The 122,456-nt window shown below is 39.5% G+C and overlaps 3 protein-coding genes and 1 long non-coding RNA gene across 8 annotated transcripts; 2 read left to right on the forward strand and 2 right to left on the reverse strand.

Moving 5' to 3' along the window:
* Window positions 1-31,146: 31,146 nt before the first annotated feature.
* Window positions 31,147-60,140, reverse strand: adamts15a (ADAM metallopeptidase with thrombospondin type 1 motif, 15a). Its single transcript, XM_084415304.1, has 8 exons — window positions 58,889-60,140; window positions 46,949-47,081; window positions 43,067-43,234; window positions 35,829-36,115; window positions 35,526-35,703; window positions 35,211-35,386; window positions 33,451-33,626; window positions 31,147-32,104 (listed from the first exon to the last, which is right to left on the reverse strand). Exons 1-8 carry the CDS (start codon window positions 59,822-59,824, stop codon window positions 31,285-31,287), a joined length of 2,874 nt encoding a protein of 957 aa, XP_084271430.1. The 5' UTR covers window positions 59,825-60,140; the 3' UTR covers window positions 31,147-31,284.
* A 1,565-nt stretch (window positions 60,141-61,705) lies between these two features.
* Window positions 61,706-75,794, forward strand: adamts8a (ADAM metallopeptidase with thrombospondin type 1 motif, 8a). The gene is made up of 9 exons (XM_084415467.1): window positions 61,706-62,636; window positions 65,089-65,328; window positions 66,287-66,419; window positions 67,140-67,307; window positions 69,995-70,293; window positions 71,738-71,924; window positions 72,060-72,232; window positions 72,723-72,898; window positions 73,961-75,794. Exons 1-9 carry the CDS (start codon window positions 61,917-61,919, stop codon window positions 74,694-74,696), a joined length of 2,832 nt encoding a protein of 943 aa, XP_084271593.1. The 5' UTR covers window positions 61,706-61,916; the 3' UTR covers window positions 74,697-75,794.
* Window positions 75,795-77,062: 1,268 nt separating this feature from the next.
* On the forward strand, window positions 77,063-94,205 carry zbtb44 (zinc finger and BTB domain containing 44). 4 transcript variants are annotated; one of them, XM_084413144.1, is made up of 6 exons: window positions 77,063-77,416; window positions 79,921-81,029; window positions 84,342-84,426; window positions 87,103-87,254; window positions 88,560-88,643; window positions 91,408-94,205. In XM_084413144.1, the coding sequence occupies exons 2-6, from the start codon at window positions 79,943-79,945 to the stop codon at window positions 91,431-91,433; spliced, it is 1,434 nt and encodes a 477-aa protein (XP_084269270.1). In that variant the 5' UTR covers window positions 77,063-77,416; window positions 79,921-79,942; the 3' UTR covers window positions 91,434-94,205. The 4 variants fall into 4 exon arrangements, with proteins under 4 accessions (XP_084269270.1, XP_084269267.1, XP_084269268.1 ...); XM_084413141.1 differs by having other exon boundaries at window positions 77,099-77,416; window positions 79,917-81,029; window positions 88,560-88,860; XM_084413142.1 differs by having other exon boundaries at window positions 77,121-77,416; window positions 88,560-88,860.
* Window positions 94,206-108,012: 13,807 nt separating this feature from the next.
* Window positions 108,013-113,335, reverse strand: LOC311293563. Of its 2 annotated transcripts, XR_014627943.1 has the most exons (6): window positions 112,988-113,335; window positions 112,715-112,742; window positions 112,307-112,552; window positions 111,748-111,909; window positions 109,030-109,124; window positions 108,013-108,478 (listed from the first exon to the last, which is right to left on the reverse strand). It is a non-coding gene; the product is annotated as an uncharacterized lncRNA (long non-coding RNA). The 2 variants fall into 2 exon arrangements; XR_014627942.1 differs by lacking the exon at window positions 109,030-109,124.
* Between the last annotated feature and the right edge of the window lie 9,121 nt (window positions 113,336-122,456).

The following is a 122,456-nucleotide window of genomic DNA, read 5'->3' on the forward strand; positions in this document are numbered from 1 at the left end:
GTTATGACTCCTTTAAAATATTGTAAATCACTGAAAGTTATACCTTTCTTAAGAGCAGGAGATTGGCTTGTTTCTCATGTTTTCTTATCCATATTAATCCAAACTAACTAAATGGGGGAAGTTGGTGTGCAGATCCAAGTGCATTTGCCAAAAACAACCCAAAGGGATTTACTCTGAACAACATTATTTGTGGTAGAACATTAACATTTTTCGCTCTAATGAAACATTATTTTTCTTCTCATTGTTTTAAAAGTGTGTAAATGTGTTGCATTCTTTGTATCTTTCCATGTCAGAATGTCTTATCAATACTCCTGGCAACAAACTGCCTCAGGCTCTGGATACCAGAACTGGCGGTGCTTGCCTGGAATCATGCTGTTAGCATTCCTGTTAGCTGAAATAACGTTTTTGCTGAGGTTGTGTTGCACAAAAGCCTAGCAAAATGATGAAACGTCTTTATTATAATGACAGTTTGGAGAAAACAATGTGGGTAAAAAAAAAGCTTTCTAGCATGTAGCACCTAACTCTGTCCTTCGGATGAGACGTTAAACCAAGGTCCTGACTCTTCTGTGGTCATTAAAAATCCCATTGCACTTCTCGTAAAGAGCAGGGGTGTAACCCCGGTGTCCTGGCCACATTTTCTCCTTTGGCCCTTATCAATCATGGCTTCCTAATAATCCCCACAACTGAATTGGCTCGATCACTCTCCACCTCTCCACCTATAGCTGGTGTGTTGTGAGCGCACTGGCGCTGTGAACTGTCGTTGCCATCACATCATCCAAGTGGATGCTGCACACTGGTGGTGGTTGTTGAAGGGAGACCCCTGACATTAAAGGGATAGTTCACCCAAAAATGAAAATTAGCCCATGATTTACTCACCCTGAAGCCATCCTAGGTGTATATGACTTTCTTCTTTCAGATTAATACAATTGGAGTTTGGACAATTGAACGAAAATAACTAGCTTCCGGCAGATGGCCATACTCATCGACTTGCGCCAAAAGAGTAAGCCTTGAACTTGACGCACGACATAATGACGAACGCGGTTGACCAGCCCTGTTTGTTTGAACTGCGAGAGGCGTCAAAGCTTACGCTACTCCTACGTCATACATGTCAAGTGTTACTCTTTTGACGTAAATCGACTTGCTTACGGCCGTCTGCCGGAAGCTAGTTATTTTAGTCGATAAAGTTTTTAAATATGGATATGTTTTTTTTTTTTTTTTTTAGCATTTTTTAATATAACTCCGATTGTGTTCATTTGAAAGAAGAATGTCATATACACCTCGGATGACTTCGGGGTGCGTAAATCATGGGCTAATTTTCACTTTTGGGTGAACTATCCCTTTAATTGTAAAGCGCTTTGGATGTACAGCAGTACATAGAAATGCACTATAAAAATATGTAGGGCTGAGCAAATATGGGCAGAACTCTTTACTGCCCTAGTACTTCAAAAATCCTTTTAAAGGTAGCCTATACATGTGAATTAAACGTGGCACAATGGCCTTTCTCATCACAGTATGCTAATGCCAATCTAGTGCAAGGGATTTCATCACTATGCTGATTGAGGACTGTTGGGACACTCCAGGCACAGGATGGTTCTGTCGGGAGAGAGCCTTTGCACCTCAATGACACGTCTGTACCATTTGCTTCACAGGACATATGCTTTCAACTACATACTGTTTATTTAGTGTGTTCTAATATGTAACTATGCCATGTTTGGTCTCATCTGACAGCTTATAAACTGAAATGAATGGTGGTGAACTTAATAGAGGAATTAAAGTATCCTAATGTACAATCTAGGTACTATTGGTTAAACATACATTGAGGAGAATATGTTAATGTTCTTCTCCCCCTCTTGATCACTACCCATTTGCCTCATCTTTTGGTTTCCTGTTGTTCGGTTTCGGTGTTGGTATTCCACTCATGTTTAACAATGCTTTGCTCAGGGTATGAGAAGGAAAGGTAACTGTTGATCTAGGTGAAAGGCTTTAACTCCACCACTCCTGCACACCGGTGCGTAACCTCATACTACAAGAAAGGCTTTTACGGCCTCTTCTGCACAACAGTGCATTATTTGTTACAGCTAAGTTTTCTATACAGTACGTTGTTCCATTCTACTGTCTGTATATTTAAACATGTAACTTAATAAATAACTTTGCCTGCTTTAAAGGCTTTGATAATCTTTCCTTTTATCACTGATTATGTTGAAAGCTAAAGTGATTATAACTTTTGTTATCTAAACGTTCAGGTTAAAGAATAACAACAACTTTAATGGAGTCAGATTAATTACATTGGAGTCAGATACATATTTGAATTATACACGTCATCCTTCAACTGCCTTTTGTTCCAATTATTGGTTCAAAATAGCAGCGTAAGCTTCCAGCCTTACAAATACCTCATTCATTCATTCATTCATTCATTCAACTTCTTCCTGATTTGCTTTCTTGTTAGCTTATAGCCTATCTGTTTGGTGTTAATAGTTGGATGCTCTGCAAGGACTAGACTCACTAGCCTAAATGCATATGCTAGGATTAGCCTGTGTACGCTGACCTATTCTCTAAATAATAATTTCTCTCAATTGTGCCTGATGAAGACCTGACGGTCGAAACGTTGTGCTGTATATTAATAAATGTTTTTGGAGCTGTAAACTCAGTGCGCGGACATTACTTTTCTTACTTTCATCTTTTTTGTCCTGCACCTGAGCCCAATTAAGTTTTAAGGATGTGCACACCTTTTTGTATTTTTGTATTCTTTTGTTTTCATCAGCCACATCAATTTTGCTCTTGCTTTTAACTGCATTGTTCCTTGGCTGGGCAATTGCTGAAAGAGCCTGGGGGGCTACAGTGATCTTTATATAGGAACATCTTAATCAAAGGACCACAAACTTTATGTTAGTGCTGCTGAGATGGAGACAGGCCGACCCTCTGTTACAGAAGAGGTGATGACTGAGGGTTGGGACATATTTACTGTTTAATTACATCTACTACAGTACTAAAAAATCAAAGCTGGTTGAAAATTGGCTAACTTAATGTTTTTTTGTTTTGTATTCAAAGTGATATTTCTTATTATTTCAACTTTAAATCATTGTTCTTTGTCTATTTTATTTAGAGTTTCCATTTGTCAGTCTATTGATTTGCTGTTACAGTGTGTTGATATTGTGATCAAAGCTATTGCTGTAGTTTATGAGGCAAACTGTTCAAGGCAAGTTATACAGTACATGGAGTAGACTTTAAGGATCATTTTTTATTTTGACTTTGTGTTCTCTAGCTTAGTGTTTATTTTTCAGACTTTATTTCTTGTTATACTCATAGTTAAAAAGAAATAAATTATGATCATGTTAGTTTCATGACAAATCTTTGCCCTCTCTTCTGATTAAGCAGGCCATTTCGATTACATCCTTCCATTAGTGCTTTATTGTTCAGCTTAGGCCCTCTAGAGCTTGGACATTCCATGTCCTTGTAGATTACATAAATGTGTGTGGTATAGCTAAAATTGAGCTTACATCATTGATGCACTGCATCCACAGTAAATGTATCTGAATAGTGTCTGCCAGCACATTCAGCTTTTTATGAACTCATTGCATTCGGTGGTTAAATCTAGTCTCATCTGTGAAACGTAGGAATGCTGAATGTTGGAATTCTAGCTTTCCTCTGTGCTTGATTGAGGGGTTGTGACATTGACCCTGGAGACTTTTCCCTGGTCGTGACCTAATTTAAACTTGTTGATCAATCATAAATCAGGCCTTCAAAACATGTAGGTTGAAAAGAAAGCAACTGCATTTAGTGATTTCTCTGGAGGGTAATCCAGCACTCAAGTCCATATTAGTAGGACTTCTTAAATGTCCAAAACAACTAAAAGGTCAGTCTGGCTTTTACTAGTGTTTTCATTTGTGTCTTGTATGATGACTGTTGTATGAGGAGTCTGGTTTGAGTTAGAACCTAAAAGCAAACAAGCAGCATAGTAAAACTAACCGGTAAAAAGGAATGACCTCAACTATCCCACACTTTTTATTCCATATTTTTCAGGAAATATTTTTGTTATTCAAGACAGTACTTTTTATTTCACTTTTATGGAGTTAACAGTATCAAAACCTGTACAGAATCAATAACAGTATTAACAGTTACAATTTGCAATAGCATACAACAAAATGCATATATTCTACACGGCAATCTATAGTGAACGCTGCTCAGTTTTTTTCTTATATAGCCATCCCATTTGCTATCCTCCCTCAGTACACAAGCAGTGTTTAAGATAATGACAAATGTCTCAGCTGAGAGAGATCACTGAACATCCAATGCTCTATAATTTGTTTATAAAACATGATACTGCTGTCTGAGTGCAGCTATTAATGCTCAGAGTTCTTCAAGGATTCAGTTATTCTAAGTATATACTGTAGTGTGTAGCTTCTAAGAAGAAAGTGAGCATGGCTAGTAAAATATCTGAACCCCATCATGTAACCAACAGGTTACTATAGTTCATAAGAGCAATAATTCAGAAATGGCAGACAGTAATCAGAGGTTACAATCAGGGAGATGAAGATTTTATGAGCACTTTCATTGGGCTCAGATGTTTCTAATAAAACCTAAATCATTTTGGACTATTTTTCATTTATCCAAGCCATATATGCTCAAGGGGCCTCCTAGCTGTTTTTCACATTGTAACATTTTAATTTAATGTTTGATGATAATGATTATTATTATTTTGAAATTAATTAATTTAGAATTCATTTTCCCAGTCTGCTCTACAACTCTTTTCTATTTGAGGCTGGCAGAGAGTCAGAATCACATAGGCTTGGGAATCCAGATAACAGTAATTTTGTTTATTGAATTTGAGGAGAATAAACATTAGCTTTTCTATTTGTTATTTATTTTAACCATTTGCCAAGTGCTATTTTATTACATGTGATGTCAGATGCTGGAAAAAACATAGGCCTGAGGCGTAGGTATGATTTTGCATTTGGGTGAGTCTCTAGACAAGCGGGTGGACCAGGCAAATATAAAATTAAAATAAAAACCACAGATTGTAATTTTATTTGCATGAATGTAGAAAACAGAGTCTGATGCACCATGATTAAATTAACAGGCCCATTTATTCTCTATTAGGGCTACACGATTTGGGGAAAATGTCATATTGCGATTATTGAGGTCAATATTGCGATTGCGATATAATAAACAAATGGTTTCATGAGTCTACTTGCTTGGTTCTCAAGTAAAATGCACACACAAATTAGTGATACTGCTGAAATGTGTATTTCTCAACTCAAACTAGCAACAACAACTAAATGCACAGTGTTTTCAAATTAAAATAATATTTTTTACAAAATTCTTTGCATTACTGCAAACTTGTTATTGTCTCAATAGTAGATTTATTGAGACATATATAAAATAAATGTCATATTTACCTGTGCCCTTACTGTCTAACAGGTACAGAAATTTAACAAAGTTATCAGTCTGCACTGCATAGGCCTAAATGATAAATTAAATATAGACTAGGCCTAATCCTTATTAAAGCTACAAAAGTTCTTTAGTCAAGAGCAGTGAGTACTTTTCTCTGTTCCCTTTGTTCTTTGATTAACTTTACTGAGAGAAAGCTTTATTGGCTGCTGTCCCTTTAAGACCAGCCAATGCTGACAGAGACGCAGGTCTCACACGTGACTCATTCTCTCACAATTCTTCACGTTCATCAGAAGACTGCTCTTGAAGATACTCGACAAAGCAGACAATTTGGTATAATTGTGTGCGTTATTGTTTGTTCAAGCAAAAAACAGAACTGTATTCTGGCGTGCTGTCGATACTGTGTGTCACTGCAATCAGGACATTCACAGACAGCACGTTCTCTTTTGTCTTGTCACGCATGAATGGTTTAAAAGCATTTGCACGAATAAGTGCTGGATCATATAATGTAACACTAGCCAAAGGATGACAAAAATTAACGGATGCTGCGTTGATTGTGGTAAATATTTTATCAATATTTAATCAATTTAACGCATTAACGTTGACAGCCCACTTTTATTTATTTCATAAAATTGCAGCATTTTGCATCATATAATCGCATAGGCTTGACATCATGATTGCGTTATGATCGTGCAGCACTAGTGTATATTTGTATCGATTTGATACTCAGATTGACTTATTTTGTGGGTTCAGTTGAAGGATTTCAAGTTCTTTGAGAATGTCTTGGTTACGTATGCAACCCTCGTTCCCTGAATGGAGACGTAGTCGACGTACCGACTGATTGGGATCACGCTTAGGGAGCCTGTTATCTTCGAGTATTGATAAAACGAGCCAATGCACATTGGCGTGTAAGCTTTGCATCTCACGCTCCGTCCCGCAGTGCGGGTATAAATACGGAAGTGGATGCATGTACCAGTTGTTTTTCGCTGAGGAACCGAGCGGAGCCCGGAGTCCGCGGTGGTCCAGCAATAGTGGCGACGGGACTACTCCCTTTCAGTTTGGTCACGTTCGACGTAGTCTCTGCTGTTCCGCAAGACCCACTCAGTCAGACTATGACAACACTGGGAAAGCATGCCCTTTCGGAGGAAAGGAAGACGCTGCGGAAGCCACATCCTGCCTGTAGAGAGGTATACATGTGGAGGTTAGACATATGGACTGGGCATTATCGGGCAGTACAACATATAGAATGTCACTGAGGTGGCTCCAGCCTATAACAGGGGGGAAACACACTGGTCAGAGACAGCAGAGCGGGCTCTGCCAAGGGAAAGACACGGGTTCGCTGCAGGGAGCATCTGTACCGTGGATGGGATTTCCGTAGGGATCACAACATATGGACCCAGCCTAGCACAGGTTCCACCAGAGCATACGGTATAGAGGGGGCGCGGGGCGGATTCAGTCTCCTCGCTCCCCTCAGGAATCTGGCAATCAAGTCATGCTTTCCCACGGATGTCCGATCCACCGCATCATGCTGTGCATAAAAATTGAGGCAACATACACTTTGAGGGTGGAGGGAGACTGCCCTCGCTCCAACCCAACTTGCAGGAAAGAAAGCACGGAAGTGACCGAACACCTTCGGGGGTCTTCTCAGTGAGAAGAACATCACTCAACTAACAGGTTCCACTTCAGGGTGTAAGCATGCCTCGTAGAGGGTGCTCTCGCAGAAGTGATAGTGTCTACGACTTTTTCAGGACCATTCAGGACCAGACATGGAGTTTTCCAGAGGTCTGGACGCGGGTGCCATACTGTGCCCCGTCCCTGAGAGAGGGTGTCCTCCCTCAGGGGAATGGGCCAGGGAAGGGCTGTCGAGAAGAGCATTAGTTCGGGGAACTAGGTCCGGTTGGTTCAATAAGGGGCAACTAGCAAGACCTGCCCCTCTTCCTCCCTGACTTTGCACAGTGTCTGTGCAAGAAGGCTCACTGGGGGAAACGCATACTTGCGGAGGCCAGCTGTGTGCCAGTGCCTCCATGCCAAGGGTCTCCTCGATCAGGGAGTAAAACAACATGCAATGGGACGAGTCTGGAGAGGCAAACAGATCTATCTGTGCCTCCCCGAAGTGGTCCCAGACCAGCTGGAAAGCCTGGGGATGGAGTCTCCACTCTCCCTGGGCCACAGGCTGTTGTGGGGGCTCGTCGGCGGCACGATTGAGCAGGCCGGGAATATAAGTGGCATGAAGCGACCTCAGACGCTTCTGACTCCATAGGAGGAGGTGGTGGGCGAATTGTGACATGCAAGGGAAATGTAGCGCAATGGTCGCAGTGTTGTCCGTACGGACCAGTACATGCTTGCCGAGCAGCGGCATTTTGAGGAGTCTCAAAGCAAGGTGTACTGCTAGCAATTCGAGGCAGTTGATGTGCCAATGCAGTTGGGGGCCCGTCCAGATCCTCGTTACTGCATGCCCGTTATACGTGGCCCCCTCGCCGGTGTTGGTGGACACTTGTTCTAGGGGCACACTGGCCCGGAGAAACGAAGGTCTGATCACGGGCTGAGGGCTTGGTGGCAGGCAGGGGTGATTGTCACACGGAGCGTGCCGCTCTGCCACGGCCAACTCGGGTCTCGGCCATGAAGCCAGTGCTGAAGCGGTCTCATATGGAGCAAGCTGAGCGGCGTTACTGCGGCTGCAGCTGTCATATGCCCCAGGAGCCTCTGAAAAAGTTTCAGTGGACCACTGTTCTGCTCTTGAAAGTATTCAAGCAGTTCAGCACCGACTGAACACGTTCCTCTGTGAGGCGTGATCGACTGTTGGACCAAGTCCAGCTCCATACCGAGAAAAGAGCTCCTTCAGGTTGATCGTTGCAAACCAATCTCAGGGACGGATGCATTTCTGCATTTCAGCAACTTGAACGGAAGCTTGTGAAGGGCCCGATTCAAGAGTCGCAGGTCCAAGATTGGCCGGAACCCACCTCCTTTCTCTTGGGTACAATGAAGTACGGGCTGTAGAAGCCGGTCTTCATATCAGCTGGAGGGACCAGCTCTATCGCATAACACCGAAAAGGGGTCTGAGTGTGCGGTGCAACACTTACCTGTCTCCACGGGTCAGCAGGGGGGTGCGTGAGAAGGCGTTTGACCGGGTCTTCGAACCGCACCCAACTGCCGGCTGGCGATACAAGAGGGGGCTGAGGGGTGCAAGGCTTTACAGGGTCGCACACTGCCAGTCTGGCCCTCTTGGGACTCCAGGGAGCCAGTGGCGGAACGGTAACCATCTGAAGAGCTCTTTCCCCATCCCTGGGTGGCCTGTCTCAGGGACACTTGGTCTTACGCTTGCCACCTGGCTTGGCAGAGCACGAGACGAGCTGGGCGGCCTGCCTGCGGCCGGCTCCACGCTGAGGCCTGGTTGGAGGCTGCTGCGGTGGCCTAGCGGGAGCGGAGGCGGCGGAATGAGAACGCCCTCGGCGACGTGCAGGCGGAGGATCTGCCACCGGTGGAGGGGTGGAGGCAGCAGTGGGCTGCAAGGGCAGGATGTGCTGGATGGCCTCCGTCTCCATCTGGGCGGCAGAGAACTGTTAGTAGCCATGGCATGCAGGGAGGAAGCGGCTTGCCCAGAGGCTTTGTAAGCCTTGCCCGTGAGAACGGACGAGATCTCACAGGCCTTAGAGGGGAGACAAGGATCCCCCTTCCAAGAGGTAGCGGTCGCCAGACACAGGTGCAATGCGACAGACCGCTCCACTGGAGGGATAGTCTCGTAACCCTTCACCGCTCCTCCATCAAGAGTAGTGAGGGGGGAGGAGCTACTCAGGCAGTTTCTGGCAGGGAAAGGTACCGTCCACGACCTGGTAAGCTCTTCATGCACTTCGAGAAAGAAAGGCACTGGGGTGGCGGGCTGAGAACCAGACCGGCCCGCCCCGAGAAACCAATCATCCAACCGAGATGGTTCGGAACACGGTGGAGGATTCCACGCGAGCCCGACCGCCTCGACGGCCCGTTTCAGCATAGCTGACATCTCTGGATCTGGCTCGGGCAACGTTACTCTCCCCGAAGGGGGTAACGCAGCCGAGTCATCATCTCCAGAGCTCAGCTCACCCTCCGATGCTGCAATTGACATCCGACAATCGGCTGGTCCCAATCCCACAGGGATTGGTTACTGGGTGGGGAAGCCGTTACTATGATCCTCAGATCACCCATCCCACACGGCGCCCTAGAGCAGGCAAGTCTCGATCTTAGCACCACGATAGTCATGTTCCCGCAATGGGAAAATTAACTGTCCACAAAAGCTGCTTCAGCGTGCTGAATGCCCAAACACATGATGCAACTATTGTGACCATCAAATGGGGACAGGGAATGACTGCTTCCAGAAACGCACGGGTGGAATGACATCTGGAGCACACAGGGAAATGATCAGGGCAACACTGACAGGTGGATGGTGCAGCCTGTACCAGTGAAGCACTCACTCTCTTCGCCCTTAACCGACCGACCATCAGACAAACAAACACAAAAAGGAATGCTGTTAAAACAGCAGTTGAGAGCTCAGAAGGCTCGCGACCACCGCTGCACTCGCTACGTAGAACGTGACCGAACTGAAAGGAAACTCACAATCCTCTATAATGTGTATAAAGCAGGAGACAAGGAGTGTGTTACTTATGAAGAAATCGACCAAATACCGTAGCAAGGTGGGCATGCTCAGTAAAATATCTCAGCCTGTAATGTAATAAGTATATGATATTTATTTATTCTGCTGGGCAGGGCTCATGTGTTTACAATTATTTGGCAGTCAAATACTTTTTTTGTTTTCTAAGTATTAATCAGTGTAAATAATTCCCTTTGTTAAGTTTCATATTGCCCATATCCTGCTTTGTGCAAAATAAATTAGATCTATGAGGTTTTATGTGCGGTTTCTTTCAAGAAAAGATATCAGTGGTTAGCAGTTTCCTTTTTAGCTGATTAATTATGTCCTAATCTTCTTTGCTTGTGTCTCTCTTTGAGTACTTCAGCTTGTGTCTGTGCTAAATCTTGTTGCTCACTTTCCTCATGTTTTGAACAAAATATTGAAATATGTTGCCTGTCTTTTAAAGGCTCGAAATCTCTCCACCTGTTGTTGTAATATGACAACATTCCTAACAAAAATATTATTCTCTACTCAAGCCAATGAAGCGTATTGTTCCGTTGAGCAGTAAAAGTTTGGGTTATACCAGTCACAGTCTTTGTTGCAGAGAATGATTTTAAATGTGGCTTTGGTGAAGGCTTATCACTTGCATAAGATTGAGGTGTAAGTAGATCAGTGAACACAGGCCTATCTGACTTAAATTCCATGCTATTTGGGGTGTCATAATTGAACAGTTCAAACTTAATGTTTGTCTGCATACTTTCCCAATTTATATTTTTAGTAATATTTAAGCTTGCAAACATAGTGCGCTGGGATGATGTGGGCCTGCTATATGCGCCTGCTGTTAGTATTTTGGGGTAAGATTTGCTTAGGGGGAAAACTATAAAACTGAAGGCTTTTAATGGTTACAGTCAAGGGTGGGTCGGCCTAGAGGAGGTCACTTGGGTTTAAAACTGTTTAGCTGCAGATGCTGGGAGTGGGAGAGAAAGGTTCTTTAAGGTTAAACAGTGGGGTGTGTCTCATTCTTAATTTGATTTGTTCTCTCTAAACTCTTGGAGGATATTCTTTTATTTAAGCTTTTAAATTGTAGCCTTTAGTTTAATATAACAACTCAAAATCTGTCAGAATAGCCTGCTTAAAATCAATTTCACCTTCTGAAATTCGTCCGGTGTCAGCTTATGTCTTGGTTTATACATCACAAATGTAATGTTTACAAAATTTCAAATTAAGGTGAAAATAATGTTAACATTGGATCTACATACTCATTGGCATATGGCTGGATTTAGGTAAACAACATAAAACTGAAAAAATAAGCAAATTCCTTACTTTCTTTACCTCCAGGACCAGACCAGATCAACAACATATATCTGCCAAAGTCTTGTCAGTTGAGCAAAATGTGGTGAGATCATTTGAAATGGGTCAGAGCAGGTCAGCAGGTGCAGTGGTTTTGTTGGGTTGATGCCTTTTTTTTTTTTCATAGAAAAGAAAACAGGAACCCAATTCAAATTTGAAACAAGCTTTCACTAGATGTCATTTAAAGCACTTGTGTAACCCGCAAATTAATAATGTCGTCACTGTAGACATTATGTGATTGTATAAATAAAATCTGTCATATAACAGTATTTCTATTGATCTTATCAACAGTTTTATTTAAATGTAAAATTATATCATGTAGGAATTTTGAAAATATTTAAGAGACTGAATGTAAGACGTTCTGCATTTGATGTTTTTGTTTATGTCAGTTTGTTTCGTGCACAAATAATAATTTATTAAAAATGTATAAATTAAATTATAGGAATAATATATTTGACTTTTTAGACGAAACAAATTAGCCTGCATGTATGATTTTACAATACAATTCATAAACTGAAATGGCAGATTATATATTGTTTTAATATCTATGTTTAGCACTGGACTGAAACCTGCCTAAAGCTTTTCTTAAATAATATTGTTATTTTCTACATGTATACTCCCTCTTCAGTTCAGTCCTTTGTCTGTTATTGTAACGCGTTTATCTCCTGCGTTTGTGATTAAAGTAAATTTTAAATATATTCCTATTTCGTGTGTGTTCTACAACACCAAACTGCTACACCTTTACTGTTTGGACTGAATTTCATTCTGGTTCCCTTAGCAGAGAGTCTCTGAGTCAGTGTTATTCTTCAGTAAGAAAAAGTAATGTATCCCTGCACTGGCCAAAGTTATGAAGACAAAGTTGATACTTTATTTGACTCTGCTCAGGGTTTACCTCACCATTAAGAGCCGATGTGAGAACGCACTTCAACCTGAGAGAAATTAATTCCTTCGCGCCACTGAGCCAGTCTCTCGTGTGACGAGACATGAGTTAATTGATGTTGTTTGCATTTGCTTTTTGGTTGACCTTGTGTAAGCCACACCATTCTCTCTAAGAGTAGTCAAGTGGCTTATTTGCATGTATGTCTGGAACAAATAAACTTTTGAGGCAAGAAACTTTGTGTAAATACTGATGAGGCCCAGTGAGTTCATTGACTGAGACCTCCCTGATCGTCTGTGTCAGCATCCCTGCACTTAATTAATGGCTGTACATATCCTGCTCCTCTCTTTTATTTCATCCCAAAATGGGGGATTTCCTGATGGTTTATGACTTTTAACTTTCATAAACAAAATCCCGAAATGAAATATGAAATCCATCCCTATTCTATAAAGACTTTTAAATTGAGATTTTTATTAAACCAGATGTATTAGATTTGTTACTGAAAATACAGTTTCTTTAAACCGCCTTTTAGAATAATACAGCATGAGAAAATAAATGTAAGCTGAGGTGTCTTGCCCTGAAGGGGTTTATTTTGCAATAACGACTGGCTGACTGTACATTGTCCGGCTTATTAACCACCAATTAAATAGATTAAATGCAATTAATTTGAATTGAAATTATTTTACAATTTTACCTCTATTTTCTTAAATCTTCCTCTAAGAAAAAAAGTCCAATACATGGTTATAGAGAAATTAACAGTCCACAAAATGTGCTATAAAGACAACTCTCTAAGAATGCTCTATGCAATGTTCAAAACATGCTGAAGACGCCAAAACAATATTACATATTCATATATATTACATATATAGCGCCATTTTCAGTTCTCCGAATGAGCCAATTGAAATACAGTGTTAACATGGACAACTGCAAATATTAGGCAATATCTGATCATTGAATGTGCCGATTGACCATCAGAATTGAGCATTCTTAAAGTGTTGTCTTTGTAATATGTTTTGTAGATTGTTACAAACTTTCTCTGTAACCATGTAAGTGTTTATCCACTATTTTCTATTATTTAATTATTTTTCTTTAAGGTGAAAGTGACACGTGAATTCCAAGTGTGGTACCCCATACTCGGAATTTGTCCTCTGCCTTTAACCCATCCAAGTTAGTTGCACACACATTAGGAGTAGTGAGTAGTGAACACTAGAGCTGTCACGATTCCTCGATTAAATTAGAGTACGCATTTAAAAAAAAAAAATCTTCAATTGCAATTTACCATGTGTCAAGGATTGTAGTTTTTATGTAGTTTATTATGTAGTTTAACAGTTTTGTTCTGTAAAACCATATGATTACTTGCTTTTGATACTTTATTATTGCCTCCAATGCCTCGTTATTATATATGTATTTTAAGTCATTTTAAAGGCTTAGGTCTATTTTTATTACCACAAAAAAATCTGGGGTGCGTTCTCCGAAACTACCTTAACGCTACGTCGTTCTTAAGTTGTACCTTAAGAAGTACCTTATCGTTAATACGTGGTTTCCGAAACCTTCTTAGTTAAGTATACCTTCTGTAAGTCATACGTTCGTAAGGTTGGTCTGGAGCGCTCTTAGCTATACCTTATCGCTGCTGACGGTTCATTCCGCTAGTGGCCACCACTACGCAAAAAGCTTTTTTACATCGCAGTTTAATTACACATAGAAAATTTTATATGAACATTTAATATAAAATCTGATTTAGTATTAAAATTACATTTTTACTTTACTTTAAAATTTTACACATAAAATACTTAAGTTGTTATAGCCTACACCCAGTGTATGGAAGTGTTTTCATTAATAAAGTTTCCATACACTAATGGTTGTTAGCTTTTTTAATTACTATCCTAAGGCACATCAGCTGGCGAACCATTTGACAGAAAAGGCTTAGGAGTCTATATAAAGAAAGATGAGTTTACACAAACTTTATAGCTATGGCAGCGAGACAGCGAGTACTTGTTTTAAATCAAAGACGGCGCCGTCCGCGGAGCCAGTTAGTGTATGTCAACTACATGGCTGGTGGATAATCAGCATACATTGTGGAGAACATTAACACACTCATAATGGCCGTGAGGGTTTGGGATTGCACACTTGCTAAATTATAAACACATACTCATATTTATTTCTGCATGTAGGCCTACATATTTCAATGAGCCCCGATAAATGCAGTTTGTACTATTTCTAAAACGCTTCTTTATAAATAACATTGTTTTCTCAATACTTTACCTATATCGCTGTGAAGGAAAGAGCGCACAATCGATCATCGAGGCATTGATATCAACCAATTCAGCGCCTCCACCATGGACAGCGCCTGCTAAGGTCGAACTTAAGAAGGTTTACCTTAAGCAACATCCTAAGGTATAGTTCGGAGAACACACGTAGGAAAGGTATACCTGTAGTTAAGGTGTACCTTTTGAGTCTTCGTAGCGCACTAAGAGACAACGTTATCGGAGAACGCACCCCTGATTACTTGATTAATTGTCACAAAAATCACCTGATTACTCGATTACCAAAATAACTTTTAGTGACAGCCCTAGTGAACACACTGCAAACCATGGACACACACACCCGGAGCAGTGGGCAGCCATTTTACTGTGGCGCCCAGTGAGCGATTGGGGGTTAGGTGCCTTGCTCAAGGGCACCTCAGTCATTTCCTGCTGGTATTGAGAATCAAACCTCTAACCATTAGGCCATGACTGCCCTCTATTTTTCTTTAGTGTTTGTACCTTTCATTAAATATCTGTCATTCTTTTATAGTCTATGTTTTAGCATCTAATTATATTAAAGTTCTGGAGCTTTTGGACCTTTATCAGTCAACATCCAATCAGTGTAAAAATCATTAACTTTATTAGTGCAGCCCCCAGGCCTAGGTTTATTAAGTCTAGCTGGTTGTTGTTTGTTCACCATAAAAGTGCATAACAAAGAGCCTCAAAATGAAAACTGCATGTTTGTGTTTAGAGTCCAGATTTCCATCTGAGAGAAAATGAGAAAGCAGGAATCCCCTAACTGTGTCAGTTTGAAAATGAACCACACTCCTGCAGAGAGCTCTACTTGTAGGGATTTATAGCACATATGACTTCATCCATTCCCTCCCCGCTCTTTATTTTGTGGTATGCTTCCCCTAAGATGTCCTGCATTGTGAGCCATCAAGCCAGTCTTCAAGGTCTGGCACGGCAAATTGACCTGGCCAGAGCCCAACTGCTCTCAAACCGCAAGCCAAAGAAAGCCAAGCAATGAGTAAAACCCTGAGCACAAATGAACATTTAAATGACAGTATAGTATCAGTTCACATTTCTTTCAAAGGGTCAGTAAACTAAAAAGTAAACAAAAAAGTACTTCAACCATAGAAACAGCTGGACGTTATGGATATGTTTTAGATGATTTCAGTGTATCTCTATGATCTCAAATCTCTCTTGAGGTGGGTTAATATGAATGTTTAGGTCTAGTTGTCAGATTCGTCATCATCATCTGTGTCGTCATCACCTGGCTGCTCACTTTTATGTTGCAGGTGTGAGCCAACTGAAATCTCTTCTTACCCTTCTCATTATTTAATCACTTCTCAGATCTTTATGAATCTTCATCATCCATCTGATCCTCTGATTCTTCTATTGTTCTTTTTGTTTTGCCACATTGTTCTCTATCCCAAGGCAGCAATGTGCAGTAATATGTCAAACTTCGAACTGCACAGTATTTAGGGAGATTAAACAAAGTTGCTATGTAATACTGACTATATTTGCCATTCATAGTGAATGTATCTGAACACATTGAAATATGTTGGGCTTAATAAAGTTCCACATGTAGTTTCATGAACACAGGGCACTTTCTAATCAGTGACTAAATCTAGACAATATATTCAGTTTATAGCTACAGTTTAAGGTTGGCTTCAGTGTAGATTTAGTGTCATTTAGACAATGCAAATGTACACTGTAATGACACACCAACACAGAAGATGAAGAACCCAGTTGCGGGAGTTTATTGCAAAACAAGGTGATAAAACAGTTGAGTAGCGTAAGGAAAGTATGCAAGTATAGCAAGTCTTTTAAACAGTCCTTCAAGGAACACAGGTAAGTATTCACAGCTACCAGGTTCTACATCTTCAACAAAACCTGATCCACAGGAAACAGTGTACCATGATGGAACAAACTCAGGGTTACAGGATTAGTTTAAAGTTGACAAAACCAAACCAATTAAATTAGGCTTTGTTGGTACCATGATGCTAATTATCAACTTTCTCTGTCAACTCAGGCTCTGATCCTGAGTTCATGGAGCAAGTGCACATGAAAGTGTAACATCAGTAGCAAATAGCCAATCACATGCCTTGAAACATAGAGAAACTGCGTTTCACTTCTCTTGAGAGTAGTATGATTTATTTATTTTTCTGCCGAAGATTAAAGATTGAAGAATATGAACCACATAAATGCATTTACACAGCAAAAAGAAAATATCTTGCTATATCAGTACAAGTGAAAGTTGTAAATTTAGTTTTTATAGTGTTTATATAGTTTACAATATATATAGATATACAGAGACTTACATATTATCTGTATATATTTATGTTCATTTAAACTTTGATAATAATTGTTAAACTAAAATTGCTCATGTGTAATGGATATAATTATTAAGGGTATAATAATTATATAATTAATACATATAAAATAATAAATAAGCATTGCTAAAAGCCAGACAGTTTTGTATTTAAAAATGTTTTACTGTAGTGACCTTTAATTTGGAGGGAGAGATAGACCCCAGGTCTTCGAAATCCAAAAAACAACTCACAGGTAAGCAATTCGGTAAGGACAGTCCATAAACCTGTAACAAAAAACTGCGGTAAGTCTTTTCCAGCCAACAATAGCACAAAGGTGAGTCCAAGTAACAAACAAGTGAACAGTTTAAATACAAATCTAAACAAGAAGGTGATTAACTGCAGGTGTGTGTGATCAGAGTGAGAGCGGGTGCGCAGAACGATCGGTGTATTACATCAAAGTACCGCGAGAGTGACTCGAAAGCATAAAGCTCGTTTGAGATTAGCAAAATCTGTGCAGAACCGATCACTGGCTATCACTGCAAGATGCATGCCAATTAGAAATGTGTCCGAGTGTGGTCCGACTTACATTGATGTCATGTTTACATATGTCAAAAAATATTGTGATGGCAAGGCGGCCGTGTCGGATTCTGCATTCAGACGCAGTTGCTCTCCACCGACTGCGCAGATCAAAAGCACGATGGGCAACAACTTGCTGGCGACACAGCTTAATGCTTATTGGTTTAAACAACTGTGATGTGTTGATCTCTTTTAACATGTTTGATTTTAAAACTCTGATATCATGTTTTTATGTGTATAAATGATGTGTGAATATTCCTAAACTCTCTGACAGTGCAATCTCTCTGTGGGGTATGTAATTGTTGTCATATTTATAAAAAAATATATATAAAAACATGTCTATTAAAGTAAAAATTTGTGATAAACTCGTCTTTCGAATGGAATTAAATATCAAGTACTTTTGGTGTCTTGTTCATTCTATTTATTTTCAAATATAAGCAACATAACTTAAATTACATCCAGTTTATTATCAACACCGTGCATGAGTGTGAATTCCGCGATATCTGCCTCTGATCTCATAGGTGTCTGATCCACTACGAGAAGAGAGAACTGTCCGGCTTGCCTGTGCTTTTTTCACTCCTCCCCTCACTGCAGCCGCCTACATTTCAGGCGAGGCGAGGCACATCTCAAATGAGCCTTTACGCAACCGTCTGCTCATAATCGCTCTCGCGGTACTTCGATTTCACACACCGATCGGTCTGTGCAGCGCTGCTTTAAGTCAAACACACCTTGTGAGTGCGAGCAGGGCAGAGTCCAGAGTGTGTATGAGACACACATATGCCATAATATGTTTAGTTTTTTGGTAGTTCAAAAGACCAGTAGGGGCCTTTGTATCTGTTTTTTAGGGGGACTCATATTTTGAAGCGTTATCATGTTTCTTCTGCCCGGTCTTCCTGTTTCTTGTGTTTTCTTTTTTTCCCAATTGTAATTATTAGCACCTGTGTCTTGTTTAACCTGATTAGCATGTTATATATAGCCATGTGTTTGTTCCAATCCTTTGTCCACTATGAACTTGTTAGATGGTTTCCATGTTGTGGTCTGTTTTCAGGCCTTCCATTTTTTTCCTCCTTGCTCTTGGATATATTTGTCATTTTGTCATTTTTAATAAAGAGCTGCTCTTGGATTCAGAAACTTTTTGCTCTAAACCATCTGTTTGTTACATGACTGAAGTTGATTGACAATGAAGAGATGGTAGTCATGAAATGCACTACTACTACACCACATACAAAAACACTCTCACTGACATTCCACTTTGTAACATGAGGAAAAAAATTTTTTTTTTTTTTTTTTTTACTTTCCTCAACTTTTGACCAAAGTACCTCACACAACTAAAACATCTGCATTATAGTACCAAAGTATGAATTCATCTCTCTAATGTAATGTTGCTCTAATGCTAGTGTAGAACATCAGTTCTATTATAGATCTATGACAAACTTCTGCAACATCATGAGACTCACAAACACTAAGTGGGTGTGAATTGGCCGTCTTAATACTCTCAAAATTTTGCTCCCAAGTTAAAGAGCTTATATACAGAGATTGATGTTATAAACCTGAAGCTCTATTTTGATTTCTCTTGTCCACTCACTGAACAGATTTTAAAACACTATAGGCATCATACATTTGTCGACTTTGTAAATGGTTACAGTGAAAAAGGAGATCTTGTTTCTAGGAGACACATGACAGATTCGCAGGAGATGACCGTACTAGTTGAATATAATGCAATATAATCAGTCATTCGCAGCTATTGATGTTCAGGCTATTTATCCTCTTATCCCGGTCAAGCTTTAATGTCAAGCCTGGCTACTGATGAATATTAACATAAAAATGAATGAATCAATATTTAACTATGTCAAGACAAAACTACCAATACAGTTTTATGTGGTTGCTTTGTGACTTTGCGTCCTTGATTTCCATTGGCTGGTCAGCATATTTGATTGTACTGTAGCCTTATGTGCTGTATTCAATAGCAACGCGTCATACATATACATTCTAAAATAAAAAATTGTATATCCTCCGACTAGATGGAATCAAACTCTGTGCCCATCATACTGTACACTATGCACTATTTCAGTGAATTCTGCCAACTCCGACTGCCCAAAATCTGCATTCTAGCGCAGACTTGCCACAACTATTGTCGACTTGTCCAGACTGCAAGACGTGGAAAAATCGGAGCAAAAAAGTCATGTAATGTATTCCAGCCTTTAGTTGAGAGCTGTTCTTACTTTAAGAAAGATGATGATAAGACTCTACTGGGCTGATAATAGCTGGCATTCAGTCAAGTGTTATTGTTGTTTCTCTCCAACAGACTGAAAGAAGGAACACAGTATAGTTTGTACGGTGAATTTGGTGCAAACATTTAGCAAGCAGCTGTACATGATGACAGTGAAATAGACTCCAACTGTTCAATACTCTCACCTCATATAGCAGACTGACTCACCATATGGGACCTGGCTGAGAACACATTTGGCATTTAGTTTGTTGTGACAGAAAAAAAAAAAAAAAAAATGCAGAGCTTTATAAACAAAATGTTGAGACACATTAACAGAATACTTTTTCTTCTGTTTTCCTCAACAACAACAAAAAAGAAAGTATCTGCTTTACTGATCTTCTCGTGCCATCACAGCCTTTCAAAATGAGCTGAAGAACACAATACTTCCATAACCAAAAAACAAGAGCACTGCCTATAAATTATACTTCTCTTAATACAACTAATTTCTCTCTTTTCTCTGCATAAACGTCTTCATGGTTTACTTTTCTGTGGAAACTCAGTATTGGGATACTACTTATAATATTAGCTCTTTTAAATTGCTGGTTTTAAATTGTTCAAATTTGTAGTCACTTTGGATAAAAGCATCTGTTAAATGATTAAATCAATAATTTCATCAGACAGTTTTGTTGAGGTGTTTGGTTGTTCTAGCACAGAAATTCCTGAGTACATATGATTTTTTCACATAGTTTTGGTTGTGGTTTTAATCATGGCCGTTACTAGGAAAACATAAGTTCTTCCAATTGAATATGAATTTCTACCATAGCTCCCACAGAGAACTTTCCTATGTTCTCCTGTCTCATCTAACATGTGGGTGAGAATGAGAACCCCAAAGATTAGTTTATGGTCAACAGTTTTTGGTTTTAGACAGGATATTAAGACAGTTTTACAGTCAATACTATATTTCCTTTTCTTGTTTGTTAATAATCCATAACATCAGGGAGCAAAAGATGACCTCATATCCTCCATCATTCCCCAGAAGTTATGAACTCCAAAACGTACTCGGTTACTTAACGTAACCTCGGTTCTCTCTAGAAGAGGTTCTCTCGTATTGCGTAAGTTGCTTACGCTACGGGTAAAGTTGTCTTTTCTCGAGATCTGAAGCCAAAAATTATCCTTCATTTTGTATTTATTGTCAACGCAGTGCGGCAGCCAGCAGACCATAGCAGGCTGTATAAGCGTGCTCATTGGCTGTCCTGCGGCAACTGCAGCAGCCTACCAGTGAGCCCTGCGTGACGTCGCGCCCTCCACGCGCCTCAGCCCGCCAGAATGGGTGTGGCTAGCGTGTATAAAAGAGGGGCTCACAGGCTGAAATTCTGGTTTTCATAGACTGAAGCGAATAAGCTCGTGGCGCGACACGGCAGGTTACACAATACTCGTTCCCTCTTCTAGAGAGAACCGAGGTTACGTTAGGTAACCGAGTACGTTCTCTTACGAGAGGTTCTCTCGTATTGCGTAAGTTGCTTACGCTACGGGAACCCCTTGTCAATGCCGTGCACGCCGAGCATCCACTGCATGAGTCCCAGGGGAGCCCGGGGAACACAACATGCGGGAACAGGCGGCCAGCAACGCGGGCCAGCACATGTCATAAGCACTTCGTAGGAATACAGAGCGGCTCTGCCGGTCTAGGTATAAACACGGAGAATGCGGCCAGCAGCGCGGGCCAGCACAGTACATAAGCACATGATAGGGAGAATATAGAGCGGCTTCGCCAGTCTATGTATAGAGAGTATAACCCCTAGCGCAGCTGAGTGGAGAATAAGCGTCCAGCAACGCGGGCCAGCACCAATGCACAAGCGCGTGATGGGGAAAAATACAAAGCGGCTCCACCGGTCTGTATATAGAGAATCTCATCCCTTAGTGCAGCTCACCAGAAAAGCTAGTAGTACACGAAAGTAGTCTGCACATGAACGACTGGGCAGAACATACATATCGCTTAAACTGATAACAGTTTAGCCTGCAAGGTTATAAAACCTCACGAATGTAGAGGGGGAGGCCCAGCCTGCCGCCATACAAATATTCGTTGGGCCAGGTTTGGGCCTGCGCGTCCTCGCTCTTTGAGAAAAAAGTCGGGCAGTGAGCGTTGTCTTTCGACGCAAAAAGGTCGACTTCCGCCCTGCCGAACAGGCGCCACAGTAGCTGGACTGTCTGGGGGTGCAGGGACCATTCTCCCGGGGGAATGTTGTCTCTGGACAGTCTGTCTGGGCCGACATTCAGGTGGCCCGGCATGTGCGCGGCTCTCAGCGAGCGCAACGAGCGATGAGCCCACACAAGAAGGCGTTCTGTCAGTTTGCAGAGATTCCTGGATCTGACACCGCCCTGTCAGTTCACGTAGGACACCACGGACATGTTGTCCGAGCGGACTAGCACATGGTGGTCCCGTATATATGGGAGGAAGCGCTTGAGCGCGTTCTCGACCGCTATCATCTCCAAACAGTTTATGTGGAGGCATTTCTCCTGGTCTGACCACAGGCCAAAGACCGGTTTGCCCTCGAAAAGAGCGCCCCAAGCTAAGTTGGATGCGTCCGTCGAGATAACTTTTCGGTGCGAGACGGCTCCCATTGTCACTCCCCGCTGGTACCAATCGGCCGCTAACCAGGGTCTCAGTGCTGAAACGCAGCTCTGAGTCACTCTGATTCGAATGCCGCCGGATGCCCAGGCTCGGTGAGGCACTCGAGCGTTCAACCAGCGTTGTAGTGGGCGCATACGCAGTAGACCCAGCTGAAGCACTGCTGCAGCTGATGCCATACAACCCAGCATCCTCTGTAATGTTTTTAGAGGTGCGGCGCTGCCCAACTGGAAAGACGCGGCCAGGCGTCGGACACGGCGCGCGCGCTGTGTCGACAGCCGGGCCGTCATCGCCACAGAGTCCAGTTCCAAACCCAGAAAAGTGGTTGACTGGCTGGGCAGTAATGAACTCTTGGTCCAGTTGACCGTGAGACCCAGGCTTTCCAGGTGGCTGAGAAGCACTGTTCTGTGAGAGATAAGTTCTTCCTCTGACTGTGCTAGAATCAGCCAATCGTCCAAATAGTTCAAAATCCGCATGCCCTGACCTCTCAGGGGAGCGAGAGCCGTGTCCATGCACTTCGTGAATGTACGGGGTGCTAAAGACAGGCCGAACGGCAGGACGGTGTACTGATATACCCGACCGTCGAAGGCGAATCTCAAGAATGGCCTGTGACGGGGTATTATCTGGATCTGAAAGTAAGCGTCTTTCAGATCGAGGGAAATAAACCAGTCTCTCGGGCGAATCTGCGCGATCTTTTCATAAAAGCTTTGTTCAAATATCTCAGATCCAAAATCGGTCTGAGAGCTCCGTCCTTCTTGGGCACGAGGAAGTAACGGCTGTAAAAGCCTGACTCGCTCAGAGAAGGGGGTACCGGTTCTATAGCCCCTTTGCACAGAAGTTTCACTATTTCTGCACGAAGTAGGTGTGCTACTTCCCCATTCACTCTCGTCTCGGTTTGCGCTTGAAAGCGCGGGGGACGGCGAGCGAACTACAATAAATAGCCTTCTCTTACTCTGCTCAGCACCCATTCTGACGCACCTGGAATAGCTTCCCACGCTTTCGCATGTACGGCTAGGGGCAGAATGGCCTGCGGGCTCTGATTGCCGCGTTCCGCGGGCTCGAGAACCGCTCTCGGTGCTTGAATACGGCGGCTCGCATGCAGCGATGGCTGGCCGTTTTACACACAATGTCCCGGTAGCATTGGGCACATTTTCTACACTTGAAACACATGCGGCGTGGCCGGACAACCAGACATTATACTCTTTTTGAGATTTCTCTGGGTCGCCGTGATAACGGCGGTTGTGTGCAGGCGAGCGGGTAGATTTACCGGCTCGTTGGCTGCAAGGTAAACATCTGCAGTAGCCATGACAACGGGGACTGACAGAGCGTGAAGCTTTGACGGTGGTCCGGCCGCAGCGGGACTTAACCGTCTTTTCCTCCTTCGAGCTGCTAGGAGGACTTTGCGGGCTCGGGTTTCAGCGCGATCTTAGGCCGGGGTCCCCGCGGGGGAGGCGGCCTGTTGTGGCTGGTCGAGCGCGATCTAGGCCGGCCGCCCTGTCGCCGCTGCGCAGACGGAGGTCGAGCTGGACGCTGGGCGGAGCTTTGCGCAGGCTGGTCGCGAGGACGGCGTGCGGCTGAGCTCGAGCGTCGAGGCAGGAAAAGGTTCATAGCCTGCGTGGTTTTCTGTACCTCCGAGAAGCGGTCCACGATCCCGTTAACCGCTGGGCCGAAGAGGCCGGTGGGGGAGAGCGGGGCGTTGAGGAAAACAGCACGCTCGGACTCCCTCAATTCGGCGAGCGTCAACCAGAGGTGCCTCTCTGTGACGGTCAGCGAGGACATGCACCTTCCAAGAGCCTGGGCAGTGGATTTTGTGGCGCGAAGGGAGAGATCCGTCGCGCTGCGCAGATCCGTAATAGAAGCAGGATCCGAGCCTTTCTCGTCCAAAACACGGAGGAGATCGGCTTGGAGGATCTGCAGTAATGCCATGGATTGCAGGGCTGATGCAGCCTGTCCGGCGGCGGAGAAAGCGCGGCCGACGAGGGCTGATGTAGTCCTGCAGGCTTTGGACGGGAGGGCAGCCTTTGAACGCCATCCAGAGGGCGGGCAAAGGTGCGCTGCAACCGCCTCTTCCACGGGGGGAATGGCATTATACCCCTTCTCGGCGGCGCCAGTCCTGGATGCGGGTGTTCGGCGGCGGCAATGTAGAAAGCAGCCGTCGAGTCTGTTCGCCGCTGGCTCTTTCGGCGGTGACCACTCGTGCTCTTTTAGAGAGAGAGAGAAAGTGTGTGTCGCAGCAGCGAACACACACAGCAGAAAAGGATATGTCGCCGGATGGCTGAAGGCGGCGAAGGCGGCCGGATTCCTCAGACGCTTCCTAAGCTTGCTGGTCGCTGAATTCAACGGCGGCGGCTCTCAAGATCCAGCGATGCGAAGAGCTTCGCTGAAGACATGAAAATCTGAATTTCAGCCTGTGAGCCCCTCTTTTATACACGCTAGCCACACCCATTCTGGCGGGCTGAGGCGCTCATTGGGAGTGACGTCACGCAGGGCTCACTGGTAGGCTGCTGCAGTTGCCGCAGGACAGCCAATGAGCATGCTTATACAGCCTGCTATGGTCTGCTGGCTGCCGCACTGCGTTGACAATAAATACAAAATTAAGGATAATTTTTGGCTTCAGATCTCGAGAGAAGACAACTTTACCCGTAGCATAAGCAACTTACGCAATACAAGAGAACCTCTCGTAAGAGAACATGTTATTCTGGTGTTAAAAGGTGAACAAAGCATTCATAGAGCTTTTGATACCAGCATACTTTTTTAAGGATCAAAAGTGTTTCATATCAGGATTCAAAAAAGGTAAAAGGAGGAAAGATGTAGGTCTTTATGTAGGTCAGTTAAAATCAGACTGTTTTGGCCACTGACAGAACAATGCTTTCTGCTTGATGTAATAGCACTAGTCTGTCTCACTACCCACAATGCACAGCCCTGATACCGCTTTCCAAGTTATATACTCATCCGATCAAGGTCAGACTGCCTTAAAAGGCCAGAGACGGTGAGCGTGCAGCTGTTACATTCAACAGCTTGAAATATTACCCCTTTTTTCCATTATTCTCTCCTTTCGTTGTCTCAGGAGTTTAAAAATATAAAAAAATTAAAATTCCTGCGTGTAGACATTTATATTGTCAAACTAGGGTAGCAGTTGGGTCAGACAAGACTTTTGAGACAGTTATTAAAGGCGCGCAATATGTACGATTTTTGCATTCAAATATCCAAAAACCACTAGCTCAGTGTTATGTAACTTGTTCAGTTGTGTACTTATCTCAAATGTTACCAACAATGTTTAAATCCAGAGAAATTCGCACTTTTAACCAGTGTAACATCCCTTCTCATTGTGTGGCCTATCAATGGTAGAAACCATGGCAAATGTCTATGGCAAAAGTCTCATGAATAAAATGTGGAAGTAATCATTGTAGCGTCTAATACTCCATTCTGTTGTTGTTTCACACAGTCGTCATGGACCACAATTATTTGTTTTGGTTTGCAGCAGATTCTGTCACCAAAGATAACTCCAAGAAACATAAACTGATGGGTGAATCAAATGACCCAAGAAGAGTTTTGCACAAGAGGAGAAATAAAACAAGGATCAATTTATGTATGGTATTTCCTAACACTGTTTAACAAGTCTGGTGAACAAGTCTATGGCAGTGTAACTAAATACAGTATGTGTTATACATAAATAGTAAGTCAGCCTTTTTGCAAATGCTGTGGGTACTTTCAAATATACTTTTAGTATGATTGTTTTGAACACACAAAACTGCGCTGCGTTACCCCACCATTTAATTTGACAAATAAAGTGACATGTATAAGTAGTAATTTAGCATTAAACAGTCCCTCCAGGATTTCACGATTTTAATGTGTGATTTTTGCGATGTGGTAATTTCCAGAAATTTGTGAAAATTTTTTCGATTTTTATATTTTATAATTAGGACATCACATTTACCATAATAGTATTATGTCAGATGCACAATAGTCATACATGACACAAATCACAAACAAAATGCATAAAGCTTGTTTATTTCGGTCTAATCAAATTCTCATCAAATTAACTTTTAAAACAACCTATGGGCAATTTTTCTACCTGACCTATGTAAATATTAACAGCAGGTGTAGTAATTTATACTGTAGAACTGTGTGTAAATCCTGAGTTGAGGGGTTCTGAGCTGCAGTAGGCAACCAGTTCACTTATAGTGCGTCAATTTGCATGGCATCCCCACTGCGTGTAGCTACGCAATACGAAGTGACCGTTAGAAAGGGAACTACTCGGTTACTATCGTAACCTCAGTTCCCTGAGAGTAGGGAAGGAGTATTGCGTAGCCGGCCGCACTATAGTAACCTGGCAAGTTGTCGCTTCAGTCGTTAAACCTGCTAAAATGGCGTTTTTCGGGGACTAATATATTTTACTGTCTACAGAGCTCGTCTTTCTCTGCTGTCTATGACTAATATAGGCTAAGGCCGCGCCCCCTTGGCGGGCTTTGGATGTGCAGTTGCCGCAGCACAGCCAATGAGTGAGCCAGACACTCACTGTGCTAGCTGTGCAGCTGCAAAATGCGTTTTACATTATAGGCTTCAGTAAATCGAGGAAAAGGAGTTTCCCCTTTTCCCGCAACATCTGTATCCACGTAAAAATGCATTGAAACTTTAATTAAACTAGAGATATTTCAATTGGGTGATTATAATTTAAAGGAACACTTCGACTTTAGCTTATTCACCGTATCCCCCAGAGTTAGATAAGTCCATACATACCTTTTTCATCTCCGTGCGTGCTGTAAGTCTGTTTGACGCACCCACCGCTAGCCTAGCTTAGCACAAAGACTGGATGTAAATGGCTACAGCTAGCATACTAATCCCAATAAGTGACAAAATAACGCCAACATTTTCCTATTTACATGTTGTGATTTGTATAGTCACAGTGTGTACAAATAACAAGGTCATATGAGACACAGCCATATTTTAAACGTTTAAATACTGGGAACTATTTTCTCAGAAGGCGAAGCACTGCTACTTGGGCGGAGTGATTAGCGCAGCACCCGAGAAGCGCCGTGGTGAGGAGCAGAGAGTTCGCTCAGAGTTGGCATAAAAGAGTCAGCAATTACTAGATAGTAAATGCAAAGTTTACAATCATGGGTGTTCGCTGTATTGTAAAGAGCTGCGACAATAAACAGGGGAGACCAGGTAATACCATGATGTTTCATAGAATTCCAACCAAAAACGCTGACCTGATGAATCAATGGCTACTTGCTCTGGATATAGATCCAAACACACCTGTAGACATCATCAAGGACTATCGCGTTTGCTCAGAACATTTCACTGAGGACGACTATTTTGAAAAAATGGAATTTGCCACACGGACCATGAAACGTGTGCTGAAGGATACGACCATCCCATCGATAGTAAAGACAGGACAAAGTGGATCACCTGCGGCTGCGGTAAGTGTTCCGTTATGTTTTTAGATGACTAGCCTACTGTTACAGTGCCATTAGCTATGTAATGTTACCTTAGTGACACTATTACATGAATAGGGTGCTCACTACTATTACAGTTGTTCCTGGGCTCCATGTATCCCCTGTAATGTTAGTTTTGTGTTGTCACAAACGCGCTCTATCGCCCCAGTAACAAATAAGCTGCGCTAAAGGTAACTTTTAGGACTGTAGCCTTCAACTTGCTAATGAATTGGAGGGGGGGATGGGCAGTTTTAATTTTTGAGAAACAGTGACCTTGTTTGTGAAATAGTAGGCTACTCCCATTCTGATTCTCCCCTCGACCTCAGTCTGTTCGGCATCTTGTCTATCAGCTTCCAAAGTTTGTAACTCCTCGTCTGTGTATTCTGGCTCAAACGATATGGTTCTGGATCTTGGTTTGATACCAAATAAAAATCCTCTGACAATTCCTCAAAGTCAGCCATGATCACGAATCACGTTCGCTACTAGCTAGTTAGTCACGTTGGTTTTGTTGACGGAACGGCGCTTCTCGGGTGCTGCGCTAATCACTCCGCCCAAGTAGCAGTGCTTCGCCTTCTGAGAAAATAGTTCCCAGTATTTAAACGTTTAAAAAAACTGCTGTGTCTCATATGACCTTGTTATTTGTACACACTGTGACTATACAAATCACAACATGTAAATAGGAAAATGTTGGCGTTATTTTGTCACTTATTGGGATTAGTATGCTATCTGTAGCCATTTACATCTAGTCTTTGTGCTAAGCTAGGCTAGCGGTGGGTGCGTCAAACAGACTTACAGCACGCACTGAGATGAAAAAGGTATGTATGGACTTATCTAACTCGGGGGGATACGGTGAATAAGCTAAAGTCACAAAAAGTCGAAGTGTTCCTTTAATGTTTTGTGAGGTCTTTTTCATTTTTGTGATTATTTTGCGGTTAAATTAGGAATTATGCAGGATCGCAAAAAAATGCGACATTTTGTTGATTTTGCATTGTATTCAGGGACTGATTAAACATTACATTACTTGCAGTTAATTCATTCAAATTAAATATAATCATGTGATGAAATGTAACGGTTATAAAACTTTTTCATTACCTCATCCATGAGAGTTAAAGACGATAACTCCCATCATTCGATGCTCCTTCACAGTGTCATCAAGCTCTACACCTTTGTTATTGCTTTGAATATGCGACCTCTAGCGGCGAAAATTACACACTGTGCTGTTAATTGAGAAAATAAGGAAAAATGACAGAGACTGCATCACAAAATATTTCTAAATGTTTTATTTGGAATAAATACCTTGAAGCATGACGAGAAAAAAAATATGTATAACAAGACATAATAGGTATTTACATGACTTGTTTGTGCACAGCCAAATGGATGTATACATGGTATACAAGCCCATGCAGGACATTGAAATCTTTTGCTGTAAGAATGCGCAAAAGAAAATATGCATTAAAGTAATACAGAAACCATCTTTTAGATGGACGATATGGTCACTCTGAAGAACCTTGATCACAAACGTAATGTGTTTGTGTGTATTACAGGGATTTTCACTTTCTGTGTACAAAGAACAACTTGCCACTGAAGCACAGGGCACAACACTGTACAACCTTGTGCCACCAGCCACCAGTTCTTAAAATTCATTTTAATAGTAATAATAACTTAGTTAAAATGTCAACTGTACCAGACAGGGCATGATTATAGCAGCTGCACCTCTGGCTCAGTGGTAGGTAGAGGACAGGAAAGGAGATAAACAGCATTACAACGAACAAACAAAAAAGAGTTCTGGTTGAAAGCTGGACGGGTAGAGAATGAGTTTGGCAGTACAGAACATGGCTGACAGCAGGAAATATGCTGGCCAGAAAAAATTGGGTCTGCTGAGCTAAATAACAGTGACTTTAAGGAGATGAATGGGCATACAAAAAGAGTCAGTCGGCTAACATGCTAACACACGTGTACTGATAAAACACAGGCCTTGTGTACATAAGGCTTTCTCATTGCTGTTTTTGTTTTAGGGGGCTAATACATTGGTGAAGACTTAAACATTTCCATGATCTGTACTTTGTCAAAATGGACCCTCTGAGTTACTGCACGTCATCTTGCAGCAGTAAAGGTGGATCATTGGATTGCACGAAAAGCCTTGTGGAAAGTAGTTAGACGTTTTCCAGTTACATTACAACACAGATGACTTCATTTATTTGCATGACGTAAAGCATTGGGATAACCGGCTTTGTCGCTCTATTTGTGAAAAAATGCTAATATTTAAGCCTGTTTGTGGATACGAAGGACGTGCTGATAGAAATGTAGCCTGTGCTTCCTCTCAGCCCTTAAGCAATGTGAAAAATTGAAAACTAGTGAACAGTTACTCTTTTTTTTGTTGTTGCAAATATTAACCTCCTCTACAAATACTCCAGTCTCATGTATAGATATCTCTTGGATGTTGATCTTTATTTTTGGTTAATAATTAATTGCTCCCCCCCCCCCCCAAAAAAAAAGGGTAGATCAAATGGTAGACTGCAGCCAGTTCCATGCAGTGCAAGGGCATTTCTGAGCAAGTTTATTATATGCCCTGTGGAATGTTTCGGTTAACCCAGATGGACTATATCAGTGCTTGTTGGCTTCTCTCCACTGTAGGCATTCATCAATGGCCATTTCAAACATCAATTAGCTCACACAAATAGAGATGTTTACACTGATGTCTGCAGAAAAAAAATAATCAATTCAGTTAAAAGCAATGTATTTGTGCAGATTAGGCTTTAAAACTACACTGTTGTATTGGCCTCGCATTGCAGTGCCCAATGTCATCTCATTAGTAATCACAGGTATTCGTATAAAGTGTGGTTCTATCACATTATTTTCATGTTTGCATAGACACGTACATTACTGAGATGTTAACAGCATCTCAAATGTAAGCATTTTACATATTAATGATTTATAGGCATTCAAATGTTTAAAAAAATAGTTTAGGTTTATGGAATAACTGATGTAATATGTTAATTGTACTGCATTTAATCAATGACATTAATATGTTCAATGTCATCACATTTTATTGCTTTTACTTAATTTGAAATAATTTACATTTATCTGCCTATTTTTATATATTTTTTATATATATTGTTGAGAAGTGGTTAGCTTCAGGATAGAGGTGGGATTAGGTAACTATACAAATATATTTATAATATAACAAATAAAAGGAATTCATAAATATTTTTAGTTAGTTATAGTTATAGTTATATACTTTTATGTTTTAGATGCTGTCAATACGTCTTTATGGCATTTATTCAAACAAACAAAAATATATATGAAGATATTATGTACGAATACCTATGAATTGTAATGACATCAGGCTATAATGCTATTCTTGATTATGAATTTGGTCTCATCTGGATGATTTACAGGTGATGGATTATTTAATAATTGTTACAATTGGAGGTAGAGTACTATTTGCATTTTTGTTCAAGCCTGTTTATCTCATGACCTCAGTTGTCTGTCTTTTGTCACTTTTTTTGTTGTCATTTTTTGTCCTTTTGTCAGGCAGATGAGAAAATATAAACTATGATCCAGAACATAGTCTTTTTTCTTTGTTCTTTTCTCTTTTGAATATGCAATTCGGCAAAAATAGAAGGTCCATGTAGAGCAATAATAAAGCGAGATACTGATTATTTACAAGGGGCTAATGAACAGAAGTCCAGCTCCTGTGGCTTCTTCTTGTCTGCACACTTCTCCCTGGAAAGCAACGCTCCCAGTTTTGTAACGCAGTGGAGCAGGCGCCGTTTGAAACCCTTCCCACAAGTCTTGGAGCAGGGGGACCAGTCACCCACCTCCCACATGGGGCAAGGTTCTCCACATGCCCGAATAGCACTTGGCTTTTGGTTAGGGTCACAGTCCACCCCAGGCCCACCATCTACCCCAAGACATTGCACCATCCTCCTCTGGAGTCCATTACCGCAAGTAACTGAGCAAACATCCCACCCTGCCACCACCCACTTCCCTGGTTTTAGTGCGATATCTTTGACGTACATAGGTGAGATTTTGTCCTTGAGAAGATCTGCCTCCTTTCCACCTTTACTGATTCCTCCATCTTCTCTAAGAACACTGTTTTCAGCACGTGCCTTTTCTTCTTTCTTTTGCACCTTGTTATCTTTGCTCTCCCGTGGCAAGTAGAAAGAATAGCGTATGCGTGGAGGTGTCATCTGGCCCACAGACAGCACTTCAATTATCAGGACTTCACCCAGAGGCTTCACAGCCTGTAGAGTCTCTGAGGACCCAACCGTTCCACTGTAGCGGAGCAGACTCCCTTTCACCAGAATATCCTTCTCCATGGCTGAAACCACATAGTTTCCATTCAGCAGGTACTTGCCCTGGTTGTTCTTGACAGCAAGATAGTTGTCATCACTCATGATGCCCTTGTAGCCACGCTGCCTGATGTCGACATTGGAGGCTCCCATGGGAAGCATGACCACAAAATTGTAACCATGCCTGAGAAAAGAAAAAATATTAGAATGTTTTTTACATAATCTTTTCTTTCCTAGTTCTGTATATCAGTTGACCAGTCTGCATGCATCAAAAATAATGAGAATGTGAGTTTGCAGTCTGTATTGAATGTGACCACATAAAAATAAAAATAAAAATAATGGCAAGAAACTGTCCTGTATAATGTAGGTATAAAAGGATATTATAATTGAAAATATACCCTATAACAGAATCTAGTGAAATCTAATCAAATTTAGAATCAGATCGGGAAATCTGTATTGATACCCAGGCCTACTAAAAGCACGAAGTTAATAAACAATGCATGAATTCATTTAAATGGGTCATGAATTGGGAAATAAAAATGTTCTTTATCTTTTGACATATAAGAGGTCATTGAACTAGAAAAATAACCTGTAAGTTTCAGAGCTCAAAACTTCCTTTTTAGTCCAAAAACAGCTTTTATTAAAACCAAGCTCAGAAAAGACTAGTTTGGGATTTTGTCACATTATTATTATTATAACACGTTATTTGTCTCATTATAAACTTTAATAAATGTTTCACATTGTTGGCAAATGTTTCAACTATGTTACGAGATATTTTTCAACATTGGAAGTTCCACATGTGTAATGGCAGGAACTTTGAAAATGATTTTAATATGCAAAACTGTGACCCAATCATATTGCATTGGCCATTTACTTCAAAGTCTTGAATGTGGCACGCCCATTAAAACTGAGTGTTTGAAAGAGAGGATTGAAAATACCTTATTATTACTTCTAAATTAGGATATTTTTTATGTATTTTTTTTTATCATTATAAGTGGACCTTAGAGAACAAAAAAATGCCGTTCTGTCAGGACCACTATCGTCAAATACGATTGACAATTAGCATGCAGTTAGGATTAGCGGTATGGTTCTGTTCTGGGCAAGAACTCCCTGCACATCCATGCAGCCTAGCATGGATAAGAGCAGGGAGAGCAGCAATAAACCCCCCTTAGGGTAAACAGAACAGAACCAACATGAATGTATTGCAGATATCATTAATTCAAGATTTTAAAGTACAACATCATTCGAAAATTTATTCTGATTCAAAGGGCACTCAGAAGGCCAAATACTGACTGCACGAGAGGAGGAGCTGGGGATGGAGGAGGGTAATTAGCTCCTGAGAACGTGATAGCTGCATGCTGATAATACTGATGGAGCTTATGTATACAGTGATACATAATCCTATAGGTAGATGTGGATCAGCTGACTCTCAAGCTGCGAGCTTGACTAATTTACCTGCCAGAACTGACGCTGTATGCTTAATTTCATGACCCTTTAAGATTATTTATCTTCTTATTTAACTTCACTTACATGGGCTTGGTGAAAAGGCCTGAGACCTTCTTGCAGTTCTTGTTATCTCCTCCACAGACACCACACTTGTCAAACTTTTTGTTAGATCCCAGTTTTCCATCACAGCCTGCCTTGATGCATTTGCCTTGGACACAGACTGATGAGGAGTCAGGAGAACATGGTGTACCATCAACAACCTATAAAAAGCAGAGAAAATTTATTTAAATGATTTAAAATTTAAACGTAATTGCAGCATTTTATGGTGACTACAAGGGCAATTCTTTTACAACAATTTTTTTCTTTAAAAAAACAATGATTCATGTATTGATGATTAAGATGAATAATTATTATAATTTTTTTGTAATTGAGTGAAATTATAGATATTAAAATAAAGATATACAGAAGATGTATGCATTAGAGGATTACATTAGATAAATCCTTTACATTAGATAAAGTGCTCAGTGTCAGAGCAGCTTTGCAAAACAGGCTGATTTCATTTTCTTTCTTTTTTTTTGTGCCTTTATTGTGAACTGGGAGAGAAAGGGACAGGATCGGGACTCGAATTTGGGTCACCCGAAGTGCAATCACGCTACATGTTACATGCTACACGCTGCCTACGAGGCTATCGTATCGACTCCAACAAAAGGCTGATTTCTAAGTATGACGTGATGTGTGGGCGTCCAGCCGAAAGTGAATAAATATTTAAAGTATGCCTAAAGAATACTTGCAATAGTTCCACTTTAGCACAATCAAATATACTCAAGTATATCTTTAGTTGGACCTCAGCACTATTTCCAGATAACTAAAGTGGCTTAAGTACAAAATTTGTTGTTCCAATTTAACAGACTTTAAGTATACCAATTTAGTACACCAAAAGTACAATTGCAGGGTATTTATATTATAAATGGGTATTTACATAAATATATAAATGTATGTATAAAAGAATGTGCCTTTGGCAAATCATGACTTGAGTAGATTAGAGTTTTTTTCAGTCTCCTTAAGAGTTCAAGCTCTGAATAGTTTCTACAGTGTCAAAGCCTGGTTAAAACAGCATGTCAGTTTCATAAACATACCTTTAGCCATGCACTAGTCATGACATAACTGTTGCATCTGTATAGTTTCACTCCACACAACACTATCTCACAAAAGATAGGCCCTTTCACATTGGTTATCTTTCCTCTTCCTGACCTCTCGGCTCTGTCTGCAGTGACTAAGCTCACCACGTACTTTCTTCTCATGCGTATAGTAATATGTTTTTAATTGAATGATTCTTTACCTTTCAATAAATTCTTAGATGAATGTCCACTAACTCATAACTGTTCTGATATTGCGTGTATAGCCTTTCATGTACCAAACTATTGCAAATGTATTTTATGGTGTTAAGGTGTCTTAGGTTCACTTTATATCATAATCTCTTGTACTCGCTTACAGGATGTAAACTGTAGGAGACCCTATAAATTAATGTGTTTTCCGCATCCCCCATAAAGCACTCAAGCTCCATTATCTCCAGTGAGAGAAGCTCTTTTTCATGAGACACAGACTAGGTTATATATTATATTACCTAAGACTATATATATGACTAAAATATGATATTATTAATGTTATTATATTATGTTAACTCATATATTTCCCCTGAATGCATGATATTCATATTAAAATTAAATATTAAAATTATATTTTTGTATTTATATTTTTTTGATGCTTTTGAACCCAACTTTGTTATATATTTTTTACAAGTCATTTCTAAATGTGGTAGATGGTTCTTAACACTTATTGCTCACCTTTGGTGCAAGAACATAGAAGTATCCTGTTCCATTTGCCCTGCAGATCAGCTTGCACATATCTTTGGCCGACACACCAGAATATTTGGGCACCCACACCACAGAAGGGGTGAGCCGGTTAGTGTTCAGACTAAACCCATTATAAGCTTCACACTGCTCCTCACGATAGCTCTTGCCTAAAAAAAAAGGGGCAGATGAAAGAAGAGCACATTCTTGAAATATTTGATTCCATATGCAAAAATGATTCCAAATGATTTTTGTTTACTTAATGTATCCATTGATGCTGATTTTTTTGGATAAAAATGTTTTTTAAACCTGTGTCAGTGCATGGGGATAGGTTGCAGGACCGGTATTTGACCCTCACTCCCTGACAGTATTTGCCTTCGTTCTCTGGCACAGGGTTGTCACACTCTCTCTTAGACAGCTGCACACCACCTCCACAAGTTCTGGAGCAGGTACCAAATGGCCCCCATTTACCCCATCTGCCATCCACCTAACAGAGAGGAACAGGAAGAGGGGGATGTCAGAGCTCACTTGACCTTTAAACATTAAACATCCCATGACAATTTAAATCCAAACAGCAACTTTTTTTTTTGGCCGGGCAGTGTGTGAAGGTACCTTAGTTTTAGTTATCTCCTGTTTCTCCATGCATGTGCCCCGCATGCAAAGCTGTCCGTCCCCGCAGCTGGTTCCATCTGCCCACGGAAAGTGTCTTGTCTGGCACACCAGTTGCCCACGGGTCTTCCCTGTGCACCATAAGCGCTGACATGGTGCCTGCATGAATGGGCACGGCTTTGAGCCGGCACCGAAGGCAAGCTCACACTGTCGCTCTAAACCATACGATGCACCAGGAAGCACGTCTGGAAGAGCTAACGGTTTCTGAGGTTGATCTAGCAGACAATCACCTGCAACGATATCAAAGAATAATAGAAAGTGTTACATATAAACAGTTGTATGAAATTGTATTTACAGCACTTTAGATATTTATGCTTGCTCTAATTTTACCTGTTTTTCTTATTATTTTATTAAAATATACAATTATTTTACAAAACAAAAAAACTGGGGTGAAAAAAGTATAATTTTAGGGCTTTGGGTAATTTTGACCCGTGAGGGAAGGATTTGTTACAGAATGCAAGGAGAGGATGAGGGTTAAAATGCAAAAAGTATTGTTTTTAACAGTAAGGAACTAAAGTTTAAATAGATGACTAAAATGTGGGCATGACATATTTGTTTTAGATTTTTATGTTTATCACAGATGTAGTGTACATACAATACACGTCTTAGTCTACAGAGGGCAAATACCAACCCTGAGAGGGGTTTGAATCCCACAGGGACCCCACTGTAAACCTTCACAGAAACACTCCAGTCAAACAGTTACATCAGTTGCCACACTGTTTAAACAAAAATTTAGATCACAGAATTTTTGCAAGCTGTAACTTAAGCTGACCTTGAGACATCTATTGCTTTGAAGACAGCTTTTTAGAAAGCACCAACACTGAGGTGTTAAACCCAGACTCTCTAAATCACTCTATTTAGCCCTAAGCTGACTCATATACACTACCATTCAAAAGGGTACGGTTAGATTTTTAAAATGTTTAAAAAAAAAAATCTTTTGTGCTCACCAAGGCTGCATTTATTAAAAAATACAGTAAAACAGTCAAATTTAGAAATATTATTACAATTTCAAATGACTTTTTTATAATATAAAAAAAATAAAATTACTCCAGTTATTCAGTGTCACATGATCCTTCAGAAATCATTCTAATATACTGAGTTGGTGCTCAAGAAACATTTCTTAATATTACAGATTTTAGATCTTGATGGTTGTGCTGCTTAATATTTTTTGGGGGAAACGTGATTTTTCAGGATTCTTTGGTGAATAGAAAGTTCAAAAGAAAAGCATTTATTTGAAACATATTTTTTGTAACATTATGTTGGCTTGAGAAAGCCAGCATACTGAAATGCTATTTAAACTTAATATTATTCTTCTGAGACTAAATTTTCTGACTCATAGAACTTTAATTCTCTAAGCACCAAACTCACCACAGACCTTGGGCCTAGTCTGAAGTTCACCTTATTTTCCACGACAACAAGGGTGACGCCATTGCGTTCGTTTTGTCATCTTACTTCCGGCTGAGAGGGACTTCAACTTATGGCTGAAAGGGACCTACGCAAGTTGCTAGACGTAATTATATAGCTGTAACGGTAAAATATGTCAAGTATTATATACTCAGTTAAGGGCTGCCATAACAATTGGATTAAGAGGAGAGAACAATTGAACCAACGGTGTTACGAACACAATGTGAAGCGGTGTTGTGGTGCACTTTACAATTTACAGCCACCACCTAAAGACGAGGAGCACCCGAGGCAATGGCGGAAGGCGCTAAACTTGAAGTACCTACCCAAGCATAGATATCATATATAAAGGCTAGATGTCTCGTGCGCACTGCTGGCCAATGGAGGTCGACGTCCGCACGTGGCGGCCATCTTGCCACAGTGTACTCGCTCACTACTTCAATGGTGCATGTACTTTTAAATAACCATAACTTGCTCATTTTTCTACCGATTTTCAAACGGTTTGGTTTGTTATAAACGTCAGAGATGTAGTTATGACACTGCATACATACACTGCATACATATGAAAAATTATAACATACATGTTCAAGCATTCAGAATTATAGCCACGTTAATAACGTTTGTAAGAAACCAAACCGTTTGTAAATCCGTCAAGATTTCAGCGAGATAAGAGGATTTGTGTGAGTGCTGATCATTCACCTTAATGCACAGAGCACTGTGACAAGATGGCCGAACGATGATGCCGGAAGTGACTGCGCCATAAGACATCTAGCGTTTATATATGATATCTATGTACCCAAGCACCCTTATGTGTGTTCAAACCATTTCATGGACGGGAAGCCGACTGATGAACACCCTTACCCCGAGAAATGGCTCGGCTATGATGTTCCGGGAAAAGAAGTCGGGTGCTGAACAGGTTATCAGATTCAGGTAAGCTAACTTAACGTTACCTAACTGTTAGCTATGTGCTTGTTAGATTCGTGAAGTCCGTTCTATGAATACATTTCAGATCAGTAACGAGTCGTGAACAAAATACAACGAATCTTGCATGATTACCATTGCCCACCAATATATGTCATATTTCTTATATTTCTTTTACTTTGTGATATGGACCTAAGGGTCTGAAATAATGAATTAATGAATATTCACGATAGTACAAGATAGGCTATTATGGTACATTGCAGTCTTACAATAGCTCACATTATTCCTGTAAGTTACAGAGATTGACGATGCTAGCAGGCCAGCTAGCTACATCTCTCATTCAGATATTGATATTGATTAATATTAACCTACGTAGAGTTAGGAGATTGTGTGTATACTGTCTCGTTTTTAATGCCTCTCTCTCTCACACACTGTTCTGTGTAAGTATGGGTGCAATCATATATTAGTACTTAAAATAGATCATGAGAATTAATGTAAAAATGTTTATGGTTATATTATTTCCATAGATGCATCGATGAGCGTCAGTGATGCAGTGGACAGCTGTGAGGATGATCACATCCACATGCCCCAGACCTGTGATGCAGAAACACAATGGGAGGATCCATCTGTCTCTGACCCCAACTACACTTCAAAATCTCAACTCAACCTGAAGCCACCTACATCTGAAATGGGAACACAATGCGTTGAGCCGGCACCATTGTACATAACTCTGCTGAGAAACGGCCACCTTTGTCAACTCTACTCAGGGTTGACATTGGATGCATTCCATTCAGTTGCCGAGCACCTTACCAATTCATACACCAACAGCTTTCAGCTACACACTTGGGATCAGCTCCTGATGACTCTGATGAAGCTGCGTCTTAATTTATTGCAGGGTGATCTTGCTGAAAGGTTTGGTGTTTTTCAGTCCATTATAAGAAAGGTGATTTCATGTTGGCTTGACATTATTGAGGAGAAGATTAGGTGTTACATACCATGGCTTCCCAGGGAGACAATCCAGGCAACAATGCCTCAGTGTTTCAGAGAACAATTTCCAAACACAACATGTGTGATCGACTGTTCAGACACCCCTTCAGAAGCCACGCAACCTTGACTCAAGAGGTGAGTCCTACAGCCATTACTACAGCCAGAACACCATCAAATACCTGGTCTCCATTGCACCGTGTGGACTGATCATGTTCATCTCACCAGCGTATGGAAGAAGGTGCAGTGATAAATTCATAACTGCAAATTCAGGGTTCCTGGAATACCTTCGTCCAGGCAATGAAGTAATGGCAGACAGAGGCTTCACCATTACCGATCTCCTCTATGAAAGGAAGGTGAAACTTGTCCTTCCAGCATTCACCAAGAGAGGCATGCATCTCTCTGAAGAAGACACCACTAACACTAGGCGAATCGCCAATGTACGTATCCACGTTGAGCGGGTCATATGCCGACTTAAAAACTTCAAAGTCCTGTCTCAAACATTTCCAATTAACTTCACCCCTAAAATTGATAAAATTCTGAGAATTTGTGCAGCCCTGTGCAACCTTCGAAGCGAAATAATTTCTGATGTAGAGGATGAATAAATGTTGATTTGTAGGTGCGTTCCACGTCTGTCTATACTTTCTGCTTTGGTTTTGCTTTAACTAATCAGTGTAAATAGTGTAAGTAGTTATTTTTATAAACCTTTACAATGTGACCAGATGTTACCTGTTGTGAATAGTTATTTTTATATGACCAGATGTTACCTGTCAGTAATTTATTATAAAACCATATAATGTGAGCTCTGTAGATTCCCCTTAAAACTTAAAGTAATTAAGTCTTCTAGTTAGAAGGAATAAGTCATGTCAAGTTTGTAAATTAATTCCATCTTGGTTTATTACTTTTTAAATATACTTTTAATTAAATGGTGAAATATTACTTCTACATGAAGGTCAGTAGAAGGTGTCTCTATAGCTTCATGAAAACATCAAGCACTTCTTACAACTGATTTTATACAACTTATTTAATCAATTTATATTTTTCTAAAACACAAAATCACAAATGTATCTCTTGTTTAACACAACCAATTTAAAATGCATCCCACCACAATTACCTAATATCCTATCCTTAACCCTAATTATTCTCATTCCTGCTTATTTACAAAGCTGCAAGTATCTTGTGGAAAGCAACATAATTATAATTTTTCATTGCTGCTCCATCAACTCTTTCTGACAGGACGAAGTAGTTAAATATGTCCCCATAGGTTACCTCTGGCCACTTCTTCATATCGTCTACCCACGTTAACAATGACGATGGATGGGACAATAAAAGACCATCTGATCGTCGTACAAAGTTTTCTCCGTGCTCCCATTTTAAAACATTTACGGTATTAACATTATTTGTCATTTCGCTAAAGATTTGGATAGCTATAAACAATCTTCTAACTACTGAACTAGCTACCGGATGTGCCATGTCAGTTTAGCGGAAGTTGGATGACAAAATGCGGAAGATTGAAGTATTAAAAGTGGGTGGAGCGGAATAAGGTGAAAACCGTTGAGAAAGAAAGCGGCTGTGTATCATTGAATTTGTGCATTATGTCTTAAAGCGCCTGCATTTACCAGCTGCTGTCTTTAATGGTAATCCAACAAAAAAAACAGACAAAGAAAAAAAAATCACTCCCTGGCATTGACTGAATAACTTTTGTAGTATTTAGTAAAGAGTGTGCAATGTTATTTGAATATTTGATTATTCAATTGGTGTACCTGAACACCTACAAACCTGAAACCTGATTTATTTGTGCTATTGCTTGTGCTTTGCTTATAGTGAACTTTAACTTGTATGAATAATTTTGCTGTAATAATAAGTTTATTTATTAGAATACAAAAAAAATTATAATAATACAAATACATGAAAACAATTTTTTTTTTTTGTGGTGGGGTCAGCTCCAGAACACCGAACAGACATGTGCTTTGAGTCAGGCTGCCCATTCGGGCTTTCTCAAGCCAACATCAAAATTTGTTTACAAACTTAACCTCTAGTTAATGTCTTTACTGTCACTTTTGATCAATTTAACGCTTCCTTGCTGAATTAAATGATTAGTTTCTTTAAAAAAAAAATCGCATGGCTCGTTTCCACCGAGCGGTGCGGTACGGTACGGTACAGTACAGTACGGTACGCAATTATTTCTGTTTCCATTGTCCAAAAGTTGTGAATGGTACCAAAATGCCAAACCATACCGTACCACTTTTTCGGTACCCTTCCGTTGGGGTACCTAGCACAGTGGTATGGTACCTAAAGGGTGGAGTTAGACTCACTGCAGAACGTTGATTGGTCGACAGAGAATCGTCACTTGCACGTGCTAAAAGAGGAATGACAACATAAGAAGCGCCATTTTTTAATATACAGTTGAAATATAATTCTACTGGTATTGTGTTACGAAATGTAGTTTTACGAGTTTTTCAGTTGAGAATGTAGTTGTTTAAAGCTCAAATCTGTGGTTTATTTATAAAGATTTATGAAAATTTTATCCAGGTTATGATATCCATTCCAGGCGATCACCGGGCGCTCTGCGCTCATGTACCCCGCCTGCAACAGCCTTTCCAGTCGTTCTGACGTTTGCCGCTGACTCTGACGTCTCTGTAGTGGTTAAACATGAGATATAATTCGTCTTGTGTAGACCTAATGGGCGATCTTTGGTCTTGTGACTTTATCATTTGTTCCCTGGCCAATCGTTTTGGCTGAGGGCTAAGTGAAGTTTCATATATTTAGGCTATTTAACTTTACCGTTGTAACGTTAGACTAGAGCGCTGAATTTGTATATTTGACTGAATTGTTCGCTTTATTTCTTATTGTATAGCTTCTTGTACCTTTTACTTATACTTTTATAATGGCTATTATTGATAAAACTGAAATTTAACAAAAAGAGATAGGGTTAAGTTTTGTCATTTTTAATTTTATTACAAGATGATCACTGTAATGTTGTTTATTGCAACATTTGTTGTTTAGTACATATTGCCTGGAATATGTTAAAAAAATATATAAAAAAAAATTAAACGAAAAGAGGCAGGGTTGTGTTTTATATTTGTTTTGTTATAAATAGGCTAACGATATGCATGGGGTGAATATAATCAATACGCGTTGCCTGAACCACATTTGTGTGCCTATAATGTTTCAAATGTCTTTAGATGAAAACGAAAAGAGGCAGAGTGGTGTTTCATAACATTTCGTTTTATTGTGGCCTAAAATGTACATACAGAGATAACCGGAGTAGCAGAGCGAGCTGAGTGACGCTTTCAAGAACGGCTGTTCCATTTGCAGAATTAACGGACTTGCGTCCTCGGGAGTTCTTCTGAGTCAGACTTGGTAAGTCCGAACTTTGCGTACTTGGTATTGAGAAATGCCTAATGTCGGAGCGTGTCTTCTTGTGACAAACAGCCACATGCCGAGAAGCAAGAACAAGATCTGACGTCGATCGCTTCTTTCCGGCAAACACCACGCCTACAGTACCAAGTAAGGGTACTGTCGGCAGTGGAAACGCAAGCCGGATCAGGGTTTACCGTCCCGAATTGTACTGGACTGTACTGTACTGTACCGTACCGTACTGTACCGTACCACTCGGTGGAAACAAGCCATTACTGACCCTGAACAGTTGGGTACATAGCTGCTCCAACCCTCATGTTAAACACGTAACTTCATTAGACACTAATGCAATCAATAAATAAAACATCTTTAGCAAAAAAAAAAATCTATAGCTTAAATGACAAAATTATATACATTTTTAAACTGAACACACTACATTTTGATATAAAAATTCATGAGCACTTTCTCAAATTCACAAAGTCTCATCCTGCTATGTTTCACTTTCTTTGACTTACCATGTCCACCGTCCAGGTAGTCGGTGATAATGGCAGCACTGCATGGGGACCAAGGACTGGTGCGGTTGATTCGGATCAGAGTGGGAGACATCATGTGATTGTCCTGCAGCTTGCCAAAAACCTCCTCACATGCCTTAACATTATCATGTGGCATATTGAATACATGTCCTGCAGCGGAGAAGGAATAAAGGGGAGAAGGAAAGAGTGAGAAATTATGAAAACACAGAAGAGGAGAGAAAAAAAATAAAATGCAATGTGTGCCAGCACTCCATGTTGATGTAAATGAAGCATCTCTGGAAATTATACAAATGTAAGTTTAGATTTTTGCCTTTTAAATCACCAATAATTCCAATAACTTTCACACAATTTTCCTGTCAGCAATCAGACCAAAGCTATGCTGAGTCACTTCTACAATACCTCCAACAGCTCCCCACATTTCCTCCCTGGCCTTGAGAGGAAACTTTTACAAAACCGCCTATGAGGCTTCCTACAGGGAAACAAGCCACTTCAATAGAGCTTATCTTGTCTTACTGTTCCACTGAGCTAATCTGAACTGAATGAACATCATATCTCTGGGACAATGTTGTGTAGATCCTCCAAAAGATTTTGGATACTGAAATAACTGGTTCTAGTCCCACATGTTTTGCAGGGGGTAATAGCCTTAAGGGATGTAATAGCCAACAGAAATGCCATTTTTAGTGCTAGGAATTTCTCTGAAATTGAGTCCAGGGGCTTGAAGGGTGCCTGGGGCAACCCTTCCAAAGCAACGGCCAAATCCCAGGCCGGAACTCTAACGTGAACTGCAGACCTTGCCATGAAGGAAATGGGTTATTAATTGGTGTCTCGCTAAAGACCCATTGCCTAACGTGTGTGGAAGGCAGCTATCGCTGCCATGTGGAAAAACAATCCTAAAGTAACTCTGCCACTGAATCCACTGGGCAGTTAACTGTCAAACTGACATTCTCTGCACCATAATGTAAAGACTCTCCACTTTAGGGAGCTCTAGAGTTTAGGATGGTCTCAAAAACCTCAGCTGAGAGACCATAGTTCAAGAGTCGGTCCCCCTCAGGGGCCAAACCGAAAGCTTATACATCTCCGACTGGGGGTGGTAGATTTTGCCCCCGGTCTACAACAGAAGATCCCTCCTGGAGAGCAGCTTGCCCTGGGACCACAGAAGGATCTGGTTTGCTAGTCTGCAAAGAGGGCGCAACCTCAGACCCCCTAATTTATGTATGAGACTACCGATGTATTGTCTGTACGAACATAAACATGATAGCGTCTGAGATCTGGGAGGGAGTTATTAAGGGCTAGAAATACAACCATCATCTCCAGGCAGTTTATGTGCCAAGAGAGATGATGACCACTCCACAGACCTCAAGTCGAGCGGCTGTCATGAACCGCTCCCCAGCCTGTGAGGGAGCTTTTGAAATTGTTTTACCATGATGGCCTGGCCTAGCCTGATTTTGTTCACTGCTGAGAGAATCGACTCTATACGAGCAGGAGACAGTCATGCCTGCATGGTAACCGAGTCCCAAACTAGTCCTATAAAAGTTGACCTTTAAACTCTTCTTGGAGTTTAGTCTTAACCCCAAGTGCCTTATGTGGGTGAGGGTGACATCTCGATGCTGAACCGGCATCTCTTGAGACTGAGCTAAGATTAGCCTGTCGTTGATGTGATTGAACACACAGATGCCCTGGAGTCTGAGAGGAGCCAGAGCTGCATCCATGCACTTTGTAAAGGTGCGAGGGTATAATGCTAAGCTGAAAGAAAGTATCCGATACTGGTAAGCTTCTCCCCCAAAAGCGAACCTTAGGAACTTCCTATGTTGAAGAAGAATGGAAATATGGAAGTATGTGTTTTTTTTTATCTATCGTGACAAACCAGTCCTCAGATCTGATTTGAGTCATGATAAGAGAAATCGTCAACATTTTGAACCTGTATCTCCTCAGTGTATGGTGTAACTGACGCAACTCTATGATGGGATGCAACCCCCATCCTTGAAGGGAGTTGAACTTCAAAGTTCAACTTCGAAGTTCGAAGTATGGGCTGAAGAACCCGGAATCCCTCTCAAGATGAGGAATACATTCAATGGCCTCCTTCGCCAAGAGAGACTGAACTCCCTGTTCCAGTACCTGAGCCTGCTCGGGGCCCACTACCATAAATAACACCCTGTTGAATCTTGGAGGGTGAGAACCAAACTGGATTCTCTACCCCTTCTCTGTTGTATGCAGGACCCATTAAGAACCATTTCATAAAAGGTCATGGTCACGAGACTGACCTCCAGTGCATTTCGACGGGATAGGTCCGATGCCCATAAGGGGCTCACCTGCAGGGAGTGACCACAATGATACCGGGCAGATTCTGAGACATGCGTTCACTGGAAACCGCTGCTCGAGGGAAACCCATGGAAACCCATGACGTTGATGGTGGCATGGTTAGCAGATCGATTTCTTGAGGTCTGCTGTGTGTGTAGTGTAATAGCATCATCCTTACTACAGCAAGAGTGCTGTCTCAGCCCCCAAGCACTTTGAGGGGAGGCTTGAGGAGCAACACTCTCTTTCTGCTGTTCCTATGTGAGCAGCTAGAGGCTGATGGCTGGGGTTGCTCTCTGGCAAAAACCCCTGGGGCCAGGGGCCAGCGAGGGATAAATCTCTGTAATGCTGCAGACTGTCTCTTAGCCTCCTGGAACCTCTCAACGACCGAGCATTGGCGAAGAGGCCAGGAGAAGACAGCGGGTCATCAAGGAGGAACTTTTATCTTGATGCCCAAGAGATTTAACCATAGATGTCTCTCCATAGCCACTAGAGCTGACATGGAGCACCCGATGACATGGGCCATCCCCTTGGTGGCCCCTTTAATCGTGTCATACCCAACCCCCTCACCTTCATCAAGGTCCTTTAGCAGGTCGGCCTGGTATGCCTGAAGGATGGCCATTGTGTAAAGGCATTCACTAGCCTGACCTGCTGCCATGTAAGCCTTGCCTACCAGAGATAATGTTGTTCTACAGGGTTTGGTGGGCAGGGTCGGGGCCTTGAGGGACGATGCAGCCTCAGCGGAGAGATAGCATGCCAGCGTCTCTTCAATCCTGGGCATCGCTCCATAGCCGTGCTCCCTCATCCCCACAAACAAAGCGTAGTTAGAGAGAGTGAGGCTGGATATACGTGAGGAGAAGGGCTTTTCCCTGGACCTCAACACCTCGGTGTGGAGGTCTAGCCAGAGAAGCAGGTCCGACATGGAGGATGCGTTTTACTGGGCAGGAAACACTCATCCAGCTTGCTCTTACGATCCGATTCTTGTTTCTCAGCCAGCCAATCGGTTTAACTTGGCGACTGCACTTGTAACAACCTCCACCAGCTCCTCATAAGCAGGGGATAGAGGTGGTGAATCCTCTAAATCCCCTGCCTCGATGGTCACAAGATCCACCTACTTCTTGCTGAAGACACAGAAGCTAATGCTGCATGGTTCTGAGTATTCTTAATAGCTTCCGCAGTACGCCGTCACACGTTGCGCCAATCACACATGCTTCAGATGCAGTCACGCTGAGGCATTCCCCATAGCGTCGACATCAGATACAGTGTGGTGTTCCCTAGAAAGGGAAACAAGCTTTTTGCCAGCAAATGTTGTAGTTACAACGTCTGCCAGCAGGGGCAAACTGCTAATAAGTCATATAGTTATAGGAGAGCCAGGGATTATGGGTAATGTAGTTTTTTCATAGACCATTTTTCGATTTAATACTGGTGTGAAGAAATTCTAGCCATTTCATTCTTAACCAACGTACAGTTGGAAAACGGAATGAAACTCGAGCGCTCAATGGAGAAAATGAATGGGATTTTAAATGCCACAACCCTACTGTTGCGCTTTATACATCTGTTTACACTTACCAAGCTCATGGGCAGTAGTGAAGGCAGATGGCAACCCATCATCTTCAATCACAGAACAACTTCTCTTGGGATCACACATGGTGCCAACATCTGCCATACCCAGTGTGTCACATGTTGAAGCGCCACACAGGTCCTAGATCAGCAAAACAATAACAAATTGTGGTCATTATCCTTATCTGAATTTTTTAACACATTGTAAATGCTAATTTTATTTGTAATTACAAGTCAAATTGAGTACAAATTACATTTTCACATATTTAACCCATACAAGGGTAAGTGTAATTTTAAATTATTTTTTAAATAGGCTACATTTAGCCTTCAGTAAATATACAAATGGGTGATAATGCTAGACAGTGTCACCCAATGACATGTGGTTTCAACAACCCAATCTCATGAAATGCATCTCTATAGCACGCATTGTATTTATCATACAATTTATACGCGAAAATTATTTTTTATGTGCATATGTAAACCCCTTGGGTAGGATTAGTGGTGTGGGGTATGTGCGTATTGTACACTTGGGTAGGATTAGTGGTGTGGGGTATGTGCGTATTAGTTTAAACTTATTTGCGCGTACAATGTGTTCTATAGAGACGCATTTCATGAGATCAGGCTGGGTTTCAATCATTGGAGCATAAATCCTGGCGTAAAGTTTTAATATTAGTGATAATAAAAATAATAAATAAAACTTTCGGGCAGCACTGATATGCAGGTAAATGTAACTGAAGAATCACACTAGCATAATGAAAAGGAAAGTGAGTGAAAAATAAGAAATAGTTAGCTAGAGGAATGTGCTTTTGATTGACATGGAAATATTTCAGATATCCCAAATATCTCTTATTTTTATTGTTGTAAAATACAGTATCTCAGTCCAAAGGAATTTCCAACTGACCTATATTGTGTTATATGAATTTTCTCAAAATATCTGTTGAGCCCTACTGACTAAACATCATAATAGCAGGTTTGCTGGTCAACCTTATCCCATGGTGCAACACCCTATACCAACTCCCAAAAAAGGACTAACACTGACTGCGGTCGTAACCTTAGCATTAAAAGTAGAGTTTCTTTCTGGCTACAACACGTTTAAAGGGAACAGAAGCTTCACCACATTCAAAAGAGACAGTTTATTCAACTCCTTTAACACTCAACTTTTGATCTGATAGTTTTGACCACAAATTAAATTGCATGGTCTAGGCTGAAGTTACAAATCAAGTGTGAGCAACAACTCATATATGTATACATAAACATAAAATTGTTAGTCATTTAGTTAAAGTCCAAGATAGCTTATAAGGACAGGGGGTTTCTTCTGGTCTCTCTCATTTTTTTTTTTCATTTTTTTTTTGACCTAGTTCTCACATCTTCTCTACATTTCTTGATATATGAGAATCCAGCTGCTAACTCCCAATGATCATCATGGGGCTAATCATAAACAAAGTCCTCTGAATCTTTTTAGACCTTCTGACGATAGCTGCCTCACTCAAACATTCAACAGGTCAAAGAACTTCCCTGTAGTCAGGCATCTGCCAGAAATAAAGTGGTTGGGAGTGCATTTTTCAGTCTTAATTTTGTGTAACAACTAATCTTTGAGACAGGGATAGCTGCAGGTCATAATGGGCGTGCAAAAAGGTACACAATGCTACAACAGAAACTAAACCCTAACCCTACCCCACACCCTAACAGGCTGCTTTCACGACCAATTGTAAAAACCTTTCGGCGTTCCCCCTACCTTTCTGCATGACCTGACTCTACACTCAGGATGAAAATACAGCAGAGTTGGGAAAAAATTGCAGCCTATTATTACATGAAGGCAACATGGCCTCTTCCCACAAATGCATGTAACAGGAAAGGTGTGACCTCTTTTTCTAAATCATTCCATTCTCCACTACCTCAACACCAGCTGTTCTAAGGGTTTTTAACTTCACATTAGTGATTAAATTAGCCACTCTGCTCTAGTTACAAGTATACACAAACAATCTGAAAGCAGACGGTTTGCTGATTGGATTACTAAAGAACATGAACAATTGTAGTTGTTCACAATTATGGTGTTAAGTTCATTACTTTGGTCATATGTAGTCCATAAAGTAGACTGCTATACACAATCTATTACAACAAACATTCAGGGAAAAATAAGTTTAAGTTCAGTGGAAATATGAAACATCTGATTAAAAATTAGAAACACTGTAGGCCAGATCCCTGTTCTGAAAAACTTGTACTTGTGTGACCTGGATCTAAAATCTGTTTGGACTGCTGGTTGAAATATGAAGAAAAGAGCAAATGAGGTGAAAGGTTTAGTTTTTTTCATGCAATATTTGTCAGAAACCATTTAAGATATTATCTGATCAGTTTCATGTTACACCACTGAGTTATACCCTCAGTTCAGACTCCAAGTGCCCGATAATATAAAATAAGGTATGGGCCTTTTCACTGGATTCTAGCCATCTGCCTGTGCCAGGTGGAGGAAACAAAATATTTGTCAGGTCCTGGTTAAGCTACTGGTCCAGTGCTCTCACAATGTTAGATAAGCAGTGAGAGCAGAGACTTCCAAGTCATTTCAAGTAACTTATCTATCCACTGTTTTTTATCCATCCTCTTGGCCAGAAATCTCTTTATCCTCAGCAAAACAGGGGGAGGAAGGGTGGAGGAGGAGGGGGGGGGGAGTATTGCCCATACTCTCCACAAGCAGCGCTGACCCAATTGGCATCCAACATTGCAAACATACGACTTTCATTATGCCTTTATAAAATCCAAACTGTTCCATATGTGCATTTCTCTCTCTTTTCCCTCTCTCACTAACTCTTGCCTTCCTTCGCACTTTCTATCTAGATCATTGTTGTACTTTCTCTGATAAACTATTTAACTCTACCCCTGCAGGGCGATAGTGGTTATATGGTTAGCAACCCAAGCAGATGTACACTTCCAACAGAGTGTCTGTGCAAACAAGCGCATAATTAAATACAGGCCACATAGCAATCAAATTGTAGGGCTTCAAAATTACAAAATTGAGATGATTTTTCTAATGATTGCAACAGTGTATTTCCCAATTATTATTTGAGAGATTTAGTTTTCGCCATTTTGTTGTTGTTTCATTTTGTTCCAAATTCTCTACTGCCCAAAAAGCTCAATAAAAGAGTTTCTCTTCAATCGTACCATGTGACGAACTTGAGAACCACACAGACTGCAAAAAACAAGCTCACATGGCAGTCAACAAGCTCCAAGCTAGTGATCATTTTCAAACCAAATATGTTGTTATATAAAAATAGGAGATGGGCCTATGTAGCCCAAGGCTGTTGGTGACTTTTAGTTTGCCAACTAAGGAACATAGCTGCAAAGGCAGATGTAGGATTGTGCAAATGTTTGATGCTGGCAACATTAGCAATGGAAGCCTTAAGAGACCATGCATTATTATTATTTATTTCTTGTTTTCTCATGATCTCAACATAACAAAAGTTGTTTTCTCATGATCTCGACCTAATTTTCTTGTGACCTTGACAACAAAAGTTTTCTCATGATCATCATATTAAGCCCCTTTCACACAGAGATTCCGGAAAATACACGGATAAAGTGACATGGGATTTGACCCGGGTTCATTTGATTTTGGTTCATTCACACTGCCAGTGATTTTCCGGAATCAGAGAGTGCGTTCACACACAACACGTAAAAATCCCGTAAAGACACGTGACATACATGACATGTAATGTCTCAGCAGTGTCTTAAGTTTGCTTATGAGCTGCGATTTCTCTCATGAGAAACCACACTTGTGCATTTTTTGCTCTGATTCGATCATAAACTTGCGCATTTACGTACCGTTTCACAGCTGGCGAACGATCCCGGCTTCAGCGTCATCACTACGACACGCCATTATTACGGCTTTTGTTCACACAGCGCGCGTTCCGGGACTGAACACGGTAATGTTACTAGGTCCTCAACCCGGCATCGATGCCGGCATCATTCCCGGGTCGTGTTTGCGTTCACACAGAAGGCGTTCTGGCAATTTGCCGGGATCATCGCGCTGTGTGAAAGGGGCTTTAGACATTTGATAAACATTCAGTCTTTTCTTTAGTGTTAAATGACGCAGAGAACAAATTTGAGCAAACAAGCTGAATTTAATGTGTTTCATGAATTTATGATGCTCTGGAGGCGGCAAATTCTAAGCTGTGATATTAATGTTGCCCACTAGAAGGAGCCACAGGATAATAAATCTTTTAAGCCTTAAAAGATATAAAAAGTTTATATCAAATGCATAGATCTTGTACATTTATTCATCTTAAAATATGTAATTGTTTTGTTTTAAGATGCACACCAGTATTGTTCTTTTTAAGACACGTTTATAAAAGCTACTTAAATGTACTAATTGAGCTAAGGCCTAATCCTGGCTTCATCTAAACCCTGTCTGTGAAACCAGGCCTACATGTTTAACTTTTATAGACCCCACTAAAGCATTTTGTTTTTCAAGTTGGCAGATATGATTAAAACACTTAAAGGCCCACTGAAGTGCCTTGTCACGCAGCTTTGTATGATGCATTGACATAATTTCTACTGAAACAGGATGCTAAGGCAGGACATATTGAATGGCTCCTCCCCGTTTTCAAATTAGCCAATAGCATTTAGTTTACCTCACAGACTACAAGTTGTACTCGACAGCACCATGGAAGCGAATCCGAGCGCTGATGATACATTGGATTCAATAGTAGAGGTGTGAATAAATTCTAGCCATTTCATTCTTAACCAGCCAGTTGGAAAACGGAATAAAACTCAAGCGTTTGAGCAACCGAACACACATCTCCAGCACATATTGCTCCATCACGTGTCAGCGGTCACTTTAGCCAGGTGGTATTTATAGCATAGGGAGTGGGATGCTTTTAGCATTTGATTGGACAGAAGATGTGATGAGAAGCTGAAGTCTGCGGTGATGTCATAAAAATCTGTGATCCATTTTAGTGGAAGTGAGAGACTGTAAGTTTTGAATGCTTATATCTTCTAAATGAGAATGTAGTCATTGTTTTGGAACACACCATCTTATTCAAAACATTAAGGCTAACATATTCATACTAAAAGCTAAAAAACTTACATTTTGATTTCAGGGGGCCTTTAAGTGTTAAACTGCAAGCCTAAGTAATCATACAGCACATTCTCAAATAACCTGACATTAGCTCAAAAGCACATGAAGCACCGGAATTATTCCATTTACTTTTCCCTAACATGTTATGTGACAGTTTGTTCGGTGTAGTATTTCTGCAATCCAGTACTATTCTTGTAATTTTTGAAAAAAATGTTATATGCATATATGTTATATGTTATGTATATTATGCATAGTATCCTACCCTTTTAGAAAAAAATTCCAATTTTATTTATTTAAAAAGTATAATGCATTGGCTATAAGCACAAATCCTTCACTTTTCATTAGTGCCACACATAGTTGACAAATGCCTTTGACGGGGGCTGCATTTAAATGCAAATAAACTTCAGATGCGCCTTTCTGTCTCCATGATGAACTGTTGAGTCAAACTTTTCAACTGGTTTGCTGTTACCAATTACCCAAATTATACATAACACAAGGATCTATTATAAAATTACAGTTATGCTCTACATGAAATGTCAAGTAGGCTATATGAGTATGAAGATGTATGTACAAACAAGAATAATTCCTTCAGCAAGGTGTGCAGTTTGTATAGATGTACACAAAAAGCAAACATTATTATGTAAAGTAGATTGAATTACATCACCTTTACACACTCAAGTAAACATATGAAGACTTCAGATGCAAAAGCCTCTAAGCCTGTCTATATTAAAAATTTTCTTTAATATTAACATTTTTATCAGGCTCCTATGTATAGGTTTCTACCCAAGTACCGACATTTCTGAATGGGCTGAGGCTGGCATTTAGTGAGTTTGAAGTGAAAGTATTTGATGAACATATACTATTTGCGGAGAGCATTCACTCAATATTATTATCTCATTTTTGACATAGGTGGCTTTTAGAGGCTTTTGCATCGGAGGTCTTAATATTTTCTGGGAGGCTAACAACAGTCATCTGATTCTTTGAAACAAGTTCTCAAACTTGTGACGCTGTACTTAATGCTATTGCACTAGCTGACAATATACTAGTTGCCTCAAGGTCCTATAACTGTAACTGCCTTCTTAACAACACGTGTACACTGTAAACTGTAGGTCATGTGCTGAAGTTGCATGTAAAGTTTTGTAAATCCATCTTATGTCACTATTGTAATGGTTACATTTCATGTTGCCATAGCATGACTCTCAGTCTCTCTTGCAACAGTGGCCTAGTTACAATTCTTGCTCTGGTTTTTATTAAACATGAACTGTGGTAATTTTGCATGGCTGGCCAACAATGACTCATTTTGAGACTTTTCTTGTTTCTTGCAACAAATGTACTTCTTAAAAAAAACATACTCACTGCCATAATATTTAATTGGTGAATAAAAATACCTACAATAATCCACTGCTGGTTTTGATGCCAATACATTATTTGACAGACCGATGTACTGAAAACGGAAACGTTTTTTTCCGTCTGTACAGATGACAACGTTATCGAAATTATTCTTGTTCACACGGATCTGTGAAAAATATTAAAAATGCTGTATTATGCATGCCAGGCAAGTAGTTGGCAATGTATGGAAAGCCGAGAGTGCCAAAAACACGTGAATTTTAACACGTCAACACGTATTTCACGCATGAAATACGCGTTAAATATGTGTTTTTTGGCCAAATCAGCACGTATTCAAGCCGTATTTAACACGTTAAATACACGTAAAATATGCGTGAAATACACGTTAAAAATCAGTTTGAACGGGTCAGTGTCATTAGCTACTGAAGACTTGGGTCTAACCATTTCTGTGAGCTTAGGGGGGTGTACCTTTCATAGACTAGGCTACCACCATTTAACATGCTATAGCTTATTCAGCCTATTTATATCGTCCTTTTTTGTATAGCCTATAGAAATAATATATTTAAATTGCTCTGTCTGGACATGTTCTTAAGAATATCTCAAAAACGAGCATTTAGACAATTAACTATGGCCTTAGCAGGGTCACTGTATACAGTAGTGTAACGTAGAATACGCAGGTGACTTTCCCCAAAATGAATCAAAAAAGGCTGTGACATATACTTACAACTTTAAATTATATTTTCTCTTGATCTGGTGCCAATAACACTGAGTTGTTGCAGGGGTTTGGTTCATAGCTTCAAGATCAAAGTTGACAGAGAAAGTTCACGAGCTGCTTCATGGCATCAACAAAGCCTGATTGGTTTGGTTTGGTTTTGTCAACTCAAACTAATCCTTTAACCCTGAGTTTGTTCAGCTACCTTCATGGTATAGGTCCTTGAGCAGTGTGCAGTACAATTAGTCTTCTCCTTGCCTTTTAATACTTTCAGTAAACGAATCAAGTCTGTCACATTGCTAAACAAGCATATAAACTGTCACAAAAGCAGCCGTAAAATAAATTCTAGCTGTTATGAAGTGTACAATATCTTACTTACTTACTTTCAGATATAAACTGTGTGTGGTTCTAAAAAAAACTAACATAATAAGCTACTTAGCATTTTTATGTTTATATGTGGTGCGATCTGGGAAAACCCATCACATGGTGAAATTTTACCTATTGCAGGTTTTGATACCATTAAAGCTGGTTTCAAGCCCTTTCCAAATCCCAATGTTTTTATTTCTTTCATCGTTTGTCGGTAACAAAAGTTATGGTTATCTGAAGTCGGCTGATCGCTATGATTTTCAGGAACGGAATTTTGAGAAAAACAGGTTTAATTAACTATCACGTCCTGCTAGCAGGACTATTGGTGCTCTTTTTTTTTATTGCCTTTTTTTCATATCACATATTTTAGTAATCATCATAGATTAGGTATCATTCAAAAGCTTACGAACTCAAAATTCATCCTGTGAAAACCGTTTTGAAATTGAACGATTGAGAGGCGAGCAAGATCTTTTAAGCAAAAAGATATTTCAGACTCCGTTGTTCTCTTATGCTCCGCTCTGCATCTCACGATAACGTTGGATTAAAAAAAAAAAGAAAAGAAAAAAAACCTTGCGTGCCATTGTATTTTACACAGGACTGGCGGGAAAGGAAGACTACGGAAGACTTCACTTTGTAAAGGAAGACTACGCGTCTGCGCACATATGCATTATATGCATATGCACATATGCATATGCGTGTGCCTAGACGCATGTGCATACCGTCGCTGTTTTCACAGATTCACGTTTTTGAAGTTTACACAGAGATGATAACATTATACTTTTCAAAACTTGCCCTTTGAAGCCTGTTTCAAAGTTTGTGTTCTCATGCCACCAAAATGCCGTTGTCGTGTAAATGAACAGCCAGAACGCATTAAATGTTTTCTGTTTTCCTTTGAAAACAGTGTCGTTTAAACAGCCCCTGAATTAATAAATTAATAACAGATTTTTACAGTGGAAATGAATCAACGCTGAACTTACTTAAGCTAGACAATGACACTGCTGTACAGCCAAAACAATCTTTGGTGCATGAATTTCCTGTTATCACTGTAAAGCTGCTTTGAAACAATCTGCATTGTAAAAAGCGCTATATAAATAAAGGTGACTTAAAGGTGACTTGACAGAAAATTAGGTCACAACAGACCAGGATGGATAAAAAGATAGGCCTATGTCATTTGCTGAGGTGTAAAGTCCAGGGGTCAGAAAGTAAAAGTCCTGCCATATGCTTATTCCACCCATGAACTCAGCCAGCTGATTTCACTAATTAGTTCTATTTCCTGGCTGAAAAACTGTGCTAATTAGCAAATCCAGGTGATTGGAACAAAATACTGAGGAGGACTTTTACTTTCTGAACCTGGACTTAACACCGCTGGTCATTTGATTTCCAGGCTGCAGCTGGTATTGGAGCTCTGCAGCACCCTAGATGCAGTGTCCACGTAGGTTTTCTCTCTTCTCAGATTCTCCTCATTAAATGTTTAATTCCATTAAATGGAACAGACTGAAAGAGGGTGGGAGAAGAAAGAGGGGTAAAGATCACTCACAGCTGCGACTGTGGTTAAGGGAAGCTCCCCTCGAAACTGGACACTTCCCATTAGTGTATCTCCCAAAGTCATGTATGAAACTCCCTTTAACTCTTTTGTATACATTGGCCTTGTTGAAATAAACAACTTAAATAAATAGTTTTGTCATCATTTACTCACCCTCATGTTGTTCCAAACCAATTTGACTTTCAAAACCGACTTTCTTTTGTCTATTGAACACACACACAAACACACACACACAATTTTTATCCATTCAAGCAAATGCACTTTAAAACTTCAAAAAGGATGCAAAAGAACCATAAAGTACATTCCAAGTCTCCTGAAGTTATTATAGTTTTGTGGGAGGAAAAGTTCTTATCTTCATTAATTCAAGATCTGGATCAGGCTGGTTCTTGATCAAATCAACTGAAAACCTGCTCTGTAAACATGATTCAACTGATTCATTGAAAAGATCTGACTCAAAAGTATGATTCATTCACAAATTAGACAGTGCTACTTCTCGCATGAACTCTTTCAGAGAGGAAAAGTGAATAAGCTATAAGTGAATAGCTTCAGAAGACTTGTAAGAAATATATGAACTACTTTTATGATCCTTTTCTGGTCCGTTTTGAAGCTTGAAAGCTCCAGTCCCCATTCGTTTTAACGGAATGGAAAATAGCAACTAGCACAAAAATGTCTGGGTTTGCTAATCTCCCGATTTGAGCTCTTTAATGCGATGGATTGCCAATGCATTAAGATCTAATCTCCATTTAAATGTCAGGGAAATCTACATTTTTATAGATGCAGTATGTTCAACAGATACCCGCTATAGTGTTCATCTATCATACATTCCTTCATTCTTCTGTCTATCAATCAATATTTGTCATTTCATTCATATTTCTCTCTGTATTATTTATGGAGACTTGCATAATCACAACCTACTCAGGTTGGAAACTTTTTCCTTTATGTAGGTTAGCAGATGTACAAGTCTAGCCCCTCTCCAAATCATCTTGACTCATCCAAGACCATGGAGAAACCCGACAATCTCTCTGTCCACAGGGAGTAATGAACATAATGAGTGGAAGAATGTAGGGAGTAACTGTGCTCTCTTGCTAAAATGCTTCATAAGTTCCCTTTGGAGAAGAAACAATAAAACATTTACTCCTCTTAGAATGATTCACTACAGCTGTCATCCAGACTAGGCAGACATAACTGGTCTGGATGTCCAGCTCAGGTCATGTGTAACTGCAGCAGATTACCAGAGGATACAATGGTTGCACTCATCTGCCGTATTTGGAGCTGTTTTCACACATACACGTGTTCCTAAAAAACAGCTGACAGCCTAAAATGAGTTCATGTGGGTTAGTAAGGGTGAGTCGGTGCAAAGAAGGAGTTTCTGCGTGAGTAAAAGCATAATTTGACAGACTGGAGACTGAATGCAAAGCTTAGCCATTCCTCAGTGTTGCCCTGGTCAATGTCATTTAAAACAGTTGATAACAGCTGGAATGAATGGAAACAATGCACTATTTGTGAGGAGAAACATTTATTCTGCAGTGGGGTTAAATAAGGGCAGGAAGATGTGAAGTTGAAGGAAGTTGATGTTACAGACACTAACAAGCAGAATTTCATACAGGTTAGGTAACCAATAAAGATTATTATCTTTTAATTTACACGTCATCACAATTTATGTAACGGAATAAAGGTTGTTGGTGTTTTATTGCCACTAGTGTTCATTTCAGATGGAAACCGCAGTGAATTGCATGTACAGGAAGGTACAGTTTTGGAATTTTGCGACAAGAGGTAGACTATGTTGAAAATTGACAAAAAACAATCGACTATAAAAGGATAATTACATGACTAGTATGACTAGCGCACTATATTCCAAATCTTCTGGAGCCATGTGGTAGTTTTGGATGCAAAACAAGCTGAAATTTAAAGGAAAAAATCATATGGCTTTAGAACACTTAAAATATAGTGCATGAGTAAGGTCACCTTTATGGTCCCCTTTTGTCATTTTGGAGTTTGACAGCACATTTCCACATTAATTTTAACGGTATGAAAAAGAGTGGCCTAGATATTCGTCACCTTTTGGGTTCCATGAAAGAAAAAGAGTCATAGGGGTTTGGAACGACATCCATGCGGGTGAGCAAATGACTTTTATCTTTGTGTGAACTATCCCTTTACCTCCAAATAATCACACTCTTTCTGTTTTCTCCCAAAATAATCTTCTCAGACCTGCCAAGAGTTTAAATGACTTTTAGCTCTGACATAATGTCAATGCTAATTTGACCTGCCATCTGAAGACATATGTCCAGTCTCAAATCAGTTATCATTGCTAATCCTGCTCTAAATGCTTTCAATTAAAAATAATGCTCCAAAAGTACAATGAGATCAATGAGCAAAATATCTCTGGTGATTCATAGCACACATTCTTACTCACAGTGCGATACAGGGCAGTAGCTCCAAGGCAGGCCTGACCCATGACCTTAAGAATACTTATAAACATAAGGCAACTGGAGAGGCCGCTCTTGTTGCAGCCTGCCCATTACTCTTTGAGACACAAAATATATTTCAAAGTTAAAAAAGCTTTGTATACCAATATGTGTTCAGATATCAATTTTTTTAGGTTAGAATAAAAACTCATTCAAGCATGTGTTTTTTTGTTCGTTTTTTTTACAAACAACGCGTGATTAAAACACCATATTTATACTTATGCAGTGCACATTTGGACTTAAAAGATGTGATTACAGCGTTATCATAAATCATGTCTAAATTGGGTTGATTATTGGGTAAGTAAATTGCAGCCGCCTGAGTGGTGTTCAGTTTTGTTTCATGTTGCAAGCCATCTTGATATAATTACCAGAAGATACATTAGCCGGATCATTATATTCACTGATTCTCATACTGCCCCCTATTGACGAAACGCGCATTACCCCTTACCTGTTTTGTGAATAGGATTGCCGTATCCCAATACTCCTCATGCTTGTCATTGTTTTTGTTCAGCTTCTTCTGCCAGGTGCAGAAATTACGCAGGGTCATCGCCGCGTTCCCGGAAACCTTGGGTCCTTTCTCTTCCTCGTTAATCACCATAAACTTGACAACCACGATGTTGATAGAGTTGAGAATGGTGGGGTGTTTGTAAAGCTTAGCCGCCACAGACATTAAGGTCAGCACGTAATGCTTGAGGTCATCACCGTGGAATTTGGCCATAGATTCATCGGCCACCACTAATGTCTCTACATAACGCGGAATGGAGACGAATCTTTTCGAGCGGTTTTTCAGAACTGACATGGTGATGTTACTCATGTGTTCCTTCATGTGCTTAAACTTCGCCAAATACTGCGCAACGGTGTGGGTCACATCGCTGTCCACGCCGCACCTTGACGTTGAGTTTCCACCCATATTGGCGTTAGATCTGCGTCTGATGACATGCGCATCCACATTTTCCCGGCTGGTGTCGTTAAAAGCCGGCTTGACGAAATATTCCCAGCCATCGTAACCGAATGCGCCCTGCAGCCCCTTGCACAAGCTGAGCGCTGCGTAGGAATATGGATCAGAATTCACCTCACCGGCATAAAAACACCGGCTCAGATCTTCACTGTGCGCGGAATTTTGAGCAGTTGGGTCGGCGCGCGTCGAGAAACCGGGAGCAATGAAGCTGGAGTCCGACTGTAATTCGAGTACAAAATCTTGTTCAAATGCACTTATTTTAAATACAACTTTTTGCTCCAACGTGTTGTCTTCTGCACCGACTAAACTGTTCTTGACATGATTCAGTCTTACGGGCACGCAAAACTGACTCTGCATTGAATTCACATTTTCCAATTGAGCATAGAACACGTTAACAAGAAGAACTGACCTTAGCCACAAAAACATGTTTGTGCGCGAGAAAATTGATTGATAAAGCGCAAATTGAGATAGAGTGAGATGTGGATGCAACAATATTCCAGGATGCGGTTGCACTAAAATGTTGCTTTTGCGCGTCCATAAAGTGTGAAATCCGCCGGTCTGTGATCCATCCCTTTCTTGTACCTGTAAACTGAAGCGGCTCTACTCATCTGTCGTCTTTATGTGCGCGCGTCATGTGCAAACATCTAGCGCTTGTCATCAGAAGTTTTTGGGGAGGTGCTCGAGTGCGCTCACTGTGTATGCTTCTCGATTTAAGGTTAAGCCTGCAACTACTTGTGACTGTGTGAGCTTTCGCATCATCAGCCTGCAGCGCTCCAAGAGCCGGGTTTCCCTCCCACTTCATTTACAGCATCCAAACAGTCTCTTATGATATGAAGTTCGCAAGGGAGGACAGCACATGGACTATAGACATATATATACATTTTCTAAAACCTTCAAACACCAGGGAGTGATATAATCATAATTTAAGGATAGGTTATGTAGCTAATGGTACCTAACATTTATATTATTTTCCCATAATTTTTATATTATTTTTCCATAATTGTTGTGTGCTTGGCCGTTTCCAAACATTTTTGGTATAATACACTGTTTAGGGGTACAACAGCTTGTCAGTGGGGTAGTAGGCCTACCCTTAAAGGTACTCCTATCACTAGGATGCATATTATAGGCCTACCTTACAGCTGCATTGTAAAATGTCTTAATTGTGTCAGTTGCAGAACCGCATACTTGTATAGCCTATTGTAGCCTACTACTTTTACCGTATCTTTCTATGGCAGAAATATTAAGGGTAGTTATGCTAAAATACGGTTCTGAATTCAGCATCTGTCATGACTGCTGAATCAAAAAATTGTCAATTTGAAGTAGGCTACTTGTTCAGTGGACCCCATTCAGTTATGCACAGGTGTAAGAGCGACATCTTGTGGTGAAACAATTTCAGCACAGTTTAGTAAATATTAAAAAGCTTTAAACTACGACCAGTAATTTCAGAATAACCTCTTTCCATTCCAAGCAACCACCATTTTTTTATATATATATTTTTTTTAGTACTGGACAATGTTTTGTACCGTAGGATGCCATAGGATCTCTTGTTAAATTATTACCTCCAGTTTCCAACTTTATGCTCCAAATGATACAATGTTGCCCCTTAGCGGTGGTTTTGAAATCAACCTGACATCAGCCACTGTACGCTGCGCTATGATAATGAAAACCTCGATGAAAAACTCTCTGTGTGTGTTGTGAATAACCTTTTAGATGTCCCTCCAACGATATTTTTTTTTTTTAAAGAATTGTCTTTCTGTTTTGTTTTTTAGAGGTTTTATGAGTTTAAAGCATGCAGGATTTAACTAGCCTAAATCAATGCCACAGATAGAGAGAGAAGCTCGGGGTTTTGCGTTAATTATTTGCAATAACGTAATATATTTCAAACTGATATGCACTCCAAAACGTATTTGGGAACTTTTCAAAATCATTCATTTTGATTTATAGTTCACCTGGCTAGCCATGATATTCAGATGTCACCTTGCTCGTGTGTACACCGCGTTACTTCCAAGATTTTCACTGGTTTAACACGCTCTCTAGCATCTACATGGTTGACACTCAACACATACTTTGAGAGTCCTGCAGCATTCCAGCCGGCTGTTATAATAATAGCTGAAAGTAAGACCCGCTGTAGTGAAAAAGGGGGCGTGTCGGTAGCCCCATTGGATCAAACTGGGTGGGTTTTTTTCTTTTCTTTTTTTTTCTTGCTTTGGCGCATGAGGGGGAGGAGAGAGAATGAATATCAAAAATAAACCGCGTACGCTGGAGAAGCACAAGACAGTATAAATACCAGCAACGCGAACATTCTTCGCTTACAGTTAGCCGGATGAGAATTATCTTATAAGACTGTTTTTATGAACTCTCGAGACTTAGCCTAATTTTAATTCTTATTAAGTCAATATTTATATTAGGTTTTTCATAGGATTTTCATTATCTTCATCTGCATCTTTGTTTTAAAATATCTGTGCGTCCAGTGCCGCTTACCTATTTTACAACATAGGCTACAGTTTTGAATATTAAAATGGTATCCACAATAGTTTGTTATATATTTTTCTTAGTAAATCTTATGTCTCAGTTTGCTCTGTGTGAGCTAAACGAGGAAGAGGAAACTGTGCCAATAAACCTTGCATTCAGAAAAGGTGTTTTTTGGCGGAATGAAGAGAGAGCGCGTTTTAAGATCAGTGCCTTTGGCCAACTTTTTGTGCTTGACCTGACGCCGGACAGCAAGTTCGTGTCTCCAGCATTCAGCGTCCAGCGCATTAAAGCGAAGACTCTCCCCGCGGTCCTGGACGCCTCCAGGAGCGGAGGTTCTCTCAGGGGTGTCACCCGGCGCGGAGACAGCGGTGCGGACCTCAGAGACTGTTTCTACACCGGATCGGTCAACTCCGAAAAGGAATCTGTAGTTGCTGTTAGTTTATGTCACGGCATCCAGGGTACTTTCATAACGCAAGGGGACGAGTACTATATTCAGCCTAAAGCAAGTGTCAAGACCACCGGGGAATCTTTTACGCAGGTGCACGTAGTTAAAAGGCGAGTCTTTTCCAACCACCGGGGAGCGTCAAATATGGTCTTTGATCAAATAAAAGTGGACCGTTTTGTGAAAGAGAGCAACCTGAACTCCAGTGAAGACGAAGACGGCAAAATGAGACGCGCAAAAAGATTTGTGTCTGCTGCGAGATACATCGAGACTCTGGTAGTGGCCGACGCTTCAATGACACGTTTCTATGGAGATGAGATAAAGGTTAGTAAACTGCATCTTTTATCGCAAATTGCTCATTTAACATTTTTAATTTACAAATTTAGCAGTGGTTAATAGGCTATTAGATCTGCCCCTCGGGCGCATAAACAACGTTTCAGTCAACTAATTCATTGTAACCTACACAATGTAGCTAGCTACAGTTCAGCTTTCACGGAAGAAAGGTATTTCTCTCTCTCTCTCTCTCTCTCTTAATTCTTTTTTTTTTTTTTTTTTTTTGCGTTTTACAAGCTAATATCTTTAAATAATATACCCCAATTATTGTCCTTAGCAATGCGGAAAACTGTGACTGCAATATTTATAGTAGGCTATGCCTAATTATGGAATATTTGTAGAAATACTTTTAACTGTTGGCTAACTTATTTGCACCCGCCTTTAATAAGTTTTCCAGGTGACATTTAATAGCCTTACGAAAATTAACTATGGTTTTTTTATAGTAAACGTGTGTAGGCTAACCATGTTTTTTTGGCGGATTGATTTCCATTTGTAGCCTACCACAGTTTTACTACAAATATTGTCAAACGAGCCTATGGGTAGTGTAGCAAAACCGTGCTTAATTTGTGGGTACCATGGTGGAACTACAATAACCTAAAAAGTTAAAAAAGTTTTTTTTATTTTTTTGCAATAAAACCATTGTTATTTTTCGTAAGGGTAGGGCTACATCTCTGAGCATGTGCAGGTCGCACGAAAGTGTAGGCTACACTTCTGATGACATTTTCGGTCAATATACTGCAGTGTAGGGAGCAAGGATCCTGGAGCGAAGAACAGGCTTTTTGAAAGTCGAGGCATGGTTTCTCTTGTGAAAGGTAGCGGATTAGCATACTTTTGCCTGTACCAAGGGATGTGTTTTGGAAATTGAAAGCGTCAGTGTCTTCTTTCTCTCCATGGTCGCTTGCAGCGATTCATTGAAATAGATTGGCGTTTCAGAACTCTACCTGCATAGTGCGGGTTTCAGTCTGCATGTTGCATAGAGGTGGAGCTAGACTATGTCAAGCTCAGCCCATGACGTCCAGAGAGGTGGTGCTGGACGTCATTTGGCTCTGCAGTGAGTCCCACTTGCGTTTCTTGGAGAAATGCGAACCGGGCAGTGGTTCAAATCCGCGGGTTCCCCGAACCGCAAGTCCGTGACCCTCCCTTGGTAGAAATCGCGTTCCCGTCCTCTACGTCACTGATTGGTGGCGTCTTTTGGAGCGAGTTTGTGGGAAAAAAAAGTGCAAACTAACTGTTCATGTTTGTCCAAGATGCAAGTTTTTGGATATTAAATACTTATAGAACTATATGAAAAACACATTTTGTAACACACACTGTTACCCTCAAGGTCTGTACTGAAGTAAACACTGAAAGTAGGGAATGTGTTTATCCATTAAAGCTGATGTGCCACTAACTAAATATGAGTGCACTCAAAACAGCTGTCATATGTGCTGTTTCACATTATCAAGGATTTCAGGGTAAAACTATCATTCAGGGACACATTTTCTTAGCAATCATTATTCTAAAATTCACACGTACAAATAATCAGAGTAAAGATTATTACTTATTAAGGGAGCTCTGAATTTGGCCCAAACCCAGACTATACTCCCCCATATCACTGGCTGGAATAGGAATCAGACAAGAGTAAAGAGTCGGGGTGGCGGAGGGTGGATGCAGAAAAACTGTAGAGAAACATGGTGTGTCGTCTATGTTTATAGGCTTCCTCTTGTGCTGATTGGGTAGATCATTTGAACGTGTTCCTCCCGAACTTTGTTATTAAAACATAATTTTCAGCTGCATTCACAAGTCGATTGAAGTACAATTTCTAAAACGATGTAGGTCTTAATGGTCTATGGTTTAGAATTGAAAAGTAACATATATCGGGCAAACCACTCAAACTTGTGGTTTGAGGGTGACTGTGGGGTTGGTTATACTGATTGTAGCAAAATATGAAACTAGTCTGTGAATCAGAAATACAGAGGGGGGTGAAAGGACCATCTGGAAAAGAAGGACAGACAGGAGTTGTTTTTGTCCCATATTATTGATATAAAGAAGAACACATTTTTATAATATTTTGGTCCCACAAACCTTCAGATTTTTGCTACCCCTTTATTTAAATATATCCCTTTTGTTACCCCTTTATTTATATAAGTTTAATGAAGCAAAAACTTAACATATGTCTTTATTAAGTCTACTGTGATGTTTGTGTATCATCTGCATTAATATGTCTAACATGGAAACTTATGCCTGTTTTTAAAACTTTTATCAAGTCATAGTCTCCAAAAGTATGAAACTGAAAACAGTCGATCAGACAATCATCTAATTTTAATGCCAAGAGATATTTTTGGTACTATATATCCAGGGGTGTATTTTTTTTAAAGTATCTTTGAGATTCGTTTATGCAGTGTATCCACAGACCATTTTTGTTTCATTACTAAATTTATATTCTCTCTATTTATTTCTACAGCACTACCTCCTGGCGGTGATGTCCATGGCAGCACAGATCTATGCACATCCAAGTCTGAAAAATGCTGTTAGTCTGGTGGTAGTAAAGATGGTCGTTGTTGAGGATGAGGAGGTGGGACCTGAGCTTTCAAACAATGGCGGTGTTGCCCTGCGCAACTTCTGCATGTGGCAACAACATTTCAACCCAGGCAGCCAGAGGCATCCTGAACACTATGATACTGCCATCTTGTTCACTAGAGAGGTGAGAAACACAAAGCATTTTTTTCATAACAAAATAATCCAAATTTGAATGGAACGGCAACAGTAATTGAGATCTCATCATCTTGTGCACCAATGTCAGTATCCTACAACGGTTGCAATAAAAACAAAATTATGAAGCAACTGGACGTGTAATAGCAGATTTACTTTTAAAATCAGAAATATGTAGGTTAAGTAATTTTTTCATCAGGAAAGATGGCAACTTTCTCCCCAACATTTTCAGTCCACACACATTTTACAGCTTTTGATTAACTCGCTTGGCTAGCACTTTTCCAAAACAAGACATCATTTCATTGAGGCAATGACAGGGTCATGATCACAATGCTCAACAGGGGGCCCCTTGTTCAATCTTCAAGACAGCACACATGAGATCGTAGCACTGCCAAATCCAGAGGGTTAGCACAGCATAAAATAGATGTAGGAGAAACAAAAATTTGGCTGGACATCCAGCTGAGAGCAATACAACAGAACTCATGGAGGTCTCAGTCCTTCTGTGGCTAGATGGAGAAACAGGTGGTTTTTATTTAGTGGAGGAGGTCTGTGCGTCTCTGGTCGTCTCACATGGCTTCACTGAGACGTCTTATCCCTGTCTGACAGGGAAGTGCTGGACAGACCTATTGGTCTGCCTGTGCTGTGTGGTCCAGCTATCTCACAGTTAATTCCCCCCCCCCCCCCCTTTTTTTTTTTTTTTTACTCAGCCTGCCATGTATTTGCTTCATTTTACGATGGAAACACTGACAAATATGTTTTGCTGGCAAGAGCCTGCTTGGGGGAAAAAAGGCTGTCTGGAACTAATGGAGCGATGGCTGGATATCAGTGTCTCAGATGTGTCCCCCTCTACTCTCCTCTCCTATCCTCTCCTCTCGCTTTTCTTTTTTTGTCTCACATCTCTCTTTCTCATTTGCCCACTTGTCTCTCTCTCTCTCTCTTTTTGACCTCAGGATATTTGTGGATATAAGGATTGTGACACTCTGGGTGTAGCTGATGTTGGCACTATGTGTGACCCCAAAAGAAGCTGCTCAGTTATAGAGGACAATGGCCTTCAGGCAGCATTTACTGTGTCACATGAACTCGGTATGTTCACACACATGAACAGACTCCATGTCTATAGTTGGACATCTCACCCTAACTGACTGTCTGGACAAGAGCATGTGTTCCAGACTTAGTCATTAATTAATGCAAACCAGCTGTTTTCAGCAGCTAAAGTACACTGAGAGCTTTGTGTGAATATTAGGGCTGTAGAACGATTTCAAATTTTAATTGAATTTAAAGTGATTAAAGTTATTGCTGAATCACATGTCAATATTTTTGGAGACAAAATTAAGATAATTCAAAAACATTGTATTATTGTAGTAAATTATTGAATATACTTACATATTGTAGTGGCTTTAGAAGTCACTGTATTGCCAATTTCTATTTCTATATCGAGTTGTCAGTCCGTTCAAGGACAAGTTCTTATATTCCATCTGTGCTATTTTCTTGAATCATATTTTCAGGAGTGAGCTTAAACAACCCATACAGAGTATACACACACAAATAGGTGTTCAAAATACAGGTACAGTTATGGACTTACATTACGGACATTTACGTTCAATTATTAAGCACCAAGTTGCAGTAGTAGCTGCAGTATTGTTGTCTCTTTAAATGTTTGGTCAAAAAAAACATCACAGTGAGCAGCAGTGATAAACATCAATGAAAGACATATAGAGCACAGTCATATTGAGGAGCACAGCAATGTGTGAAAGTTATTACACTGTAGATGTACATCTTTTTGTTTTCCTCTCCTTTTTTCAGGCCATGTACTCAGCATGCCACATGATGATTCAAGAAATTGTGAGAAATGGTTTGGGCATCTCAATGGACATCATATGATGGCTCCTTTCTTCATTCACCTCAACAAAACTCTTCCCTGGTCTCCATGTAGTGCTCTATACATCACAGAGTTCTTCGACAATGGCCACGGTATGATCCTTCTCTGTTTGTCAGGATAATGTTTTAATCATTTCCATGTCAGTGAAAAAGTACTCACAGAAAAGGAGTACCATTTGTTTTTCTCTTGTCTTTCTGAGTGTATCTTTTATTAACCGCTGGTTTTCTCTCGGTTAACATTAGGTTTTCAGTTTTTGTTTGGTTTTGGCCATAGAACATAATGGTGCATATTTCCCAGAGACCCAGAGGGGAAAAAATACAATAACATTCAGTGAAGTTTTTGAGACATTTGGCTTAAATGGTAAATCTGTCATTCTAAAGTTAATGGAAACATGTCATAGAGAATCTACTGTATAATTTTGATCTTAATGTGCGGTGAAAAATCTCTATAATGTAGATGCCTGTGTTTTATGAATTTACTTTCTTCCAGTGTTTTGCACGTTTCTTGTTTAAATGCCTCTTCTGTCTGAACTTACTCCCTAACCACTAATAATGGGCTGGTTGGACCACACTGTGTAATTTTGCTGAGAGTGTCAAAACTAACAGTATTTGCAGAGCAAGCTCACTCTCACTCACTTCATCTACACATGCTTTGTATGAATATATACTATACTGTTCAAAAGTTTGGGATCTGTAAGACCCCTGATTTTTTATGTTTCTTATGCTCACCCAGGCTGTATTTGTTTGATCAAAAATACAGTAAAACAGTAATATAGTGAAATAGTATTGACATTTTAAATCACTGTTTTCTATTTTAACATATTTTAAAATGTATTTTATTATTGTGATGGCAAAGCTGAATTTTCAACAGCCATTGATCCATGATGAAATCATTCTTATAATGCTGATTTAAAGGTAGGGTAGGTGATTTTTTATAAACACTTTTTGTTATACTGGTTTAAACTTTCTTCACATCCTGAGAGCAATCAATAATAGAAGTGGTCTAAATAAAAAAAAATGTACATATCTTCTGTCGAAGTCTCAGGACCAAAAAAAATTTCCGCGCACCCTGCTCACGCAGACATCACACGTAATCAGTGCGTTCCGCAAGGCTATGCACAGTTGTGGACAGTCACTGAGTGCCACAAACAAACAGCAGCCACCTTTTACAGTTCCTCCTGAACCAAAACAACGCACTTATGCTACGTTCACACCATGTCGTAATCGTAATTACGAGATGGCAACCCTTGACGTTCTACCTGCAGCTGTTCACATCCTCAGACTCGGATCAACAATGAAATTAATCTGCCGCAGTCAGGTGGTAGAAGTAAGAGCTCTGTAAGTTGTTTACGTTCATTATTATTGTAATGTTATGTGCTTTGAGAGATGAGGTCATTTAACACCGTCTCCTGACTCTTTGCAGGCTCTGTGTGTGTTCATGTGTTTTGAAGGAGATGTGGCTTTGGAGAGCGCTCTAAATGGGGAGGGTGGGATCTTGCTAGCCTCTCCGAATTTGCCTACGCTACCTTTAATACTCAAGAAACATTAATATTATTGTAATAAGGAATTGAGAGTTGAAAAGAACAGTAGAAAACTTTTGCAACTTTATAAATGTATTTACTGTCACTTTTGATCAATTTAATATGCCCTTGCTGAATAAAAGTATCACTTATATAATCTGACCCCAAACTTTTGAATGTTAGTTTCCTATCTATGAAGCTGTGAAGTTGTGATGTAACTTCATGAAGTAAAAGATCTTTCAAAAGGGACTTTAGATTTCTGACACACCGAGGGGACATGTCCAGACTGCCTATAGGGATACCTGGGGTTAACTGTTGTTCAAATTAAATAGAACAATTCACAATAAAGATGAGCTCAGATAAGAAAAGTGACAGCTCAGGAAATACGGTAGACATATTTTCTCCAGTTTTTGATTTATCTCCGCCGATATCTCAGTCTACACGCTCTCGTTCCCAGTCTTCCATTGACTCATCTTCAGTGACTCACACATTCCAGGTTTAACAACTGTTTTCCCTCACAGAAACACTATGCGTAGCCAAGCACATGCCGTCTTTACCGGTCGTACTGTTGCCACAGGTAGACTATGAACTGATTCGACTTCAAGGCTGTTATTTTCTATTGTTGTTATGCCTGTATCCGTTTCAACAAAAGCCTTTCATTACTAAGCATTCATAACATTCATTTAGGTGTGCAAAGCTGTATTGAAACATGTCCAAATTCTTAATGTGTCCTCAATACTTTAAGCCTAATTAGATTTCACAGTATCAGTCTTGGAAAAACACGAAGGGAGTCAAGAAGTCTGCATTATTGTTTCATGGTGTTATACTGTCTCCATATCTTTATCCATATGGATAAAACTATGTTTAGAAAGAACTCAGGGTAGACATTCCTTACAGTAAAATTATACTTTCTTTTGTTACTGATTTGATTTTTTGTTATAGAGTGAGCTAACTCCACAATAATAGGTTACATAATGGAAATCTCCAGATGGGAGACTATTAGGTCTTACGCACATTGGGATTAGAGGAGGTACAGTGAGATCTCTCTGCTATGAAAATAGTTCCCTCAAGCTAAGGTGCACAGCTGTTTTAGACTCGCTGAATGTAAGAGATTGTTTTATTTGAAGTAAACACTCTGTCAATGGCAACAGGCTTAAAGAAAACAGTCCAAACCACCTCATAAGCATCATTACAGGAGCTAGCAGTTGAATATCTCTAAATACATATAGTTGAATAAGACCCTGCATATGTATTCCTCAGGTGACTGTTTGCTGGATCCACCTGAGATGACCATCCCTTTACCCGCTGAGCTCCCCGGCCATACGTTTGGTCTACAACGTCAGTGCCAGCAGACGTTCGGGGACAAATACATCCAGTGTCCTAATGCTCCTAAAGAGCACACATGTGCACAGCTGTGGTGTCAAGAGGAAGGAAAGAGACAGTGCACTACCCGGAATGGAAGCCTCCCCTGGGCCGACGGTACTCCCTGTGGGGAGGACAGGCGATGTCGTGAGGGTTTATGTGTGTCGAGTGCACTGGAGGAGGCGGGAGAGGGGAAGGTATGCATGGCCAGGATGTGTATGTGCGTCATCCAGTTTTATCACACTTCACCTGTCAGCACGTATGCATCTAAAGTGCGGGGGGGGGGGACGACTGGAAACACCTCTGTACAGATTTATGGGCACCGCTATTAAAAAATATCTGACATTTTAGGTGACGCCTTGCTTATGGGCCCTTGTGCATCACCCTATACTCCCTTTTAAAAATTGTAAACATTAGCACATACTGTCCCAATTTTCTCTTTTGATTATTCAAAACTTTTACGTATTCCCCTTCCTTTGACATCAAAGATGACACATTCTTTTCACCATACTGTTTACATGTTTGAAAAAGAAAGAGTCAGACTCATAAATAAAACGTATTCCTCCTCTTGGATCCCAACCAGGCCCTGTCTCTGAGCAGCTTAAAATAATCAATCTACTTTAAATCCAGCTTCTAAATGCCAGAAAGAGAGTTTATATAGAGGGAGCCTTTAAAAAACTCAATTATTTTTGAGCCTTCCATTTTCAGATGCATGTATTCAGCAAAGCCTCTTAAAAAGTGTGATTATATTTGGTGTAGTGTAAAAAAAAAATAAAAAAAATACTTGTGATCCCAGACGGCCTGGCTGTGAGAAGGCATCCTTCAGCCAACTCATAAAAAACCCTGACAGAAATGCAGTGTGGTATGCTCACATTCTGTCAGCACTACGCTTACTGGAAGTGATGTTTAGGACTTTGCAAGGCTACATCAGGGGTCAAGATGAGCATTGACTCAGATAATACAGTTATAGAGTTATAGAGATATTTGAAGTTTATAAATGTTTACATAGAACAAATATAGTGATTTTACATACAGTGTATAATATAATAAAATGAAATAAAAAACGAATATAATTATATAATAATAATTGCTTTCTGCTATTTATTTATATAATTTTGTTTCAATGTTTTAAGAAATTAATACTTTTATTCAGCAAGGACACAAATTAATACTTTTATTCAGCAAGGACACATTAAATTGATCAAAAATGACAGTAAAGGCATTTATAATGTTACTGTTAGATTTCTGTTTCAAATAAATGCTGTTCTTTTGAACATACTATTCATCAAATAATCCTGAAAAAATGCATCACGATTTCCACAAAAATATTAGGCAGCACAGCTGTTGTCAACATTGATAAAAATAATAAGAAATGTTTCTTGAGCATAAAATCAGCATATTAATATAATATGCATATACAGTAATGATTTCTGTAGGATCATGTGACACTGAAATTGGAGTAAAGGCTGCTGAAAAATGAGCTTTGCCATCAAAGTAATACATTACATTTTAAAATGTATTATAAAAGAAAACAAATTTACTGTTTTTACTGTATTTTTGTATTTTACTGTGTTCTTTTGGATTATTTTCTACTAGGTCCAACATATTACAGTGAAATGAATGAACCTATTTGTCCTCCAGGTGCCAGTCAATGGTGGTTGGGGAGAGTGGGGCCCTTGGGGGCCGTGCTCACGAACATGTGGTGGGGGTGTGGAGTTTTCTCACCGTGAGTGCACTGCTCCAGTGCCGCAGAATGGGGGATCGTACTGTGTGGGACAGAGGGTCAAATACCAGTCCTGCAATACTCAGACTTGCCCAGAAGACCATGGTAACATTTTATAAATAAACCTCTTTGGGTAGCATAATGTCACATGAATGAAGTCAAGAGGTCAAAAACCCATGCATTTGTAATGATCGCATTATTCTTAGTGGTGCACCAGTGACTTTTATTTTTTATTCACAGGCAAAAGCTTCAGAGAGGAGCAGTGTGAGAAGCATAACAGTGATCGTTACTTGGACATTCAAGGGAACATAAAGCAGTGGATCCCCAAATATTCTGGTGTCTCTCCACGTGACCGCTGCAAACTCGTCTGCCGAGCCAAATGGAGCAATGAATTCAAAGTTTTTGAAGCCAAGGTGCAGATCCGTTGAAAACGCTTTCTTTTTCATCTAATTTGATCAGCAATAATGACAATATGTGAAAGAAATGTTAGTGCTGCTCTAAAGCTTTACTAAGATGTCAGATGATCTCTTTCTTAGACTTCCCTCTTGCCACAGGCCCATTGATATCTTTACACTCCCACTAAACTCTCATGCATGAAATATTTTCCTTGTTGTAAAATGTGAAACCTGAGCACCCGAATCCTACAGTCCAGCTACTTCCTTAAGCTCTTGAGTGCACCTCTGTAACTGATATTTCAGATACAGCTGAAATGTAGTTGGTTTTGCGTCATCAGCCCAGAGTTTTGGCCATTCCGCTTTACATGGAATAGCCATTATGTGAGAAAAGAATACACTGAACTTAGCACTTAGGCTGCCACTGCAATATAAATGCACATTGTTTCTTTAAGCATTTGTTTAGTGTTTTTGTCTATTCTAATGCTGATCTTTTATATGTTCTGGGCAGGTTGTGGATGGCACCACCTGCGGGCCAGACACCACATCTCTCTGTGTTCAGGGCCAGTGCATAAAAGCCGGTTGTGACCAGGTCATAGGCTCAAATGAAAAGCTGGATAAGTGTGGTATCTGCGGAGGCAACAGTACGACCTGTAGGAAAATAAGTGGCTCACTAAACAAAGCTACGTAAGTAAAAAAAGAAAAAAGTATATTTAAGCATTATTAAAATGTTAGAAAACTGTAAAATAAACTCTGGGAAAGGACAGAGTGAGCTGTTGATATAACTGAGCATATTTAGTTTTTGATAAGGATGCACTGAAATTAATATTTTATCCAAAAGTAATTTCATGTTACTGTATGAGCAATATTACAATTCTACACTATTTTGTCTAAATAAATGAAAAATAAAACACTAAAATCAGTGCTACAAGTGAATTTAGGTATCACAACATTATAATTTAACAGTGTTATTAAATGATTCTTTTTTTAAAAATATCTAAGGTAGTCTAAGGTATGTAAAAGTAGGGGAAATGAGCATGTACAATTAAGTATCCAATATGAGTCACTATATACTGATAAATTCAAAAGTCTAAGCTCCAAAAGTGGGTTTTCATAGCAGTACAATAGAAGAACCATTTTGTGTTGCCCAAAGAGCCTTTCAGTCAACAGTTCTTAAAATAACTTTTTTTGTCTTATTGTAACGTTGTGTAGTACTCCAAAATGCAAGCTGCAGAGATAACAAAAAAGTCTTCATTGAACATGGAGAATAACACAGGAGAACACTCGGGAGAATATAGGAAACTACACATGTAAATTTAGCACGAGAACTGACAAGTGAACTGAACATAACAGGGAGTATAAATACCAGGCAAACATAATGACAGACAGGTGGAAATCATATGTAACCAGAAGAACAAATTAAGATATAAACAGTAACCAAGGAATCCAAAACTAAACAGAGCAGGGAAACAGGAACTGAAGGAAACAAAACAGAATATCAAAATAACTGACCATAACCGTGACACTTTGAGTAAAGAACATTTTAATAATCTAAAGAACCTTTTTTCCACTATCAAGAACCTTTTGTGCTGTGGGAAGCTTCCATGGATGTTAAGAGTTTTCAATAGATGCCAATAAAGAACCTTTATTTTTAAGAGTGTAATGTCAGCCAGTAACCAATATGGTACGGATATATCATGCATATCATCCTAGTTTATGATATACTGTTTGCTTATAATATCTCCACAGTATTGGCTACATTGATATTGTTACCATCCCGGCTGGGGCTACCAATATTGACATAAAGCAACGCAGCCATCGAGGCATCGCACACGATGGTAACTACTTGGCGGTAAAGGCAGAAGGCGGAACCTACATCCTGAATGGGAATTTCTCAGTGTCTATGGCAGAGCAGGATATTCCAGTGCCTGGTGCCATGCTTCGCTACAGTGGCTCTTCCACCACCTTGGAGCGACTACTCAGCTTTCACACACTTCGGGAGCCCATCACTGTCCAGCTGCTGTCCACTGCTGGGGACACCTCACCACCTAGGATAAAGTATACTTTCTTTTTGCCGAGGGATGTGCCTTTTAGCAAACCTGGCACAGAGAGCAGGATTTCAGCACATGTTATCTTGCCTTTTGGTGGAGCTGACTGGGTCTTAGGTGAGTGGTCTGAGTGCTCCAAGAGCTGTGGTGCTGGATGGTCTAGGAGAAGCGTTGAGTGTAGAGATGGGCAGGGATCCCTGTCTTACTTCTGCGATGCCGACCTGCGACCGGCAGACATCCGGCCCTGCGGGGATCTGCCCTGTCCCATTTGGCAAATGGGGCCGTGGTCAGCATGCTCACGGACTTGTGGACCCGGAGAGCGCCACCGTACCGTAGTCTGCATGGACTACATGGGCAAGGTTCTAGGGCATGAGAAGTGCAACCCAGATAAGAGGCCAGAGGTAGTTGTAGGAGAATGTTTTTACCAGGACTGCTAAAGCTGACAGTGAACAGTGTTAGAGAATGAGGAGGTGGTGGGATCCGTTGTGTCTGTAGTGACTGAGAAAGCCCTACCAAGCTTCACAAGCAATCAAAGGAGCTCTTAGACATACCAAGGGCATTTGTTATGAATTATTACCTATATCATGGTTTAATCTAATTCTCTGTGTCTTATTTTGTTTAATTTTAACCACAAAGGTAACCTCCCACGGAGATCTACCTCAGTCAATACAAGCTTCATAATGTTCACAATTGTTTAGAGAGGAATCCTTTTGAAAACAGCAAAACCTTTGAACAAACCTGCTGAAATTTTATTCAAACATCTGTCAGATACCTCCATAATGCAGTATAGTTTACTCCACATATGAAACAAGTCCAAATTTAATGATATACCTGAAGGTGGTCACATCAATTATTCAAGTCAGAGCGTCCATTTTCTTAAAAAAAAACGTCAGAATGGACTGCATTTTATCACATGTCTTCATACATGCTAGACAAATTGATTTCACACATTTATTTTAATTGCCAGCTTTGTAGCATTGAGTCTGTTTTGTAATTATATCTACTACTTAATACTGGTATTACCCATGAAGGCTTTCAGATTTTTCATATTACAACACTGGAAGAAACAGTATTTGGAAGTACAGTCCTTTACTGGCCACACAATAGCTGTATTTGAACAACATGCACAGAGATAAGAGCTGTTGGAATAGATACAAATATGCTAATTTTACTTTTTAAATGTTACCTGGTTATGACTGTTAATTTGGATGAATGATTTTAGTTTGTAATGTAGAATCAAAGTGGAACTGCCTTCTCTCACACACTGTTGTAATTCAGCCATTTGGCAATAAGCTAAGACAATAATAATAATAAGTCTGACAGCAACAGTGTAAAGACTGCAAAGCGTGCCTTAAATTAAAAAATTGCATCCACTGATGCACATTACTTAAAAGGGGATCATATAATATAATCGATACTGGCATATATGAGTTTACAGGAAAAAATAATTTATTGCTAAATGTTCATTTAGAAGTGGATAATTACTGTATATTATTGGACACACATGTCCCCTCAAGATAATAGCAATTATTACCAAAAAAAGAAAAAACATTTCCTGTGAAAGACACTTTGAGATTGCATGCATTTTTTGCAATCTATTAGATTTATTTGTCTTTACTCTTCCAAGCTTTAGTTGACACTGTATAAATACATGTAACATACATCACCCTCACACCCATCATAAGAATGACGAGAAAAATAATTTGAATGTTTATATATATATATATATATATATATATATATGTATGTATGTATATATACATATATATATGTGTGTACGTATGTAATGAAACTACGATAGGTCAAGTGTTTGTTTAAACGTAGTAGTACTACTGAGTAGACAAGCCTGATTTTTTCTGAAAGTTTCCCTTTAACCAGAAGAACACTGATATTTTTCAATAAGTGCAAGAGTTGTTTCACATGTGGTAAAATGAGATTAAATTTGATATGTAATTGCAAAATTACCTTGCCTATAATTTAACTGAATAGGACCTGTAAAGAAAAAATGAGAGAAAAGATTTGCATTCCGTTTGAGTCAAAAGTATGCAAGTTTTTGAATGGTGCATATTTGAAACTAAAGCATTCTATCCCTTCAATGAAGGTCTGCACAATGCTATTGTTATAGCTTCCTTTTACAAACTATTTATTTTTTCTACCTTCAACACCTAATGTTTTTCCTTGATGCTGCTGTCTGTCTTATACATGATTGATGTATGAATTTAAATCAATTAAATATGTCTACAATAAAATTGTTCCTGATTCATTTGTAAGGCTTCCACATCAACACATTGAAGAGTCAATTATAGAGACAGTGTTACCTCATTATACAAATCATTCATAAAACGTTTCAGCAATGAACAAAAAAGCTGTATACACACATAAAACATGGATGGAAAGTTGTATGTCCATACTAATAAAAGGCTAGGAACTAAGATTAAACTTCAGAGAACCAATGAAAACTCAGAGTAGATGCAAAAGGACTCTGTGTTAGAGGCTGTGTGCAGTCTGGTTATTTCAGTTGAGGTTGTCAGGGAGGAAGGTAAGTTTTCTACTTTAATTAAATCTTATTTAAATAAGAACAGACTAGTACCTTGCCACAAGTAACATAAAACAACAGTCAGTCAGTGTTTACTTTTTTCTTAAATAAAAGAAGAAGAAGGACATAGACAACACTTGACAGGAGAGCTTTCTAGAACCAGTAACGTATAATGCTGTAGTCTGAAACGAAACTCTTAAATACTCTACAAATGGTTTACAAAAATTTAAATCATGCTTTTATTTTGTGTTACTGCGTCATCACAGCGCTTTTGAGGTCATCACTAAAAATGAAAGGTCAGTCGCACAAGCCCCGTGAAAAGCATTCTGGGATACAGTATGTAAACATCAGCCTCAAACCTGTCAGAGGAGATACCAATGCATTTTATACATAATGCAATTTTGAGCGGGCTTCTTTTTGTATGACTTTGCCCTTTAATACAAACGGGGGGCCCTCGACTTCGTGATTTATCGGGATGTGACTCTGCTTTCAACAAGCGACAGTACTTCTGTGCAAGTGTCAGAATGCTAGCAGCTAGTTAGCTCGCTGCTGGCTCACATTCATGCGCTCATCGTAGTTGTATAACATTTCACCGGAATCGACCGTTCTTCTTTGTTACCGGTGAGCTTGAAAGACATTCATCCAACTCGAGTAATGTTTTGTACACTGTGTTGACACTGACGACACTGTTGTAGTCATCGTCAGAGATTAGCGAGCTAGCCAATGAATGCTGCAGGTTAGCTGGACGTTGTTTTTTTTGTGGCTGTAAACGGTAAAGCACAAGTTTTACTATTCTTCTTGAGTATATTTTCTGCACAAGTTTCTGGTAATGTCTCATTGTTAATTCTTGGGTTTTTCATATATACATTGTAACCTTACTCTCTCATTTACTTTACACTTTGCACAATAGCAGGCCACATTCAACCTGTCAAAATACGCAGCTTTTGGGGATCAGGAATTAAGTGTGCACTAAATGCGTGAATCTAAACCTTTTATATGGGGTTTGTGAATGATATTGTCACGGCTGCTATATAATGCATGCTTGTGATTTGTTTCTCAAACAAAAGCAACTCGTGTGTAAAGCCACGCCCCTTTAACGTTCCCCGAGGATAAGTTTAACAGCCATCAACAAGATGTCATTGTCTCCTGCAACTTTCTCTCCATTCATTACTTATGGATGAATTATGTCTGAAATTCTGCATTTTATATTGACTAAGATTTCAGCGTATCTACTTTTGCTCCATTTTCCCTGAGCTAGAATATTTTACATGGACAATCCACGGATAATTTAACTTTTAATCGTTATACATTTCGAAACTGGCATCTTTATATTTGTTTTGGGAGGCCTTCACCACAAAATTAAAATGGTCTCATATTCACCCTCATGTTTTCCCAAATCACTACGACTCATTTTCTTCTGGGGAACACAGAGATATTAACTTTGAACGAAAGAATATTAGTGCAAGCGATGCCTTCTAACGGTTGCTTTGTTTTTTCATGTAGGCCTATACATTTTATACTGTGTGATTTGGGGAATTGTCATAAATAAAAAATTTAAATTAAATAAAATACTAATTCATAATTCAGTGTTTCCCATTCATTAACTAGAGAATCTGTCCTGCCAGTTTCATAATGAACCGATTAAACTTCTCATAATAACATAACAGTTCTTTACCGTTGTGTTTCGCGCCATTGCTTTGGCAAAGAAATGGACTTCCATAACTTTCTTTGTTGAAAATATATATTTTTTTTAACTCATTTTTTGTTTATATTATAATGTTAGATGTAGTCTGTAAACCAGGGGTGTCCAAACTCAGGACAGTGGCCCTCCAGGACTGAGTTTGGACACCCTTGCTGTAAACCTTTAAAATAATCTGATTTCATGGATTCAGATTTTTACTTTTCATTTATAAGTTACCACATTGAACATTGAAGAAAAAAAAAAAGAAGAAGATTATTTTAACACATTTTTCACAGCCCCCCAATAACTCTTGTGGGTACCTAGACCACAGTAAAAAAAAAAAAAAAAAAACCTGGCTTAGAGCATTGACACCTTTAAAAGCGGTGGTAGGGTTTTTATCAGTATTTCAACCGTGGCGTCCAGTTACTGCTGGAGCAATAAATCAGAAATCTGCAGAGGCGAAGGTTTTTTTGTATGGCTATTTTATAGCTATACGCTTTCATTTGTCCCGAAAATCTTGTAAAGTCTCTGTCACTGTGTGGAATGCAGCTTACCGTTCTAAGAACTCAAAGTATAATCTTTCTAAGAATTAAGTGAATTTCTTAGATGTTTCTTAGCTTACTTCATCTCCTTGTTTGATTAGACACTGCAATTGTAAATGTTTAACATTGTGAGTCAAGGACCAAAGATGAACTCTTTCTCTCTAAACTGAGACAGACTCATTTGGACATCTGTGTAGTTTAGACATATCTGCCATCACTCTGTTAGCTGTCAGTTGGATCCAAGCAATTCTAAACCAATTTTCGGCAGATGTTATTTGAGGGAGTTTATTTGGGCTTGGAAAAGTTACAAAATCAGGATTCTTTAGCTCTGAATCATTCTAAGTATGTGCTTGTGCTTTGAGTCATAAGGGCCACTGGAAATGAAAAAGTGCTGAAGGTGTAAAGCCTTGTGTCTTCTGTCTGTATATCTAGCTCTGCTAGATCAGCAGTGAGGAAGAATATTCCTTGAAGGTGACAGTGAGATTGATAAACTATTACTGGGGAGAACTTTTAGGGGATTTATTTTAGAATAATAACATAAATAATTTTATTTTTAAGCATATCTATTTTCATTAAATCAACTTCAGCACAAATGTATTCTGTAATGATGCAGTATGTATTTAACATTTATTTAAAATATATAAAATATAATATTATTTAAATTTATAGTAAATATTATATTAAATTATAATAAAAAAAATAGGCTATGTGTGCATGGTATTTGGAGTTCTCTTCATGTTTTTAATGATATTTCAATGACAGTCGATTATGTATATTCCTGCAAACTTAAATCCCTACTTCAAATATTCAATTACAATTTGATTACTTCAAAAACCTGTTGTAGTTTGCATGTAAATGTTAGCCATTTTGTGAAACTAATGTATCTTATTATGTCCAGGCAGCCCAGACGTCCTACTGTGAAGGATGGGTGTGAAAACCTTCACTCACAACTCCCCCAGCCACAGCCAGGAGCTTTTGGATAAGCTTAACACCCTGCGCAGTGAGGGCCACTTCTGTGACGTTACCATTCGTGTACAGGGCCAGCTGTTCTCAGCCCACAAAGTAGTACTAGCCTGCTGTAGTGACTTCCTTCGAGCGAAGCTGTCTGGGAAGCCGGCTGAAGAAGACACTGTGATTGTAGGTGAAGATAACAAACATGTGCTGGATCTTCAACACGTGACTGTCGCTGGTTTCGCCCCTCTTCTGGAATACGCCTACACGTCCACCCTGTCCATTAGTACGGAGAATATAATCGATGTACTCGCGGCGGCTAGCTACATGCAGATGTTTGCTGTCGCCAACACTTGCTCTGAGTTCATGAAGTCCAGTATCCTGTGGAACTCTGCATCCTCGGGAGCAGGAGGCCCTGGTAGCACCCTGCCCCCTGGTTTACACAGGCCCCAAGAGCCACCTGAAGGCCATGCGAGCTGCACCCTCGCCCCTGTAGATGCCCTCTCACCGTCTCCGGTCTCATCCGAGTGTAGTGTACCGGAGCGGCCCATCCCTGTGTGCCGCGAATCTAGGCGCAAGCGCAAAGGCTTTGCGAGCCCACAACCAGCATCCTCTACCTCTCCACAAGTCCCCAACCCCTCTCCCTCCTCTTCCTCCTTCCCGGAGAGTTCAGCGCAGGCTCTGGAACCATCTCTGGCCTTCTCCTGGACATACCCCTTTGGTGTGGACCGGCGGTTTACGCCAGAGAAGTCAAAACTACCTGAAGGTCTCCTGGAAGCATCCGGAGCGTCGGGGCAGGACTCTAGTGGACGGGCACTGGTGGAGTATCTCGCCTGCGAGGGCCCGCGCAGCCTGGGGGTTGGGGGTGCGGCAGGGGTAGAGGAGGAGGAAGAAGATGATGTGCAGGTGAAGGTGGAGAGGCTGAGTGATGAAGAAGTGCATGAAGAGGCTTCTCAGCCGGTCAGTGCTCCACACAGTTCTCTGAGTGACCAGCAGACGGTTCCTGGCAATGAACACACCCAGGAAGATCTACTCATCAGCCCCCAGTCCTCATCCATTGGTAAGACTCCTTACATTCATACATACAATTTCTGGATTACAATTATTCTGTGATAAGCATGTATTTAACGTCTGTATTACATGGTTATTACAAGGTCTACTGTTCACAAGGTTCGTTTAAGTATGTTTTTTTCTTGTTTTTTTAAAAGAAATTATACTTTTATTGAGCAAGAACACATTAAATTAATCAAAGTGACAGTAAAAACATTTATACAAAGTTCTGTCATGAAACTCTAGATACAGGGTTCGGACGGTTATGGAAAAACCTGGAAAAGTAATGGAATTTTAAAATAGCAATTTCAAGGCCTGGAAAAGTTTTGGAAAAATAAATAAACCCAGAAAGTTTTGGAAAAGTCGTGGAAATCAGTTTCAAAATCTTTATATAATGGAATATATGTTTAAGTAATAATATTGGTTAAACAAACTACAATACTTAACACTCATTCGATCCATCCGACTGCGGCAATCCATCAGATTTCATTGCAGCAGCGTTGAGCATTTTAACCAATCACACACGTTTCTGTTGAGCTTATGAATGTGATGACCAGTCAGAAGCGTTCAGAGTAGTCATCACTGAAACTGAAAAGACTTTTATTCAGTGCACGCGCTGTCTGACTGAATTCTGACTGAAACTCGCGAATTCACCCATCATAAACAACAAAGTGCAATTCGATGTAAGAGAATCATGTCGCAGTGTCGTCAGCTTCCGTGATTTTAACGGGAGTGTTTGTGAGAGTGCTTAAACTCACTCTAGACCCAAGTTATGGACAGCTTCACAATCAGTCTGCTCTCTTTCTGTATAGAGTTTATTCCAGTTATTATAATGTTTTCATCATGCTGATAAGATTATGTGAAGTATTAATTTTCTAATGCCTAAAAAGCATTAAAATTATTCATAAATGGTTCTTGTTTTATCTGTGCAGCCAGAATATGACATGCAGTTTCCCCAAACACAAAAACAATTTATTGTATTCTATTACAATATCAAGAGCATGAGTTGACCCTGTAATGACCCTGTAATGAGTTCCTGTTAATTTGGTAATTTATGAGTAACATTAAACAGTAAATAAACATTTATGCTATTTCAGATTTAGCTTCTGTTCCACCTTTGCTGTGTAAAGATGGCTTTTGTTAATGATACAATTTTATTGGTAACAGTCTTTATAGTATTCTGATTGATTTAAGTAGTTGGTATTCCAAACGTTTGTCTCTGGCACTGCCACCTTACTTGCTCTCAGCAGTGTGTTGTGTATGTATTGGCAGTTGCAAGTCCCGTACTTGCTCTGCAGCAGCAGCGTAGCAGATCTATTCCGCCAAGACCAAACATATCAACATTGTAATTTCCATTACCATGCCAAACACTCCGAGAGTTGTCATGTCAGAAATAACATTACAAAAGATTTCAATTTTAAATAAATGCTTCTTTTTTTTTACTTTCTATTGATCAAAGAATCATGAAAAATGCAACTGCTTTACTGTGTTTTGATCAAATAAATGCAGTTTTGGTGAGCATAAGAGACTTCTTTTAAAAACTTTTGGAAAATTATGTTATGATGTTAATTATGAAACATTTTATATATTTTTTTTTTTCTTGATAATTGCACATGACAGTTAAAAGGGTTAGTTCACCCAAAAATGAAAATTCTGTCAGTATTTACTCACCCTCATGCTGTTCCAACCCCGTAAGACTTTTGTTCATCTTCGGAACACAAATTAAGATATTTTTGATGAAATCTGAGAGCTTGCTCACTCCTTCATAGGCTGCTATATAATTGCATCTGCCGGCCCAGAAAGTTAGTAAAGACATTGTTAAAATAGTCCAAGTGACTACAGTAGCTCAACCTTAAAGTCCCTGTAAAGTCAAAATTAAGTATGTGTTCTGAGTTTGTCACACCACAGAAACATGTGTTATTAGCCACCCAGCCAAATTTGAATGATAAAAAAAGCCGGCAAGTACATAAAATAAGCTATCAAAATCTTGAAAAAATGAGCAGTAATCTCTGCTCTCAAACGCTGGGGGCGTGTCCGCTGGCTGCGCTGAAACCACGCCCACTCGTAGGAAAGCTGCCGTCGCCACACTCAACTGTCACCGCTACAGACGGAATGGATGCTCCTAGGTTTTACAAAGCCATGTTCGAGCCTGGACTAACGTTACCTACTATAATTATAACATAAGCACACAAGGCAACTTACACTCATTGGTGGGCTCGCACTGCCGACGATGGCACCAGTTGTCGGCGCGACGGGAGAAGGCCGAGGCGGGAGATAATCGGTTCGGCCCCATTCACCAGTAACGGCGGATTATCAGTGAATCCCAGTTGTCTCCGACGAAAGTTTATAAAACTATCCTGTTTAAAATGATCACTACAGAGGTGGATTCTGGCGGTGATCCTCAGCTGTCCATCAAGGTGGCTCTTCACAAAATTAATCCACCTCTTCTTGATGTGATAGTTTTTCGTAAATTTAAATAAGGACACCGATCTGTTTTGTACATGATCGCATCCAGGTAGTACGCATTTCCATGACGAAGGCATAGCTAGCTAGCAAACTGTAGGCTGTAGTAACTAATAGTACTGACAGTAACTCGCGATCGGCAAACTGATGTGAATGAATGTGCTATATTGTTAGGGGAGGGGCAGCGTCAGGGGCTCCAGTGCGTCATCAAGTAGGGGCGTGTCCAGGAGCTCAGGGGCTTCAGTGCGTCATCGAGCCCCCGTTTTAGCCCCGCCCAAAAAATCCGGAACACAGCAATGGTGAAAAACTGTTTAACGGTCTAACTCGACAATTCAGTACTTCACAGTTCACAGTCTTTGTAATATGTTTTAGTAATACATTTCTAACATTTCTAATGTGTTTAGAATTTTTTTTTAGAATTGCCTTTACAGGGACTTTAAGTTTATCAAGCAACGAGAATACTTTTTGTGTGCAAAAATCCCCCAAAAATAACGACTTTATTCAACTATTCATTTTCTTCTTTGTGGGCCTCTGATGTGAGTTCACGAGAGCGCCATGACAGATTTCATCAAAAATATCTTAATTTGTGTTCCGAAGATGAACAAAAGTCTTACGGGGTTGGAACAGCATGAGGGTGAGTAAATGCTGACAGAATTTTCATTTTTGGGTGAACTAACCCTTTAAGTCATTAATTGAAAATGACATATTTACCTCATATTTATCAGAACTTTACTCTTTGATTATTTCATGCAATTTTGAGAACTACAGAGGCAGTATCTGTTTAAAATAAACAACACAATATTGAGACATAGTTTTACTGGAGAAGAGGTTCAAAAACAACGTTTTGCTCTCTCTTCAGGCTCCATGGATGAGGGGGTGACGGAGGGTCTCCAGTCCATGCAGGGCACTCCAAACACTACTGGTCACATGGAGGAGGATGAGCGGTAAGACCCCTTTGAGTGTCTGGGTTGTTTTTACAGAGTATCCTTTTACAGTGTCTCACTTTTATGATTGAACTAAAGGGCCCCTCTGAGGAGGGACATAATTTTTTAGACTTCTCATCATCGTCTTTCCTCATGTATACTTATTTATATGCAGCAGAGGCTTCTGTGATATTGTAGTGGCTATTAGGATGAAGATTTCTTGCCAAGAGGCCAGAGAAGCTAGTTGGCAGGCTTTCTGGAAACTTCTTGGACATGAATTTGCCTTTTGGAATACTGGAAGAGAAGGGAAATGGTATGATGCAAAACAAATGGGATCGAAAAAAAGACACTGCTGTCCATCTGAGGAGTAGGAGTCTGCTTTTATATGACAACTTGATATGCCTGACTAAATGTGTTATATGTTAGCCTTAAATCTTTTTGGGGTGATATCTGTGGACAGAGGAAATTGTAGCAGTACTGCAAATACACTTTCTTTCGTGGCACTTTCTTTAAATTCCTAGCCAAATTTACATGTATTCCTTTCAAGGGGTCATGAAATGGAAAATCAAAATGTTCTTGATATTTACACATTTAAGAGGGTACTCTACAATAAAAACATACTACAATTAGCATGCTGAAACAGACTGTTGCAATCGTTTTAGTTGCCTTGGTTGATTTTCTTCTGACTCTGTTACGGCACTGGCCATCTTGAGCATCAGAAAACACATCACACATGCTGCGAGTGAGGACATAGATACGTTGCGATTAAGTTCACCAATCAAATTAGTGGGCATTTACTTGCATTTCTGAAAGAGGTAACCCCCCTTGTAACAGAGAGTGAAAGTGAAAATGAGGATGAATTAATTAATTTGACTAAATCATTTATTTTTGGTAATAAAAGTATTAAAACATAATATAAAGATTTGAAAATGCACCGCTTTAACCGATTTTAAAATGTATGTCTTGTGAAGACAAACAGGACACCCATAAATGGATCTGTTGCACTAAGATTAAAGAAGATAGTGATATAGGTACTAGGGGTGGAACGGTAAACAGAAGTCACGGTTCGGTTCAGACATCACGGTTCGGTATGAGTTCGGTACAATGGAGGGAAAAGCAAACCAAAAATGCAGAAGGCTTGTGCATGTCTCAGGCTGTACCACCAAAGGAAAATAAATTACTTAAGTTGTATTTTTTAAATAAGTTTTATTAATAAAGTAAACGCATAGAACCAGTTTATTTGTAGTGCACTGACAATAGTTTTATATAATTAGTTTATTAATTAAATTAATAAAAAGACAAAAAGACCTTGAGATATGTTTGGTAATTGTACCTGAATGAATTGAAAATTAATTTGCTATAGGGCTGTCAAAAGATTAATCGCGATTAATCGCATCCAAAATAAAAGTTTGTGCTTACATAATATATGTGTGTGAACTGTGTATAATTATTTTGTATATATAAATACACACACATGCATGTATATATTTAAGAAATATTTGCATACATATACTGTATATATTTATATATAATTTAGATTATATATAAATATAATTTTTTTTAATATATAAATTACAAATTTTTCTTAAATATATACAAGCATGTGTGTGTATTTATATATACAAAATAATTATACACAGTTCACACACATATATTATGTAAACACAAACTTTTATTTTGGATGCGATTAATCGCGATTAATCTTTTGACAGCCCTAATTTGCTACATTTCAGATTAATATATTTGTTTTCCTTAATTTTAATTAACAGTAACTTAAACACTTTGCAGATTGAATGATGTCCTGTATAAACAAAATGACGGAGTATGTTTTTATGTTTCCACTGTTCGATCGTGCCCGGCCCGCGCCTCACACGCACAAATATAAGTAAACACTTTGCGACTTTTCGACTCTCTCTCTCTCTCTCTCTCTCTCTCTCTCTCTCTCTCTCTCTCTCTCTCTCTCTCTCTCTCTCTCTCTCTCTCTCTCTCTCTCTCTCTCTCTCTCTCTCTCTCTCTCTCTCTCTCTCTCTCTCACACACACACACACACACACACACACACACACACACACACACACACACACCATATTCCAGCATTGCAATCTTTACCTCGCAGCCTGCTTCAGAGCTAAGGCAGGGCTACAGATTAGGTGTCCCTAAAGAACCCGCGTATCTAACGGTAGTTCCGCATTACATTAATTAATTTGCACGTGAGTTTTATTTCTTTTTATACAGTGTATAAAAATTTATGCACCGAACCGTGACGCCCGTACCGTTTCAGTTCAGTACAAATACATGTACTGTTCCACCCCTAATAGGTACACTACCATTCAAAAGTTTGGGGTCGGTACAATTTTTTAAATGTTTTTTTAAAGAAGTCTCTTATTTTCACCAAGGCTGTAATCCAGTAACTGTATCATTCTGTACATTGTGAAATATTATTCCAATTTAAAATAAATGTTTTCTGTTTTAGTATATTTTCAAATGTAATTTATTGCTGTGATCCAAAGCTGGATTTTCAGCAGCATTACTCCAGTCTTCAGTGTCACTTGAAAGTTGTTGTTCTATTAATGTTTTTGTAGAAAAAAACATGCAGAATTTTTTTTCAATTTTTCAGGATTGTTTGATGAGTGCAAAGTTCTAAAGAACATTTATTTGAAGTAGTCTCTTTTCTTTTTTTCTTGTTGCTTTTCTCCAGGCTGGAGAATGTCCAGTACCCATACCACCTGTACATCAGTCCCTCCACCCGCCCAGGACTCAACGGTCCTGAACGGCCCTTCCAGTGTCCTACATGTGGCGTCCGCTTCACTCGAATACAGAATCTCAAACAGCACATGCTCATCCACTCTGGTGAGAGAGCCTCTGCTATTACAGGACTCCACACTGACCGTGACAGTGCATGATGTGAATGCTAAGAATTTTTTCTTTCTTTCTTCAAAAACTATATTATATTCACTTTATATTCCTGATGCCTCACCCAGTGCTTGATTTAAGCCATGTCCTGCCCGATCCTGGAAAATAAACGATCTGGAATTAACAAGTGCATGGCATGGTGATAGTGCGTGTCTGCATGAGACAGAGCATGTGCGGGTTTGTTTTGCGCACAGTGAGCAGCGCAAAGTATGGAGAGTGTATATACCTGACAGATTATTTTATTAAAAATATGAAAAAATGTCAAAAAGACAGTCAAGCAAGTTAATTTTTTTCATATCCGCGAGTAGAGCTGATGGTGTTTCTGATTTTAAAAAAAATCCTGAGAAAATGAAACTGCACCTCTTGACAATTCTCCTAATACTAATCAGGATAGCAGGAGACATGAGCACCGGGAGTTAGATCAGTCAGAATCGGTGTAATAAAGAGGCAATGATGTCATCGGTGAGAGAGAATATCACTGATCAACTGAATGATATTTGGTCTCAACGTAGCTATACGATACAGAATAATACACTAGGCTGTAGTTAGGGCCATGCAGACATGATGCTCTTAGTTGTGCTATCACCGTTTATTGACGTCATTGTATGTTCAAGGAAAGCTGAAGTTGTAAGGTCGGTGTCGGCCACAGCGCCTTTTAATTGTTGTTTTGGATCCGGCAATTATTAATTTACAAGCACTTTAAGCACTGGCCTCATCCCATTTTTCTAATGATTAATGTACTGAAGCTTTATTGTTAAAATGTTTTAGGACAGCTGAAGACAGGTGGTAAGCTTTTAGACAGGATCCTGGAAAGACTTAATGTCGGGCTCTGTATTACATAAACTTCTTGTTTGCAGAACAGTACAACATGATTCACCCTAATCGACTTGTTAGTTTATACAGAGGTGGCGTTTTGTTTGCTGTTGATTGTCCAAATAGAACTCATCACAGCGATTAGCTATGGACTGGTGAAAGTGATTGTATGCAATTGGTTTAGTTGTGGGTTATGTGACCAGCATGCTATTGTGACACATTGCTGGAGTGAACCTTCACAATAAACATCCTGTTTGTTTAGTTTATTTTGTCTTTTATTTAGCAGTTAGCACACAATAAACTCAAACAAAGACATTCTTGTCTCATTTCAGTCTCATTAAACTTCATTATCATCTTTATTTGCTAACTATCTCCTGTTTTCTGATATGGATATGGTAGACAGTAATCTTTCATGGGTTTCCTCTACAGGTATTAAGCCATTCCAGTGTGACCGCTGCGGGAAAAAGTTTACGCGGGCTTACTCCTTGAAGATGCACCGGCTGAAGCACGAAGGTAAACGCTGTTTCCGGTGCCAGATCTGTAGCGCCACTTTCACTTCCTTCGGTGAATATAAGCACCACATGAGGGTGTCTCGCCACATCATCCGCAAGCCTCGGATTTACGAGTGCAAAACGTGCGGCGCCATGTTTACCAACTCCGGCAATTTAATCGTACACCTGAGGAGTCTCAACCATGAGGCATCAGAACTAGCAAACTACTTCCAGACCAGGTGAGGAGGAGCTGAACATTCTAAGAAAATATGTAGAAGTACAAATTTAGTTTTGTACGGTCGGCCGTTCATCTCATGTTGAGGAGGTAGCAGATGCGTTTTTGAATTGGGGGGGATTATTTAACTGTATTGAAGAATATGTGTATAAGGTGAAACACTTTACAATAAGGTTCAATTCGTTGACATTAGTTAATGTATTGGGTGTCATGAATTAACAAAGATCATTACCTTTAAATAATTTATTAATGTATTTTTATTAATTTTAAAGAAGCCTGTTGTGCTCAACAAGGCTGCATTTATTTGATTAAATACAGTAAAAGTTATATTGTGAAAATTATTACAATTTAAAATAACTTTTCTATTTGAAAATATTTTAAAATGTAATTTATTCTTGTAATCTATTCTTCAGTGTCACATGATCCTCCAGAAATCATTCTAATATGCGGATTTGGTGCTCAAGAATGAATACTTTCTTATTTGTTATATTATAACAATGTAAAAGTTTTTACTGTAACTTTTGATCAATTTAATGCATCCTTGCTGCATAATTTTTTTTTCTATCTTGATAAAAAAAATCTTACTGTACCCCAAACTTTTGAACAGTATTAATGTATGTTCTTAATACATAAACTGATGTTAATTTATATAACTTCAATACACTATGAACATACATTAATTAACAATGACAAATATTATATTTATAAATTAACAATAACCTATTAATGAATTCTGTAATAATTATTGCTTATTGTCAGTTGATTCATGATACCCAGTGCATGACCTAATGTTAACTAATATAACCTTATTATAAAGTGTTACAGATGCATTTTTAAAGACTGAAGATGACAGGTTTTTCTCGTTGAGGTGTGACTGACAAAATTCTTCTATCAGATGAAATGTCTTTCCTGCTGAGTTTTAACAGGTTTACCCCAGTCCAGGCTAACGCCCAGTTCCATTGTGTTTTATTTGGAAGACCGTTAATTACTGAATAGAGCTTTCAGGAAATCACTGAAATCTCCTCTATTGACTGTCCTGATCCGTATTATGCTTATGTTGATTTGTTCCTGAATAGATTTAACACACGTGCACACCCTTCAGTTTTTCTTGCATTCTATTCTTAAAATTGCACGTGTATTTCTCTTGGATGTGTTCTTCAGAAAAAGAAAAAAAAAACTAAGTGACTTTCCTGTTTGAAAACAAGTATGTTCTAAATGAAATAATCATGGCTTTGATTCCATTTTGGAAGTAGTGAGAGTTGGACTGTGTATTAGAAAAAGAAGCTTTGCGATGTAAACATTTGGAGCAGGCAGAGAAATCAATCTTATCCTGAATAGGTATTTTAAGTGAAGTTCTCAAAAAAGCTTAGTGGAATCACTGTCTATTTTGAGGAGACTGTAAGAGACATTCGTCTGAGGTAATCTTCATGACGCTAGCCCTTCATTAAAGCAGAGGGAAGGGAGTCAGGTGCATTTATGCATTGAGCTCCTGCTACACGTAGACTCCCTTATTTCATCCAACTGTTTATTTGATTTAAGCCCTCTCGCTCTTAGGATCTTTGTGGTCTATTCATCTTCGTCAGGCACAAATAAACAGTGTCAATGAAAGCTACAGTGCTGAGGCAATAGTTTGGCTCTGCCGTGTGCTTCTTAAGAGAGGGAGCGGTCATGTAGTGTATCCCGATGAAGTTTTATTATTGTGATTACAAGAAACGGTCGGCATTGCAGCCAGACTTTTCAGAGATCTCTGATGGACTTGATGTTTAATTGTAATTTTAAGATGAACAAACAAGTACAAATTGAAAAGTGCTAACTGGGTTAATTAGGCATCTCACATGACATTTTAAAAAATTGGAAAAAATTAATTCCTGTCAATATTTTGCTTTAAAGTTTGTGCTAAGGACTTTAAATTCGGAAATCAGTGTCGAGACTGCAACGACTTACTGTAAAGAAATAGGAAATGATGTCATTAGAATCTAAATCCTATTCATGGATTAAGCTATCAGTGTTTGAATTGTAATTTCTTGCTATATCACTTTTTCTGCCAAGCCACAATCCTCAATCTAATTTTGAAGCTTCAATTTTGACTTTCAGTTTAGATAGCTGAAGTGTTTTGCCAGAGGACATTTTGCCAAAGTTTATTGCTAGACATGAACATGCAAGGACTGGCTGTTCGTGGAAAAAAAAAAATCCAAAGAATCTTAGACTCGTATACCAAACTTGGAACACAATCTTGGGTTAATCATAAGAAATTACTGTTTTGTTTTTTGACAAACTTGCGCCTGAGTGGTTTGACATCCTCTGATTGTGGCTTCACAGAGGAGATTGAAAGCAATAACTTTTACATTTTAATAACCTATTTTTGTGTTTTAGCCCCATCATTTTTCATAAAGAAGTTTGAGCTTTTATGCTAAAAAGCCAATGAAGATACTAAGATTGTGAAATATCGTAAAGATCATTAAACTTGTCAGTTTTATCTCATGTTAAGTTAGTATTGATGGCAGTGATGATTTTCTGAACATTGGCGCTTCTCTCCCTTTTGTTGCCCTAGTGAGTTCCTCCTCCCAGACTACCTGAGTCACATGCAAGAGGAAGAGGGTCTGGGACACTTTGAGATGAGTGAGCACACCTTTGAAGCTTCTTCCTCCTCTTCCTCAGTCCAAACACCAGTTATCTCTCAAGTTTCCTCTACCATGAACTATGACACCCACACTTCTGCACCTCCTTCCCAAACGCCAAACCCCAGATCAGGGCAGGAAGGGGAGGGCACACCAGGGGACCATCCCAAGTCCACCGCTGCTGTTACCTCTCTACAAGACCCAGAGGAAGATGAGGGAGAGAAGGAGAGAGGGGGGAGAAAGAAGAAAAGACTTGTGTCAATTACAATTGAGTGAAAACGTTCCATACATGTAAACATGTATAATAACAGTCCTGTTGCACACTCAGTACTTCTGTTGTTGACGTCTCGTTACAGATTACAAATCTGATGTGTTCCATTATCAAAAAGTGTAATGCCTTTTGATATTTGTTCATTCTGATTTGTTGGGGTTACTTTAAAATTCAAGTCAAGTCACCTTTATTTATATAGCGCTTCATACAATAGATTGTTTCAAATCAGCTTTACAGTGATAACAGGAAAATAGTGATTGAATGATACAAACAGAATTCAATTCTGCTGTGAAGCAGCTCTAAAAAGACAATAGTAAACAGTCATTTGTTTGTTCCAATTGTTGTAATATCACATTTGATTTGGATTTACATGCAAATCTTTCTGAAAGAACATCACAATTCTAAATTTAAAAACAAACAAACTCGAAATAAAAAAAGTGACTTTTTTATTTATTAGTAACCCATTATTATCTGTGACTATAATGAATTTGTTCCATTGAACATATTATAATTTTTTATTATATAATTTTTTAACCACTTTGTGGCAGTGTCGAAAAGAATCTAATTGTACAAATGTGATGTTTTTTGCATAACATTGAACTATAACTGATCTCTTTTTATTCTTTTTCTTCTTTTTCTCCTATTTAATGTCTGCGCCTGAACTATAGCAAACTGCCCCTTCTGACTGTAAACAAACCTGTTATAAACTGGGAAGCTTCGACCCCCGGAGGACCGTTCCTAAAAAAAATGTGAAAGTCTGTGTTACTACTTCCATGTGTGTTCAGAGCGGAAACATAACACTGAACCTGACTGGCACAAAACAACCATGAAACCTTATTAATGGGCTGTTGTGCGTGGATGGTGACTAATCTAATGAGTGTATATGTGAAGAGTAGCCCTGTTTTCCTAGCCCTCTTTTCTGCTGTGTGTGTAATGCTGCTAAATTTTGTAAACTGTGCCTCTTGCCCAGCTCTCCGAACCACTCGTCAATTCGATCTAAAGAGCTGTATGTGAATTATTTTAGTTGAACATTGTTCTTTTGATTGTGACATATGGATGAAAAGGGTCACGTTTTAATAGAGTGGAAAGTGATATTTCCATAGCCTTTCCCATTTTATTGCTGTTGGAATTATTCTATGGAATTTTTCTCCATAACTTGATGCCATAGTTGTATGTGCCTAACAGTCTCCAAAACAAAGTTTATGAACATCTTGTGACTATGGCATGAGCCTTGATTGAAGATATGTAGCATTTATTTTGTTTGGTGATTGTAATGATCGTGTATCTTGCGTACAAATCCGCTTCCTCCATGTGATATTGCACCTGGCAATCAGTCTCGAAGCTGCTCCATTCCAACATTTTGTAGGGAACAAACATTTTAATAGGCTTTGTGCAATATTGTTTCGGATGATTCACGTGTTCCAAAATGAAATGATGTGAATTAAAACATTTTATACTGCAGTGGACAATGAGCTGAATGAGTGAAGATAATGAACTACAGGAGGGGGTTAGTCGAGGGAATAAGCTAAAGCATGTACCCTTCGATAAACAGTTCATAAGAAATACAAGGAGCGAAAGAAATCATATTGTGTTACAAAAACTAGGTTGCAATATCATTCTCTGATGTCATTTCCCTCGAGATGGTCTCCCGCTTATCTCACTCTCTCCATTTTTGCAACCACGGGCTGTTGCTCAAACTCAATTACTTCATAGTCTGAGAGTTTGTAGTGACGCATTTATTCATAAGACAATATTGGCTGTCTGTCCCAGATTGCTCTTTGTGCTACTTGCATGTTTTCCGTGCAAATAGAATTATGGGGGGGAATCAATATAGCATGGGTTGATTCGTTTGTTGGATGTCGTTTCAGATATGTGCAACTACCATTTTGTATACAATATTCAATATTTGGTGTTCAGTTGTTTGAGCAGAAAGAAAACGTGATATTTCAGTAGTCATAATGCTTTTTTCCAAAATCTGCATCGATGACGGTTACCTTGTAAAGTGTCAATTTGTACATTTGTAATATCAATGTAAGTGTGAGTAGTTAATTGACTTGAGCCTTGTAGTGTTCGCTTTTGTGACCATGTCTTAATGGTATATACTCTATATTCTTTTTTAAAGCCTATTGTTTTAGTCGTATCTTGTGCCTTTGGATATTGGATCTGTATTGTATTTTAATTAGCATAAACATGCATTGATATGAATTCATAATGTTTTGTAGACAGAATGCTGGTAGACTTCAAATGTAGCTTGAAACTAAAAATATTTTTGAAGTGCTATTCGACACGGTTTAAACTGTATGTTTTTTGTTTATTTTCATAAAGAAAAATGTATTAGTCATTTTGTATCCTTTCAGTGGTTCTTATCATCTGTTTCTGTGCCAATTCAGATTTATTGAATGATGTTTTGTAAAAACATTATGTACATTAAGATTTACAGTAAATGGTTACAGCCTGAGACTCCACGTGTGCCTAAATTCATTGCTTCCATTTTTATTGCTAAATAGTCATTCGGGTTTATGTTCTTAAAATTGTCCTACACACATGTACACTACCATTCAAAGATTTTTTTGAAAAAATAAATAAATCTTATTCAGCTAGGATACATTAAATTGATGAAAACTGGGGGGTGGGGGGAAAATTCACATAAATGCTTTTTTTTACTTTCAAGGAATACTGAATAAAATGTATCAAAGGTTCCCCAAAACATTAAGCAGCACACCTGTTTTCAATATTGATAATAATAAATGTGTCTCAAGCACCAAATCAGCATATTATGATTTCTAAACAAAGTAGATTAAATCAGATTCTTACTGTATATGTACATGACATCATGTTCGTCAAGATATTTGCAAGGCTATTGAATGACATTTTGATATGACATTTTATAGAATGGTTTGATGGTATGATGGTTTTCTAGCTCAGAACAAGCTCTGGTGTGTGAAGGGACACTAATAAGCAAATTCTTGGCAACCAGGTGCACAAACACATACTAAAAGAAACAACTAGAGGCTTTTAATTTTGCCTTGGCCTCCTAGATGAAGTTTTGTGACACAGCACAGTATTTGCAGACTCCAAGCACCTGCTTGTGATTTGGTGTCCTCCGGCTGTCTGACCCACATCAGCTCTGGAGGGGTGGTTAAAGAAAGCTCTCAGAATGGGTCAAGTCAGATAATGTTCACAAAATAAATGGTTTTGATTCATTACAAATTAACTACTATCTAACTACTAAATGTCAAAAATTGGCCCAGAATCTATTTTATAATCATGTCTGTGACATTGACCACTTTTAGTTCCCTTTCGTTCAGTCATCACGAGTTACGTCAGTGAATGACGAAAAGGGGGTTTCGCTTAGAAGCCTATCACGTTTGAGTTCTAGAAAAGAAGCCAATGGCAAAACAATGCCATGGGTCTGCGGAATTTGCATAGCACAACTCCGCCCCACCGCGTGGGTATAAAAGGAGCAACATCTTGCATCATGTTTTTGCTTCGGAGCCAAGAGTTTTCTTCACTCCTCTGCAAACCTTTTCTGAGTTCTATGAGACGAGCAACTCCTCAGTGCTGTTGGTGTAACGGCGTGTTCCAGCGAGATCGCATTACCTGCTGCTGGTCTGTGCAGTGATCTGCCAACAGTGAGTGTATTTATCCCTGGGTGCTTCAACACACTGTCAAGCTTTTTTTCTCTCCTCTCTAAAAGAGCTGCACGTGGCACGTCTTTTTAAAGATGTCTCGCCCGTGTATTTCTGGGTGCAGTAGACAGGTGTTGTCTTTTGATGGGCACGATCGCTGCCTGGCATGTTTGGGCATAATCACGCTCAGGCAGCGTTCGCAGAGGAGTCATGTTCTCATTGCGGGAACATGACCATCGCAATGTTGCGATTGAGACTCAATGACCTCCGTAGAGGTAGAGTCCCCTCCGCCACACCCCAATATGTTTCCTCCACGAGAGGGGATACTTTGGCTGGTGGCCAGGGTGATCTGAGGGTCACGGTGTGGAACAAAGCCCCAACGATTCTTCCTCTGACCACACCCCCCTCTTGCACATTGCAACCCGTGAGGTTGCCGGATGAGGTCACGGGCCCATCTTCGGACGCGCCCCGTGTTTCATCCGGTGCTCCAGAAGATGACACCATGTCTATCGGCGCATCACAAGGTGGGCTAGAGTCTTCTGGAGATGAAGACTGGGCTGTGCTGCCTCCTTCGGGTGTGCCAGCACTGCCCAAGTCTGATTGACTGCCATGCTTTTCCTGGCAGCTGCGAGCATCGAGCTTGAGTGGAACCCTCCTCCCTGTCCCGAGCGCTCAAGGCTGGACGATTGGTTTTTGGGGGCGGCGAGTGCTGGCACCCGTCAGCACCCGCCCCCAATACCTTTCTTCCCGGAGGTGCATGAAGAGGTCGTGCGGTCCTGGAAGTCTCCTTTGACTTCCCGTGATCGTTCATCAACCTCTTCCGCCTTCTCTACCCTCGACAGGGCCGCGGCTAAAGGGTACACTGGGGTCCTCCCGGTGGAGCGCTCTGTGGCGATGCAGCTGTGTGGATCAGGTCCTGTGCAAGATCAGAGAGGACGAGGAGCAGGTCCTTCTGGTTGCGCCTCATTGGCCCACCCGGACTTGGTTCTCCGAACTGGTGCTCCTCGCGACAGCCCCTCCCTGGTCAATCCCTCTGAGGAAGGACCTCCTTTCTCAGAGACGGGCACCCTCTGGCACCCACGTCCTGATCTGTGGAACCTGCATGTGTGGGTTCTGGACGGGACACGGCAGGTTTGAGGACCCTACCATAACCTCAGCTAGGGCCTTGTCCACGAGACACCCCTATGCTCTGAAGTGGAACCTCTTAGTCACCTGTTGTTCTTCTCGCCAATAAGATCCCAGGATCGGGTCTGTGCTCTCCTTCCTCCAAGAAGGGTTGGAACGAAGGCTGTCTCCTTCCACCCTGAAGGTTTACGTGGCTGCGATCTCTGCGCACCACGACCTTGTGGAGTCAAGAACGGTGGGACAGCATGACCTGGTCGTCAGGTTCCTTAGGGGTGAGAGGAGACTAAATCCTCCTCTCTCTCCTCTTATACCCTCTTGGGACCTCGCAGTGGTCTTATCTGCCCTGCAGAGAGTTCCCTTTCAGCCATTGCGATCAGTCGAGCTTAAGTTCCTGTTTATGAAGACAGCGCTCCTGGTCGCTTTGGCCTCCATCAAGAGGGTAGGGAACCTGCAGGCATTTTCGGTTGACGAAAGTGTGATCTTGAGACCCCGGCCTGGATACGTGCCCAAGGTTTCCACTACTCCTTTCAGGGATCAGGTGGTGAACCTGCAAGCGCTGCCCTCAGAGGAGGCAGACCCAGCCTTGGCACTGCTCTGTCCAGTACGCGCCCTCCGTGCTTACGTAGACAGAACGCAGTGTTTCAGGACCTCAGACCAGCTCTTTGTCTGTTTTGGTGGGAAGCTGAAGGGAAAGGCTCTCTCCAAGCAAAGGTTGTCTCACTGGATAGTGTACGCCATTGTCTTGGCTTAACAGACGCAGGGTTGACCATGCCCCCTAGGGGTGAGGGCTCACTCCACCCGGAGTGTGGCTTCCTCCTGGGCTTTAGCGCATGGCGCCTCGCTAACAGACATCTGTAGTGCTACAGGCTGGGCGACACCCAACACTTTCACGAGATTCTATAATCTCCGGGTAGAGCCAGTGTCCTCTCATGTACTCGCTTCCACTAGCCAGTAAGTAGGACCTGCTTGGTGTCATCGCTTGCTGCGCCATTCCACTCCACATACTGGATACGTACGCTATTTCACTCAGATGAGTTCTCCTTAGACCCTGAGTTCCTCCTGCACTGTCGATGCCGTCACCAGAGTACATGCCCAGTTGGTCAGCCCTCGTGATTGGCTAGGTGCTTCCATGTGCATGGTTCCCCGCTTGGGCAGCCCCCACATGTGTATTTCCACGGTAAGTCTCCACCGAGCACGTTTATCCCTCTGCAAGACCTCATCAATCTAAGGGCACATCTTGTGCCAAACCTTTTGACTCCTACACCTGCAAACATTAGTCAAATAGAGTTATATTACAACCACCTTTTGTCTGCCTTTTATCTGCAAAGCCTAGATGCTATTTTGTGATGATGGATTGGATTTTTTTCCAATATGGCCCCACAATCCTTTTCATTTTATACCAAAACACATCAATATCGAATATAGACTATTGTATTTCTGTGCAAACTTTGTCCAGGTTCTGAACACAAACATGTAATATATCATTTCGCTCACAATTCAACATATCAGTGTAGATATTCTATCTGTATTTCCATAACATCAGATTACAAAGTTATAAAGTATATTATGAGTAGATTTATTTTAAATGATTATCTTAAAAATGATTTCAGACATTACTTATTTCTGCTACTCAACAATATTTATTTCCAAAATCCTGCACTTTCAAAGATACATCAAATGCATATGCACACAATTATCCACAAGCAAGAGACCGCTTCTGACCGGCTGAAAAAGAGCAGGCTGCTCCAATGTCTGCTGTTTTTTTTCTTTTTGAGCAGGCTGCTCCTTTTTTCCTGCTGAGCTTGAGATTGTCCTCTAATTTCTCAGGATGATCATCTGTCAAGTAGGGCCATTTTATGTGTGGTATTCCAAAAAATAGCTACAGCACCTTTGTTTTCATTGCTAATTATATTTCAAACGATTTTTGTGTAGAGGCTTGAAAAGAAAAAATTGTTCCACGCTGGTCAGTGATCGCATGGAGAGCTCCACCGTCACCACTGTTATGTAATGGCCAATCCTAAGAGAATAACTGGAAAGTGTTTCAACATGATTCTTGTTCCAGTGACTGCTATTTCAAATAATGCCTCCTTTTTTTTTATAAACACCTTAATCAATTTTCTTCTCTTGTTTGCCAAAGCCTCTTAGTCAAGTAGAAACATTTAAGAATAGTTCCAGCACCAGTAAAATCATATTTATCAAACAGGATCCCCAAATAAAACAAAGTAGATATAGCCTATGCAAAATGTTCTCCAGATGCAGCTGAGGTTGTCTAAATATGATATAAAAGCATCTGAGATGCGGAGCGTTCGCATAATATATAAACATGAGTCCGTTGAAACATCTGGTACTGATGTGGTTTACACAGCAGAAGACCACTGACCAGGACCATTAGCAAGTACCATTAGTCTTTCAGATGTGGACAGCACTTCATAATCAGTACTGTGATGCCTCGGCGAGTTTGATTTACCTCCAGATAGACTGGATTTCTTTTGAGATTGTGGAGGCTGTATTCATTTAATAAATAAAAACACAGCCTTGAAAATGTATACTGACTGAGCTTAACCCAAATGAATATTGCAACACTGTACCCTCCCATTTTTCTCTCTAATGTCTGCCACAGTAGTCTATGATCGTATGTCTATCTGGAGGTGATTTTGTCAGTGTCTGCCTGTGTTGGATGAGGCTATTCTCAAAACAACAAGGAAGCCTCAAATTGTGCAGTAACATTGATGGAAACAGATTCCAAAACAGATGGGTCATAAAAGAGATTTGCCCCTGAAACTTTACCTTACAAAAAAGACTTCAAGTTAATTTTATTCATGTTCCTTTTATTTACTTCAAGTAAAGTTCACTGTTCAGGTATATTTTAAGTGTACTTTATGTACAGTAGTAAGTATACTAATATTAATGTACTTAGTATACTTGTAAGTGTACTATTTCAATACTACTTGGTACTATATTAGCCCATTTTTTAGTATATAAAAGTATACTTTTAAGTATACTTCATGTATTTCTCTGTTTTTCGTTTGTACTGCAAATACATTAATGAACATAAGTACTGATAGTTTACTAGTACAAACTTGTAGCACATTTTTTAGTTTATGAAAGTACACTTTAATAAATATTCTCTAGAAAACTAGTTTAGTAGTTTTATACTAGTTTTCTTTAAGTAAACTTAACATCATACTTATACAGTAGTTTACTATTTCTATAGCCTATTATTTTAAAGCCCCACTAGGTAAGATTTCCGTTTTGGTCAAACAACGACCCCTAGAGTCGCTGTGGACTACTTGTATTTAACGTTACTGTCGTAAATACCACTCACGCAGAGCAGTCTCTTCACTCACGGCCTGATCCCCTCCCCCCTGTATACCGGTCCCTGTTCAGTCGGATGGAAGCTGTAACGAGTGGAAATAAGGTGTGGCCCCTTTAAGAGCTGCGCGCGCCCTGTTTAACTGTCGGCAGTCTGTATTGAATGTGTGCCTCGAACACCCCGTAAGCTGGTTGTTTCTATTTGATGCTCATTCTTGTCCTATTTTTGTCTATCAAGTAATGCTGTGGACGGTAGAACGTGTGACAGACAGTTACACGAGTTCGATTGGGGAATAAACACAACGCGTTACAAATCGTCGGACATCGAACAAGCACAGCTAGCCTCCGAAGATGTCTTAAGTTACTAATCCATCAACAAGAACGCCAGGTGCTTTTTAGCTCACACCAACGAGTGAAAGCTTGTCCGAGTGATATACAATATAAGCAATATACTTACAAGTCCAACAGCATGTGAGGACGTGTTGGGGGAAGTGAGGTAGCCTATGCCGTAAAGCAGTCGAATTTTGTAGTTCTTTGTGTGCGCGGGGGTTACTACCCGAACTCCGAAGTTTAAAAGTACGATTAAAAACGATACAGACCCCGTCAGGCTATGGCAGACATGTCATTCAACCTATTGTAAGTCGATGTACCACCACAAGAGTCTTGGAAATATATTATGAAGGTTGAAAAGTTACCTAGTGCTGCTTTAACACTTTAAATATACTACTATTTTCCTATTTAAGAATTATTATTTATACTTGAAATACCTTTAACTGTACTTTAAGTAGATTTGAAGTAAATTCTTATATATACGTGTAGCTCTCATGTGTAAAAATTATCATACTCAGAATCATATGTTTTCTTTATAAATCAATATTTTCAGACAATGCTAGTTTATAAGACAGTATGTGAAACTATGTGAGACAAATATTTAATAGGATACTCAATCAAAAGAGTAAACACAACTACAAGCCAAGAATACTTAATTATACAAGAATACTTAATCTTTTGATCCAGATATACTTAAAAGTATAATTAAGTATTCTTGGCTTGTAGTTGTGTTTAATCTTTTGATTGAGTAGCCTATTAAATGTTTTTCTAAAATATTTTTCTAAAGAAAACCGATATAATTCTGAGTATGAGAATTTTTACACATGAGAGCTACACGTATATAGGAATTTAATTCAAATCTAATTAAAGTACAGTTAAAGGTATTTCAAGTAAAAAAAAAAAAATCCTCAATAGGAAACCAGTAGTACATTTAAAGTGCTAAAATAATAGGCTATAGTAAACTATTGTATAAGTATGATGTTAAGTTCACTTAAAGAAAACTGTAGTATAAAACTACTAAAATACTAGTTTTCTGAGAGTATTTATCAAAGTGTACTTTCATAAACTAAAAAATAAGAAAGTACACTTTCAGTGTACTTTTTATGTGCTGCTTAGAAATATAGCCTACTCTACACTTAAGTATGCTTGACTTACAAACTCACAGAAAAGTCTACGTTTATTTGGCCTATACTTATACTTAAAAGTATAATTGAGCACAAGTATTGGCCAAATAAACTTAGACTTTTCTGTAAGTAATTAAAGTAGGCTATATTTCTAAAAAGCACCTAAAAAGTACACTGAAAGTATACTTTTTTATTTTTTTGTTTAAAAGAAGTATACCAATAGCACACTAGAATAAACTTCTTTTTTGCAAGGGTTATCAAATATCCAGAATTATAATTTTGTGTGTAACTGTAGTTAGACACACTGAAATTTACCAGTAACTTCTTGCATAACTAAAATGGGAAAGAAACTGAGGTCACAATATGTTTATCCAAAATGTTTGACAAATGTTTCAGCTTCATTTTCAAAACAAACACTCATCAAATGCAGTGCAATGGAAACCTTTATGTTTTTTCAACAACTAGTGGTAGAGAGAGGAAAAGAAAAATAAATAAATACTTTGCAAATGAAAGATTATGCTCAAAAAGCAAAATGCAACTCAAACAACAGATATAATTACAACTGATGCGAATTTACACTTTTGTAGACTACTAGTACTTATGGAAGGTACAGTAGATTTTATCAAGTTAAAACAGTAACAAGCAATTCATGAGATGACATTTACACTATTCAAATAAAATACAAAGTTAAGTTTAATTTGATTTTCCCTTTTAGTTATTTCAGTTAATCCTTAGGTGTTTGAATGCTTGGTGTTGTTCAATTGTATCAAACGTTTCTGGTGGCAGTTACTCTTGACATCAACACTAAATCAGGGAAAAAACGTCTGCAATTCTTACTGAACAAATTTTGTTGTTCGCTCAATGAACAAAGTAAGTACAAGTTCAAGCATGTTTTATTAGTTTTACGTTTTATGTCAAATACAATACTTACCACTGAAATGTACTAGAGCGGAAGTAAAACTAACATGTAAACATTCAAGTAAAGTACGGTACTTTACGATGTAATGTTTGAGTGCACTTTTAAGTAATCGAATCTGTGTGGCTAGAAAGGTAAATCCGAACTGTCAGGGAGTATAATGCTATGCTATTGAGATCACTGCCATGTTCAACAAATCAAACGTCAAGACCAGGCAGGCTGCAGCTTTTTATGAAGCCAAAAAATTGATATAACTCTTTAGGAGCAATTAGGGATGACCTGAAAATGAATGAGGTGTTATACCAACAGATTGTGTAATGAAAGGTACGTCATGATCACACGGAGCCCTGTTGAGCTATTTCTCCACACTTTGTTGAAACGGAGTCTGGATTTCTAAGAAAAACCCTGATGACCTAACAAAGGTAGCTAATATTAAACACATTAAGTGACAGAGAAATTTTCGATTTTCTTTTCTCCTCCTTTGTATGAAATGAAATGAACATTCCAGTGAACTGGCATACAGAGATAACGTTTCCCCTGACTCATTTTTCATTCTGAGCCCAAGAATGTTTTTGCTTTAACAGAGCAGTTTCTTGGCACGTCACTAAACTGTAATATACACTCAGACATACTGTCATCTGATGTTTGGTGCTGTTGCCTAGGAAACGGTCCACGTTGCTCTGCTTTGGAGTGAGTGGAAAGAGTCTGGAAGCAAGAGTTCATCTCCTTCATGTCAATGAAGCAGCAGCCCACAGATGAAATGATGAAGAGCGCTACCTGTCACAAATGATGAGCTCATTCTGTCGTCATTCAGATATACTGAGCTAATCCTGCATAGATGTGCCAAACTCAAACTGACAAAACAAGTTCAAAACTGCAATACTGTAGCTCAGGTTTTACAGATGACATTCGGGAAACCAAGCCTAAAGCTTAGCTGACACATAACATTTGGCTTCTGTGACTGATACTTATTTGTTTTGGTTTTCTTTTTACTTTGTACCAAGTAGTGCACATTTCCTCACTTGGGGAGCTTACAGTAGTTTTGGTTCAGCAAGTGTTATAAAATGAACAAAGTAAGTATAAGTACAAGTACAAAGTAAGTACCCCTATAAAGAAGTAACCCTGGCCCAAACTCATACCATTGGTGGATTTAATATTATGATGTTGCTCAGATTGCAATTCCATGGTGCCACAAATTACACGTCAAAAGCACACTTCTGACACACTAAACTGCGTGCTGTATGATCATTTCTTATGAGGTCACAGTTTTACAAGAAGAGTTTTATGAAACAATAGCCGTGTTTCCACTGTCGGGCCAAAAGTGAGCGTGCTAGTGCGGTCGCGTTTCCACTGTCACTTCCCAAACCCCAATTTTCCAAAGAAATTCAAAAACCAGTTTATCTACACAATGTCCAGAAAATGTTTTAAAGCTCCCGTAGTTGTAATAAAGTAAATTTGCAGAATAGACTACACATTAACAATTCCAGCACATATGCTGAGTCACTTTAATAAGAGCAGATATTTTTCTGTTCAATGTGATCCAGCAGGTTTGACGCAAACCGGGAATCTCTCCTCCCTTCCAAAGATATGTTTGTTATCACGGCAGCCAAATGCTGCTCTGAGACTCACGATGAGGAGACAACAACAACTCTGGCATTTCTCTCCCATCTGAAATGGGTCCCAGCAGACAGAAATATGCCATTCAGTAAACTAAGTCATATGGTTGATATTTTGAAGATAGTGTCATAATTCTGATTGTTTTGTGGTAAATCTTAGAACTCTGACTTTTATTGCTAACAAATTATTCTCTCAGTAACAAAATCCATCAGACCTCTTCTGTCTTTGCAAACTGGCTCAGCTTTCCACTATTGCCCTGTGATAACCATCACTGGCCCATGTGTCTGGAGCAAAACCCAATGACGTCACGCTATAGGAAGTGAATCAGCCTGCCCCTCAAAAAAAGGTGAAAAAAAGACACAGAAACAGTGTCCAGCCAAGTGTGGTCCTTCCCATCATAAATAAGAAAAACATTTGAGGAGAAGGACAGGCCTAACTAAAGCCATCAGGAGGAGCGACTGATGACACTAGCATGTGTTCACTTCCTTCCCAGTTGCCTAAAGCCATTGTGATTGCTTTCACAGACAGCAGAACCCAGGCTTAGTCCACCCACCGACTGTCTGACCTTTATATAAGCTTAGCTGTGGGAGGAAACCTCACTACTCTCTTAAGCACAAGGGGAAACGTGTCAGGATACAGAACAATTGAGTAGAATAGAAGTTAAATACAAATATATGTGCAAGATGACAGAAAAGGAGACAATTTACCATGAGTTACAAACTTCAGCATCGCCCATTTTCACTTAAAATGCGTTCCCACATCTTGCTTGTTATGTGACTACACTCAAAAAAATGGCTCTTTGGTTGAACATGATTCAATCATGAACAGTGGTTCCACGTGATTCCAGTTATTTGGATTAACACGATTGTCAATTCCCACAATTCTCTATGTTTAGTGATAAACATATAAAATACTAAATTGATAAATTATTAATTTAATAAACATATAAAACCAGAGTTGATTTTATACAACTCTGTATCATACCTCTAAATATGCAGTTTTAGGTATTTTACAGGCAGGTCATTGAGGTCTAGGAATATTCCAGGAAAAACTTTTCTAAACTTTATCCCAAAACTAAACATGCATAAAAACCATGATTTTCATAACCGTAAAAAATGTATAATAATAATAATAATACATCTTCAATATCAATGCTTTGGTCTTTAAGGATTACACGGGAGGGAAAGATAGGCTATTCACAAGCTGTTCTTTCAAAATACTTGAATACAGACACATAAACATACACATAAACAGATGGAAAAAGAGATTCTTATGGCTAAGATTTTTTTGAGGTTGCATAAAAATCGAAGAGATGAGGAATGTGCTACTGGATCTAACACACAAAGACACGTTTATGCATGCTGGACAATGTTCTACTTAAATAGTTCACATCTGGACACCAATCCTCAATCACCCACACTCTGCAAAACACAGCAGAGTGCAGTGAACTGTATCAAGAGAACAGTGAGTTCAGACATCCTCAAAAATCATCCCTCTCTCTCACACAAACACGCACTTAAACTGCCATGGATCTTTGTTTCTCATCACAGTACCATGTGTGTGACACTGCTTATGACAATAAAATATGATGGTTAAAAGAAACCGTGTGGACTTAAACAAAGGCTTAAGAGACTTTGTAGCACAAGGCAGCAAGTTCTCATTCCTCCATGTCTTCTGAACATTGGCGTGTGTCCCTGAGCAAAGCACTTCACTCTGTTTTGCTATATACTGCAGTATGGTACACCTCTTTGCCCACACTTCCTTTTTTCCCAGGGGTGTGCTGATGTTCTTTCATATTATGGTAAATAAAGACTTGAAATAACCATAGACATCTGTTTTCAGGCATCCTCTACTCTCAGATTGACCATTTAGAGGTTCCAACATGTTTGCAAGTAAAGATGGTAAAACCATCAAGTGTTCTACGCATGTCATACAAGTTTATATCTGCTCTGAGGAATGAAAGGAATGTTGTTAAACTCTAAACTGTAAGTACTTGGTTGACCATGATAACTGCATCATAAAGCACCATGTCATTAATTTTTAATGCTTGTTTCTTAACGAGAAAAACACATTATATAAGCCACCAGGGCTGAGCCATCAATCCTTTACATACTGTTATGCTAAACTATTTGAACGAAAATAAACTAATGAAATAAAACAGAGCCATATGCAGAGAAAAGAAGTGAGGAAAAAAACACTTTTTGCACTGTTGGGATTAATGATGAAGTTATTCATGCTGCTCCTTATATAGTCCACATGGCTGTCCCATCTGAACAGTGTCTGTAGTCTAAATATCCATAACTTAAGTGGATTATATTGTCAACACAACTGTCAGAGGAGGTTTTCTACAACCTAGCAGGACACAGATTTTTGCAGGAACAGTGTCTCCTAGTGGTAACATAGAAAATTACACATACTGCACATATTCGGAGGTATTACATAAACAATTCCCTGGAGAACAGAAGTCCTGAGTCAGTACCTTCAAGACATTCATACTGTTGAGAGGCATTACAACACATAGATACACAAAACAAAGTCAAACAAAACCTGCTCACCTGCTGGGTGGAGAGGCCCTGCAGCAACTAACTAATTTAATAATGACTTCATCCCCTTAATGTACTCAGGTGAGGTCATTCACAATAGACACCTGCGGCAAAAACATATCAATGAAAGGAGTCGAGGATATGAGCTTCTGCCTTGGGTAAACACAAGCCGTATAGTCTGACCTCTAGACTAGTACAACATCAGCGTCATTGCTTGGTTTTGTCTACTGTAGGATCTTGCCAGCATGTTTGAAGCATGCCCTCAGGGTCCACGCCGTCTGTTTGTAAGGGAAATGTTGCCATATATCATGGGAATCCGTCTGTCATTTGCTGTCAGAAAGTAGGCCTACATGAGGAGATTAATGTTGAAATGACGGCAGTATAAACGGCAGTCTTCTTTAGGAGAATGACTGTGTAGAAAAGAAATCGCTGCAGTTGCTGTTTAAAGAGGCTATATGCAACTTTTTCCCCAAAATAAACGTAACAATAGCCTTTTTATTTGACCATTTATGACTCAAACGTCTCCTGATGAGCATACTGGCACCTTGTCAGCTCACAGTGGGTGCACCTATAAGCCTGTATCCTATTTTTCCTATTTTCTGTCGGGTCGGATTTTTCGCGCGCTGTCTGCGGATGTGACGTCAAGCGCGTTCATAACATGAAAAATCCGACACCGCTAGTCAGCAAACAAACTTAGTTTCTCAAACAATATATGTATTTGACTGTTACCTCTGTAAACATAATGTTGACTTCTTTGAAGCGGATGACTTGTGAAGTGTGCACCCATACAGAAATGTAATATATGTCAATATATGTAAATTACATATATAATGTTAGTGCCCATGTATGTCTGCTGCATATATGAGAATATATGCAAAATTCATATATGTAAAATACATATACATATATGAAACATATATTTCAAAATATATCAAAAATGGCCGTTTTCATGTAAGTGCCATATATTTTCCCGTATATGCACATATATGTAAAATATATGTAAGACGCATATATGTATACATGCATATATGACGCATATATGTATACATGCATATATGACGCATATATGTATACATGCATATATGACGCATATATGTATACATGCATATATGACGCATATATGTATACATGCATATATGACGCATATATGTATACATGCATATATGTACTTATTTCTATAGTACATACTTTCACATATATTAGGGATACAAATCTTATATCTGAATGCCTTGAAATTAAATGCCTATAGTTGGAGATTTTGTCTATTGTGTGAATACCAAATATAGTATTTTAATACAATAATGCAGTGTTTTGTCATTTTTGACAAATACATCCACAAAGTACCATAACCATATGCCACAGCTTTAAAAATGCATCAGTATCACATGCATGTACACTGTAAAACGTTTCACTGTAAATTTAGTTAAATACTGGCAGCTGGGTTGCTATCCACATACTGTATTTTTACAGCACTACTACAGTAAACAGCATTTACAGTACTCCACTGTAATTACCAAATACAGTATATACCACATTTTACATTATTAAACTTGTCGACAGCAATAAATTGTATTTTTACAGGGAATACTGCTTTTATTATTACATAATTAAAATATTATACTTTAAGGTTTCATAAGAGTAGTCACACTAGGAAAAAGAAAACAACATTTTCTGGGTTTTAAAACATTTATTTAGTTAAATTGCCTTCTGTGAACATGTTGGCTGAATTACTTTTTAAACATAAAATGCAATTTTAACACTTAACAACAAACAGGTAACAGTTAGCACTTAAAGGAATAGTTCACCCAAAAATTTAAATTAGCACATGATTTACTCACCCTCAAGTCATCCTAGGTCTACATGGCATTCTTCTTTCAGATGAACACAATCAGAGTTCTATTAAAAAATGTCCTAACTCTTCCAAGCTTTATAACGACAGTGAAATGCTGATTCTTTTTTGAAGTCCATAAAAGTGCAAACGAAATCCCATTCAAAGTCTGCAAGGTTTCGCAGAAGTGAGGACACCTGTAGGCTTACAGTGGTGTTCTTGTTTTGCACAACTTGGCCAGTTTTCTTTGAAGTTACTTGTCCTTACTTTGTTTTTGATCTACGTTCAGGATTGATGTCAAGAAACCGTCTAAAAGGCAGAAAAAAACAACAATTAAATATTATTAACTGAAGGTATATATTTTGACAAAGAGAGACAGCACAAAAGCTGTCTAAAACTGAACATAAAAAAATAAATAAAAAAAATGCAATGTAGGATGTTGTGAAAAAAAAAAATGCAATGTTGGATGTTGTGATCAATAACTGATATTTTTTCTGCCCTGGTAAAATACATCAACTCAATGTGTCTGTTTACATGCGCACTGTCAACTAACTAAATTTTTGGAAGTGGGGTTGCCAGATTTAAAGTTTTATTCTACAACTTTTGTCTACTCATCACCCAGCTCATTAACAATATCATCCCCTCATCCGGTGCCATCAGAGTATCAGTGGAAAGGCAGTCTTTAGACTCTCCGTTTATATAGAGCACACACTGCCAGAATCCAGCCCAAACCTTTGTGACAGAAATAATTTAACTTAATTGCAAGCCTTGCAATGTTTATTGCATATATGACAACATGATTTACCAGACTAAAATGCATGTTTGCACCCAAAAATTTAAATTCTGTCATTATTACTCACCCTCAAGACTTTTGTTCATCTTCGGGACACAAATGAAGATATTTTTGATGAAATCTGATAGTTTTGTCCTTCCATTGATATCAATATCATTGCAACTGTCAAAGCCCAGAAAAGTGGTAAAAACATTGGTAAATATATAGCTACAGTGGTTCAACCTAAATATTATGAAGCAGGGTTTCTGCACATTTTTTAAAGTCAAATTTAAGGCTTTTTAAGACCCGAAGAAATCAAAATTAATACCATGCATTAGGGGTGTGCAATATTGACAAAATGTCTCGATCGATATTTTCAAAGTTTTCTTGATAATAATTAGATAACATTTTACTGATTGTGTTTCTGTGCTTGGTGCCATGGCTTGTTTAGGCCTGTTGACAGCTGACTGACAAAGATATTCATATTTTTCCTATTCTATGCAGTGGTCAGTTTACAGCAGTGACAGAAATTAACATTTTTTATTAAGGGGTAATATTTGCCACCTTAAATTGATTTCAAGGGGCATTTTCACCTATATACGGACATTTGTAGATGTTTCAACAAGATATCTTTCACATCTACTGCAGTCAGATTCACCCGTGTTCACTCTGAAGGAATCACTCACATGGCTGGGCACTTGTATGACACATCAAGGATGTTACGAGGCTAAAAGCAGGTTTAAAACTTGAAGTCAACAGGGTGCAAATTTTAAAAAGAGGATAACACGGTGTAGGCAACACCGATTTTTGTCGTTGTTCTCTGTACTGACAGCACTCCAAATTTACAAAAAAATGAGCTCAATGTTAAAATTGACCGGAGTTCTCCTTTAAGGTTGCACTAGTTACATGGATTATTTAAACCAGCGGTCCCCAACCTTTTTTGCGCCACGGACCGGTTTAATATCAGACAATATTTCCACGGACTGGCCTTTAAGGTGCGGCGGATAAATACAACAAAATATAAAAAATATATAAAAAACAATTAAATATAGGATAAACGTGAATCCAATGTGTAGGCTTACTTGCAATTTTATTAGCAGGGTACTCGTAATATCGCGTCTAAAGACAACTGAGAAAGCCTGAACACAAACAAAAAGCCCCCCAAAAGAAAAAAATCTCCATGTTTACGGTGCTGATGCGATGTAAGGTGGCGCTGCCAATAAAGCACCTAAAAGCTGTCACAAAGAACCGATTTTAAGAACCAAAATGAATGATTATGAATATGTAAAATATAGCAGGAGACATTTTAATTGTTTAAACAAGTGTTTTCTGTGCAAAGATGAAGTTGACAATGCTGACTCGATCTTCGCAGTATGCCTGAACGCGCCCGAGAGAAATGCACATATACGAATTACATAAGCAGAGAACAGTCAGTTTTCTTTTGTTTTGAATTGTTCTGTTTAAAATTAGACATTTCAAGCTTTCTATGTCTCAGGTCTGTGAGGCAAGTAGGCTACCTTATACGCTGAATTTCGGTTAATTTATGAGATCAGCTCCAGTTCACGCGCCCGCGCCTCCGTGTCCTGATTAAATATTTTCTATTATATTTAGGCCTACTTCTTATTAAATCCTGGCAATTGGGTGATGAAACATTGATTAAAATTAAGATACAATTAATACAAAACGAAATACAATTTAAAGACAGGCTTTTTGCTTTCTGTCTGACTCTGAGGTCTCTGTGAAAGTTTTAAAGCAGTCTTTTTGTGCCGCTTTCAGAGCGCTGCACGTCCGTAAGGGTGAACAGTCCCATCCGAACAATTATTATTATTCTTTTTTTTATATATATATTTTTTTTTGTGAAATAGGCTACATTTCTAAATTAATGCGACTTATAGTCCAGTGCGACTTAGGCTATATTATGTTTTTTCTTCTTCATGACGCATTTTTTTACTGATGCGACATATACTCCAGAACGATTTATAGTCCGGAAAATACGTTAAGTTATATAGCCTATTCTTTCTGTGAGGCCCGGTACCAAATGTCCCACGGACCGGTACCGGTCCGCGGCCCGGGGGTTGGGGACCTCTGATTTAAACAATGTTTTTACAAGCTTTCTGGGCCTTAAAAGTTGCAAAGACGTTGCTGTCTATGGGTGGTTCAGAAACCTCTCAGATTTCATCAAAAATATCTTAATTTGTGTTCTGAAGATGAACGAGTAGTCGATTGTCGAGTTCACGCGCGTGATCATAGGTACTAAACCTATTCGCGTGAACTCGACAATCGATTACTATGGCCTTCCACCGAAAACAGGATGTAAACAAAGGTATGAGCGCTGGCTGAATTAACTTCATTTTTATTAATATCTCTAACATCTACTGCAGTCAGATCCACCCGTGTTCACTCGGAAGGAATCACTCACATTTTCTGTGCACTTGTAATGACACTTAAAGGATGTTAAGAGGCTAAAAAGCAGGCTTACTACTTGCCCCATTGAAGTCAATAGGGTGCAAATTTTAAAAATAGAATAACTCGGTGTAGGCAACACCGATTTTTGTCGTTGTTCTCTGTATTGACAGCACTCCAAATGTACAAAAAAATGAGCTCAATGTTAAAATTGACCGGAGTTCTCCTTTAAGCTAAGCCCTGTATGGAAACCAGGGCCATATTGTTCATACCAGTAGTCAACATAATAAATACTGTCAAGTCAAGGTTAGTGACACAATTCAGTCTAATTATATATATATATATATATATATATATATATATATATATATATATATGAATGGCAAATATGCCAATGACTAACCTCTGAACAAACTCAAGGTGCTGCCTCTTCCTGGTACTGCAAGCTGAAGTTATAGGAGGAGGAAAACAGTGCTGCCAGGCCAGTGATGAAGAGGCTGTGATCCTTCACACACACCTTGACCTTCCAAACTTAATATCCAGCACTGGTTGCTTAGAGATTGACCTGTAATGGAATAAAAAAAAAAAAAAAAAAGAATAAATAAATAATATTAATAATTAAAATAACTACTGTGGATTCCACTGTGGTTCAATGTAGTTGTCTATTCATAGTTCTATGAATTACATTTTTCAACTAAAAATTAAAATTGGTTAGAATGCTAAAATGCACTGGCATATAATTTTGTTTGTTTTAAGCATAAACTCACTTAATTTTGACTTATTCTTTAAGAAAACAAGACAATTTTTACGTGTCTATTAAATGCTTCTTCATGTAAGAATTGTAGATATCTGGACTGGGAACAAAATAAAAACACTAATTAAGAAAAACATATTTTGCAGTGGGGTGAGTAAATGATGGCTTTTCATTTTAGGTTTCATCTACCCCTTTAATGTTTACATACCAGGAAATAAGTCGTGGACTTTCTGGCAAATGTAGATTGCTGGACATCAGCGATGCAAATTCCTGAAACAATTTTTAAAAAGGACAGCACAACCTTGATCAACAGAACCAAAACATAAAACATATTACAAATTAATGAGATTTGCTGAATAATCTCTACTTATCTGCTTGAAGGATAACACCGTCTAACTTCTTTGAATTAGGGAGTAGTTGTAGGACCATGGGATGGCAATCAGGAATAGGCCTACTACATTTGAAAACAGCATTAGGAACATGGATTTTCATGTGCTAGCAAAATTCTGACAACGATTCAAAAGCACGATCACAGAACTGACAGAATTTGACAGCATTTTTTTTTTTTTACCACATAGGCTAGACTATAACTGTAACACTACTTAAAAGCACTTACATTAACAATGGCCATCAGATTACAAAGCCTAAAACGAAAAAAATATATATCAAATGCACGTCATGCAAATAGCATGGTAAAGGTTGCCTATTATATGAAATGTCGAAGTTAACGTTACTTGGTAAACAGGTGGAACAGAGTCAGTGAATTGCTTGCGCGGCCACGTTAAACCGCGTTCGCAAAATCAAACCAAATACGTGAAAACAATGTAGAAACTCAAAAAAAAAAAAAAAAAAAAAAAAAAAAAAACTTATATAGCTGCTATTGGCTTACCGTATCACTCAGTTGAACAATTCTCCATCTTCTCAAACTCTAAATCCCACTTATCGTCACGCGCAGGTTAGATTATTCAATGACAAATTCTTCCATCCGTCTTCAGGTAGCTGCTACCGTTAACGTCGTCCATTTTCTGCTGCGTCACAGGCAACTAATGTTTGAAACACGAACCGAACCTCAAAAAAGCTTTAAAATTGCTCACAGATTCGCAGACATTGTTTATCTTGATAACAGGAATGATTATTTTGTTCAGTTGAATCCCGCTGACAAAACGAGTTTGCCTGTTGTAGCTGCCTAACGTTACTGTCTGCTGCTGCTGCTCGCATGACGCGTCACATTTGAACTGAATTGAGCGCGAAAGAAATCAATCCCACAATGCAATGCCTTTTCAGTCAGTATGATGGTGGTAACGAATTTATCAGGACGAAAACAGAAATGTGCTGTATATTTACAGCTGTTCTGTAAAAGATACATCTTAATACTGTATTATGGAAATACAGTACAATTCTGTAAGAAATTCGTTATAAATTTACAGTAAAGGGTTACAGTGTATGTTTACATACATTTATTAAATATGTTGAAAACAAATATGTATGTCACATATTTATAATTAATGTTGTCCATATATGCGAGAAACCAATACTATACTGTAATATATGCAGATATATGGTATCATATATGGATGAACTCAAATATTTTCTTCACATGTTTGGACACATAAATGTTCATATATGTTGCAGGCATATATTGTGTTCTCAGATAAGTCAAATATATGTATAGATATATGTTGCAGTCATATATTGTGTTCTCAGATAAGTCAAATATATGTATAGATATATGTTGCAGTCATATATTGTGTTCTCAGATAAGTCAAATATATGTATAGATATATGTTGCAGTCATATATTGTGTTCTCAGATAAGTCAAATATATGTATAGATATATGTTGCAGGCATATATTGTGTTCTCAGATAAGTCAAATATATGTATAGATATATGTTGCAGGCATATATTGTGTTCTCAGATAAGTCAAATATATGTATAGATATATGTTGCAGGCATATATTGTGTTCTCAGATAAGTCAAATATATGTATAGATATATGTTGCAGGCATATATTGTGTTCTCAGATAAGTCAAATATATGTAGATATATGTTGCAGTCATATATTGTGTTCTCAGATAAGTCAAATATATGTATAGATATATGTTGCAGGCATATATTGTGTTCTCAGATAAGTCAAATATATCTATAGATATATGTTGCAGGCATATATTGTGTTCTCATATAAGTCAAATATATGTATAGATATATGTCATGCTATTTAAAATATAAGTACATATATGGCCATATATTACATTTTTGTATGGGCATGTACGAGAGCAAGCAGAAAGGAAGAGCAGTTCCGTTTTTTGGCCACAGGTGTCAGTCGCGAGTTTAAATTTCAGAAAATCGCATGTAGCCTCTTTAAAAAAAAAAAAAAATTACCAGGACTCCAAGCTGTGACTAAAACACTCGCAAATGCGACAATAACTTGAAATTTAGTCCATTAACGTTTTTGTGTGCGTCCATAAATGGTTCTTCTCATGTCATATTAGTGTTTCCTGCACGCAACAGGGAACACAGCGCGAGCCGCAATGTCCAATTTGCCCACAAACGGGTTATGAACCGGTTCTTCTTAAGGAGTCAGAAAATAAACGTGAAATGGCCCGCTGTTGAGTTAGCGGTTTGAATCAGACACACTCAGTGAATCGATAGGAGTCGTTACTGAGTTCACAGAAGTGCTTGTCATCATCAGGCTCCTTGAGATCGTGATTCACGCTCATGTGCTTTGTTGCTAATAAACTGGTTGTAATATAAATTCTGTTGCTTTTTATGAAATAAGTTTACAAAATATATAATAAACTAGACATACAAAGTTATGGTAATTTAATTTAATTAACCCCCAAAAACGTGTTCCCTTTCGAGAGGTCTCTCCTATTGCGTAAGTAGCTTACGCTATGGGAAAACTCCTTTTCTGGAGAATATTGAAGCCATTTTTTAAAAATGCAGTGTAGCTGCACAGCACACACAGATGAGCGGCGAGCACGGTCATTGGCTGTGCTGCGGCAACTGCACGAACCTATGACGGGGCATCCAATCAGGGCAATTCGCGCCCTGACACGTCATAGCCCGCCAAGATGGGCGTGGCCAGAGGCTATAAATTGAGCCCATCCGTCAATTTCTTTAGATCTAATCTCCTTCAGCGAACCAACACTTCGCTGAACCTCTGGATTATTAAGCCTTTGCCGCCGTTGAAGAGCATCCAGCGGAACCAGCTCCTGCTTCGCAGGCCTGAGGATGCCGGCTTCCTTCACCGCCTTCTAACCGCTGTTTCTGCTGAGCCAATCCGGCGCGTCGTATCCTTTTTGCTTGTGTTCGCCACTGCGACACATTTACTAAAAGAGAATTTCCAGCAAGCGTTGTTTCAAATGCCTCGCACCAACTGCGCCTCGTGCAGAGGCCCTCTCGTCGGAGGAGATCGCCACATCCTCTGCGCTTCCTGCCTGGGCCGGGACCATGCAGAAGCTGTACTCGCCAAGGGCGGCTGCGCTGAGTGCGACGTGATGGATCTCCCCACACTGCGGGCTCGCTTTGCCGTCTTCACCGAGGACGACCCCGCCACTTCCGCTCTCTCTACCTTTGCTTGAGCCGCGCGAAGAAAAAGCGCCGTTCGCAAAGGATGCCTGAGTGGACAGAGACCAGCGATGTCATGCCGGCACAGTCCCCGCGTGCCTCGCTCTCTGGATGATTCCCCCTCGCCAGTCCAGTTCACGCAGGCGGACCAGCGCCCCTCTATGCGAGCGGCAGGTCTCGTCTCCTTCGGAGCGTCGGACAGAGATGACAGCCTTTCTCTCGCTGCATCGGACGATTGGACGGGCTCCACTTCCGGCCCGATACCGTCTACCCAGGCCAGCGTAAGGGCGAACATGGACACTGAGATCGTCCATGTTCTCTTCAGGGCCGTCGAAAACCTCGGGATCGATTGGTCTTCCCCGGAAGAGCCTGCACGCAGCAGGTTAGATGAGTGGTTCCTGCAGGGGCGCCGGCAGGCCCCTCAGCAGAGACGCGCCCCGTTCTTCCCGGAAGTTCACGACGAGCTCACTAAGTCGTGGAAGGCGCCACACTCAGCTCGCCTCAAACATTCTTTTTCCTCGACGCTCTCCTCCGTGGACGGCGTGAAGGATAAAGGCTATGAGGCGATTCCTCCCCTCGAAGAGGCCGTGGCCGCCCACCTCTGCCCGCCCACTGCTGCTGGATGGAAGGCCAAAGCCTCTCATCCGTCAAAGCCCTGCCGCACTACTTCAGCTCTCGCCGGTCGCGCATACGCCGCCGCCGGTCAAGCTGCAACGGCACTTCACACAATGGCTATCCTCCAAGTGTTTCAGGCCAAGCTTCTCTGTTCTATGGACGAGTCTGGACCTGACCCAGAGGCTTTTAAGGATCTACGCAGCGCCACTGACCTGGCCCTGCGAGCCACGAAGTCGACAGCCCAGTCCATCGGCCGCAGCATGGCAAATCGCCGATAAGGCGGCGTTTCTTGACTCGCCTATCTCCACGGGTGGGCTGTTTGGTCCAGCCGTCAAAGGGTTCGCCGAGCGCTTCTCCGAAGCTCAGAAGGTGTCACAGGCTATGCGCCACTTTCTACCGAAGCGCTCTAGCTCCGCGTCGAGCCGCCAGAAGGCGCCGCCGCCTCCACATGTGAAGGCAGCACCGGCGGTCCCTCAGCCCCGGCCAGCGACTGAAGTATATTTTGAGCTAAAACTTCACATACACACATCAAAGACTTATTTTACATCTTGTGAAAAGGGCATTATACCACCCCTTTAAGATTGAACATTGGTCTGGGGAATCTGCTATGTATTTTCTACTGCACAAGAGGCATGATCAACGGGCATAGTTCAAATGACTCTGTACGCAAATGGATAGTCCTTCAACCAATCAGACCAACGATCCGGGTGACGTACTTTGCAGAGCAACGGGAAAACTCCAGGCAGGAAATGTGTAACCAAACGTGTTGATCAGCGGTTTGCAGAAGCAGCAATGAAATCGAGCGATTTTTGCAGGTCATGCAAAAAAAAAAAAAAAAGAAAGTTAGTGGTATGTACACCCACTCAAGTGATTTGTTTGCTAAAAAGAAGCCATTGAGCATCGTCGAGAGGTTAAAAGGAATTGGACAGAGCCGTAACGGCCCTGGAATTGGATTGAATTAAACCCGCCAATAGCGCGCCAGGTGGATAAGCCAGTTTGTGATTGGTTCCCGCAAATTTGTAAAGGAAGCAGCAGAGATTCCGGTTTCCAGCCTGAGCTGCAAGGCGAAATCAAATCGCTGGCAGATCAGGCTGGGTTTACCCAGTCTACAATTACCCATCAGTGTTTGTGAATATTCATACACAGAGCCTACAATCATGATATATTTCTACACATCAGAAATAAATCTGCTTTGTTTATCCTTTTGATCTTTCATTCAAAAAGTGAAGTAAAACAATCGAAAAGTGGGGGGAAACTCACATTATGAATTTTTTTTTTTTTCTTGTTCACTTTGGCCACAATTATTGGCACCCAATTATTGCAACATAATTTCCCCAATATAACAGCTCTGAGTTTTTTCCTATTATGCCTAATGAGTATGGAGAACACCTGAGAAGAGATCAGAGACCATTCCTCCATACAGAATCTCTCCAGATCCTTCAGATTCTCAGATCCATGTTGGTGCTTCTTCTCTTCAGTTTCCCAGATCCATTATGGTGCTTCTTCTCTTCAGTTTAGCCCACTTATTTTATATAGGGTTCAGGTCAGGGGACTGGGATGGTCATGGCAGAAGCTTCATTTTGTGCTCAGTGACATGATTTGACATTTACATGACATTGATTTTATGTTTGTTTTGGATCATGTCCTGATGGAAAATCAAACCACGCCCATTATAAGATTTATAGCAGAAGTGGTAAGGTTTTGATTTTTTATCTGTTGGTGTTTGCTAGAATCCATGACAGCACATATCTGAACAAGATGTCCAGGACCTCCAGCAAAAAAAAAAAAATTGGCTGTGGGCATGGGGTACTTTTTATCCCTCTTTGCACCAAACCCATCTGGTGGCTTTGTTGCCAAAAAGCTGTTTTTTTTTTTTGCTTGTTTGTTTGTTTGTTTCATCTAGAACCAGGTCCCTTTTGAAGTTCCAGTCTTGTCTGACAACTGAATATGCTGGAGATTGTTTTTGGATGAGCGAGGAGGATTTTTCTTGAAACCCTCCCAAACAACTTGTGGTGATGTAGGGGTTGTTTGATTTTTCTTTTAGGCTTTCTGACCCCAAGACTCAACTAATCTCTGCAATTCTTCATCTGTGATCCTTGAAGAGTCTTTGGCCACTCGAACCATCCTCTTCACCGTGCATTAAGACAATATAGACACACGTCCTCTTCCTGGCAGATTCGTAAAATCTTTAGTTGATCGGAACTTCTTAATTATTGCCCTGACGGTGAAAAAGGTTTAGCTATTTTCTTACAGCCACTTTCTATTTTGTGAAGCTCAACAATCTTTTGCTGCACATCAGAACTATTTTCTTTGGTTTTACTCATTGTGGTGGATAAAGGGAATTTGGCCTTTGTGTTTCCTCATATTTGTACTCCTGTAGAACAGGAACTCATGGCTGGACAATTTCATTCTTCTATTCACCCTGGTGTGCTAAAACATTTTTTTTAAATATGAATGGGAATATACTTCAGAGATATTTTTAGGTGTGAAAATAATTGTGGCCAACATGCATTGGAGAAAAACATTAATTTCATAATGTAAATTTTCCACACATTTTCAACTGCTTCAATGAAAGGTTAGAATTTTGTGAGTTTTTTTAATGAAAGATCAATAGGACAAACCAGATTTATTTTCACAGCCGCCTTTGCTCACATTTACCAAGGGTGCCAATATTAGTGGAGGGCACTATAAGCTACATATTCAGTTTTTTGTTGTGGATTGTGGTATTAAAAAAAAAAAAAAAAAATTGAAATATTTGAAAATCATTCAAATATTTTGCACAAATATTATTGGTTGTTTATATGAGGTTGAGGTGTAAGGTTGAATCAACTGGGAGACTTTGTGTGACTTAATTACAACATTTACTTGATATTTGTAACTTATTATTTTGTTAGCTGTGTGAAGCACTGATGGCTATATGTGACCTCATTGACACAGAGTTCCTAATCCCTTTAAGTACCGCAGATTTCAGAGGAAATAATGAATGTATCACTGACAGCAGCACTCTGACAGAGAATGGAGCGCGGCCAAACCAGGATGGATATCCCAGACGGCCCCTTTGCTGTCCAAAGCAAACACAGGTCCCACTGTCCCTGAGGTGTCAGGCTCAACGTGTACAGTGAAGCTTCAGACACTAGGGCTCTTTCAGACTCTGTCAGACTGACACAGGAAGAGCGATGGCAGATCATGCCAGATTTAGATCCTATTATACACAAGTTTTAATTAAGAAGTTGTTGATCTTGAAGCTTCAGCCTGGCATAATTTTACAGTGGGTCTTTGTGAAGGGTAGGGACAGGGATTTATTTTCTCCATATAATTAAAAAAGATATGAGGATTGTTGCAGTATCAGATACTGTTTCCTACATTAACCTATTATATCCGGATGTTTTTTTTAGTTTTTTTTTTTAAAGTAGATTCATTATCACAAAAGGAAAAGGAAAAGTGGCCATATGCAGAGGCAGAAAAATGGAAACGGGGGTAAGGATTTTACATGTCAACCATTCTGAAAATACTCTTTGATCACTCTTCTGCATATCTTGCCACAATGTCTCTGGTATTTTTCTTTCAAAGGGTTCTCTTTTGAAGAAAGTGTTTGAAGAGAGAACTGAGGCATAGTGGGCATCCTTGATAAGACTGAGACTGAATCCTACATCACAAGACTGTGTTCCCGCTGCACAGTCAAATCTTTCATCAGAACATAACTAGAGCATCTGAAGATTGAGCCATCAAAGCTAACAAACTCATCTTGCTTCTGTCTCACACTGACTCACAGAGAAGTGCTGGCTTTTATTTGTATGTTCAAATGAATGATTAAACATGAATATTGATCTTTTACATGGTTAATATTTGTTCGTATACACTTTAAATAATGAAAGACACCTTTAATAATAACAAAAACTACGGTAACACTTTAGAATACTGTTCCTTCATTAATGAATAACTACACAGGAACAAATGAGTAATGCATTAGTAACACTCTAGTAACTACTATTAAATAACAAGAAACTCTGAATAACGAATTAGTAAGTAATAGTGCACAGTCGAATGTGGTAGTTCACTATTAGCTAATCAATAACTACTATTTTTCATGCCTCACTGAAGACTATAAGAACTACTAAATACAGGTTAATAATTAATATTTATAATGCACAATGTTTAAAATAAGGTAATGGTAGCCCATTAGTAATGAATCAAGTGTTACTACATCCTTCTAAAGGAACTACTAATAATTTGGATCAGTATTCTAGTGAAAAAACATGTTAAATACCTAATATTGTAAGCTTTTAAGGCTTTTGTAAGGTTTTGGATAGTAATGACTCAAGTGTTACTACATCTTTCTAAAGGAACTACTAATTATTTGGATCAGTATTCTAAAGTGAAGATCATGGGAACACACTAGTAATGACTAAAGTGTTACCAAATCCATTGGAAGGAATTACTATTCAAAATCTAACAAAAATCTCAAAAGCTTACAATGACTTCAGTCAATATTAGGTAGTTATCATGTTTTTCACTTTAGAATACTGATCCAAATAATTAGTAGTTCCTTTAGAATGATGTAGTAAATACTTGAGTCATTACTAGTGGGTTACCATTACCTTTTATTATAAATTATGCATTATTCATGTTAATTATGAACCTGTATATAGTAGTTCTCTGGGAGGTATGAAAAAAAATAGTAGTTATTGATTAGCTAATAATGAACTACTACATTCATCTGAGTGCTATTACTTACTAATTTGTTAATCAGAGTTTCTTGTTAGTTACTAGAATGTTAATAATACGTTACTCGTTTGTTCCTGTGTAATTATTCATTAATGAAGGAACAGTATTCTAAAGTGTTACCACAACTACTACTACTACTAACTAAAATGATAATGATATCAGAAACACGAGTTTGAATGCTGCTTATGACATTTTCTGATCCCGCTCTTTTTACACTCATCACAAAACATAAAAAAATACAGCGTTTTTGTATTTGACATTTCTGTTCTTATTTGATTTGCATTATTAGCTTATGTTTGAATGCTAACAATAAAAATAATAAAAATAAAATAGACATAATAATGAAGTAGTTCAATAAATAATAAACTAAATAATACAAAAAATGTCTATGAATTCAGCGATTTTGAGTTTTTTTTTAAAGGAAGTCTGAAATATTTTCTGTTGCCCTATATATTTATATCATTAAAATAAGTTGAGCAATTAAAAAAAAAAAAGTTGTACAAGATTCAACTCCTTTTTTAAAGTCAGTTTATTTAAGTTGAAATAACTTAAACATCCAAGTTGATTGTACTTAAAAATTTAAGCCAACTTTTATTTTATTTTATTTTTACAGTGTATGGTGTCACACTATGTTACCAACTAAATAATAAAAATTATAAAACCAAATTATAAATCTGATCCCATATAATTTAACGATTTTAGAATATATATATTTTTTGCTGTTATAATATTACGATTTTTTGTTCCAAGAGTGTGTGGTACAGTGTCCAGTCCATTTCCTTCAAAGCATCAAAGGCTCTGTTTGAGGACCCTGAAGGCTTCCTGTATGCTCTGATAATCAATTTAGAGCACTAAGCTAACCTATCTGCTTCCTGACTTTAATTAGAACGGCTGAAAGCAGTCCTGCCTGCAAGATTTACACACACAGCTCTATCAAAGGCCACTTTGTACTGAGCACACTAAACAACAAAGAAGGGTATCGCCTCAAAGCCAAGAAGCAGACCTCTGCTGCCCTAAAATTAATCCTGCCGTATGGAGTCCTCTTACAAAATGGTATTGTTTTGGATTAGAAGGCAAAACCAGATTTGGGATTTTAGAGTAGAACAGAATCTGATTAAACTGATTTAAGATTTGGAAGAGTTAGTGTGTAATTATGAGCTTTTTTATTATCTCATGCCATTGTCTGTCTAATTGACTGCTGATGAGAATCCAAGAGACAATTTCTGTAGGAAAAGTATTGACCAACAAATTAATGCTGCAATGAGGATCTTGAACTTTTCTATCACACTTTAGTATTATGAAACTATAACATCAATCATCAATTCTAGATTCCATGGGAATCAACCTTGTGCCAGACGAAAAAATTAAAATAATACTTGAACAGGTTGTCATTATCATCAGTTTCGCTTAACATCAAAAATATAAACAAATAGATGTTTTGCAAAAAATC

This window comes from Rutilus rutilus (genome assembly GCF_951802725.1).
Source record: "Rutilus rutilus genome assembly, chromosome: 7".
NCBI classification, from domain to species: domain Eukaryota; kingdom Metazoa; phylum Chordata; class Actinopteri; order Cypriniformes; family Leuciscidae; genus Rutilus; species Rutilus rutilus.

Coding starts and splice junctions, on each gene's coding strand:
- adamts15a (XM_084415304.1), bottom strand. CDS start 59,824: ATGTTTTTGTGGCTAAGGTCAGTTCTTCTTGTTAACGTGTTCTATGCT. Junction 43,235..46,948: donor CACTACTGCCCATGAGCTTG/GTAAGTGTAAAC, acceptor TCTCCGCTGCAG/GACATGTATTCAATATGCCA. Junction 32,105..33,450: donor GGCCTTTTCACCAAGCCCAT/GTAAGTGAAGTT, acceptor TTCTTTTCTCAG/GCATGGTTACAATTTTGTGG.
- adamts8a (XM_084415467.1), top strand. CDS start 61,917: ATGGTATCCACAATAGTTTGTTATATATTTTTCTTAGTAAATCTTATG. Junction 65,329..66,286: donor CCATCTTGTTCACTAGAGAG/GTGAGAAACACA, acceptor TTTTGACCTCAG/GATATTTGTGGATATAAGGA. Junction 67,308..69,994: donor GTTCTTCGACAATGGCCACG/GTATGATCCTTC, acceptor TGTATTCCTCAG/GTGACTGTTTGCTGGATCCA.
- zbtb44 (XM_084413141.1), top strand. CDS start 79,943: ATGGGTGTGAAAACCTTCACTCACAACTCCCCCAGCCACAGCCAGGAG. Junction 81,030..84,341: donor CCCCCAGTCCTCATCCATTG/GTAAGACTCCTT, acceptor CTCTCTCTTCAG/GCTCCATGGATGAGGGGGTG. Junction 87,255..88,559: donor GCACATGCTCATCCACTCTG/GTGAGAGAGCCT, acceptor TTTCCTCTACAG/GTATTAAGCCATTCCAGTGT.